Source organism: Oncorhynchus gorbuscha, linkage group LG25, assembly GCF_021184085.1.
Source record: "Oncorhynchus gorbuscha isolate QuinsamMale2020 ecotype Even-year linkage group LG25, OgorEven_v1.0, whole genome shotgun sequence".
Taxonomy (NCBI): Eukaryota; Metazoa; Chordata; class Actinopteri; order Salmoniformes; family Salmonidae; genus Oncorhynchus; species Oncorhynchus gorbuscha.
In genome coordinates this window covers 24,820,812-24,963,311 of record NC_060197.1, presented here as the reverse complement: position 1 = coordinate 24,963,311, position 142,500 = coordinate 24,820,812, and the positions used below count along the sequence as shown (strand labels likewise).

At 43.7% G+C, this 142,500-nt stretch overlaps 5 protein-coding genes across 11 annotated transcripts in view; all 5 read left to right on the top strand.

The window, feature by feature from the left end:
* The window catches only part of LOC124014562 (serine/threonine-protein kinase PLK4-like), a 5,663-nt gene extending 5,333 nt beyond the window's left edge, over positions 1–330 (top strand). For all 7 annotated transcript variants that reach the window (XM_046329712.1, XM_046329711.1, XM_046329713.1 and 4 more), the window contains one exon: positions 1–330. This exon is cut by the window's left edge and continues 985 nt beyond it. The gene's annotated coding sequence lies outside the window, so the exon portion shown is untranslated.
* A 23,933-nt stretch (positions 331–24,263) lies between these two features.
* Positions 24,264–29,793, top strand: LOC124014533 (apolipoprotein L3-like). Its single transcript, XM_046329639.1, has 10 exons — positions 24,264–24,350; positions 24,926–25,070; positions 25,286–25,388; positions 25,608–25,711; positions 25,797–25,880; positions 26,154–26,215; positions 26,363–26,437; positions 26,906–26,960; positions 27,371–27,531; positions 27,629–29,793. The coding sequence occupies exons 9-10, from the start codon at positions 27,493–27,495 to the stop codon at positions 28,490–28,492; spliced, it is 903 nt and encodes a 300-aa protein (XP_046185595.1). The 5' UTR covers positions 24,264–24,350; positions 24,926–25,070; positions 25,286–25,388; positions 25,608–25,711; positions 25,797–25,880; positions 26,154–26,215; positions 26,363–26,437; positions 26,906–26,960; positions 27,371–27,492; the 3' UTR covers positions 28,493–29,793.
* Positions 29,794–49,899: 20,106 nt separating this feature from the next.
* On the top strand, positions 49,900–82,781 carry LOC124013943. The gene is made up of 19 exons (XM_046328519.1): positions 49,900–50,218; positions 61,576–61,665; positions 61,984–62,091; positions 63,558–63,843; positions 64,091–65,390; positions 70,505–70,761; positions 70,864–71,061; positions 71,257–71,371; positions 71,734–71,827; positions 71,974–72,063; positions 76,404–76,520; positions 77,713–77,811; positions 78,062–78,213; positions 78,684–78,822; positions 79,077–79,196; positions 79,458–79,649; positions 81,240–81,425; positions 81,878–82,192; positions 82,618–82,781. Exons 1-19 carry the CDS (start codon positions 50,216–50,218, stop codon positions 82,750–82,752), a joined length of 3,996 nt encoding a protein of 1,331 aa, XP_046184475.1. The 5' UTR covers positions 49,900–50,215; the 3' UTR covers positions 82,753–82,781.
* On the top strand, positions 82,661–90,416 carry LOC124013944 (rho guanine nucleotide exchange factor 40-like). The gene is made up of 10 exons (XM_046328521.1): positions 82,661–83,028; positions 83,389–83,614; positions 83,754–83,843; positions 84,518–84,724; positions 85,763–85,942; positions 86,193–86,373; positions 86,843–86,956; positions 87,305–87,387; positions 87,528–87,574; positions 87,856–90,416. The coding sequence occupies exons 1-9, from the start codon at positions 82,811–82,813 to the stop codon at positions 87,552–87,554; spliced, it is 1,326 nt and encodes a 441-aa protein (XP_046184477.1). The 5' UTR covers positions 82,661–82,810; the 3' UTR covers positions 87,555–87,574; positions 87,856–90,416.
* A 7,723-nt stretch (positions 90,417–98,139) lies between these two features.
* On the top strand, positions 98,140–124,937 carry znf219 (zinc finger protein 219). Its single transcript, XM_046328624.1, has 8 exons — positions 98,140–98,323; positions 110,197–110,281; positions 110,643–111,852; positions 111,938–112,149; positions 115,357–116,194; positions 116,604–116,750; positions 118,848–119,742; positions 119,906–124,937. Exons 3-8 carry the CDS (start codon positions 110,646–110,648, stop codon positions 120,300–120,302), a joined length of 3,696 nt encoding a protein of 1,231 aa, XP_046184580.1. The 5' UTR covers positions 98,140–98,323; positions 110,197–110,281; positions 110,643–110,645; the 3' UTR covers positions 120,303–124,937.
* Positions 124,938–142,500: the final 17,563 nt, after the last annotated feature.

The window sequence follows — 142,500 nt, the reverse complement described above, 5'->3', positions numbered from 1 at the left end:
TCACTATCATCCTTAAGACATGGCTTGTACAACTCAGTTATTGACAACTAAATGTTACAGAATCAAAATCTATATCACAGACGCCTCTACTTCTGAAAATATTAATTTTATATCACAACTATCGGGATTGATTTGACCTGTGTATTATATTCATGAAACAAATTGTATCAAAGTAGTAAGCAACTGCAAAATGATCCGTTTCAATCTATTAATGGATGAAAGCGCATGATGATTGTATGGAATTGTGTTAATAAAACATTGACTGAAATGTTTCTGAAATATTGTGCATGAACGTTTCTTCATGGTAAAATAATAAAGATCAGTTAAAAACATTTGAAGTGTACAATGCACCAAATCTGTCTTTTCCAGGCCCAAATACACACTGGTAAACCCTGTTGAAGTACTAACAACAGATATATTTCAAAAACGTTCATATTTAGCAGCCTGTTAGTATCTTGTTTGTGTTGCACCTGTATCCGGGGAAATGGACGTGTTTGCGAATGGCAATCTGTTAACACACACAAGGACAGACTTGACCTCAGGTGAACCCAAAGAATCACATTAACCGTGTACACATTCTCCATGTGGTCCTGTGTGGCTCAGTCAGTAAGACTTCAGAGTCGTGAGTTCAATTCCCATTGGAGTCACAAATTGTTCCGTAAGACACTGCATAAAAGCATCAAGCTAAATGACAATATCCATGCTGCCTAAGAATACTCTGTTTGAATAGTTCCATTTTATACATTTTTCATAGAGTCCTTGAACATGTCTGTTTTTGTCCCTGCATCCTAATGACACTGTAACATTGCGTAATGTTTCACATGGAAAGGTATATAAAGGAAAGAGACAGCACAACGAGCTACCCAGGTAGCCGAGGGGTTTTGTGTGAATTTTGATACTACTTACGTACAAGTTGTAGAATGAAGGACTGACTAAGACCCTGGTGCTGCCGTGTCTGTCTGGGACTCAAACTCTCAGTGAAGAATCTGGAGAAGTCAACCTGAATGACATCATGGTACAGATTCAGCCTGAACAGGCACAGGGTGTAGACTGAAGTTCTTCTCAGATCCAAGCACCAGCCCTAACCAAGACAATCAGCAGCTGACAGCCAGACATGTGTAACCTTCTGATGCCATGAAAACGGACAGCTACAGAGAACAGTTGGAGGAACTGAAAAACATGGAGACGACTGTTGACTCCTAAATGCAAATTAAAGTCATCAAAATCCAATGTTTAAACAAATTAATTTCTATATCATGTATTCAAGGTTCAGAATGAGAATGTGTTTGTTTTTGAGCCACATGCCTGTAAGCCGAAGACGAATGTCCATTCCTAACAAGAATGGACAATAAAGTTTTGAACTTAAAGGGGAAGTTCGGCCATTTTTATATGTGGCCTTATTTTCACTCTTTCTGTGCTTGTAGTTGTTCCCCCAAACTGTTTTTAGAATTATTTGTGTATTTTGTTTAGTTACAAGAGTCATCACTTGCCATAGACTACAATACATAATTAAAATGTTATAAAACACTCCAACCCACTAATATTACATCAGAATCTCTGTCTGGATAATGTCTCTGCACTCAATTTAAAAAACAAATGTTCCACTGTCCCATAATCCAATATTTGCAAATGTTTTCTTGTTGTTATAAATAGCATCATTCACTGTGATTTTTTTTGTGCAGAGACATTATCCAGACAAAGATGCTGATGTGATTTGAGTTGGTTTGGAGTGTTTTATAACATATTGTAGACACATTTTTAATAATGTATTGGAGTTAAGGGCAAGTGAAGAATCAGCTAAATGTGACAAACAATTTTCTCTGTAACAAAATATGAACATGAACTTTTGGGGGGATTAACTAGAAGCACAGAAAGAGTGAATAAAGGCCACATGTAAAAATGGGTGAACTTCCCCTTGAAACTTGGGAATCAGCTGCTAACAAAGAAAATGTCACATGATACTGTTGTTTGATCAAGCAGCACAGCTCACAACCATTTATGAAAGGCACTGGGCCTCTCTATTAACTACGTATTTTTGCTAAATGCAGTAATGAATACATTGACTAGATTTCTTTCAACTGACAATTCTGTGAACTGTCTTGAGCAAGTTTTACATTGACACAATACCTGTTAGCTAAGGTGTCAGCTAGAGATGACGTACAGGAGCTGGCAGGGATTTGTAGCGTTGCATGTCTACTCTGATGCTATTTAACATTTTCGAATCGGAGACTAAATAAAGCCAAATATATTGATAAAAGTCACCTTGTCCGGAAGAGATTTACATGGCTATCAAAATGTCACTCCAGGGTAAGCCTACACGAAACACAGCCCTTGTTTTAAGTGTTTCTAAAATCCCCCATGGGAAAAAAATGACTGGTGGAAAAACAATTGGAATTATTTCACTGTTTGACCTCTAGGTTTTATGGGTCTTATGACACCGCCACTGTGGGGTTCTATAACATACAAGTAAAACAAATTAAAAATGATGTTTCATTGTCACATACACCAGATAGGTGCAGTGAAATGTGTTGTTTTACAGGGTCAGACATAGTAGTGTGGCACCCCTGGAGCAAGTTAGCCCTTAGAAACAGGGACCCAGTTTTCTTTGCATTAAAATGAAGCAGTGATTAATACTGCCCAAGTAGAACCAGAGTAATGTATGAAATACAGCCATCCAGAGTAAACACAGTGTCACGACCTCCACCGAAGTTGGCTCCCCTGCCTGTTCCTGCGGTTCTCGGAGGTCGTTGTCACCAGCCTACTAGCTGCCACCGATCCCTTTACCTTTTTCTGTTTGTTTTCTCTTATTAGTTGTACCTGTGTCTAATTGTTTCCCTGATGTGCTTCCTCATTTAAGAATAGTAAACCCACCATTGTTTTGTGCGGTATTGATTTTGCGTTACGTGTTGTGTCGTTGGGTGTGTTCGTGCTCCGGACCGTGTACCCTGTGTTTTGGGTTGGTCAGTATTTTTCGCACCCCTGTGTTTTGGGCATTGGATTTTGGTGCCATATTAAAGTGCACTTTTCCCTGTGGAACTCTCTGCGCCCGATTCTTACCTCACACTGTCACGACTTCTACCGAAGGTAACTCCTCTCCCTGTTCGGGCGGCGCTCGGCGTCGCAGGTTTACTATCCGCCACCGATCCCTTTTCCATTTTCTGGTTGTTTTGTCTGTGTACCTTTTCACACCTGGTTTCATTTGCGTTTATTTCTGGGTGTATACAGGGCACCTGTTTCCTGCTTTAGTTCGTGCGGGATTAAGTTTGTGTGTATTTGCGCTCGATTATCTTTGTTTATTGTGTTCACTATTTAGGCACGTGTAAGTGTCGGAACTGTGGTTGTTCCTCCGTGTGTTGGCACGAGTTTCTGATCCTTCGAGTTTCTGATCCTTCGAGAGCCTAGTTTTAGATTTCTGTGCCATTTTTGTATTGGTGGACTATGTATGTATGTGTGTGTGTGTGTGTATATATATTATAAACACGCTTCTCAGAAATCCCTGCGCCTGACTCCTACACCTCTCACCGAGACACACCTTATCTCACACACACCCAGTCCCTCGTGACACACACATGATTTTGGGATTTCTATGTTTCCGCCTAGTATGATTCTCAGAGGCAGGTGTATCTGGGTCCCTGTTTCTAAGGGCTAATTTGCTCCAGGGGTGCCACACTACTACTATGTCTGACCCTGTAAAACAACACATTTCACTGCACCTATCTGGTGTATGTGACAATAAAACTCCATGCAGATATTAGTCCACAAACATTGTTCAGCCAGTCTGAAAATGCATTGCATATCATGCAAATGATGGTTTCAGTCATCAAAACTCCCAACTGCATTGCTGTCTATTAGATACAGTGGAGGCTGCTGGGAGAACGGCTCATAATACTGACCAGAACGGAGCAAATGGAATGGCATCAAACACCTGGAAATCACCTGTTTGAGGTATGACACCATTCCACTGTCTCTGCTCCGGTCATTACCATTAGCCCGTTATCCCCAATTAAGGTGCCACCAACCTCTTGTGAATAGATACAGTTAAGATGGGCAGTTTGTTATTTTGCATAAGCAAATTGGGACCCATAGGCAGTTAACACTGAGATATGTTTAATAAAGTGCATACATTTACATTATATAAAAAAAATGTCATTGTATATAAAGCATCATAAATGTGTGGTTTGCATCATAAATGTGTGGTTTGCATCATAAATGTGTGGTTTGCGTCACTTAATGATGTTACATATACACAACGTGAATTTTTAGAGTGGCTATACTTAGCCATACATTTTTTTTTTTTTTGTAGAAAATGTACATCTGGACATTTCGCATGCATTGAATTTCAGAAAAGCAGAACTGCCGTGTTGACATTGTCACGATCGTTGTAAGGAACGGCCCAAAATGCAGCATGGTATGTGTTCATGATGAAGTTTTTAATTAAAGAAAGCACTGAACACTGAATACAAACTATACAAAACAATAAACGAATAACGACCGTGAAGCTATAATGAGAACGGTGCTGACACAAGCAACTAACATAGACAATCACCAACCAACAAACAGTGAAACCCAGGCTACCTAAGTATGATTCTCAATCAGAGACAACTAATGACACCTGCCTCTGAGAATCATACTAGGCCGAAACATAGAAATCCCAAAATCATCGGTCAAGGACTGCTGCTTACCTCCTGACTCCTCTAACTCCCCTTTAGGTCTGGGTTGTCCCACATTACCAGGGGGTTCCCTGTGCCCCTATCCCTCCTTAAAAAACACAAACAACATACATTTAATTTTGTACAGATCATTCCCCAAACTGGGTGTATTTTTGTTTCAACTGGAAGTTGTGCAATGTCTTGATGTAAGTCAATACGTTCCTCAATGTATTTACTAACGTTCCTCAATGTATTTACTAACGTTCCTCAATGTATTTACTAACGTTCTTCAATGTATTTACTAACGTTCTTCAATGTATTTACTAACGTTCTTCAATGTATTTACTAACGTTCTTCAATGTATTTACTAACGTTCTTCAATGTATTTACTAACGTTCTTCAATGTATTTACTAACGTTCTTAAATGTATTTACTAACGTTCTTAAATGTATTTACTAACGTTCTTAAATGTATTTACTAACGTTCTTCAATGTATTTACTAACGTTCCTCAATGTATTTACAGTGCCTTGCGAAAGTATTCGGCCCCCTTGAACTTTGCGACCTTTTGCCACATTTCAGTATTCAAACATAAAGATATAAAACAGTTTTTTTTGTGAAGAATCAACAAGTGGGACACAATCATGAAGTGGAACGACATTTATTGGATATTTCAAACTTTTTTTAACAAATCAAAAACTGAAAAATTGGGCGTGCAAAATTATTCAGCCCCTTTTACTTTCAGTGCAGCAAACTCTCTCCAGAAGTTCAGTGAGGATCTCTGAATGATCCAATGTTTACCTAAATGACTAATGATGATAAATACAATCCACCTGTGTGTAATCAAGTGTATTTAACATTCTTCAATGTATTTAACATTCTTCAATGTATTTAACATTCTTCAATGTATTTAACATTCTTCAATGTATGTACTACTCTTCAATGTATTTACTACTCTTCAATGTATTTACTACTATTCTTCAATGTATTTACTACTATTCTTCAATGTATTTACTACTATTCTTCAATGTATTTACTACTATTCTTCAATGTATTTACCTGGCTTTCCCCGGCAGGTAGAGTCAACTGTGAGGTCAGCAGACAACAGACAACCTGGGCAGATGGCACTACCCAGCAGACAACCTGGGCAGATGGCGCTACCCAGCAGACAACCTGGGCAGATGGCACTACCCAGCAGACAACCTGGGCAGTGCCATCTAGTGGACTCTGTGAGGAGAACAAGCTCAGACTCATTGGGCTTGCATGTCGGGGTGAGCTGACATCAACCCAGCCTCTTGCCCTGGGCTCGTTTTCATCTGTTGCTTATAATCAGAACAGTTTCCATCCAGAAACAACCTCTAGCCCCTAGGATCTGTGTAGATCTGAAAGGGTGGGATAGGTATGGCCAAAGTTCCACATAGCCTGCACTGTAATGGAAAACAGTCATCCATAGAGTAATTCTGGGTATTATCAACAGTAAAACACTCTAATGTTTTAATGCATCATACTGTAAATTAAGGTGCATAGTGGGAACATGTTTTGGACAGGGAAAGAATAGCTGTGTTTCAAATGGTACTGTTACTCCAACCCACAGAATACAGTAAAATACTGTATCTTTGGAGCTCCAAAAAACTTTTGACCACTAGTGGGTACATGTTATTGTTGTTTCTGGCTCATTAACATTTTGAGGCGTGGCTTGTAAGAGGTTATATTTGTTGCACCGGTGAGTGAGACTGCTGTAACAATTTAGATCCCACATGGTTATTGTGCCCCATTGCAGTAATTATTAACCACTAAGTCTAAGCTGTTGGAGGGGGGGTTGATGGGTATTTTTTAAATTATGTTACCTATGTTGATGTACCGGTGCATCAATTGACTCTAGGTGATTAAATGGTTGAGCATTTTTACTATGTCCTTTAGGTCTGTTGTGCCTTGTAGTCGCTGCCAGTTTGGAATCCTTTGTAAAGGCCTCTAGAAGTGCAAGTGATTTAAAACGCCAAATGTGAATTAATATGTTGTAATGCGTAAACACTTTACCCAGCAGCCAACCTGCTTGCACCAATCCATTGTCCTACCCACAATGAATTTCATTCATCCATTCATTGATAAATGAATTCCGAAGTACTTGCTTTGATACCGTATTGATATTACAGTAAGTGTACTGTAACATGAAATACTGAATTTTACTTGCCACTGAGCTGCCTGTAAGTCAAAATCATGGCAACCCCTTTTACAGTGTTTTCGAGAGCATTTTGCCTTCACTCATTTATGGCAGATCTATGAAGTGTTTAGAGTGTAGGGGCTAGAGGTTGTTTCTGGATGGGGCCAGAGTTACGGGTAAACCACTGCAAGTGTTGCATCTGCACTTTTTAAATATCTGTCAGTCACAGCTAAAACATCCCTCTGTAATCAATAAGGCATTCTGCACCTGGGGCAGAAGCATTTTAAAATTGATAAATAAAAACATGTACTTACCTATGTGGGAGTTCTCAATACGAAGCAGGATGAGTACCCAGAACAATAGTTGCTGATACAGCAAAGATACTGAGCTATGTGCATGATGATTTATAGTGTATACCGATTTATAGCCTCTCCTACTTTATGGTCAGGACTTGTTGATACCTAGCTCTTTAAAGTCTGGGGTTAGTCCAAGATGTACTCTTAAGGAGCCTACCATTACTCCTTAAGGTCCAAGGATCTTATGTTATTTTCAGAGGTAGACTGGCTCTGACAGCCAAATACTCCATCTAAAAGTGAATAGATTCTCAATTTCAATACGATTCTAGAAAAATAAAGGCCGTTACTTTTAAGTTACATCAAAATAATTCCACAAGAAAATATACTTACTGTATACTGTTTTAAATGAACTGCTTTATCACAGTTGCAGGCGACAGAATGTTTCAGTGACAACAGGTTTCTGGTGGCCTTCTTCTGTTACACACAGGTGTTCAGAGCATGCTAGATATAGCATGCTAATTAGCACAGGTGGTCCCTCTGTCTTCCGTCTGTCTTCTGTAACATGGAGATATGGCAATGTGGGAAACATTACCCTAACCGTATGAAGGTGTATATCAATTTAACATTTTGTTTTTGGAAAATGATTTCTCGCTGATATAAAAGATAAGGTCCTCATGCTTCCAAAATCATTCCACAAGTGATGCATGTTAATAATGTTCAGACCAAGCGTCTGGAATCTTAACAAAACCAAAATGATCAACCAAGACACAGACTAATCTATAGATCTATAATGCCTATGTCAATTTGTAAGATTAGTTAAAAAAAAGACCTGCATCGTGGGTAGTGTAAAATATTATACACACACACCTTTGGGACACTTATTTATTATCATGTTTTGAGTTAAATTCCATATTTTATGTCATACAATTTTTATAATCTTAATATCTAAAAGATTAAACAGCATTCCTCAGACGAGGTTTGGACAGAGTTAAAATCCCTTTTTTCCCCCCACACAACTTTCACAACCCAACTCTTATTGCAACTGTATTAAACAAATAGTTCATTAGCATCAAATATATCAACAAAAAATGTGCTTAAAAAAATTAAAATAAAATATATAACTTTATTTTTATCATGTATTATTAGTTCTACTGATTTGATCATTATATTAGAAAAGTGCTGACACACTATGTCTGCATCCCAAATGGCACCCTGCTATTCCCTATATAGTGCATTATTTTTGACCAGAGCGCTATGGGAGGTGGTGAAAACGTCATGCACTATATAGGGAAAAGTGTGCCATTTAAGACACAGCCTATGCATTTTTTTAAATGGGGTTTATCCTTATGCTCTATAAAGCATGAAGCCATTGAATGTGCTGTGGTTTTCCCTGTCTGTTCTAGATGTAGAGAGATGAGGTCAGAAGACACCTGTATCAGAGGGGAAACAGGGAGAGCTGACATCAGAGGACACCTGTATCAGAGGAGTAGCAGGGAGAGATGAGGTCAGAAGACACCTGTATCAGAGGGGAAACAGGGAGAGATGACATCAGAGGACACCTGTATCAGAGGAGTAGCAGGGAGAGGTGAGGTCAGAAGACACCTGTATCAGAGGAGTAGCAGGGAGAGATGAGGTCAGAAGACACCTGTATCAGAGGGGAAACAGGGAGAGATGACATCAGAGGACACCTGTATCAGAGGAGTAGCAGGGAGAGATGAGGTCAGAAGACAACTGTATCAGAGGAGTAGCAGGGAGAGATGAGGTCAGAAGACACCTCATTCAGAGGAGTAATAGGGAGAGATGAGGTCAGAAGCAACTATAACAAGAAACATACCTTATACTGTGCATGGGTGTAATTAAAACGGTGCAACTGATGTGTACCTTGTGTTACTGTAGCCAGTCAGTGCCTCAGTGTCAACATGTGGTTGTTAACTTAAGCACACATAATGTCGCTAGTGCTAATGAAGGTTGCATTGGGTTAGTATGAGACACTGGTTGCGTCCCAATAATCTCTTCTTTCTCCCAAAGTGTACACTTTTCACCTCCTTTCAACAGATATGACTAATATATGGAAACTCCCTCTAGCCTATGCCTACACCAATCCAATGGTTTTACATTTGTGGGGAGTAGTGAATGAGTGCACATTTCAGGATATAGGAGAGATCTTTGGGATGCAACCCCTCTTTTCGCAACCACTTCGATAGTTCTTCGATAGTGTCTTCCAACTCTGTAACTGATGCAGGATTGAAGGCGTCGCCAACGATTGTGAAGACATTGCTAAATGCCAGATTGGTTTCTCTCACCGAGGGTGGTACTGTATATAGCCATCTCCTCCTAGTTCTGCTGTAAACACAATCTTTGGTATGTCTACGAGAAATAGTAAGGGTTAGAGAAGCAATCAGGGTCAATGCCAACTGAACATTTGGGCCAGTTTTCCAGGCACAGATAAAGTGTGGTGGAGTTTCTCAATTGACTGACAGCACTTTCAATCCAGGACTTGGTTTAATCTGTGTCTGGTCATTTTATTTGGTTATTCAAAATAAACATTTTCACAATGAAGAATAGGGCATGCATATGTTTTCACACTATTTTCCAGAAGTTTGCGCTAATTCAATGTGTTACCCACGTTGTAATTGTTGGCTATTTGATGTTATCTAGCTTCATTCTCATTCTTCGCCCTACCCAACATGCCTCGGCCAAGGAGAAAGCCGATCTCATGATTAGCATGTCTTTCGACTACAAGGACTCCCCTAGGACGCTGTCTTGGACAATGGCACCCAGTTCGTTGCGCGACTGGGGGCACCGGTCAGTCTCTCCTCTGGATCCACCCACAGTCTACCAAGAGCTGAAGAAGTTACTCTGCTGTTTTGTCTCCACTCAGGCCACCAACTGGAGCAAGTTCCTCATCTGGGCCGAATATGCACACAACACACTGCCGAATTCGGCTACTAGACTGTCTCCATTTGAGTATCAGTTCGGGTTTGACCCCCCCCCCTTGTTTCCTGAACAATAGGCCGAAAGTGGGGTGCCCTCAGCAGAGGTGTTCAGTCGATGATGTCGCCACACCGGGACCAGAGCGCGATCCTCCTCTGTCCAACAACACCAGGCTAACTGGCTCCAAAGGCCCCTTCGGTTCCTTCGACCAGCTCAACGGGTGTAGCTGTCCACCAGTAATCTCCCCTAAAAAGTGGACTCTCGGAAGCTCGCCCCGCTCCACGTAGTACTATTTAAGATCCTGAGTCTCATTAACCCGGGAACCTATCGTCTCCAGTCCCCAGGTCAATGAGAGTCTGTCCATCGTTCCATGTCTAATGTCTCTAATGACCAGTACCTTCTCCCCCCCCCCACACCTGCCCCTTCGCCCCCTCGACTTGTTTATGGACACCCGGCCAACACCGTCCGTCGTCTGCTATAGGCTCGTCAGGTCCTGGGAAACCTACAGTACCTGATGGACTGGGTGGGGCTACGGCCCCTTAGGAGCGAGCGTGGGTGCCTGCCAGGGACATCCTGGACCCCGGGACTTGTTCGGGACTTCAACCAACTACGTGGTGGTTGCCCTGGCTCCGAGGCTAGAGCCGCTCCTAGGAGGTGGGTTACTGTCATGGTTCCACCTGTCACCAGAGGGCGGCAGAGACCTTCCTAGAAACTATAATGACGCTAAAGCGTTTTCTGTTACTAATTATGATTTCCTTTTAGAGATGTGTTTTCTGTCACCCTTTGCAGAAGTTTGATTTCATTGACATGTGCATTTGTCTCCTAAGTGAGTAATCGAGTGTTTGTTGTTTTCCCAAGTCTACTTTGTACCTACTGTTGAACTTTTTCCCAGTAAAGAGTTTACGTTTATTCTAACCATTGGTTCCTCTTCTCGTTCGCTTCTCTGCTCCTGGATCCTACCTCACCATGTCACACCATGTCATGTCATCCCCTACATATTTATTTGTGCCCAAGGATCTTTGTTTTATTTTCTCTTCGCTGATGTGGCATTATGAAGGAAGACTTCTTTGCCTGTGTTTGTTGGTGTAAGTGTGAGAGAGTGTGAGTGTGTTTTAAATATTTGTCTTGAGTGTTGGCACACATTCTCATATGCGTGTGTGTGTGTCTGCGTGCATGCGTGCGTGAAAAACCAAAGGCTGAGGTCAAATCAGAGACCATTAAGTTTTTCCAGTCAATCAAACAGACAGCTATTCAGCTACAGGAGAGCCTGGATGAACTGAGTAGTGTCATCTCATTCATTTCTAAGAAAGAGGACTCTTACTGAGACAACTGAGACTACTCAGTGATTGTACGATATGTGGAACTTCTCTGCAAAAGACAGGATATGTTGTCAGAGTCGTTACAGCCACCCGGTTTCTTCATGCATCGCACAGACAGAAACACAAATCTCTTTGGTAAGAAGAAGGGCGGGGGTGTATGCCTTATGATTAACGACTCATGGTGTAATCACAACAACATACAGGAACACAAATCCTTTTGTTCACATGACCTAGAATTCCTTACAATCAAGAGAATTCTCTTCGATTATAGTCACAGCCGTGTATCTCCCCCCAAGCACATACCTTGTCGGCCTTGAAAGAACTTCACTCGACTATGTAAACTGGAAACCATACATCCTGAGGCTGCATTTATTGTAGCTGGGGATTTTAACAAAGCTAACCTGAGAAAAGGACTTCATAAATTCTATCAGCATATCAAATGCGCGCCATGAGCTGATAGCATTCTGGATCATTGCTACTTGAACTTCCGCAATGCATACAAAGCCCTCCCCCACACTACCTTCAGCAAATCAGACCATGAATCTGTTTTGTTTCTCCCAGCCTATAGACAGAAACTTAAACAGGAAACACCTGTTCTCAGATCTGTCTAACAGATGGTCTGGTCTGACCAATTGGATTCCATGCTTCAAGATTGCTTCGATCACATGGACTGGGATATGTTCCGGATAGCCTCAGACAATAATATGGATGTTTACGCTTACTCGGTGAGCGAGTTTATTAGCAAGTGCATCGGAGATGTCATGCCCACTGTGACTATTAAAACCTTTCCTAACCAGAAACCAAGGACTGATGGCAGCATTTGCGCAAAACTGAAAGTGCAAACAACCGCTTTTAATCATGGCAAGGTGACTGGAAACATGACCGAATACAAACATTGCAGCTATTCCTTCCGCAAGGCTATCAAACAAGCAAAGCATCAGAGTCGCAATTCAATGGCTCAAACACGAGACATAAGTGACAGGGTCTACAATCAATCACAGATTACAAAAAGAAAACCGTCCCCTTCGTGGAAATCGACTTCTTGCTCCCAGACAAATTGAACAACTTATTTGCTTGCTTTGAGGACAATACAGTGCCACTGACACGGCCCGCTACCAAAGCCTGTGGGCTCTCCTTCTCCGTGGCCAACGTGAGGAAAACATTTAAATGGGTTAACCCTCGCAAGGCTGCCGGTCCCTAGCCACGTCCTCAGAGCATGCGCAGACCAGCTGGCTGGTGTGTTTACGGACATATTCAATCAATCCCTGTCCCAGTCTGCTGTCCCCACATGCTTCAAGATGGCCACTATTGTTCCTGTTCCCAAGAAAGCTAAGGTAACAGAACGAAATGTCTATCGCCCCGTTGCACTCACCTTTGTCATCACAAAGTGCTTTGAGAGACTAATCAAGGATCATATCACATCCAAATCAAATCAAATGTATTTATATAGCCCTTCGTACATCAGCTGATATCTCAAAGTGCTGTACAGAAACCCAGCCTAAGACCCCAAACAGCAAGCAATGCAGGTGTAGAAGCACGGTGGCTAGGAAAAACTCCCTAGAAAGGCCAAAACCTAGGAAAAACCTCAGCCCCTGTAATAGGGTTAGATGCAGAGAATCCCAGTGGAAAGAGGGGAACCGGCCAGGCAGAGACAGCAAGGGCACCCTACCTGATACCCTAGACCCACTCCAATTCGATTATCGCCCCAGTAGGTCCACTGACGATGCAATTGCCATTACACTGCACACTGCCCTATCCCATCTGGACAAGGGGAATACCTATGTAAGAATGCTGTTCATCGACTACAGCTCAGCATTTAACACCATAGTACCCTCCAAACTCGTCATTAAGCTCCAGACCCTGGGTCTCGACCCCGCCCTGTGCAACTGGGTCCTGGACTTTCTGACGGGCCATCCCCAGGTGGTGAAGCTAGTAAACAACATCTCCACCCCGCTAATCCTCAACACTGGGGCCCCACAAGGGTGTGTTCTCAGCCCTCTCTTGTACTCCCTGTTCACCCATGACTGCGTGGCCATGCACGCTTCCAACTCAATCATCAAGTTTGCAGACAACACTACAGTGGTAGACTTAATTACCAACAACGACCCGACGGTCTACAGGGAGGAGGTGAGGGCCCTCGAAGTGTGGTGCCAGAAAAATAACCTCTTACTCAACGTCAACAAAACAAAAGAGATGATCGTGGACTTCAGGATACAGCAGAGAGAGCACCCCCCATCCCCATCGACAGGACAGTAGTGGAGAAGGTGGAAAGTTTTAAGTTCCTCAGCCTACACATCACAGACAAACTGAAGTGGTCAATCCACACAGACAGTGTGGTGAAGAAGGTGCAACAGTGCCTCTTCAACCTCAGGAGGCGGAAGACATTTGACTTGTCACCTAAAACACTTACCAACTTTTACAGATGCACAATCGAAAGCATCCTGTTGGGCTGTATCACCGCCTGTTACGGCAACTGCACCGCCCTAAACTGCAAGGCAAAACGCATCACCGGGGGCACCCGCCCAAACTACCCGCCCTCCAGGACACCTACAGCACCCGATGTCACAGGAAGGCCAAAAAGATCATCAAGGAAAACAACCACCCAACCACAACCATCACTAGTCACTTTAAATAACGCCACTTTATTAATGTTTACATATCCTACATTACTCATCTCATATGTATATCCTGTCTTCGATATATTCTACTGCATCTTGCCTATGCCGCACGGCCATCGCTCATCCATATATTTATATGTGCATATTCTTATTCATCCCTTCACATTTGTGTGTAGTTGCTGTGATTTTGTTAGATTAGTTGTTAGATATTGCTGCATTGTCGGAACTAGAAGAACAAACAATTCGCTACACTCACATTAACATCTGCTAACCATGTGAATGTGACCAATAAAATTTGATTTGATTTTATGGGCAGATTTACTTTATGATACCCAGAACCTGTCTTTGATCGTTAAGACATTGCTTGTTTAACTCAGCTATGATATCTAAGTGGTACAGATAAAAATCTATATTACAGACACCTACTACTCCAGTTCACAGACATCTAGGCACACACACACACACACACACACACACACACACACACACACACACACACACACACACACACACACACACACACACACACACACACACACACACACACACACACACACACACACACACACACACACACACACAATTACAATAGGTTATGTTTATGACATGTAAAGATAAAATAAATCATTAACATGCCTATATCTTTCAATAAGTCACATAATTTGACTCAAACTCCAGTGCTGGAGATATTGTCGGAGATATTGTCTCAGAGGTTGAAACCCTCAGAGAGATTAGTCATCCCCACCTTATTTCTGTGTTGTCTGTTCACACTGCTGTGCTTTATCTTCGCCAGGTCGCAGTTGCAAATGAGAACTTGTTCTCAACTAGCCTACCTGGTTAAATAAAGGTGAAATAAAAAAATAAAAATAAAAATTGTAAACTACAAAACCTAATTTCTAGGTAATTACATTTTACTTTGTATTTGTATTTGTCTCTATGTTTTTCCATTTGTTTCAGACACGGTGTATTGGAATTACAAGTTAATATAGTATCAGCAACTTCAACAAATGAACTACTACAGTGTTTATTTGTTTCACAAATAGTATTCCCAAGTAGTATTCACTAACAAAATACTAATACATTTTCACAGAGGATAACTGCTACTATATAGTGACAGACCATTGTGCGAAGGGAAATCTCTCTCAGAACATACAAATTCAGAGGACAAAGCCTACAGAAGAGTACTCCGAGAACTGTTTTAATGTTAGGCAAAGCATACTTGACTTTGATACCTTCACAGAATATGGACTGTTTTGTCAAGATCTGCATGTGTCACGCCTGCTCCCACTCCCCCTCTCTGGCACTCTGGCCTCAGGCTGCCCATCATTACGCACACCTCTCACCATCATTACGCACATCATTGGACTCACCTGGAATCCTTCACGTTTTGATTGCCTTCCCTATATCTGTATAGTATTTTCGGTTTATGTTCCTTTTTATTAAATCAAAGCTACCAACAAGGAAGTAACGGTGGGTTGTTTAGGCCAAGAGATTATTTCTGACTGGTGGAATGTATGACACAAAAGGTAGAAAACATTTAAGATGCGTGTTAAATATATATTCCTGAAAAAAATTAAAAGATATTGAACATTTCCCACACATCCCTCATTTACTGCAACTCTGTCATAAGGCCTACGATGTGGTATCATAAAATGACATGAAATATGTCAAAGTCATGTTTTTCCAGTCAATCCAACAGACAGATTATCAGCTACAGGAGAGCCTGGACTAACTGAGTGACGTCATCTCATTTATTTCTAAGATAGAGGATTGTTACTTGCACGACTGAACTACTCAGTGATTGTACGATATGCATAAACAAGTTAATATGTAACTCCTCTGATAATACCAGGTAGCACAGATCAAAATCTGTATCACAGACATTTCAGAAGTAGATGTGTTTCATTTTATAACCGTCGGGATGATTTGATCTGTATATTATTTTCATGAAACAAATTGCATTAAAATAGTAAGCAACTGCAAAATGAGCAGATTTAGTCTATTAGTACATAAAGGTGCATGGTGATTATTGAATCATATTCATAAAACATTGACTGATATGAAACATTATACATTAACATTTGTTGATGGTAAAAATGATAAAGATCAGTTAATACACATTTGAAGAAGTATGTAAGTGCACCAAATCCTTGACTCTGAGCATATGTTTCAGTTGTTGCTGACTATGTGACCAATATTAAAAAGAAGGATGAGTAAGACGACACTGGTAGGGGACATCAAATCATATTTTTACCAACATCAAGCCATGGCACAATTTCCAATAGAAACAAAAGTACATCAAGAATTGCCAAACACACATTATTAAATGATATACGGTAGGTTATTAAATGTACATAACCCAATGTCCCAGATTAGTGAGAGCTATCATGTTTGTTGTCTTTTTAGAAAGGATAGGGTCACTCGTACCCCTTGGACCTAAAGGGGAGACAGGAGAGCCAGGAGGGAAGGAACTCCATCTGAGAAACACTATTGGAATATAAATGGTCATGTTATTTAAGTTACCAAGTTTGAAGAAACAAATGAGTCTAGTGTCATGTTCTTTCACGTGCAAGAATCAAGTTTGATCAGCCATTTACTCTCTTAAATCCATCAGCTCAAAGCCAGTTTGATACGAGTGGTAATGCAAATATTGTTATATGTGAAATGTAAACAAGACTTTGATATTTTCCCCACAAAATCACTCAGAGGTACAGTTGGATAGCCTACCTGTCACACCTTGGTCATTGTATTTTGTGTTTTTGCTATATGTTTGGGTAGGCCAGGGTGTGACATGGGTTTATATGTTGTATTCGTATTGGGGTTTTGTATTATTTGGGATTGCAGCTGATTAGGGGTGTGTCTAGTTAGGCTTGGCTGCCTGAGGCGATTCTCAATCAGAGGCAGGTGCTTGTCGTTGTCTCTGATTGGGAACCGTATTTAGACAGCCTGAGTTCGCGTTGTATTTTGTGGGTGTTTGTTCCTGTCTTAGTGTTGTAGTCACCAGATAGGCTGTAATAGGTTTCTCATTTCGTTTGTTGTTTTCATATACAGTTATTTCATGTACCGCGGTTATTTTCATTAAAGTATTGAGTAACCTACACGCTGCATTTCGGTCTGACTCTCTTCATACAACAGACGAATGAAGTTACAGAAACACTCACAGACCGAGCAGCGTGTGAACTGGCAGGAGCTAAAAGACGACGTTATGGACAGCAGAAGCATGGAGTATACTACGTGGGAAGAAATCGACAGGTGGGCGGCCGACCCAGAGTGAGTGCAGGAGCCCGCCTGGGATTCCCTACAGCAATGCGAAGAGGGCTATAGACGTATGGAGTCAAAGAAAAAGACACGCCGGAAAAAAAGGAGAGACGCTGGTTTAAACATGCAGCGACAGCTGGAGCAGCAAAGGAAGGATTAATTATTTGGAGAATGGACATGGGAAGACGTGTTGGATGGTAAAGGTTGTTACACTTGGGAGGAGATATTGGCCGGAAGAGATCGCCTCCCATGGGAACAGGTGGAGGCACTAAGGAGAGCAGAGGCAGCGGGAGATAGGAGCCGATGATACAAGAGGGAACACGGTTGGCAAGGAAACCGGAAAAGCAGCCCAAACAAAATTATTGGGGGGGAGCTAGAAGGGAGAATAGTTATGCCAGGTAGGAGACCTGCGCATACTCCCTGTGCTCACTGTTGGGCTAGAGAGACCGGGCAGGCACCGTGTTGTGGGTGTTTTCAGTGCGGGAGCATAGCCCGGTGCGGCACGTACCAGCTCTTCCTATTGGCCGGGCTAGAGTGGGCATCGAGCCAGGTAAGCTTGGGCAGGCTCGGTGCTCAAGAGCTCCAGTGCGCCTGCACGGTCCGGTCTATCCAGAGCCACCTCTACACACCAGTCCTCCGGTAGCAGCTCCCCGCACCAGGCTTCCTGTGCGTGTCCTAGATCCAGTACCACCAGTTCCAGCACCACGCACCAGGCCTCCAGTGCGCCTCGCCTGTTCAGCGCAGCCAGCGCTTTTCTCCTCTCCTGCGCTGCCGGAGTCTCCTGTCTGTCCAGCGCCGCCAGTGCTCCCAGTCGGCCCAGCGCGTCCAGTGCGCCTCGCCTGTTCAGCGCAGCCAGCGATTTTCTCCTCTCCTGCGTTGCCGGAGTCTCCCGCCTGTTTAGCGCAGCCAGAGCCTTTCTCCTCTCCTGCGCTGCCGGAGTCTCCAGTCTGCCCAGCGCCGCCAGTGCTCCCAGTCTGCCCAGTGCTCCCAGTCTGCACAGTGCTCCCAGTCTGCCCAGCGCCGCCAGTGCTCCCAGTCTGCCCAGTGCTCCCAGTCTGCCCAGCGCCGGCAGTCGGCCCAGCGTCGCCAGTCTGCCAGAATCCGCTAGAAGTGCCAGTCTGCCAAGATCCTCCAGAAGTGCCAGTCTGCCAAGATCTTCTAGATCGGCCAGACAACCTGAATCATCCAGTTCCACCAGCCAGCCAGGATTTACCGGAGCCTACTACCTGCCTGAGCTTCCTCTCAGTACTGAGCTTCCTCTCAGTACTGAGCTTCCTCTCAGTACTGAGCTTCCTCTCAGTACTGAGCTTCCTCTCAGTACCGGGCTTCCCCTCAGTACCGGGCTGCTTCGGTCCCGGGCTGCCCCTCTGTCCTGAGATGCCCCTCTGTCCTGAGCTGCCCCTCTGTCCCGAGCTGCCCCTCTGTCCCGAGCTGCCCCTCTGTCCCGAGCTGCCCCTCGGTCCCGAGCTGCCCCTCAGTTATGTGGGGATCAGGGTGAGGACTATTAGGCCATGGTCGGCGGAGAAGGTGGATTATCCCAGGACGCGAAGGAGAGGAACTAGGACATTTATGGAGTGGGGTCCACGTCCCGAGCCAGAACCGCCACCATGGACAGACGCCCACCCGGACCCTCCCTAATGCTCTTGAGGTGCGTCGGGGAGTCTGCACCTTAGGGGGGGGGGGGGGGGGGTTCTGTCACGCCTTGGTCATTGTATTTTGTGTTTTTGCTATATGTTTGGGTAGGTCAGGGTGTGGCATGGGTTTATATGTTGTATTCGTATTGGGGTTTTGTATTATTTGGGATTGCGGCTGATTAGGGGTGTGTCTAGTTAGGCTTGGCTGCCTGAGGCGATTCTCAATCAGAGGCAGGTGCTTGTCGTTGTCTCTGATTGGGAACCGTATTTAGACAGCCTGAGTTCGCGTTGTATTTTGTGGGTGTTTGTTCCTGTCTTAGTGTTGTAGTCACCAGATAGGCTGTAATAGATTTCTCGTTTCGTTTGTTGTTTTCATATACAGTTATTTCATGTACCGCGATTATTGTCATTAAAGTATTGAGTAACCTACACGCTGCATTTCGGTCTGACTCTCTTCATACAACAGACGAACGACGTTACACTACCTTTGGATTCCTATTCATCGTTAACCAAAGACAATTGCCAAAGCTTACAAAGCAAAACTACTGTACCACATCTAGCAGCTACTGTAGTTAACAGAACTAGCCAGCAAGCCAAACTGTTTTCAAAAAACACTAGATATAAAAATACTAATCTGATGCATGTATGGTACACTGTTTTCTCATATTTGTCGACCTGTTAATATAAATTGAAATGGAGGAACTTATTCACGAAGGATCAAGTGTTATATATTATACAAAATAAAGCGAACTGGATGGAATATGGGGGGAAATGCACCATTTTGTTTTTAAAATCTTCAACATGATTCTCCAAACAATATTTTGAAAGAGGAAGGGAAGTATTATATAGCATGTTTTCATTTCAGGCTCCTCCATCTCCACTAACCAAAGTTAATTGTAAGGATTGTCTTCCTATTCATAATGTAAAATGAACAGCGGTACAGAAAGACTCATTTTGAAGGCCAAATTACAGAGGAGGGACTTCTTGATGCAATTCATGCCTTTAAGTCCGGGAAAACTCCAGGTCTGGATGGCATGCCAGTTGAGGTAGACTAAACCATTTTTGATGTGCTCGGATTACAGTTATTACTATGTTCTAACCACTCCAATAAAAATTGTAGATTGTCAGATACTCAACAAGATGGTCTGATTGCATTATTACTGAAACAGGACCCAAATGGTAGAATGAAAGATCCAGTCCATTAAAAACAATTGGAGGCCCCTTACACTTCAGTCTTGTGATGCAAATTCTAGCAAAGTGCACAGCGCAATCAGTAAAATTAAAAAGGTATTGTCGGATATTATTTATCCTTTTCAGACAGGTTTTTTTACACAGACGATGCATTGGAGATAATATAAGACAAATACTGGAAACAATAAAAAACTATGAACAATCTGTGAAACCAGGCCTGGTATTCATAAACTCAGCAAAAAAAGAAACGTCCCTTTTTCAGGACCCTGTCTTTCAAAGATAATTCGTAAAAATTAAAATAACTTCACAGATCTTCATTGTAAAGGGTTTAAACACGGTTTCCCATGCTTGTTCAATGAACCATAAACAATTAATGAACATGTACGTGTGAAACGGTCGTTAAGACACTAACAGCTTACAGACGGTAGGCAATTAAGGTCACAGTTATGAAAACTTAGGACACTAAAAAGAGGCCTTTCTACTGACTCTGAAAAACACCAAAAGAAAGGGTCCCTGCTCATCTGCGTGAATGGGCCTTAGGCATGCTGCAAGGAGGCATGAGGACTGCAGATGTGGCCAGGGCAATAAATTGCAATGTCTGTACCTTGAGACGCCTAAGGCAGCGCTACTGGGAGAAAGGACGGACAGCTGATCATCATCACAGTGGCAGACCACGTGTAACAACACTTGCACAGGATCGGTACATCTGAACATCACACCTGCGGGACAGGTACAGAATGACAACAACAACTGCCCGAGTTACACCAGGAACGCACAATCCCTCCATCAGTGCTCAGACTGTCCACAATAGGCTGAGAGAGGCTGGACTGAGGGCTTGTTGGCCTGTTGTAAGGCAGGTCCTCACCAGACATCACTGGCAACAACGTCGCCTATGGGCACAAACCCACCGTCGCTGGACCAGACAGGATTGGCAAAAAGGGGTGATGGTCGGATTCACGTTTATCGTCGAAGGAATGAGCGTTACACCGAGGCCTGTACTCTGGAGCGGGATCCGTTTGGAAGTGGAGGGTCCTTCATGGTCTGGGGCGGTGTGTCACAGCATCATCGGACTGAGCTTGTTGTCATTGCAGGCAATCTCAATTCTGTGCGTTTACAGGGAAGATATCCTCCTCTCTCATGCAGTACCCTTCCTGCAGGCTCATCCTGACATGACCCTCCAGCATGACAATGCCACCAGCCATACTGCTCATTCTATGTGTGATTTCCTGCAAGACAGGAATGTCAGTGTTCTGCCATGGCCAGCAAAGAGCCCGGATCGCAGTCCCATTGAGCACGTCTTGGACCTGTTGGATTGGAGGGTGAGGGCTAGGGCCATTCCCCCCAGAAATGTCAGGGAACTTGCAGGTGCCTTGGTGGAAGAGTGGGGAAACATCTCACAGCAAGAACTGGCAAATCTGGTGCAGTCCATGAAGAGGAGATGCACTGCAATACTTAATGCAGCTGGTGGCCACACCAGATACTGTCTGTTACTTTTGATTTTGACCCCCCCTTTGTTCAGGGACACATTATTCAATTTCTGTTAGTCACAAGTCTGTTGAACTTGTTAAGTTTATGTTTCAGTTGTTGAATCTTGTTATGTTCGTACAAATATTTCCACATAAATAATTGCAGTTGACAGTGAGAGGACTTTTTCCTTGCTGAGTTTGAAAGGGCTTTTGATAAAGCACGATTGGAATTGATATTTAAATGCCTGTAATATTTCTAAATTTGGAGAATCTCTTACACAGTGGGTTGAAGTTATTTATAAACTGGGTGGTTCGAGCCCTGGATGCTGATTGACTGACAGCAATGTTATATCAGAACTTATACTACGGGTATGACAAAACGTGTGTTTTTACTGCCCTAATTACATTGATAACCAGTTTATAATAGCAATAAGGCACCTCGGGGTTTGTGGTATATGGCCAACATACCACGGCTAAGGGCTGTGTCCATGTACTTCGCGATGTGTCGTGCCTAAGAGATCAAGGGCTTAAAATAAAGGTGTCATTGTATGCTGATGATTCACGTTTTCTTTCAAATACACCATTTGGATCCCTCCACAGCATCATAGATGATCTAGATAATTGTTCTTACCTCTCTGGATTACAACCAATGATAACTACATTACGTATTGGATCACATAGAATCACAAAAAAATATTTTTTACATTATTGTGTAGTGTACCAATGAAATGGTCTGACAGTGAAGTGGACATACTCGGTATTCATATCCCAAAACAAAGAAATGATCTCACCACAATACCTTTTAATAGAAAGTTGGCAAAAATAGATAAGATCTTGCTCCCGTGGAAAGGGAAATCCCTGTCTATTTGTGGACAAATCATCTTTAGTCATATCCCCGTTTACGTATTTTAAAATGTTCAATTTTATTTGGAACGGCAAGCCAGACAGCAAACCAGACCAAATTAAACGGGCCTGTTTATATAATGAATATGAATTCGGAGGGCACAAATGATTAAAATGTTCAAGTACTGGACCTCTCACTAAAGGCTTCAGTCATACAAAATGTATACTTAATTCGGAACTGGTTCTCTAGCAGATTAGCAGCAATGTTTCACCCCATGTTCACAAATGGCCCTTTCCCTTTATTCAGATAACAACATCTCACTTTCTCATCTCATGAAATCATTTCCAAAATATCATTATTTTTAAAACAAGCCATAGAAAGTTGGTTGCAATTTCGGTTTAATCAACCAGAAAAGACAGAACAAATATTACAACAAATATTATGGTTAAACTCAAATATACAAATTCATTAAAAAAAGCTATAATCTTTGTAAATAAATTCATACATAGGACTGGCGGAGTTATGTCACACAGCCAGATGATGGGGTTCACCTTGGGGTCGTGATTGGGGCTGCACCAAATGATTGATGTATTATAATAATTGATTATGCTTATGTTGTATTAATAGAAGGGGAAGGGCAATAAGACCCCTTCCTCACAACATCTATTGGGTCCTGGACTACACATTAGCAATATATGCATTATACGTTTTAATATTGTTCCACAGTTATTTTCTCGCCTCTGCTTCTTATAAGAAACAGTCTGAGAGATGTGTGAGTTATTGCAGTCAAAACAGGGTGTCTGTGAGAAAGTGCCTCAAGGCTAAAAGACATTCGTAGACACAGAACCTTGCAGGGGAGTGAAAGAGATACGTCAGAACTATTGTTCTCTCCTGCAAGTTTGTATAACTGTATATGCATGGGCTTGGTCTCATGAGTAGAAGGTGTTGACGTACGCAGTTACATCACTAGGGGTTGACTGCAAGCATATTAAAGCAACTTTCCTATTTTGCAGAACTTTCCCGAAAACATGTGTGCTATGTTCTCGTTGTCAACTTCTGTCTACAATTGCATTAATTAAGGTTTTTGATTTACTTAAAGATATTGTCTGATTGCTCACCAGTAAGAAAATGATTGACAAGGAACAAGGAACCTACCCCAACACAGCTTACAAAAATATATGGAAATGTCTGCTCTACTCAAAATTACAACCAACTAATTGCAGCAAGTGAAAGGGGGAGAAATTAAGGAATTTGTTTGTCAGCTCCTGCATTAAAGACCAAAATTGTCTAAAGAAAATTGTGATAAATAAAAAAGTATGCCAGTTTCATTTAAAGACCAAAACATTTACAGCTGGGCCATATTGAATGCAAAATAGTTAGGAAGATATTTTTTTGATGTACCAATTCCATGGCACGTGGTTTACGAACTGATACACAAAACTACGCTGGATTCAAAATGTAGAGCTTTTCAATTTAAATTATTATACAAAATTGTTGCAACCAATAGAATGTTATATATATATATATATATATATATATATATATATATATATATATATATGGGGGATACAACCATCCCAGCTCTGCATATTTTGCTCAAAGAGACCCGAAATATTATATAATTTGTTTTGCTACTGTCCATAATATGTAGCTTGTTTTTGAAAAAAATACATTTGCATATTTTATATTTTTCTACAAAAATATGTGGAGGATTGGAAATTATGCAGACAATTACAGTGATGGAAGCCAGAATCTGCCTGCAATATTAAAGCTGATCTACCCATTACGCCCCACCCCCTCTCACAGCTGACACACCAGTTGTCAGTTCATCCATTATTGCTTAACATGTAATGCGGATATGGGTGTGTTTGTTTGATCAAACCATGTAAGTAGAGGAGGAGTCATGCATATAGGACTGGAACTCCTAATCAAATCGTAGGTAAAGTAAGCCAGCAGCACAACCAGCAGACAGACAAGCAAAGGTAAGCCTGGGTTACTAACATATTAACCTTACTGCTATGTTGTATTATTGCAAACCAATGTGTTTTACACTGAGTGTACAAAATATTAGGAACACCTGGTCTTTCCATGACATCGACTGACCAGGTAAATCCAGGTGAAAGATATGATCCCTTATTAATATCACATGTTAAGACAATTGTGCCATTCAGAGAGTGAATGGTGCATTTGAACGGGGTAGGTGCTAGGAGCACCGGTTTTAGTGTGTCAAGGACTGCAAAGCTGCTGGGTTTTTCACGCTCAACAGTATCCCGTGTGTATGAAGAATGGTCCACCACCCAAAGGACATCCAGCCAACTTGACACAACTGTGGGAAGCATTGGCGTCAACATGGGCCAGCGTCCCTGTGGAACACTTTCGACACCTTGTAGAGTCCATGCCCTGATGCCCGGATTCAGGCTGTTCTGAGTGCAAAAGGGGTGCAACTCAACATTAGGAAGGTGTTCCTAATGTTTTGTGACCTCAGTGTATATTAAAATGTACTTTATTGATCAAAAAAAAAAGATGAACGTTGTTAATTGACATGAGTGAGACACAGATTCCAGTGGAATCTAAAGATGGGGAAAACACAGAGTGTCCTTGAGAAGAAAGGATACACTACCCAGAAGGAGGTAGCGAACGGTGTCATAGCTACTGACAAACATGGGGACCAGTTCGTCATTAAAGAGATCAAACTGAATGAGGTATGTGAGAACTATTTGTTATTTCTGAATTGATTATATCTTAAGAGTTTTTTTGGAATAATCACAGAGGGATAGGATACATAATTGGTTTTCAATTACAGGCAACTCTGCAGGTGCAACAATAATGATTGATAGTGACATGTATTCATAAAGATAAAGTAAATAATTAACGTGCCTATATCTTTCAATAAGTCACATATCATTTGTTTTGACAGACATCTGTCCTGAACTCCAGTGCTGGAGAAATTGTCTCAGAGGTTGAATGCCTCAGACAGATTAGTCACCCCCACATTGTAAGCTACAAAAACTCATTTCCAGGTAACTACATCATTCATTTTGTTGTTTTATTTGTCGTTTTATGTATTTCATTTGTTTCAGAGACATTATATTGGAATTACAAGTTAATACAGTATCATCAACTTCAACAAGTGAACTACTACAGTATTAAATAGTATAATAGTTTAATAGTATTAATATGTTTCACGATTAGTATTCTCAAGTAGTATTCACACACAAACTACTAATACATTTTCACAGAGGGTAACTGCTACTATATAGTGACAGACCATTGTGCGAAGGGAAATCTCTGTCAGAAGATAGAAGAGCAGATGACAAACCCTACAGAAGAGTACTCTGAGAAGGTAGCTGAAGTAATAACTAGAAAATTCCACACCACAACTGTTTTAATTTTAGGCTAAAATATACATTACTTTGATACCTTCACAGATCATGGACTGGTTTGTCAAGATCTGCATGGCCCTGAAGCATGTACATGAACAGGGCCTTCTTCACCGAGAACTGAGACCCCTGGTACCGCTAATAGAACATCATGCAAAGACTATTAGTTTAAAGATAGCCTGGAAATAAACTTAAATAAATAAAATAAAATGTAAGGTTTTATGTAAATCCCTGTTAAACAATCAACTGCAATGTTGTGATTTGCGGGAGATTGTTGACTTCACGGCGATACAAAAATAGATTATTACACAAATGTATGTTATTCATATCAGTGCCGAAATTAAATGATGGAATGTCATAAACTGTTGTTTAACACCTCAACTGGTATTTTCTTATCTATACTAGAGCGTACTTCTCACAGAATTTGAAACACTTCGTTTGGGAGCGTTTGGAAGTGTCAATGAAAAGTATGTTTGTTTGGTAATTCTAAAAGGCTCATGATGAATTTACACAACATACATTAATGGTTACACCAATTACTAGTTTAGTATTTTTGATTACATAAATGAGTAGGGGGGGGGGAATCTGTTTAATGTGCCTACTTTGTTTATCAGGACTACCAACGAGGATGGAATGGTGGGTTATTTAGGCCCAGAGATTCTAACTGGTGGAATGTATGACACCAAAAGGTAGAAAATATTTAACATGCATATTTAAATATATATTCCTGGAAAAATGTAAAGATTTTGAGGTAATAATTAGCAATTTCCCTAATTGTTCAAGGTAAAGTGAGATGAGAATGAAGCCACAAACAAATAACAAAACATTTGAGGCTAGATAATCCCTCATTTACTGTAACTCTGTCACAAGGCCTACGATGTGGCATCATAAAATGACATGATCTATGTCATAAAGCCATACGTTAGGTAAACCAGGCCAATAAGATGACCTAGACAATAATGAAAATGTGAAGTAAGTTGACATTTGCAGAGATCCACTGACATGGCTGTTACTCTACACACGCACGCTCACAGACAGTGTTACCATAGGATATGTTTATTAACAGGTTTATAAGTGTAAAAATAAGTGAGAATTATGCAGTGTAAAATAATAATAATTACATGAGAATTAACATGTTTATTTTCCATCCTTTGCAGTGATATTTGGTCCTTGGGATGTGTGCTGTATGAGTTGTGTATGCTTCAGGGTGCAGTAAGTAATCCTACATTTAAATGCTCGTTGTCATTTCGTATTTTCCAGTTGGTGAAGTTGTATATGACTTGAGTGCAGTCAAATAGTTTTAAAGTAGAAACAATTATTCAACTAATGAGTTAAGTGTCTACCCAGCTAGCTTAAGATAGCTAACATTGACCAAATTAAACTAGCTACATATATCTTATAAAAAATATTACGATTGTAAGATTGCTCTGTTTTATCAATTTTCAGCTGAAAAGTTCAAAGATCAGAAACCAAAAACGTGTAAACTCGGGATGCAAAATTCTGACTTGAAGGGTCGATCAAAATCCAATAATTCCGACATAAATTGAACTCGTTCTATTTTGCCTGTCCACCACTAGATAATGATGGATATTGTGTGATAATAGACAGTTCTTTCTTCTCAGTTCACTGCAGTGAAAACAACGGACCTCATTAAAAATATATTGAGGGGATCTTACCCATCCCTACCAAAGAGCTTCTCATCTTCCAACAAGACCCGACCATTAGGCCTTCAGCTGGTGACATCATGGCAAAACCCTTCATTATCAGTTTCCTCAAAAAAAAGGTTTGCTATGCAATATCAATCGTTCAATCATTCAATATGTCTGGTAACCATCTACAGTTCCATTCATTCATTAATATGTGTTCATTAATTTCTGTAGAGTGAGAAATCTGTGGAGGAACTCCAGACAACCTTGGACAAGCTGAGAACTCTGGCAGGTGGCTTGGAGAGTATTCACAAAGGCACCACCATAGGCAGTCTGACAGGAGGTGTTATTGGGGCAGCTGGAGGAATCACCTCTTTAGTCGGGCTTATCCTGGCTCCCTTCACTCTGGGCGCCTCCCTGATCGTCACTGGAGTGGGTATTGGGGTGGCTGTCACTGGTGGCGCCACAGCAGGAGTATCCAACATCACCAACATGGTCAATCAGTCCACTGACCGCCGAGCCATGAAAAACATCATCAAGGAGTTCCAGGAGAAGATGAACTCTGTGGTGACATCTCTACAAGACATCGCTGAGGGTTTGGAGACACTCATGAAAAGTAGCTCTTCTAAGACAGAAAGTGCCGGTTTAAATGTAGAGGCCGCTGCTAGTGCTGGGGTGAGGGTTGGGAAAGGCGTTGCGGGCACCACAGAGCTCTTCCGATATCTCCGGGTAGCCAATATTGGCAAGGTGGCAGCCCAAACTGCCAGGGCAGTGCGTGTGGCAGAGGTGGCGACAGGAATATTTTCCGCTTTTTTTGTAGCGGTTGATATCTTCTTCATCGCCATGGATGCCAAAGAGATCCACAACATCCGACATGCGAAGGAAAATGATACCAGTAAGTTAAAAGTGATGGACACAGACTCCTTCACTGAGCTGAAGCCTGAATGTGAAGAACCAAAGGCTGAGGTCAAGTCAGAGACCATGAAGTTCATCCAGACGATCAGACAGACAGCTGAACGGCTACAGGAGAGCCTGGACGAACTGAGGGATGTCATCTCGTTCATTCCTGAGATAGAGGACTGTTACTTCGACGACTGACCTACTCAGTGATTATATTAGATGCATAAACAACAGATCCAATCATACTTTAATATGCAACTTGTCTGCAAAAGGCAGGCATAGGCAGATTGCCTTTCTGATTCCCAGAACCTGATTAAATCCTCAAGACATTGCTTGTAGAACTCAGCTACGATAACTAAGTGGTAAAAGATCAATATCACAGACGCCTCTACTTCTGAAACATTTCATTTTGTACCATAACCTTTATTTTTTAATTACTGCAGTAATGGAGCTTGTCAACGAGCCCCCCAAGAGTCTGGCCCCCAACTCCTCTCCCACGGTACCCCAGTACAGAAACATTAACCCATGCTTTAACTCATGCTTTGGAATGCGGTCTTGCACACCATCCACCCCTTTCGAGTATATAATATATAATATACTATAATATATCATTTATAATATAGTATAATGTTCAGTCTCTGGATATAAAATAGACGAGTTCAGAGCGAGAATCTCCTTCCAGAGAGACATCAGGGATTGTAACAATCTCTGTTTCACGGAAACATGGCTCTCTCGGGATATACTGTCTCTGTAAGTAGAGCCAGCTGGGTTCTCAGTATATCGTGCAGACAGAAATGAAGAACTCTCCGGGAAGAAGAAAGGAAGGGTGTATGTTTCATGATTAACCACTCATGGTGTGATTGTGATAACATATAGAAACTCAAGTCCTTTTGTTCTCCCAACCTAGAATACCTCACAATCAAATGGCGACCGTATTACCTCCCAAGAGAATTCTCTTCGATTATAGTCACAGCCGTGTATTTTCCACCTCAAACTGATACAACAACGGCCCTCAAAGACCTTCACTGGACTTTATACAAACTGGAAACCACATATCCTGAGGCTTCATTTATTGTAGCTGGGATTTTAACACAGCAAATTTGAGGAAAACGCTACCGAAGTTCTACCAACCTATTGACTGTAGTACTCGTGCAGCTAAAACACTCGACCACTGCTACACCAACTTCCGGGATTCCTACCAAGCCCTCCCCCACCCTCTCTTCGTCAAATCTACTCAAGACTCCATTTTGCTCCTCCCTTCCTATGGGCAGAAACTCAAACAGGAAGTACCTGTGCTAAGGACTATTCAACACTAGTCTGACCAATCAGAATCCACACTTCAAGATAGTTTTGATCATGCAAACTGGGACATGTTCCGGGGTAGTTTAGTCCCAGGGTTCTTAGCTTATTGCTGAGCTTTGAGGGCGCTATGGTGTTGAACGCTGAGCTGTAGTCAATGAATAGCATTCTCACGTAGGTGTTCCTTTTGTCCAGCTGGGAAAGGGTAGTGTGAATTGCAATAGAGATTGCATCATCTATGGATCTGTTGGGGCGGTATACAAATTGGAGTGGGTCTAGGGTTTCTGGGATAATGGTGTTGATGTGAGCCATGACCAGCCTTTCGAAGCACTTCATGGCTACAGACATGAGTTCTACGGGTTAGTAGTCATTTAGGCTGGTTACCTTAGTTCTTGGGCACAGGCACTATGGTGGTCTGCTTAAAACATGTTGGTATTACAGACTCGGACAGGGAGAGGTTGAACATGTCAGTGAAGACTCTTGCCAGTTGGTCAGCGCACGCTCGCAGTACACGTCCTGGTAATCCGTCTGGCCCTGCGGCCTTGTGAATGTTGACCTTTTTAAAGATCTTAATCACATTGGCTGCGGAGGATGTGATTACACAATCTTCCAGAACAGATGGTTCTCTCCTGCATGTTTCAGTGTTATTTGCCTCGAAGCGAGCATAGACGTAGCTTATCTCGTCTGGTAGGCTTGTGTCACTGGTCAACTCTCGGCTGTGCTTCCCTTTGTAGTCTGTAATGGTTTGCAAGACCTGCCACATCCGACGAGAGTCAGAGCCGGTGTAGTAGGATTCAATCTTAGTCCTGCATTGAAGGTTTGACTGTTTGATGGTTCGAAGCGGGATTTCTTATCAGCTTCCGGGTTAGAGTCCCGTTCCTTGAAAGCGGCAGCTCTAGCCTTTAGCTCAGTGTGGATGTTGTCTGTAATCCATGGCTTCTGGTTGGGGTATGTACGTACGGTCACTGTGGGGACGACGTCATCAATGCACTTATTGATGAAGCCAATGATTGATGTGGTGCACTCCTCAATGCCATCGGAGGAATCCCGGAACATATTCCAGTCTGTGCTAGCAAAGCAGTCCTGTAGCTTAGCATCTGCTTCATCTGACCACTTTCTTTTGATCTAGTCACTGGTGCTTCCTGCTATAATTTTTAACTTGTAAGCAGGAATCAGGAGGACAGAATTATGGTCAGATTTGTCAAATGGAGGGTGAGGGAGAGCTTTGCATGCATTTCTGTATATGGAGTAAAGGTGGTCCAGAGTTGTTTTCCCTCTGGTTGCACATTTAACATGATAGAAATCTGGTAAAACAGATTTAAGTTTCACTGCACTAAAGTCCTCATTCACTGTCCCCGCCTTTGGGTGAGCGTGTTCTTGTTTGCTTATGGCGGAAGCTCATTCAATGCTGTCTTAATGCCAGCCACTGACTGTGGTGGTATGTAAACAGTTACGAAACATACAGATAAAAACTCTCTAGGTAGGTAGTGTGGTCTACAGTTTATCATGAGATACTCTACCTCAGGCGAGCAATAGCTCGAGACTTCCTTAGATATCGTGCACCAGCTATTATTTACAAAAAAGTAGTTTAGCATAGAAGTAGTTTAGCTCACCTGGTAGGCTCGTGTCGATGTCCACCATTGCTCCTCTACCCAAGAAAGCAAAGGTAACTGAACTGAATGACTATCACCCAATAGAACTGACTTTTGTCATCATGAAGTGCTTGAGAAGCTAGTTAAGGATCCTATCACCCCTACCTTACCAGATACCCTAGACCGACATCAATTTGCTTACTGCCACAATAGATCCACAGATAATGCAATGGCCATCGCAGTACACACTGACCTATCCCATCTGGAGAAAAGGAATAGCTACAGTGGGGCAGAGAAGAGAGAGGAATGGTTGGTAGGTGATCAAATACTTATGTCATACAATAAAATGCTAATTAATTATTTAAAAATCATACAATGTGATTTTCTGGATTTTGTTTTAGTTTCCATCTCTCACAGTTGAAGTGTACCTATGATTTAAAAGAAATACAGACCTCTACATGCATTGTAAGTAGGAAAACCTGCAAAATCGGCAGTGTATCAAATACATGTTCTCCCCACTGTAGCTCATCCATATATTTATATATTCCTTAATTCCATTATTTTAGGTTGTGTGTATTGTGTGTATTGTTGTGAATTGTTAGATATTACTGCACTGTTGGAGCTAGAAACACAAAATAACATTTGATTTGATTTGAGGTGGAAAGGTGTAGAAAGGAAAGAGACAGGACCAGGGGCTATCTAGGTAGCCGAGAGGTTTCGTGTGAATTTTGACGTTACTTACGTACAAGTTGTAGAATGGGGGACTCAGACCCTGGTGCTGCCGTGTCTGTCTGGGACTCTGGGTCCCTCAGTGAAGATGTCACACCCTGATCTGTTTGACCTGTCTTGTGCTTGTCACCACCCCCCACCAGGTGTCTCCCATTTGTCCCCATTATCCCCTGGGTATTTATACCAGTGTTTTCTGTTTGTCTGCGTAGTTTCCCATTTTTGAGTCTTTCTAGTTCTGACCATTATGCCTGCCCTGGCATGTCCCCTTGTATAATACATATTTTGACCTGTTTCTGGGTCATGTCCTGAGTCATGATAGAAGTGAACCTGAATGACATCATGGTACAGATTCAGCCTGAACAGGCACAGGACATAGAGACTGAAGTTCTTCTCAGATCCAAGCACCAGCCCTAGCCAAGACAATCAGCAACTGCCAGCCAGACATGTGTAACCTTCTGATGGAACTAAGAGCCATTAAGGCCCGACTGACAGCTACAGAGAACAGTTGGAGAAACGAAACTAATCCAAATAAAATGTTTAAACAGATATATTTCTATATCATGTATTCAAGGGTTCAGAATGAGAATGTGTTTATTTTGTAGCCACATGCCTGTTAGCCGAAGACAAATGTCCATTCCTAACAAGAATGGACAAAGCTTTGAACTTAAAGGGTAAGTTCACACATTTTTACATGTGGCCTTATTTTAACTCTTTATGTGATTGTAATTGTTTCCCCAAACTGTTTTTTACGTTTTTTAAATATTTTGCCATAACTTGCCATAGACTACAACGCATTATTAAAATGTGTCTAAAACATATTATAAAATGCTCCAAACCAACTCATATTACATCAGAGTCTCTGTCTGGATAATGTCTCTGCACTCAATTTAAAAAAGAAATGTTCCACTGTCCCATAAAACCATACTGTATGTAACCCTCTCACCACAGAGGGTTTGTTTTCCTCCATGTGTAACTCTGTGTTGTTGTATGGGTCGAACTGCTTTGCTTTATCTTGGCCAGGTCGCAATTGTAAATGAGAACTTGTTCTCAACTTGCCTACCTGGTTAAATAAAGGTGAAATAAAACCAGACTTGAATTTGACTCTCACAATATTACCTTACATAGAATATCTCAACCGCATTGGATGTTAGGTGAGAAGGACATCTCCAATAAGAATCCCTATTGTAAACTATCTATGGTGATGACAACTAGGGTATTAACGTCAGATGGAATGATTATAGATTTGTGTTATTGTATAAGGATATGCTTTCCCATGCATTAAATTCAATTGAAACTGTAAATGACTCCATCAATGCAACATACATAAGGTTCAAGATGTGTATTATTACATTTTCAAAGCACCTCAACAAAATAATAAACCCCAATGAGTTGTGCACAACCCCCATGTCCAAGTGATTTCAAGCTTGATTAAACCCCGTTGGCGCGCGTTGGAGCTCAAAAGAATGACGACACACATAATGTTAATCTTCCCCAAGTAATTCTCTCTCGGGGTTCGCACGATGCTAGGCTATCCTCAAGGCCAGGGGTGTCAAAGTCAAATGGACGGAGGGCCAAATAAAAAATTTAGCTACAAGCCGAGGGCCGGACTGTTCGAATGTTCATTGAAAATTTTTTAAATGACGCATATAGTCTAGTGAACCTAATTGAACCTACTGAAAACCTAACAAATATATTCCAATATGATCAGATAAATAAAGCAATATTTTCTTATGGCTCTGTCAGTAATCTTTAATTTTCAACAGACACAAAAGACAAATTTCCTTTATATAAAAATCCCCATAACATGAACATTAAATGAAAGAAACCGGTATTCAAGGCACCATCAGTAGCCTATATTTTCTATTTTAGCAAAAGTGGGCTAAATTTACTTCAAAGAAAAAAACAATAATAGCAATTTTCTATCATCCACTCAACTGAAATATTTTTAAAATATAATTGGATTGAAATACAATAAAATAAAGTGCAAAAATCTATTAATCAAAAACAACACTTTGTTTAAGGAGAAGTAACATGCAGTGAAAACAAATATTAAACTTTAACTTTTAAACTTGAACTGAGTAAAAACTCTAAATATGTGATTGCACAGTAATGTTCACTTGTTTGAGGTTGAGGGTGATACTTGGTGGTGTCCCATCTTTTCCACAAGTTCATCAATGTTCGGGGTAAGGCTCTGAGCTGAGGAAATCCTCAGAATTGAGTTGAGGTGTTCAGCAGTAAGTCGACTTCTGTGTGATGTTTTGTTCAAGTTCATCAAAGAAAACAGTTGTTCACACAGGTATGTGCTGCCAAACATAGACAACGTTTGAGCAGCCTGGATGCGCAGCTGGGGCATTGTGTCGGGGAGGAAACGGGCGAACTCCGCAGCACCCACTGCCGCATATTTTGCCCTCAGTGCATCATTGCATTGGAGGTCAATCAACTCCATTTGGAGGTTTGGTGGTGAGCTTTCCATGTCAACAGCAAATGGGTTACCGAGCAGTTCCAACCTGCTTTTTTGTGCTTCAAAGTCAGCAAATCGGCGTCGAAAGTCAGCGGCAAGCATACCTATTTTATCAGCCAACTGTGCGCTCGGGAACGCACTGGTAGAGAGCTTCTCTTTCATGGTCTGGCAGCTGGGAAAGTGGCTCAAATTTTCTTTCCGCATCTGCGTCTCCCACAGAGTCAGTTTGGTTTTAAATGCCTTCACTGTACTGTACATATCAGAGATGACACGATCCCGACCCTGCAGCTGCAAGTTCATTGCATTCAGATGACTCGTAATGTCACACAGAAAAGCCATTTCACACAGAAACATTTCGTCTCGGAGTTGTGTTGTGTCTTTCCCTTTGCTGTCCAAGAACAGACAAATCTCCTCACGAAGCTCGAAACATCTTTGAAGCACCTTTCCCTGGCTTAGCCATCGCACCTCTGTGTGATAAGGCAGATCACCATGCTCCGTTTCTAACTCCGTCAGAAATGCCTTGAACTGGCGGTGATTCAAACCTTTGGCTCTGATAAAGTTAACTGTGCGCGTGATGATGCTCATTACATGCTCCATTTTCAAGGCTTTACCGCACAACGCTTCCTGGTGTATGATACAATGATAAGCTGTCAGCTCACCTGTCGCGTTTTCCTCTTGCATCTTTTCCCGTATCTTCTTCACCAGTCCGCTCCTGTGTCCACACATCGCAGGTGCTCCGTCGGTTGTCAAACCCACGAGTTTTTCCCAAGGCAGCTCCATCTCATTTACACATCTTGACACCTCTTCATACAAATCATGCCCCGTAGTTGTGCCATGCATAGGACGTAAAGCCAAAAACTCCTCTGTCACGCTTTAGGCTGGAGTCCACTCCGCGGATGAAAATTGACAACTGGGCAATGTCAGAAATGTCGGTGCTCTCATCCACAGCCAAGGAATATGCAATGAAATCTTTTCCCTTTTTCACAAGCTGCTCTTTTAGATTGATGGACAACTGGTCTACTCTCTCGGCAATGGTGTTTCTGCTCAGACTCACATTTAAAAAGAGTTGCCTTTTTTTCTGGGCAAACTTCGTCACAAACTTTAATCATGCAGTTTTTGATGAAATCCCCTCCGTAAATGGCCGGGCTGATTTAGCGATCTCTTCTGCCAAAATAAAACTGGCCTTGACAGCAGCCTGGCCTTGTGATTTGGCTTTTTTGAACAGAGCCTGTCGAGATTTGAGGCCTCGTTTTAATTCCTCTGCCTTTTGTAGCCTTTGTTCCATGTCCATATTCTTGTTTTTGTCCGCGTGTTTCGTTTCATAATGTCGTCTCAGATTATACTCTTTCAGTACCGCCACACTTTCTCCACACAGAAGACACACAGGTTTTCCAGCTACCTCCGTGAACAAATACTCCGACTCCCACCTTGTTTGAAACCCCCGGTTCTCAGTGTCCACCTTCCGTTTTGCCATTTTTGATGGGTATCTGAAAGTTAATTTTACTGTGATGCTGACAACTGCTGTGCCAATAAATATTGAAATGAAGCAGCCTACTGCTCGGTGCGTCACCGTTGCATTGTGGGAAATGTAGTATTGGTGCGTGTAAAAGATCTGCGGGCTGCCGGCTTGCTGCGGTCTGCGGGCCGGTTCTAATAATAAATCAAGATCATCCCAGGGGCCGTAAAAAACCTTCTCGCGGGCCGGATGTGGCCCGCGGGCCTTGACTCTGACATATGTGCTCAAGGCTGTCAAATACCTCCACGGTGAGCCGGTAGCTTCAGTCTTTACTAAGTCTTTCTTAACAAAATGATAATAACTCTCTTATAAAATAAATTCAAAACTCGGTAGGTATGGGTTTTGTTCTATTTTTATTGTATTCTTTTATCATTTTTCTTCACCAACGGTCATAATGTAATGTCCATCCTTTTTCCAACGTCTCTCCCTTTCTACCAGGTCATCTCTCCCATTGGCCACAGCTTAACAAGCTACCTTATTGGTCAAAACTTAAACTTAATACTTGCTTCTAACAAGAATAAACTCAATACTTGGTTCTAACAAGGGTATTAAACATTTTTGCATATTTGTTGTTGTTGTTGTTGTTGTTGTAAACAGTATCATTAACTGTGATTTTTGTTGTTGTGCATAGGCATTTAATGTAATACATTTCCATTAAAATGGGTCAAAATATCTGTTTAGTGGTCTCCGTGGGGAGGGGAATAATGAAAACTAGCTGTTATTGGCAGATCGTTTCCAAACTCTCTTTGTTATTTTACATTTACACGTTTAGTCATTTAGCAGAAATTCTTATCCACAGCTACTTATTGGAGAACTTAGTGTAAAGTGCACATTTCACCTTGTCAGCTCAGGGATTCGAACCAACAACTTTTTATTGGTTTATTAACCAGTTTACTGCATAGTGATGTCACCATGGAAAGCCAAGATTATTGCCCTTGCAAATCTGTTGATTAGAAGGGAAATAACTGACATAACACTGGAAATAACACTGATCCAATTTTTTCACACTTTACAGTGTTAGTTTCATCAGCTGTTGTCAATATGATATATGATCTTCCTAAATATACGATCTGCCTAAGTATTTGTTATTACATATTTGTTCAAATAACTGTTTTCCATTTCAGGAGAGGAAACTTCAAGCTTTGACATTGAGGGCCAAAACCACAGAGTTCAGAGAGGAACAACAGCAAACCCTGCTGGACGAACTGAGAAGACAAACTGAAGGTAAGGGACAAGGGATATTGAATATGAGCCACAGAAAGGACTTGATACAGTACATCTTGGGTGACACTTATATGGAGTAAACAGTTAAAGTCTGTGCAAAAATACTGTAAACCCCATTGCAATCTGGCAGGGTGAGTTAATTTTAATGAAATCTTCAATGTAAGGAGGGTGACACTAAACTATAGTTTAGTAAACTAAGCAATACGTAAATATAATGCACGTTGTTTAATCAAAGTTTCAAAAGTTTCAAATGGATTAAACCGGCCATATTATTTTATCACTTATTGATGTCACTTGTTAAATTCACTTCAATCAGTGTAGATAAAGGGGAGGAGACAGGTTAAAGAATGATTTTTAAGCAATTGAGACATGGATTGTGTATGTGTGTGCCATTCAGGGGGTAAATGGGAAAGACAAAAGATCAGTTCTGTAAAGTACTTAATTAAGTAAAAATACTTTAAAGTACTACTTAATACTACTTAATTCGTTTTTTGGGGTATCTGTACTTTACTATTTATATTTTTGACAACTTTTACATTTACTTCACTACATTCCTAAAGAAAATATTGTACTTTTTACTTCATTCATTTTCCCTGACAGTCAAAAGTACTCTTTACATTTTGAATGCTTAGCAGGACAGAAAAATTGTCAAATTCATGCACTTATCAAGAGAATGCGTGGTCATCCCTACTCCCTCTGGCAGACTCACTAAACACAAATGCATTTTTTGTAAGTAATGTCTGAGTGTTGTAGTGTGCCACTGGTCATCAATACATTTTAAAAACCAGAAAACGGTGTCGTCTGCTTTGCCCCTTTACTTCTACCTACATGTACATATTTCCTCAATTACCTCAACTAACCTGTACCCCAGCACATTGACTCGGTACCTGTACCCCCTGTATATACTGGAGCCTCATATTTATTTATTTTCTACTTTAGTTATTTAGTTATTATTTTTTTAACTCTACTTTTCTTACCTGCATTGTTGGTTAAGAGTTTGTAAGTAAACATTTCACCGTAAGGTCTGCAACTGTTTAATTTGACGCATATGACAAATAAGATTTGATTTGAACGTATCTGTTTGATATATAGAGATAACACCTATACCCATTTGTAGCAGACAGATGGAAGCTGTTCCTATCACATTTTGAATGTACTAGCTTTGATTTTGATTTGATTCCATTTTTAATATAAGGAATTTTAAATTCTATAGAACATTTATTTATACAGATCATTTGATTGAATGAAAGAATGAATGAATGTATTTATGGATGGATGAATGGATTAATGAATGAATGAATGTATTTATGGATGGATGAATGGATTAATGAATGAATGAATGTATTTATGGATGGATGAATGGATTAATGAATGAATGAACAAACAAATCATACGATTTTATCATACAATCTTGAATTGCAAACCTTTTATTGTGAGGAAACTGATAATGAAGGGTTTTGCCATGATGTCCCTGAAGGCCAAATGGTCGGGTCTTGTTGGAAGACGTCACACGGGAGGTCGCAGATCTCAGATGAGAAGCTCTCTGGTAGAGATGGATAAGAATTCCTCAATATTTGGGGATGAGCTTGATTGTGCTTGCTGCAGCAAACTGTCAAAAAAGACTGAAGAGCTCCTCTGTTTAAAATGTTTTTATGTTCATACTGTGGTAACTTGCAAACATATTGGGATGATGTTCCAGACACATATTAATCCTAGTCCTGGACTAAAAAGCATTCTCAATGTAGTTTAAATCTGTGTCCAGGAAACCACCCCTAACATCTTCTTTCTAAACTGAAAAATAAACACAAATATTAGTCACCTTGGAAAGAGTTCTTGTGGCTTACAATATGGGGTGAGTTAACTGCAGGAGGTTTTCAACATCAGAGAATATGTCTCCAGCACGAGAGTCAAGTCTGACGTCTGTTAATTCTTATGGCTGCAATCCCGTTAACGGGATCGATTAGACAACAGCCAGTGAAAGTGCAGAGCGCCAAATTCAAACAACAGAAATCTCACAATTAACATTCCTCAAACATACATGTGTCTTATACCATTTTAAAGGTAATCTTGTTGTTAATTCCACCAAAGTGTCCGATTTCAAATAGGCTTTACAGCGAATGCACCACAAACGATTATGTTAGGTCACCGCCAAGTCACTTCAGCCATTTTTCCAGCGGAGAGAGGAGTCACAAAAAGCACAAATGGAGATCAAATTAATCACTAACCTTTGATGATCTTCATCAGATGACACTCATAGGACTTCATGTTACACAATACATATATGTTTTGTTCGATAAAGTGCATATTTATATAAAATAATCTCAGTATACATTGGCGCGTTATGTTCACTAGTTCCAAAAACATCCGGTGATATTGCAGAGCCACATCGCTTTACAGAAATAGTCATTATTTGACAGTAGGTATGGTGTTCTTTGGATGCAAGTCAGCATTCTTAGTTCTCCAAACACGACGAGTTGAGTTTTTACCAAAAAGTTCTATTTTGGTTTCATCTGACCATATGACATTCTCCCAATCTTCTTCTGGATTATCCAAATGCTCTCTAGCAAACTTCAGACGGGCCTGGACATGTACTGGCTTAAGCAAGGGGACACGTCTGGCACTGCAGGATTTGAGTCCCTGGCGGCGTAGTGTGTTACTGATGGTAGGCTTTGTTACTTTGGTCCCAGCTCTCTGCAGGTCATTCACTAGGTCCCTTTGTGGTTCTGGGATTTTCTCACCGTTCTTGTGATCATTTTGACCCCATGGGGTGAGATCTTGCAGCCCCAGATTGAGGGAGATTCTTTGGTCTTGTATGTCTTCCATTTCCTAATAATTGCTCCCACAGTTGATTTCTTCAAACCAAGCTGCTTACCTATTGCAGATTCAGTCTTCCCAGCCTGGTGCAGGTCTAGAATTTTGTTTCTGGTGTTCTTTGACAGCTCTTTGGTCATGGCCATAGTGGAGTTTGGAGTGTGACTGTTTGAGGTTGTGGACAGGTGTCTTTTATACTGATAACAAGTTCAAACAGGTGCCATTAATACAGGTAACGAGTGGAGGACAGAGGAACCTCTTAAAGAAGCAGTTACAGGTCTGTGAGAGCCAGAAATCTTGCTTCTTTGTCGGTGACCAAATACTTATTTTCCAACATAATTTGCAAATAAATTCATTAAAAATCCTACAATTTTTGATTTTCTGGATTTTTTCCCCCCCTCATTTTGTCTGTCATAGTTGAAGTGTACCTATGATGAAAATTACAGGCCTCTCTCATATTTTTAAGTGGGAGAACTTGCACAAATGATGGCTGACTAAATACGTTTTTGCCCCACTGTATTGATATATTCTTAATTCTATTCCTTTACTTAGATGTGTGTGTATTGTTGTGAAATTGTTAGATATGACTTTTTAGATATTAGTACACTATTGGAGCTCGAAACACAAGCATTTTGCTACACCCGCAATAAGATCTGCTAAACACGTGTAGCTCAGTTGGTAGAGCATGGCGCTTGTAACGCCAGGGTAGTGGGTTCGATCCCCGGGACCACCCATACGTAGAATGTATGCACACATGACTGTAAGTCGCTTTGGATAAAAGCGTCTGCTAAATGGCATATGTTATATATGTTATGTGACCAATAAGGATATGCTATGATATAATCCTTTGAGATACAGTTGTTGACCAGAATAAGCACACATAAACAGCAACATGTCTACGATTCACATATATACGGTAATCTTAATCGTTTTTCTATGTTTATTGGCATCACCCACAAGAAGTAATATTACAGTTTACTATAGAATACTACAGAACTTAGTGTAGTATCCCGCAATCATAGGGCTCCCGAGTGGCGCTGCGGTCTAAGGCACTGCATATCAATGCTGGAGGCATCACTACAGATGCCCTGGTTCAATTCCAGGCTGTATCACAACTGGCCATGATTCGGAGTCCCATAGAGTGGCGTGCAATTGGCCCAGCATCGTACCGGTTTTGGCCAGTGTAGGCTGTCATTGTAAATAAGAATTTGTTCTAGGTAAATAAAGGTTACATGAAAAAAAAATTGTAGTACTTACTATAGAATGTTCTAGCATACTGTAGAACACTGTATTTCATTTGCATATACCCTGCCCATTCGCCTCCCCCATGTCGCAATTTGTGCCACCCATAAGTTAGAAACATACATTCACCATATATTGTGTTCCCTACCAGTTATCTCTTCAGACCTCAGTCCTACCCAAAAGTTATGGAAAATGTGTTCTTTTAGCATTTCTCCAGTAGCCTTCCTGAAGCCTCCAATTCTATATCAAAGATAATAAAACAAAAATACTATAGTAAATATTACAGTAATGTCGAGAAAAACACTACAGGAAATACTACAGTATAATACAGCACGCAACAACACCACAGTAAATACTACGGTGTAGTACAGCGCGCAAAAACGCTACAGTAAATACTACAGTATTCTACAATCCGCAAAAAACAATACATTAATTACTATAGTATATGCTACAATTTCCTTTACAGTATACTGTAAATACTGCAGTGTACTACAGTAAATACTACAGTATTATACCATATTATAATGTAGTATTTTTTACGTGGGCAGTCAGAGTTTATGGTCCATTCCACAGATGGATAATTCAGGGTTCAGTGTATTGTAAGTAGTGTGAAAATTCAGTGTGTGCAATCCTCATTAATTGAGCTTGGGAAGTTCTGGACAATATTTTTTTTTACCAGGAAACAGCAGCATGTTTACAATTCACACATAACTAAGGTGACCGCAATGCTAAACATTTACTGACATCATTCAGAGTTTATGGTCTGTAATCTGGACACCCAGAAACAAACTTCGCATGCTGGCCATCCTCTTGATTAATGGGATAATCTGCAGTTGCTAGAGTACATCCATTTTTAGATATTTAACGGAATAATACACTCCCTTCTGTACTTATTTGCACAGTGAAGCTAAAATGTGTACATTTTATGCTCTTTGCTCAAATATTTAATATGAGGCGACAGTACAGAATGTCAGCATTTATTTGAGGGTATTTTCATACAGGTCTGTTTTACCGATTAGAAATGAAAGCCCTATGTATCTAGTCCCTCATTTGAAAAAGTCTTTGGACAAATTCATAGATAGTGTACTAAAGTAGTCAAAAGGTTAGTATTTGTTACCGTGTTCATGGCACGCAATGACTACATCAAGCTTGTGACTCAAAAAACTTGTTGGATGCATTTGAAGTTTGTTTTGTTTGCGTTGTTTTGACCAACAGGAACTAAATGGTGAATAATTTATTGTCATTTACAGTAAATAAGATCAGAAGATGTTCCTGAACACTTCTACGTGAATGTGGACGCCACCATGATTATGGATAATCATGAATGAATCATGAACTATAAATACAATATGCTAAGCTCTTTAATATTACCAATATCATGGTAGGTTATGTAGGTATGTCAGTCTGCCACCAGACTATAATGGAATAAACTCTTTTGAACTGTTTGTCTCGATTGTATTGACTATGTTTTATTGTGTTGATGCTTTGTGTATTTTTCCTGTAAACATCTCTTGAAAAGTGCTATACAAAACAATGTATGGTCATTAGTGTCTCTTTCTAATGTCTCTCAAATACAATAGATTTGTCTTTGTCAAGCTGTCATTAATTTAACTGTGGTGCATAATCTATTTCCTAGAAAAGGTTTGGGGACCGTACAGTATGTCCTAATCATTGGTGACCACAGGAGGTCGCTGTTACATTTGGTAAGGCTGTTTGTATGGGTAAGAAATGGGATTGGATTAAGAAATGGGACTGGATTAAGAAATCATAGGCACCGGGTCTGTGTTTTTTGATAGCCCCCCCCCCCCCACACACACACACACTTCCCGACACACCATTTTCTGGTATCAAATCCGTGCACCAAGATGCAATTTGACGCGTGGTAAATGTACTATTGAAGAAAAAGCTCCTTTATAATTAAGCCATAATCCAATTTGCAATGTGGAATAAGATACAGTTGAGCAGAGGCGTTTTTACGATTTCTACTCATGGGGAACATTTGTTCAGGGTCCAGAAAAAAAAGGCTTTTAAAAATGCATTTCATGCAACTCTAAGTAATTTACATGGAAGAAGACATTAGCTGAATCTTTTTTTAATACCACACAAATGACCGAAATGAGTGGTTACTCTGACACAGACAAATTGAGATCAATCTGGTTTGGAATTTTAACAAACAATAGCCCAGGCCAATGAAGCAACACACCGATTGTGCAATAATAGGAGGCAATATATAGAGCATGTACTGTATATAGGCTACAGTAGGCTAGGGGAGACAGGGGATATTTGTAACACTCCCAATATCTCTAATCAGGAACAAGTGACAACTAACGACACCTGCCTCTGATTGAGAACCATACTAGGCCGAACACAAAAACCAACATAGAAAAACAAACAGACTGCCCACCCCAACTCACGCCCTGACCATACTAAAACAAAGAATAAACTAACAGAACTACGGTCAGAACGTGACAACAAGCTACAATCATGTGACTCACTGTGCAGATGGTCAGTTTATAGTCCTCAACCATCATGTGAAGAAGCAAGACCCTGTGATAGACTCTGCAGATTTGATTGACAAACTCTGATTTTGAGGTACGGAATTCTTTTTATGACCCAATTTTTTTTGTTGTTGTTGATGGCATCACCTGCTTTGTCATTAGATTCACCAAACTGATATCCGGTTTATAACCAGTGTGTGTAGATATATTTGATGTAAGTTAGCAATGCTAAAGTTTGAACATGTAGCTAAAATTGAAGATAGCTAATGGCTGCAAGGCTCAGGGTTAGTTGTAAACAAGCCTAAGAATGCCTGGGTTCTGGGAATGCAAATTATGGGCCCACCAAGCCTTGGGAATTGAATTTGTTTTTTTTTCCCATTAGGAACACCACAAACATTCAATTGTTTAGTCCACATGTTGTTGTTTAGTTGTCAGATGTTGTTGTTTAGTTGAGAAGAGCCAGTTAATGGATCGTATTATTATGTTATTTCTGCTGCACAAAATGTTAAACATGGCGATGTGGTTCTCATGTTCTCAATAAAGGCGTATAATATTTCGTTGCATGTCATGATATATGATTTTTCTTTCAAACTGTTACATTTCACCCCAAGCTCTGTTACAACTGACCGGGGGAGGTGGGATAAATTGTAACATTTCACTCGTTGTATATGTCGCGCTGGTATAAAGGGATCGGGAGACAGGCGCAGGAATGCGTAATAGGGTTTTTTATTTACCCAAATTACCACGTGGCATGTAAAGCCACGGGGACGAAGACCAAACAAACACGTATACAAGACACAGGGTTGAGACCCAAACAAAAGAGCAAGGAGTACCTCGAATAAATACACCGGGGCGAGACCCGTAACATACACTCACACAGTGATACCACACGGGACCAGACCCGTAATCATCTGCGCAATTCAACCGGCACGAAAGCCAAAACAAAACAGCACAGGTACTCACACAACCAACGGACATTGGAACAATAATCAACAAGACAAGAGTGAACAAAGGGCACACTTATACAATTACTAATCAGGAGAATATGGGGACCAGGTGTGCGTAATGACAGTTCAGTTCCTAGAGGCTGGTGAGATAGACCTCCGAAACTGGTGCACTGTTGAGCAACAGTACCGGAATTGTCAAAGACTCCGACCACCCTAGTCATAGACTGTTCTCTCTGCTACTGCACAGCAAGCGGTTCTGAAGTGCCAAGTCCAGGTCCAAAAGGCCTCTTAACAGCTTCTGCCCCCGAGCCATAAGATTGCTGAACAATTAATCAAATGGTTACCTGGACTATTTGCATTGACCCCCCCTCCCCCTTTTTTTTACTCTGCTGCTACTCGCTGTTCATTATCTATGCATAGTCACTTTACCCCTTCCTACATGTACATATTACCTCAATTACCTCGACTAACCTGTATCCCCGCACATTGACTTGGTACCCCCTCTATATAACCTCGTTATTGTTACTCTTTTATTTATTTTTTACCTTAGTTTATTTAGTAAATATTTTCTTAACTCTTATTTTTCTTAACTGCATTGTTGATTAAGGCCTTGTAAGTAAACATTTTACGTTAAGGTCTACCTACACATGTTGTATTAGCGCATGGGACCAATAAGATTTGATTTGAACGTATCTGTTTGATATATAGAGATAACACCTATACCCATTTGTAGCAGACAGATGGAAGCTGTTCCTATCACATTTTGAATGTAGTAGCTCAAACCATTTCTGAGAAATTGACAAAAATGCAAAAAGTGTTACAACCATCCCGGTCTCCCCTAGTACATACAATTTCCAGTAGCACACTAACTCATGCACTCACCTAATAATGATGATGACGGTGATGGCCTGCGTGCGCATCTTGGCAATAGTCTTTCTCAAGACGAGCTACTTTGAAAAACAGTGCTGCTGTTTGCAAATAAAATTTGACTTGTTGGTTCTACAGACAGATTAGTCTGCTCTTTTAAGCAGTAGGCATTTGCTTTCCAAACTGTACGTTTTTCCCGCTACTGTATATTAACCATTTGCAAAAGGCAAACAGACAACCATAGAAATATCATCCATAGATGGCAGTACTCATTCAGGTCAGGACTGGCAGCCATTGCTAGTGTACCAATCAGTTTAATAGTCAAATTGCCAGGGTAGGAGGTTCCAAAACCCTTCTATGGAACACATGTCTATGGCCACAATGCAACAGGCTGTATATGTGGTGTGCATGCTGGCCAGCCTTCCTGATGGAGGGCAACCCGTAACTGCCAAAATAAAGGGAACACTTGAGTAAATGAGGGATACAAATATGTCATGATGTGGTGTATTTGCTCCTTGCATGGTTTAGGTCCCCTTGTAGAATCTATGCCAAGGCACATTGAAGATGTTCTGGCAGCTCGTGGTGGCCAAACACCCTCTTAAGACATTATCTTGCTGTTTTCTTTATTTAGGCAGTTGCCTGTATTTACTTGTGTTCAGATTTAATACAAAGTTATTTTTTTAAATGAATGATCCTCTGTGGCTAAATTATGTTCTCTGGTGTATTTTGAACATTGAGTGCAGACTCATGTGGTTGGATGAAAAATATATCACATATATATATATTCCATTTTTTGGGGGGCGGTGGGGGGGCTCTTGGGTCCCCTATGGGTTTGGGCCCTAACTCGGACTCATACAATTGACCAGTCAAATGTATTTATTACGCAGTTGTTATTTTTTATTTATCATAAGCAATAGACATTAATCCGGTCGGAAATCTGTCCTTTGGTCTGCAGAGTCCAAATGTGAAATTTTTGGTTCCAACCACCGTGTCTTTGTGAGACGCAGAGTAGGGGAATGAATGATCTCTGCATGTGTAGTTCCCACCGCGAAGCATGGAGGAGGAGGTGTGATGGTGTTTTGCTGGTGACACTGTCTGTGATTTATTTAGAATTCAAGACACACCTGGTCACCACAGCATTCTGCAGTGAAATCCCTTCCCATCTGGTTTGCACTTAGTGAGGGGGACCATCATTTGTTTTTCAACAGGACAATGACCCAACACACCTACAGGCTGTGTAAGGGCAATTTGACCAAGAAGGGGAGTGATGGAGTGCTACATCAGATGACCTGGCCTCCACAATCACCCGAACCTCAACCCAATTGAGATGGTTTGGGATGAGTTAGACCTCAGAGCGAAGGGAAAGCAGCCAACAAGTGCTCAGCATATGGAGGAACTCCTTCAAGACTGTTGGAAAAGAATGCCAGGTGAAGCTGGTTGATAAATAAAATCCAAATAACTTCACAGATCTTCAACACTGTTGAAGGAAACACTGTATCCCATGCTTGTTCAATGAACCATAAACAATTCATGAACATGCACCTGTGGAATGTTTGTTAAGACACTAACAGCTTGCAGACGGTAAGCAATTAATGTCACAGTTATGAAAACGTAGGACACTAAAGAGGCCTTTCTACTGACTCTGAAAAACACCAAAAAGAAGGGTCCCTGCTCATCTGAGTGAACGTGCCTTAGGCATACTGCAAGGAGTCATGAGGACTGCAGATGTGTCCAGGGCAATAAATTGCAATGTCCGTACTGTGAGACGCCTAAGACAGCGCAACAGGGAGACAGGATGGACAGTGTATCGCCCTCGCTGTGGAAGACCACGTGTAACAACACCTGCACAGGATCGGTACATCTGAACATCACACCTGCGGGACAGGTACAGAATGACAACAACAACTGCCCGAGTTACACCAGCAACGCACAATCCCTCCATCAGAGCTCAGACTGTCCGCAATAGGCTGAGAGAGAATGGACTGAGGGCTTGTAGGCCTGTTGTAAGGCTGGTCCTCACCAGACATCACCGGCAACAACGTCGCCTATGGGCACAAACCCACCATCACTGGACCAGATAGAACTGGCAAAAAGTGCTCTTCACTGACGAGTCGTGGTTTTGTCTCACCAGGGGTGATGGTTGGATTCGTGTTTATAATCGAAGGAATGAGCGTTTCACCGAGGCCTGTACTCTGGAGCGGGATCGATTTGGAGGTGGAGGGTCCATCATGGTCTGGGGCGGTGTGTCACAGCATCATCGGACTGAGCTTGTTGTCATTGCAGACAATCTCAACGCTGTGTGTTACAGGGAAGACATCCTCCTCCCTCATGTGGTACCCTTACTGCAGGCTCATCCTGACATGACCATCCAGTATGACAATACTGCCATACTGCTTGTTCTGTGTGTGATTTCCTGCAAGACAGGAATGTTAGTATTCTGCTATGGCCAGTGAAGAGCCCAGATCTCAATCCCATTGAGCACGGAAGTTTACATACACTGGGGTTGGAGTCATTAAAACTCATTTTTCAACCACTCCACAAATTTCTTGTTAACAAACTATAGTTTTGGCAAGCCGGTTAGGACGTCTACTTTGTGCATGACACAAGTCATTTTTCCAACAATTGTTTACAGACAGATTATTTAACTTATAATTCACTGTATCCAGTGGATCAGAAGTTTACATACAGTAAATTGACTGTGCCTTTAAACAGCTTGGAAAATTCCAGAAAAGTATTTTATGGCATTAGAAGCTTCTGATAGGCTAAGGTGTATGTATACTTCCAACTTCAACTGTATATATAATATATACTGTATATATTTCCTAAAACATTTTTTTTAACTTTTTTTTTTTTTGCTACCTCTTGGTCCAGGGGCTTCAGCCCCAGTAATTAATCCCCCCTGCATTAATCCATTAATCCGGCACTGCATATTCCCATTCTCATTCTCATTCAGTCATAACAACATTGTATTGTAAACCTTGTATACAAAATCATCTCTTTTCAAAATAATTGATTTGGAAGTTGAGGTATCAGCAAGTGGTGCAGTGCATTCGGAAAGTATTCAGACGCCTTTACTTTTTTTCCAGCATTTTGTTACATTACAGCCTTGTTCTAAAATGGATTATACTTTTTCTTCCTCATCAATATACACACATTACCCGATAATGACAAAGCAAAAACTGTTATTTAGAATTTTTAAAAATATATTAAATAAAAAACGGAAATCTCATATTTACATAAGTATTCAGACCCTTTACTCAGTACTTTGTTGAAACACCTTTGACAGCAATTATTGCCTTGAGTCTTCTTGGGTATGACGCTACAAGCTTGGCACACCAGTATTTTGGGATTTTCTACCGTTCTTCTCTGCAGATCCTCTCAAGCTCTGTCAGGTTGGATGAGGAGCGTTGCTGTGCAGCTATTTTCAGGTCTCTCCAGAGATGATCGATCGGGTTCAAGTCCAGGCTCTGGCTGGGCCACTCAAGGACATTCAGAGACTTGTCCCGAAGCCGCTCCTGCGTTGTCTTGACTGTGTGTTAGGGTCGTTATCCGGTTGGAAGTTTAACCTTCGCCCCAGTCTGAGGTCCTGAGCGCGCCTGGAGCAGGTTCATGTGAAGGAAATGTTTTTTTTCCCCCTCATCAATCTACACACATTACCCCGCAATTACCCCATAATTACCCCATAATGACAAAGCAAAAAACATTTATTTTTTAAAATATATATTAAATAAAAAATTGAAATATCATATTTACTTCAGTATTCAGACCCTTTACTCAGTACTTTGTTAAAGCACCTTTGACAGCGATTAATAACCCATTCAGCACTAGAATACTTTTTTGGCTGCTTGGTTATTAAACTCGGCTAACTAAAATCTCGCGTAATCGGTCATTACCTGGCCAATATGGGTTCGCTATTTTACACTAGGTCTACAGTGTAAGTATATATCCTGGATATTAAAGATCATTTTGTATAAGGAATAAGAGGTACAATCCCTGTATGTAAAGACAACACGATTCTCTGTGAAATAAATACAAAACATCCTACCTGCGTGGTCTTCAAGTTTGGAACATTTACCATCTACGAGAACTTTGAATGCATGCTTTATGATAAAGTTTCAAAGTGTGCGTGTAATTCCTACGCCTATAAACCAAGAAAATGAAGGTTAATAACGAGCAAATATCAAATGCGCTAATCATGGTATAAAATGAGCATCAATAAACATAATGTAATTACATGTGGGTGGAGTGACAACGTTTGATTGTTTATTCATTTCTTTAACGCTGGAGGAAAAAATGGAAAGTTTGAGTGGAGCCCCGGCGGTTGAAAGTCAGACTGTAGCTCTCTTGTTAACTGTGTGAGGCGCACGGAGAGAGGGAGGAGAGGGAGGGGTGTGGGACCAACATTAGGAGACAGGGAGGGGAAAAAAAATTGTACACGCTTGCCTTGCAGAATCGGAAATAACGGCAGAGGAGGAGATTGACGGGGAAGACCGTGCGACGCCAATCAGATTGTTTTCTCTTGCATGTTGTCTGTGAAACAAAAGTTCTCAGTCACAACCGACAACACACTACCCGACCACGTTGCGGGACTACAACGGATTTAACGGGCCATTGGAATAGGGGGATATTCTTGCGTGGAGACATTTATATAGTCTCTATAGCAGTGGATGGTTGGAGGAAGCGGGTCCAGGAAAGTCACAGACGACAATGTAGGCAGCCCAGCCGGAGTCATATCATGGTAAGTCCCTTCTGTTCTGCAGACTGTAGCCTAGGTATGTAGAAACAGGCGGCCATAATTTCCTGCCTGGCCTGCTTTTATACCCGAAAGAACTATAATGGAAAATAATGCCGTTTTAACGAAATGATAAAGCAAGTAAAATCATATACTATTTGATGTTATAGGCCTATAGACCATAGAGTAGTGGCTATAGGTTATTCTTGCTATTGTCCTAGACATAGCCTATCTATCAGTATAATCACGACTTTGTTAATGGAACGTTGCAGGCTAGTTTATAGGCCACTATGTAGTTTAGACATTGCAATAAAGAGTTTAACTTTAACTTGCCGCCTCTCTTTGCAGATATGTGCTCGTTTCCCCCTTAAACAAACATGGAAATTCCCTAACAACAAACTAGCCTGTCGCGTTGAATTTAATGCGCCCTCCTCTTTGAATAGCCTGTCGACGTTCAGCATAGATGCAATGTTTAGGTATAGGATTTTAAATGTAGGTTTTTATCTCAGTGTGTAGGCTATATTGCATACGCATTGACACGGCGTTAAAGCTGCATGCTACATATTAGGGCTAAATGGTGATGGTAGGAAAGTCTTCTCCATGTTTTCATCATTATGTCTATTTCGAGACTGGATCATTGAGAAGGAGTGAGCAATTGAACAGTCACCGAGACCTCTCTGTATAACAATACCACTACTGTTCTTCTTTTGACACCCAGACTTCAATTGTTACCACTATTTTTGACAGACTGACAGAGAAAGGGCGAGACAGAGACAGAGAGAGAGAGGGGGGGGGTGGAGTGGAGTGGAGACAGACAGACATAGAGAGAGATAAACAGGCTCACAAGAGAGAGAGAAACAGAGAGGGAGAGCGAGATGGACAGAATTAGCTCTTTTACGGTTTCTCCCGCTGTGGACTGGGTGGAGCCGCCTGGCAACTGTGAGACAGAGACAGACAGAAAGAGTGAGTGAGAGAGGAGAGAACGAGAGAGAGAGAGAGGGGAAGGGGGTGGGGACTTTTAAGAGAACTTGGAGAGTAGCGACAGTGGTTTGGGTGATGACGCATTTTCCACATTGGACCTGAAATAAAGAAAGAGAGGGAGTGAGAAAGAACGAACAAGGGATGGAGGGAATGCAGGGGAGTGAGAACATGAGTAGAGGGATTTTATTTCTCTGTTTATGAAGAGGCAGAGTATGGAGGAGAGATGGAGAGGGGGATGGAAACACCACTTGCGCCACTAAACCTCAACTTGATCTATTTCTATCATTCTTCTTTCTCTCTTTCTCTTTCTGTCTTTCTCTCTCACACACATGCACACGTGCAAAATCGCATGTGATATTACATGCAAAGGTGACACTGATGCAAGCATACAAATACACACACACCCCATGCAACTGATGCAAGCGCACACACACACACACACACACACATCACACACACACACACACACACACACACACACACACACACACACACACACACACACACACACACACACACACACACACACACACACACACACACACACACACACACACACACACACACTGAGAGTAATTCTCAGTGCCAGACGGCATTCCATTGCCTTGTCTCTAGTTATTCTGAAACACTTAGGGGACATGCCAGGCTGACCAATCAAGGCAAGGGGCATACTCACAAGACAAACTGTGGTAAAAGGCTGAGATGAGGCAAAGACAGGGATGAGGAGGAGAGGTGACGGAATGAGAATGATTATTGAGATGCGAATCCAACATATCAATGATTCATTTGTAGACCAACTGGAATGAAAGCCAGACTAAGTCAGTGGCCCGAAAGACAGATCTCCTTCAAATGTTGACATTTAGTTTACATTAACAACCAAACACAATTCAATAGCACTTTTGCAGTGCAGTAAATAGCCTATGAACTATTAACAAATTGACAAATGACATCTCCAACTAAACCCAAAATAAAAATTAAAGAATAGGATTAAGCCAGTGGATCAGATGAATCCACCCAAGCCTTAGATATCCTGTAAATGTCGATATTCAATATGACTTTTGTAATACCGTAGGTAAATAGCCTAAAGTTAAGGCTATCTCACAAACTATATAACAGTATTTATTCAACCGTAAAATGAGTACACATCCATGCCCACATTCTGACATTAGCCTACTGTAACTATAAATGTCTTCTTATGTTATCATAGAAAGTGTTCCTGTTCAAGATAACATGCAAATGAGGCAGGTCTGTGGAGATGTTCATAATTGCTATAATCATCTGTGCAGAATCTCGAACTGCATTGATCATTTGCACTATGTACTTTTCATGTAATCTCATCTGCAATCCAGGTCATTTGGTTGTGCTATTAGATGAAGCACAGTAATAACACATTATGTTGTTGTGTTAAAACAAAATATCTGACATTGTTTTTTTCACTGGAATGTGGCTGTGCTTTCAAATGGTTGAAAGGATAGCGATAAAACACTGAGAATCCTGCAAATGTCTTGCTGTCTTTTTGAGTGGGTGAATGAAGGTTGTAATCGCGTTTGCAAATGTCTCAACCAAATATCACCCAGATTTCCACGTTGAAATGGCGTGGTGTGCCCAGTGGGTTTCCCTCTCATGGTTTTTGTTATTTAGGGGGATTCGGGAGAGGAAATCAGTATCTTTATAGACTGCCTTCCATCTCACTCTCACTCCCTCCCTTTTCTATCTCCCTCGCCTTCATCCCTCTCGCTCTCTACATCTGGTTCATATCACTATTGTTTCCCATCGATCTCTCCAAGTAGTTTAGCCTCCTCCTTCTCTCTCTCTTAGCCCCCCCATCTCTCTCTCTCTCTCTCTCTCTCTCTCTCTCTCTCTCTCTCTCTCTCTCTCTCTCTCTCTCTCTCTCTCTCTCTCTCTCTCTCTCTCTCTCTCTCTCTCTCTCGTCTCTCCACCTCTGACTTTTCCTCTGCACTCTTTTATCTCCCCCTCTCTCCCTTTTCTCTTTCTCTGCCAAGCATCTGTTTGGAGGGCTCCTCTAGCCTGTCTTCCGTTCCAGGGCTGTGTGCTGCATGCAGGAGAGAAAGGCAGGAAGTCTGACGGAAGAATGACATACCCGTGCCCTGACCATGCAGAGGCCTCCAGAATAATCACTACAGAGTACACACACACACATATGGACACACGTATGCACAGTGTTGTGAGAAAAAAACATCTTTATTTTTGCATATTTTGGACACTGAATGTTTGTATATCTTCACCCAAAACCTAATATTAGATAAAGGGAACCTGAGTGAAGAAATAACACAACATTTGGATCATTATTTTAATTATGGTATAAACAAAGTTAAGCAACACCCAATACCCCTGTGTGAAAAAGTCATTTCCCCCTTACACTCAATAGCTAGAGTGGCATCTCTAGCTGCACTGGCTGCGACCAAACACTTCCTGTTGTTGTTGATCATTTCAGGTGCTGCCACACCATTTCAATCGGGTATAGGTCTGGGCTTTGACTTACTGGTGTGTTTCGGATCAGTGTCTTGCTGCATGATCCAGCTGTGCTTTAGCTTCTGCTCACGGATGGGTTGCCTGAATGCATGGTTCCTTCAGTGATGGCAAGTCATCCAGGTTCTGAGGCTCGCCTAGCACTGCATTCCACAGTAAGAGCCTCATACCAACGGTCAAGCATGGTGGTGGTAGTGTGATGGTTTGCTGCCTCACGACCTGGACGACTTGACGTCAATGAGGGAACCATGAATGCTGCTCGGTATCAGGAGAATGAAGGAGAATGGCAGGGCCTTCCGTCCGTGAGCTGAAGCGCACCTGAGTCATGCATTTCTCCACAGCGATGTGAGTGAATGATCAACAACTACAGGAAGTGTTTTGTTGCGTTCATTGCAGCTAAAAGAGGCACAACCAGTTATTGAGTATAAGGAGGCAATTACTTTTTCACACGGGCGCATTGGGTGTTGCATAACTTTGTTAATAAAATACAAATAATTATCCAAATGTTGTGTTATTTATTCACTCAGGTTCCCTTTATCTAATATTAGGTTTTGGGTGAAGATATACAAACATTCAGTGTAAAAATACATGCAAAAATAGACAAAAACAGAAAGGGGGAAGTACTTTTTTCACAGCACATTATGCACACAGTCACACACACATACAAACACACACATGGACACACATATGCATGTATACACACGCACACACACACACACACACACACACACATTCACACCCTTGTACGCGCTAACCTGCCCTGGAGAACCAAAGCACAGCCCAGACAAAACACATCTAGCCACTTAGTTAAGATGGAAAGCCTCACTCGGAGGGAACTATTTCCTTCTACATTTTACATTTACCCATAGAGTTCTGGTCAAAAATAGTGCACTCTATGGATAATAGTTTGCCATTTGGGATGCAAGCAGAGACTCTGTTTCAGAGGAATGCGGGCATTAGAGCTGTACTTTGTATACCCTTTATTTTACTACAGGAAGTCACATAGCGATAAAGAATACATTTCCCAAGGTAAATCTAGGCCCGGAATAGGTTCGCGTAACCAGAAACGTTACAATAGGACGTGGCAATAGCATTAAGTGTTACACATATACGCACTAACATTCAACTGTACAGAGTATACATGTTTTGCTGTTGAGTCTGTGGAATGGATATTCATAGCATTCGGAAACCATAGTAAACAGTAGGCCTGCACTCTGCAATCTGTTGCACTGTAACTTGATAATGATCCATTTCTTTCTTTAGAAATATATATCGTAGATCAAAACATTGAATGTTGGATGAACATGAAACACTAGTAGGCAATACATCCGTCTGTTATTGGTAGGGTTAGGGTTAATAATAACTTCATGAGGCTGTTTTCATACATAGTAGCGCTCAAAACATTGCGATGAGACAAATATGGCGAGGCCTAGGGCTTAGAGCAGCGGTACCATGCAGAAGGACAGTGTTGCATCTAGAGGGAGTTGGTGAAGAAAGATGATTTGGCTTTTTTTTTAAATACACAAAGTTACATGGACTCATTCTGTGTGAAATAATAGGAGTTGACAGGATTTGTTTGATGACTACCGTTTCCTCGGTCCCCCGTACATACAACATCTGTATAAGTCCCTCAGTCAAGTATTGAATTTGAGGCACAGATTCAACTACAAAGACCAGGGAGCTTTTTTTTCCTGAAAGCCTCATAAAGAAGGGAAGTGATAGATGGGTAACGATAATGAATCAGACATTGAATATCTCTTTAAGCATGGACAAGTTGAGAATTATGCTGAGGAAACTCAACGGGATGGAGCTAGGCACAGGTTATGTCCTAGAGGAAGACCTGCTTCAGTCTGCTTCACACCAGACACTGGGAGAGGAATTCACCTTTCAGCAGGACAATAACCTACAACACAAGGCCAAAGCGGGAGTTGCTTACCAAGAAGACAGTGAACGTTCCTGAGTGGCCAAGTTACAGTTTTGACTAAAATGTTCTTGAAAATCGATGCCAAGAAGTAAAAATAGATGTCTAGCCATGTTTCCCAACACTTTGACAGTACTTGAAGAATTTTAAAAAGAATAATGGGCAAATATTTCACAATCCAGGTGGGCAAAGCTTTTATAGACTTACCTAAGACGATTCACAGCTGCAATCGCTGCCAAAGGTGTCTCTAACATGCACTGACTCAGGGGGCGAATACTTATCCAGTCGAGGTATATTAGTGTTTCCATTCATCTTTAAAAAGTGTTAGAATTGTTCTTCCACTTTGACATAACAGAGTATTTTGTGTAGATTGTTGATAGAAAATGACAAGTAAATCCCTTTTAATCCTACTTTGTTAACACAATAAAATGTTAAGAAGTCCAAGGGGGTGAAGACTTACTGTGTGATACTTACTGTGTGATACTACTGCTCATTCAGCGATCCACCTTCACAGTGTGGAGTATGCCGATATTATGCAGATTATGCAGAGTGTGGAGTAAGTATGCAGATATTATGCAGATTATTCAGAGCGTGGAGTAAGTATGCAGATATTATGCAGAGTGTTGAGTAAGTATGCAGATATTATGCAGATTATGCAGAGCGTGGAGTAAGTATGCAGATTATGCAGAGCGTGGAGTAAGTATGCAGATATTATGCAGATTATGCAGCGCGTGGCGTAAGTATGCAGATATTATGCAGAGTGTTGAATAAGTATGCAGATATTATGCAGATTATGCAGAGTGTGGAGTAAGTATGCAGATATTTGGAATATGTAGCTAGAATGTACCGTATCTAAACTGGGACTGGCATTATTTGAATTGGGAGCTTACACTTATTTGAAGTGCACTTCTCAGGAGTAGTCAGCAGTAGGTCGTAGACTCTGTACCCTTTTACAGCATTTATCTCTACTCAGAGCGCAACTGATTCGTGACTGATTTAACCTGGTCCCAGATCTGTTTGTACTGTATTGCCAAGGCAATATTACGGCAAATGTCATGCAAAACAGCTCAAACAGATCTGGGACCAGGCTAGTGTTGATATATAATCAATCTTCAACCAATTACTCCTATAGACTCCCCAAGGTCATATTATAGATGATGCATGAACTCTAGGTAGAGTAATCAATGGTTGGAATCACCTACAGTAAATAATTTGGCTCTGCAGCTTGATTAGTTAATTAGGGCTGTTTATCTTATTAAGTCCTGACCGTGGCTAAGTAGAATCATTCATGCCACTGACCCCAAACAACATCTGCTGACCTCTTAGATTCATTTCAAGTGTAGAAAAAAGTTATTTTGTGTAAAACAGTTCGTACTCCTAGCTCTGTGCTCTAGCTCTGTTCTCTCTCTATAGCTCTCTTTCTTATTCTGGTTCTCATCCTCTCTCTCTCTCTCTCTCTCTCTCTCTCTCTCTCTCTCTCTCTCTCTCTCTCTCTCATTCTCTCCTGCTTTCTCGCTATCTCTCCCTCTCTCTTTCTCTCTCTTTCTCTCTCTCTGCCTCTCATTTGACTGTTAGTCCACTTCCAATTCTTTTGGCCACATTCTTTCACAGTTTGTTTTTCTTTCGCTCCCTCCATCCCCCCTTTTCCAATCTTTCCCCCCTCTCTCTCCCAGAAACCCCCTCCCGGCCCTCTCTCCCCAGTCGTCCTTTTCTTTTTCCACACACTTGTTTTACCATTCCTCCTTTCTTTCTTTCTTTCTTTCTTTCTTTCTTTCTCTCTTTCTTTCTCAGTCTTTCTTTACCCATCAAAATAAGTATTTTCTAGAAGCTCGGCACAATATGCTTTCTGTGAGGGGGATCTCACCATAATTATTGTCAGATGACTGAGAGATTATGAGAGAGGGAGATAGAAAGTAGGAGAGAGGAATTGGGAGAGTATGGAGAAAGGAGGGAAAATGATGAAAGAAGAGCGGTAGAAGAGGAAACATGGAGAGAGGGAGGGAGGGAGGTAGGAAGAGAGAAAAAAAGGTTATGGGTCGCCATGCCGACAGTCCTGTATAAAAATAAACAGTGTGCTGCTAGCTCTCTACTCTGTCACCCTCCACCTCTCTGGCAGACCTATCGTGTGTGTGTGCATGTGCCTCTGTGTGCATGCGCGTGTATATGTGGATGAGTGTGCGAGTGCGTGTGTGTGTGCGAGTGCGTGTGGGTGAGCATGTGCCCGTGCGAGTGCGTGCGTGTGTGTGTGTGTGTGTGTGAGAGAGAGAGAGAATGAGTGAGACTGAGTTAGTGAATAGGAGTGGGAGCCCAATCTGTGCACTATATACAGTACTAGTCAAAAGTTTGGACACACCTACTCATTCAAGGGTTTTTCTTTATTTGTACTATTTTCGACATTGTAAAATAATAGTGAAGACATCAAAACTATTAAATAACACATATGGAATCATGTAGTAACCAAAAAACTGTTAAACAAATCAAAATATATTTAATATTTTAGATTCTTCAAAGTAGCCACCCCCACACTCTTGGCATTCTCTCAACCAGTTTCACCTGGAATGCTTTTCCAACAGTCTTGAAGGAGTGCCCACATATGCTGAGCACTTGTTGACTGCTTTTCTTTCACTCTGCGGTCCGACCCATCCCAACCCATCTCAATTGGGTTGAGGTCGGGTGATTGTGGACGCCAGGTCATCTGATGCAGTACTCCATCACTCTCTTTCTTGGTCAAATAGCCCTTACACAGCCTGGAGGTGTGTTGGTTCATTGTCTTGTTGAAAAACAAATGATGGTCCCACTAAGCGCAAACCAGATGGGATGGAGTGTCACTGCAAAATGCTGTGGTAGCCATGCTGGTTAAGTGTGCCTTGAATTCTAAATAAATGACAGACAGTGTCACAGGCAAAGCACATCCACACCATCACACCTCCTCCTCCATGCTTCACGGTGGTAACCACACATGCAGAGATCATCCGTTCACTTACTCTGCGTCTCACAAAGACACGGCGGTTGGAATTAAAAATCGCAAATTTGGACTCATCAGACCAAAGGACAGATTTCCACCGGTCTAATGTCCATTGCTCGTGTTTCTTTTTTAGCAAGTCTCTTATTATTATTGGTGTCCTTTAGTAGTGGTTTCTTTGCAGAAATTCGACCACGAAGGCCTGATTCACGCAGTCTCCTCTGAACAGTTGATGTTGAGATGTGTCTGTTACTTTAACTCTTTTGAAGCATTTATTTGGACTGCAATGAGTCTGGTAACTCTAATGAACTTATCCTCTGCAGCAGCGGTAACTCTGGGTCTTCCTTTCCTGTGGCGGTCTTCATGAGCGCCAGATTCATCACAGCGCTTGATGTTCTTTGCGACTGCACTTGAAGATACTTTCAAAGTTCTTGAAATGTTCCTGATTGACTGACCTTCATGTCTTAAAACTTCTTTGGGACACGGGGCAGTATTTATCACATCCGGATGAAAAGCCTGCCCAGAGTAAACTGCCTGCTACTCAGGCCCAGAAGATAGGATATGCATACCATTAGTATTGGATAGACAATACTCTGAAGTTTCTAAAACTGTTTGAATGATGTCTGTGAGTATAACAGAACTCATATGGCAGGCGAAAACCTGAGAAAAATCCAACGAGGAAGTGGGAAATATGAAGTTTGTAGTTTTTCAAGTGATTGCCTATCCAATATACAGTGTAAATGGGGTCATATTGCACTTCCTAAGGCTTCCACTAGATGTCATCAGTCTTTTGAACGTTGTTTCAGGCTTCTATTGTGAAAGGAAAGCGAATAAGAGCTGTTTGAACCAGGGGTCTGGCAGAAAGCCGTGAGCACGAGCTCCGTTCCCTTTCATTTCTAAAGACAAAGGAATTGTCCGGTTGGAATATTATTGAAGATTTATGATAAAAACATCCTAAAGATTGATTATATATATCGTTTGACATGTTTCTACGAACTGTAATGGAACTTTTTAAACTTTTCGTCTGAACTTAGTGCCCACGCATGGTGAACCTAGCGCGCGAACAAAAAGGAGGTATTTGGACATAAAGATTACCTTATCAAACAAATCAAACATTTATTGTAGAACTGGGATTCCTGGGAGTGCATTTCAATTTTTATTTTTATTTATTTCACCTTTATTTAACCAGGTAGGCAAGTTGAGAACAAGTTCTCATTTGCAATTGCGACCTGGCCAAGATAAGGCGTAGCAATTCGACACATACAACAACACAGAGTTACACATGGAATAAACAAAACATACAGTCAATAATACAGTAGAACAAAAGAAAACAAAAAGTCTATATACAATGAGTGCAAATGAGTTAAGTTAAGGAAATAAATAGGCCATGATGGCGAAGTAATTACAATATAGCAATTAAACACTGGAATGGTAGATCGGCAGAACAAGATGAAGATCATCAAAGCTAAGTGAATATTTATAACGGTATTTCTTACTTTTACTGACTCCGTAACACGGCGGGTATCTGTATGGCTTTTTTTTGATGGCTGAGCGCTGTACTCAGATTATTACATGGTGTGCTTTCGCTGTAAAGCTTTTTTGAAATCTGACACAGCGGTTGCATTAAGAAGAAGTTTATCTTTAATTCTATATATAACACTTGTATCTTTCATCAAAGATTATGATGAGTATTTCTGTAAATTGATGTGGCTCTCTGCAAATTCGCCGGATGTTTTTGAGGCAAAACATTACTGACAATAACGCACCAATGTAAACTGAGATTTTTGGATATAAATATGAACTTTATCGAACAAAGCATACATGTATTGTGTAACTGGAAGTCCTATGAGTGCCATCTGTTGAAGATCATCAAAGGTTAGTGATGAATTATATCTCTATTTCTGCTTTTTGTGACTCCTCTCTTTGGCTGGAAAATGGCTGTATATTTTTTGTGACTAGGCGCTGTCCTCAGATAATCGCAATGTATGCTTTCGCCGTAAAGCCTTTTTGAAATCGAACACTGTGGTTGGATTAACAAGAAGTTTATCTTTAAAATGGTGTTTAATACTTGTATGTTTGAGGAATTTTAATTATGAGATTTCTGTTGTTTGAATTTGGCGCCCTGCAATTTCACTGGCTGTTGTCGAGGTGGGACACTAGCGTCCCACATATCCCAGACAGGTTAAAGTAATGATGGACTGTTGTTTCTCTTTGCTTATTTTAGCTGCTCTTGCTATGATATTAACTTTTAACAAGGCACACCTGTTAATTGAAACGCATTCCAGGTGACTACCTCATGAAGCTGGTTAAGAGAATGCCACGAGTGTGCAAACTTGTCATCAAGGCAAAGGGTGGCTACTTTGAAGAATCTCAAATATAAAATCAGTTTTGATTTGTTTAACTCTTTTTTTTGGTTACTACATGATTCCATGTGTGTTATTTCATTGTTTTGATGTCTTCACTATCATTCTTCAATGTAGAAAATAGTAAAAATAAAGAAAAACCCTGGAATGAGTAGGTGTGTCCAAACTTTTGACTGGTACTGTAATACACTATAGGGAATATATAGGGAATGTATAGTGCAATATAGGGAATATATAGTACACTATAGGGAATATATAGTACACTATAGGGAATATATAGTACACTATAGGGAATATATGGTACACTATAGGGAATATATAGGGAATAGGGTGCCATTTGGGGCTCAGCTCTAGCGTTCACTGGAACTCCATGAATTGTTTGACACTCCCCAGACCATGCAACAGGAAGTTGTGTGTGTGTATGTTTTTTGTGCGTGTGTTTGTGTGTGCGCGTTTGTGAGTGGGACAAGCCAGCTGTTTAACACAAACACAGACATAGCAGCAGCCTTTCACTGTCCGGTTATGGATTAACTCTCTCTCTCTCTCTCTCTCTCTCTCTCTCTCTCTCTCTCTCTCTCTCTCTCTCTCTCTCTCTCTCTCTCTCTCTCTCTCTCTCTCTCTCTCTCTCTCTCTCTCTCTCTCTCAGGGCTCAGAGGCAGTGGAAGATTGTGTGCAGGGGGCTCTCTCGTCCCTCTACCCCCCCTTCGAGAGCACAGCCCCGCCTCTCCTCTCTCAGGTAAACACACATGCACGCACACACACACACACACACACACACACACACACACACACACACACACACACACACACACACACACACACACACACACACACACACACACACACACACACACACACACACACACAGATGTTTACATGTTTGCTTATACATGTGTGCTTACATGTGTGTGTGTGTGTGTGTGTGTGTGTGTGTGTGTGTGTGTGTGTGTGTGTGTGTGTGTGTGTGTGTGTGTGTGTGTGTGTGTGCGTGCGTGCGTGCGTGCGTGCGTGCGTGCGTGCGTGCGTGCGTGTGTGTGTTTGCCTATCTGTGCAGGTTTTCTCTGTGTTAGAGTCGACTTATCAGCATGACAGTCTGAGGTACCTGCTGGATTACTTCATCCCAGCAAAACACCTTCTTCACAAACTACAGCAGCATGCCTGTGTGAGTACACACACACACACACACAAGCAAGTAAGCTCACGCGCCACTCCCAACAACGTAACAACATATACTGTATTTGTAAACATGTAAACATACACACACATGCACGCCTGCACATTGTCGCCCAATTTAGTCTCCGTTACTCCCTCTCTGACAAATGCACAAATAAACAGACCTGGACACATTCTTTCTTTCACACACACATTGGGGAACATTCTCCCACATTGTGATTTTCACACACGCACTCAAAGTGGTCTCTGTTTTCATTGTCGCTCGGTGAAGCAGCCTGGGACGGGAGTAGGAGCATGAGTCATGGTAATAATTCTTTCCATATGTGACTGCTGTGCACTGGGAGAGAGGGAGGAGAAGAGGGAGGGGGAGGAGGAGGAGAAAGAGAGAGAGAGATGGGGGTTGGGAGCCGGCCCAGGGTGTGGGGGAGTGAGGGAGAGAATGGACAGGGGGCAGTCATTTCACTGTGGGAAAGTGTGTGTGCGAGTTGCCGACTAGAGAGAACTGATTGAGAAAAGGGGGAAGGAGAGTGGGGCAGAACACTGGGGTACATTGAAGGAGAAAGAGGAGGAGAGAGTGTGTGTGGGTGATGGGGGTAGATAGAGAGACAGAAAAACATGAGTGAGGGATTGATACTCAAAACAGAGGAATGCAGAAGTTATGTTATATGTGGGGGTTGGGGAGATGTGGGGGTCTATGTTGAGAATAAGAGTTTCCAATGTCAATGAACAGAATCGGCCAGAACGGGAGAGAGTAAGAAATAGAGTGAGCGAGAGAGAGAGAGAGAGAGAGAGAGAGAGAGAGAGAGAGAGAGAGAGAGAGAGAGAGAGTGAGAGAGATGCAGAAAGAGGGGGCAGCAGGGCCAGGAATATAATTTGATAATGGTCTCGTGAGTCGGGGAACATTGGATGAATCGAAGCAGAGGGGGGAGGGAGAGGGCACATGTCATTGGCTAATTGGGGAATGAGAACAGCCAAGGGATTCTAACAGAGTTTAGTCCTCACAGCATGACACACACAGAGGAAGGGAAGGAAGAGCAGAGAATAAGGTAGGTAGGTAGGTACAGAATAGATTTACATCTGTTGTGGTGCAGTTTATGGGGTATTGACACTCTCGTGGGAGGCAGTGCTGGTTTCTTTAGGTATTTCATAGTAGTTCTTTGGCTCTCTCAGAATCTCTGTGATGTGACTCGACTCTGACTCTCTCATGCCTGTTTGACTGTGACTCTGTTTTGCTCTGTTCCTGTCTCGGGCTTGGTTGCTGGTCAGTGTCCGCCCTGTTTTAATTCTCATTCTAGATATTCTGACTATACATCAATATTTTACTGACTCATTCTCCCTCCCTCCCTCCCTCTCTCCCTCTCTCTCTCTCTCTCTCTCTCTCTCTCTCTCTCTCTCTCTCTCTCTCTCTCTCTCTCTCTCTCTCTCTCTCTATCTCTCTCCCTATCTCTCTTCCAGTCTCAGTATCTGGGTTGTCTGTTCCTCCACTCCGGTTGGCCCCTCTGCCTCGGAGAGAAGATTGTGGTCCAGCTCTCTACTCTGGACTGGAGGCTGCTGCGCAGTACCGACTTCTACTTGCAGGTGGTTCCCTTCTCCACACGCTGCCCCCGCCTGGCCCTCAAGTGTTTGGCCCCCGGGGGCCGCAACGTCCAAGAGGTCCTGGTGCCCGAGTCACAGCACCCTCTGGTGTTCACTACAGAGTGGCTGCACAGTGTCAACAAGGAGAGGGGCTACAAAAGAGAAGGTGAGAGATGCAGGGAAGGAAGGGAGGGAGGAAACAAGGGAGTGTGGGAAAGGAGAAAGGGTTTGATGTAAGAGAGTGTATGACTTTCTCTGTCTGTCCCTTTCCTCTCTCTCCATCCTTCCCTCTCCCCCTTTCTTCCCCCTCCCTCTCTCCGTCGCTCCCTTTCTCTCACTCCTTTCTCCTATCTTTCCCCTATTTCTCCTTCCCTCCTCCCTTCCTCTCATTCCTCCCTCTCTCTCTTTCTCAGGAGGTGGAGGGTTAGATACGTGTCTGGTCAGTACGTGTGACGGGGTGGTCCGCCTACCGTGGGAGGAGGTGGTCTACCCCAAGTTCATCCATAACCCATCGGACGACCTGACTACCATGGCTGACCACCCAACCTCTGTCTCCAACCACACCACCGACCTCACCCCGGTGGTGGGCCTCGGCCTGGGTGGTTGGGGGGGCTCCTCCTCTGGAGAACCAGACTCCTGTTCCTGGGACGAAGAAGACGATGACCTACCTCCAGACAGTGTAGATGCAGATGCCGTTCTACCCCGCCGACGGTGCAGCGAGGACGGGTTAGGGAGGATGACGAGGCATCACCAAATGGCTGGTGATGGGGACTACGTGGAACTCCTGGAGCCCAGGGGGGGTCCGGATGGTGGCGCAGACCCAAGGCAGAGGTACCTGGAGATGCATGGGATCTGTAAGACCAAGACCCTGCCGCTGTGTAGAAGGAGCAAGGCTATCAAGCTCCGCAGAGGGAAAGCCTGGGGGTACGGGCGACTGGACGCAGCCGGAGGCAGTAGGGGCGTCCTGGGGGGTAAGAGGGACTCTGTGACCCACCGGGGGGACTGGTTACCCCCCCGCCCCCTGCCTAGAGTTATCGATGTAGGCCGAGCGAGACGGTCTGAGTCGTACCCCTCCTCGCTTCAGAACTCTGAGGAAGGGGAGAAACAGGCCCTTGGAAAAGACCCAGAAGGCCTAGGAAGCCAGGGGCTGTATTTTGATGGTCCGTCCAAGGAGAGGAGGCCCGGGGTGGGCAGGGAGAGGGAGGGCAGTGGGTGTAACCTTACACAACCATGCAGGGACAGCCATGGAAGTAACAGTTTGGTAGCGAGCGAGACAACAAATCCCAAAGCAGCGCACGTTGTAGAGGGCCAATCGGATCAAAGCTCTCGCTCTGAATCTGTGTTTGAGGATGCTGATAAGTCACTGAGTGGAGACAGCGACGCCATGCCCACTACAGACACACGAGGAAGTGGGGAGAATGCGGCGAGGCCATTGATTGATATTCCAGGAAATGGGGAGAATGTGGACAGCCCGTTAGCAGATGGATCTGAAACCCAGAAAGGAAGACATTCCACTAGTGACTCTTGTGTACCAGACAAAACAGCAGACTCGACAGAACACAGAGGGACGGAACGTTCTCTCTCTCAACCCGGTACGGACGCTGACCCAAAGGGAGCAACAACTCCAGAAGAGAGGGCTGAAGGAAAGACGGAGGAGATAGGAGTGTGTCCTAGAGGAAAGGAAGTCAAAACGGGAGGATTCAGGGCACCCAGGTAACTTCATAACTTCTTATAAAGATGCTTAATTTGTAACTTGGGAGGTGTCGGAACCAAAAGTGAGCCGAGAGGGGGGTGACCTGGGGTGCTCTGAGATAGCGTAACGCTTGAAAAAAATATGACCTTTATACTAAAGCAATAATAAAGCATCGCATGCGTTATCGTTGCTTTTGCGTGCTGGCATAGAGCAGTAGAGTAGAGTAGAGGCGCTTGCAGAAGTTGCACACGTGGGAAAATGTGGCCCATTTTTAGATGACTGGCGACATTATCAGAATCTTTTTTTAAATACCTCACAAACGATCAAAATGGCAGGCTACTTTGACACTCACAAACGGAGAATCTGAGAAAAACGACCCTCTCTTCAATCCATCAATATTCTAGGCCTAGGTGTGTGGATCAACATATTGTACAATATGAGGAGGAAATGATAGTCCTATAAAAAAAAATCCAGTTTCACTGACTCAACCACTGACATGCAGCTCACTCACCTGCGTGTTTTACTTTGTAAAACAACGTTGTTCGCTCAACAGGTCTATTTGGAAATGAATAACACATTTTGTACCCTACAGACCAGTGGCCATCAGTGCCATTTAATATTTTTTATTTTATTTGTATGGCCTTATTTCTATTACAGCATATTGGATGACTGCCATTCATATTCCATTCACCCAGTTCAATGTAACATCGAGAGGTGTAGCCTACTACATTTCCTATACCCATCATGATGTTGCTACAACGTAGCTTACGAATGAAAGTTTACAACATAGGTCGAAAGAAAAATGTGAGTAATCAAGGTGACAGATACTGTCTTGCACACTCTTGCCTGCATCTAGCTGATCTAGGGCGTAATCATTAGTCCAGTTGCAGACGTTTTTATTGGACAAATTCATGTATGGTTTTCCCGTTTCCTTCAGTTTGCTTCCATTTGAGAAACATTTTTCAACAGAATCGGCTGAATGAATACACCTCTGATCACACACAAACACAGTTCCCTTTCATAGCAGCCACATACAAACATCATGATCACTTTGCTTGTTGTATAATTCCTTCCCGCATCTACACACTCTCCTCCTCTCACCTTTTCCCTTCACTTGTGGAGTTGAAGTTGGAAACGTACATACACCTTAGCCAAATACATTTAAACTCAGTTTTTCACAATTCCTGACATTTAATCCTTGTAAAAATTCCCTGTTTTATGTCAGTTAGGATCACCACTGTATTTTAAGAATGTGAAATGTCAGAATAATAGTAGAAATAAGGATTTATTTCAGCTTTTATTTCTTTCATCACATTCCCAGTGGGTCAGAAGTTTACATACAATCAATTAGTATTTGGCAGCATTGCCTTTAAATTGTTTAACTATGGTCAAACCTTTCGGGTAGCCTTCCACAAGCTTCCCACAATAAGTTAGGTGAGTTTTGGCCCATTCCTCCTGACAGAGCTGGTGTAACTGAGTCAGTTTTGTAGGCCTCCTTGCTCCCAATTGCTTTTTCAGTTCTGCCCACAAATGTTTTATGGGATTGAGGTCAGGGCTTTGTGATGGCCACTTCAATACCTTGACGTTGTTGTACTTAAGCCATTTTGCCACAATTTTGGAAGTATGCTTGGGGTCAATGTCCATTTGTAAGACCCATTTGCGACCAAGCTTTAACTTCCTGACTGATGTCTTGAGATGTTGCTTCAATTTATCCACATAATTTTTGTTCCTCATGAAGCCATCTATTTTGTTAAGTGCACTAATCCCTCCTGCAGCAAAGTACCCCCACAACATGATGCTGCCACCCCCGTGCTTCATGGTTGGGATGGTGTTCTTCGGCTTGAAAGCCAACCTCTTTTTCCACCAAAAAATGCAGCAAAGTACCCCCACAACATGATGCTGCCACCCCCGTGCTTCATGGTTGGGATGGTGTTCTTCGGCTTGAAAGCCAACCTCTTTTTCCACCAAACATAACGATGGTCATTCTGGCCAGTTCTATATTTTTGTTTCATCAGACCAAAGGACATTTCTCCAAAAAGTATGATCTTTGTCCCCATGTGCAGTTGCAAACTGTAGTCTGTTTTTTTATGGCGGTTTAGGAGCAGTGGCTTCTTCCTTGCTGAGCGGTCTTTCAGGTTATGTCGATATAGGACTTGTTTTGCTGTGGATATACAGTGCCTTGCGAAAGTATTCGGCCCCCTTGAACTTTGTGACCTTTTGCCACATTTCAGGCTTCAAACATAAAGATATAAAACTGTATTTTTTTTGTGAAGAATCAACAACAAGTGGGACACAATCATGAAGTGGAACGACATTTATTGGATATTTCAAACTTTTTTAACAAATCAAAAACTGAAAAATTGGGCGTGCAAAATTATTCAGCCCCCTTAAGTTAATACTTTGTAGCGCCACCTTTTGCTGCGATTACAGCTGTAAGTCGCTTGGGGTATGTCTCTATCAGTTTTGCACATCGAGAGACTGAAATTTTTTCCCATTCCTCCTTGCAAAACAGCTCGAGCTCAGTGAGGTTGGATGGAGAGCATTTGTAAACAGCAGTTTTCAGTTCTTTCCACATATTCTCGATTGGATTCAGGTCTGGACTTTGACTTGGCCATTCTAACACCTGGATATGTTTATTTTTGAACCATTCCATTGTAGATTTTGCTTTATGTTTTGGATCATTGTCTTGTTGGAAGACAAATCTCCGTCCCAGTCTCAGGTCTTTTGCAGACTCCATCAGGTTTTCTTCCAGAATGGTCCTGTATTTGGCTCCATCCATCTTCCCATCAATTTTAACCATCTTCCCTGTCCCTGCTGAAGAAAAGCAGGCCCAAACCATAATGCTGCCACCACCATGTTTGACAGTGGGGATGGTGTGTTCAGGGTGATGCGCTATGTTGTTTTTACGCCAAACATAACGTTTTGCATTGTTGCCAAAAAGTTACATTTTGGTTTCATCTGACCAGAGCACCTTCTTCCACATGTTTGGTGTGTCTCCCAGGTGGCTTGTATCTTTAAGAAATGGCTTTCTTCTTGCCACTCTTCCATAAAGGCCAGATTTGTGCAATATACGACTGATTGTTGTCCTATGGACAGAGTCTCCCACCTCAACTGTAGATCTCTGCATTTCATCCAGAGTGATCATGGGCCTCTTGGCTGCATCTCTGATCAGTCTTCTCCTTGTATGAGCTGAAAGTTTAGAGGGACGGCCAGGTCTTGGTAGATTTGCAGTGGTCTGATACCCCTTCCATTTCAATATTATCGCTTGCACAGTGCTCCTTGGGATGTTTAAAGCTTGGGAAATCTTTTTGTATCCAAATCCGGCTTTAAACTTCTTCACAACAGTATCTCGGACCTGCCTGGTGTGTTCCTTGTTCTTCATGATGCTCTCTGAGCTTTTAACGGACCTCTGAAACTATCACAGTGCAGGTGCATTTATACGGAGACTTGATTACACACAGGTGGATTGTATTTATCATCATTAGTCATTTAGGTCAACATTGGATCATTCAGAGATCCTCACTGAACTTCTGGAGAGAGTTTGCTGCACTGAAAGTAAAGGGGATGAATAATTTGTTCAAAACTGTTCAACTTTTGTCTTTCTCTCTCTTTAAGTCAACTACTCACCACTTGTTATCCGCTACGGTACTATCTAGTTGTAGCAAATGCTTTCAGTACTAGATGTATTATTTTATCCTTTGATTGGGTGGACATCATGTCAGTTAATGCTTCAAGAGCTCTGATAGTTTTGAGGACATCATCAGGAAGTTGTCATAATTACTGTGTTAGTCTATGTAAGGGGACGAGAATAATGAGCCTCCTAGGTTTTGTATTGAAGTCAATGTACCCAGAGGAGGACGGAAACGAGCTGTCCTCTGGCTACACCATGGTGCTTCCCCAGAGAGTGCTGTTGAGGCTACTGTAGACCTTCATTGCAAAACAGTGTGTTTTAATAAATTATTTGGTGATGTGAATATATTTAGCATAGTTTTATCTAAAAAAATATAATTTTTTCAATGTTTAAAATGTTTTATTTATCTTAAATTCACTGAGGAGGATGGTCCTTCCCTTTGTCCTCTGAGGAGCCTTCACTGCTACAGACAGATTAGTCTTCTCTTTTCAGCAGAATCCATTTGCTTTCCAACCTGGGTTTCCCGTGATTGTATTTGAAATGTTGTTTTGGCTGCATGCTGTTCACTGACAGATTTGCCACGTGTTCCTGGCTGTAGGCCTTTGATTGGGCTACACACAATCCACAGCTAGGCCATAAAAAATATGCTATTGATCCTTTGTGGCTAAATTATAGACCTACTCCTGGTGTATTATTTGATTTATTTCAATTTATCAGGGGTGGTGCAAAACCTCCAACATCTTTCCTGCTGCTATGATTCTGTAAGGAAATACATGTTTTTAGTAAGCAGGAGAATTACAGAGAAGGCAACTTGAATTAACTATGATTTATTTTATTCGAAATTTTACAATTCAAACAGAGAAAATCATTTTTCATGCCACGAGAGGTACCACATCCTGGCCAATGTGTTCCGGAATGAAACAGTGAAAAATTGAGAGACCCCAGTTCCTGTTCCGGCAGGATATGGCTCAAATTAAGCACTGAATGTAATACCGGTTTGTGTGCAGGTACAATTCCTTCACATAAGGATATTGTACACTTACGGTCTAATACAGGTGATTTTCGTTGTTGGACATAAAATACTGTAAAATCACCAGGAAATCAGCTCGAATTGATTTTAATTTAGGAAATATGTTCTCATGTATTCCCACACATAAATATAGAAACGTATGTGATCGTATCCCAATATAATCAAGGTTTAAAATGTTGATGTTTTTATCAAATACTATTTCGTTTTGGGCTTCTTGCTGTCATTTAGTAGTGTACAGATGATTTATAATATAATTGTAAATCATTTGTACACTACTAAATTAATGTGAATTATTATGTGGATTGTAATTAATAGGATTATATTTTTTTAGAACCTCAATTACACTACAAGTTTTACATTGCAGGAAAGTTCTCCAGCAACAGGGTGATCAAATTAAGATCCTACATCTGTAGGATCCAACCATAACTATTAACCGCACACTCAGTATGACATCACTGTATCTTCTCTCTCAGGAGGAAGAGGAAAGGGAGAGGGGGAAAGGGGAAGGCTAAAAGTGGGTGTCGTGGCAACCAGAAGACTCGAGACCAGGCCGGTTCCAAACCACCAAGTAAAACACCTCAGCGTGGTCCCGCCATCTCCTCGACAACCAACTTGCCAATCACTACAACCAGCCTATCAGAGGCAACACAGCAGCCTGAGGGGGCGGATAAAGAGGTCACATCAGTCAATGAAGGACAAGAAAAAGCAGAGATTGGGGAAAGCAATACAGGTTAGATTTTAGCTTCTTTTTGAGAAGTTTTTATGTCAATTGGATAAAAAGTATATGGCTAGAATACATTATTCTCATGCCTATTCTTGCTTTTACCAACAGAAAACCAGGTTGTCCAATCAGAAGTCTCACCTGACACAACTACTAGCCAATCAGGCACATCCTTATCTAACCACTCTACAGAGGAGTTAGGGGCAGAGACATCTCCTGATCTATCAAATGGCCTATCACCTAAAGCCCCTCCTCTCCTAAGGGAATTGGACACAGAACTCCTCCAATCAGGAAAGCTGATGTTGACAGGTGGGTCATCTTTTATATCCATCTCATTTACTATCCTTCCATCCCTTTACCCTTACTTTCCTTTTATTCATACTTATCCACCCTTCAACACTCTTGCAATTATCCACTTTCATCCTCTCTCTCTCTCTCTCTTTCTCTCTCTCTTATTCTCTCTCTCTCTACCCCCTCCTCCTCCCACCCTCTCTCTGTCTGTAGGTACAGTGGACAGGCTGGGACGGGCTGTGGTTGTCACTGAAACGCACCTCCCAGAGGACAGTTGCCGTGCGGACGAGATGGGCCGTGTCTTGGCCTGTTATCACAGGATCACCCGGTAATATTCTGTCACTATGGCAAACTGTCCATATCACAGTCTCGTCTGGGGGACCCTTTATAGCGTAACACTCATAGCACTACTGGCAGCTTCTCTATATAGTGTATTTATTCTAATTAAAAAATGTTTTATGCATTATTGGGAAGGGCACATAAGCAAGCATTTCACTTTTGGTCAACAATTGTGGTTTACAAAGCATGTGACAAATAACATTTTATTTCACCTGATTTTGATTTGAGCTAGCTATGACACTTTATATAGTGGTTTTTATAGTTGTTTTTGACAGAAACTGAAACTCGAAGTTAGGTGTTTCATTTTATTCCGCCTTCACCTCTCCCCCTATCTCTTTCTCCCTCAATCAGCTCTTCTGCTAAAGAGCGAGGCCTAACAGTAATAGTAGACAGTAGACAATCTCCTCCCTCCGCTCTCTGCCTCGCTGCACTGAAACAATTACAGGTGAGAAAGAGTTAAATGTTGAAGTGCTAAGAGTGTTTATACATGTACTGTATGTGTTTATATGTAGACATGTGTTTATGTTGAGAGGGCGTCTCTAATGTGTGTTTGTACGTGTGTGTGTGTGCGTGTGTGTGCGTGCGTTCCAGGCTGTGGTCCCGGGAGGTCTTGGCTCTGTCCTCATTCTGGTGGAGGAGCAGCACCAGGAGTCATCTACACACAGTCTGGAAGGAGTTGAGGTGACTACACACACACACACACACACACACACACACTTCTCTCGTGTCTCATCAACACAAGAAATTCGCTACACCCACAATAACATTGGCTAAATAAGTTTAAGTGACCAATCAAATTTGATTTGATTTGATTATCACTCCATTTGACCCCTGTCACTTTAATAGAATATTTTTATAAAATGGACTATCCGTCATCCTCCCTACTCGTCCCTTCAGTGGCAATTGTTGCTGTGGACTATGAAACTATTTTACTTCCCATGGGCTTATCAACACTAAAGATAACAATTACATTTTAGAAAAACTATGGCAACACTGGCTATCCTCTCGTGGAATTTGAAAGGCCTTAATACGTCTATCGAGTGTTTCAGCCGTCTTGATATTCTAGCTAGAAACCATATTGACAGACAGAGGCAATGCTCCAAGAAACACACCAGCACCAAAGGTACACACATGGAATAGGGAACCTTTGTGATGGATCTCCTCGGTCTTATGTAGCAACATTTGAAATAGTTTTTTTTTTATACATTGGATAAAAGTAGAGACTGCAGTTGAGGAACAATTGGAAAGAAATTCTGCTTTGAAAGTTAATCAAATTGTAACCCCACTTCTGAGACAATGGCCCTCGAATGGTTTTGGTACACCTACTGGAGAGCTTGTCTTTGTCTACACACCCATTCAGCATCGTTCACACCATCTTAAGCCGTAATCATTAAAGAGATGGGTGGGGCTAAGTTTAGGCACAGGATACAGAAGGTGTAAATTAAGGTACACTGAATTGGTTACTTGCATAGTAGTTTTTTCAAAAACAGAAAGTGTCCAGGTAAAAATATTTGATAACTATTCGATGAAGCTTACCTGACACACTTGTCTAAATTGATGGGTCATGTGAAGGAAATGCTATAACCACCCCCCAGCCACATCTAGCTGAGTGGATGGGAAACTATTGTCTAGACATTTACACATGTTCATGAAATACAGTAGATGGCCGTAATCACCCCCAGACACACCTGGCTAATGTGATGGGTCATGTAATAATCTGGCCGAAGTGGAGTCTTTTTGTTTAGACATGTAGCTAGCTAGGTAGCTAGCTAGCTAAACAATGAACTGGTATAATCCCAACTCGTACTTTTACCAATACAAACATTGTCATAGCTGTAGTATGAATCTGCAGGTAGCTAAAGCTTACCAACTAGGTTCAATGTTACAGTAGCTTGCTAACATTAGGCTATAACTAGCAATGCAAATGGGTTTCTGATTCAAATAATATTACTACACAGATCATACACGTAACATTAGCTAGCGAGCCAGCAAGCTAATTAACAGTACGCTTTAACCTGTCTAGGACACAGGTTCCGCTAACGGAAACCTCCAACATTCCGCTGAAAAGGCAGCGCGGGGAATTCAAATTGTTGACAAAATCTGAAAATGTAGCTAAACTCTTACCCATATACATGGATAAACACTTCACAGCAGACTGGAACCATTTAACTCTGTTTTGTTTGTAGCTACATCTTGTTTGGCCAGCGTTGTGTCAAGTCACTCCGGGTCACACTGACCGTGGAATGTGCAGAAAGTAGCCCATCACTTTTTCCAACTCATCTGTCGATGGCGCCTGCTAAATTCAGGCCAATAACAAAAAACTAGGCACGTAATTTAACCATTTTATTCGTATTCATGGATGGAATACAAGTTTGATATTAAGGCACATGAAAGCTGACATATTCCTGACAAAATTTCTGCAAAAACCCCCACATTTTGATAGAAAAATATGTTTACGTTCAAATGCCTCTCCTGTGAAGTAGTGATGTGCGACATATGTCTAGTTTCCTGAAATGAGTCACATTTGTACAAACTGAAAGCTATTTTGGCAGCCCCCCAAAAACTAAGGGTGTAATCATAAGGATACATAACAAACTCGAAATCATCATCCTTAGTAAAGGCAAAGACCAAGAAGACAGAATCACTTTCCTTAACTGTATCCATAGTGGAAAAAAAATTGCCTTTATTAATCTGTGTGCTCCAGAATCATATGATCCTACATGTTTTGATTCTCTGAACAGCATATTGATCGAATTAACTGAATTCCAATTTGTTATTGGGACAGACATGAATGCCATTCTGGACATGCGGGATACATCTAATAAGACCAACTACAATCCACAGGCAACATTCAACATACAACTCTGATTACAACCTCATTGATGCCTGACGAGCTCTAAACCCTAAAGCAAAAGAGTACACTTTCTATTCAAACAGGCACAAAACATTCTTCCAAATCAATTTTGTACTATTATCTACTCCTCTATCAGACCTTTATTTTACATTTTCACTGAAAATGACATACCCAAATCTAACTGCCTGTAGCTCAGGACCTGAAGCAAGGATATGCATATTATTTATAGCATTTGAAAGGAAACACGTTGAAGTTTAAATTAATGTAGGCGAATATAGCACATCAGATCTGGTAAAAGATAATACAAACAAAGAAAAACGTGTTTTTTAATTTATTTTTTGTTCCATCATCTTTGAAAGGCAAGAGAAAGGCCATAATATAATATTGCAGTTTAGGCATAATTTAGATGTTGGCCACTAGATGGCAGCAGTGTGTGCAAAGTTTCAGACTGATCCAGTGAAGCATTGCAATACATCTGAAATTTTGTATCAAGTCTGCCCAAATGTCCCGAATTGGTCAATTGATACATTTTCAAGTACATAACTATAGAGAAGATACAAAAATGATATGGTAATAAAAAATGTATATTTACACACTCCCAGGAAGATCATACATGATGGAAAATTAGCTTTAACATTAACATTATTTACCTTGTATCAAACCATTTGCCGTTATAAAAGTTTTTTGTTGTTGTGGACTATCCTCAAACAATAGCATGGTATTGTTTCAGTGTAATAGCTACTGTAAATTGGACAGTGCAGTTAGATTAACAAGAATTTAAGCTTTCTGCCCATGTAAGACATGTCTATGTCCTGGGAAACGTTCTTGTTTCTAATCACATTAGCACATAAATTGTTAACAAATCCAAACGTGCGTTCAGGTCCAGCCGAACGTCGGACGAAAAGTTCAAAAAGTTCCGTTACAGCCCGTAGAAACTTGTCAAACTAAGTATAGAGTCAATCTTTAGGATGTTTTTAACATAAATCTTCAATAATATTCCAACCGGAGAATTCCTATGTCTGTAGAAAAACAATGGAACGAGAGCTAACTCTCTCGTGAACGCGCGTCAGAGCCTGTGGCACTCTGCCAGACACCTGGCTCAATCCCCTCTCATCCCCCCCCTTCACAGTAGAAGCCTCAAACAAAGTTCTAAAGACTGTTGACATCTAGTGGAAGCCTTAGGAAGTGCAATATGACCCCATTTACACTGTATATTGGAATGGCAAAGAGTTGAAGAACTACACACCTCAGATTTCCCACTTCCTGGTTGGATTTCTTCTCAGGTTTTCGCCTGCCATATGAGTTCTGTTATACTCACAGACACCATTCAAACCGTTTTAGAAACTTCAGATTGTTTTCTATCCAATACTACTAATAATATGCATATATTAGCATCTGGGACAGAGTAGCAGGCAGTTTACTCTGGGCACCTTATTCATCCAAGCTACTCAATCCTGCCCCCCCTGTCACCAAGAAGTTAAAAAAGGATTATTCTCAGATAACCTCCGTCGTCTATTACATATCTTACATGCTTTTATCAGAGACCAAAGCTCCTGGGAAGTTCTATCTCTCGAGGGGATAAGTGGCGGAGGAGTTGGGGGGCGGATGGATGGATAGAGGTATGGGGGGTTGGGGACTAACAACCAGCCTGTGTTGCTAGGCGGGGTGGGAAGGGGTAGATGCGGGGGGTTGGACGGAGACATGTTGGGCAGGGGGGAATGGGATGGGTAGTTGGAGGTGTAGGCCCACCTCTTTATGTTTGTATTTATTTGTTTATTTTCTTGAGTGGCAGCCTGCAGGTACACATGGTATAAACTGTGTAAAATAATGTGAATATTGTAGCTGTAACACCCCCAACAACAACAAAAATGACAAGGCAAAACAAAACAAAAGCACCAAAAAAAATGAAGTAGTAATATTTATTGAATTGTACCTTTTTCAAACCACTGCGCCAAACCCAGACTTGACTGGCTCAAATATTTTCTTTTCACATGGTCTTTTTCCTCGCAGTTCCAGCAACTATGGTCAATGCGTAACTAGACCAGCTCAATACAGCTTGATTTGGCTTGGCTCCGTTTGGCTCAGGAGTGTGAACAGTCTTCTAGATTCTGACCCTTTATCACTTCCTTCCCAGAATCTGATGTTCTTTTCTCTGTGTCCTGTGTAGGTGCACACGGTGCGAGGGACAGGGGTCCTTCAGCAGTATATAGACAGGCAGCAGCTGCCCCTGGAGATGGACGGAGACTACAAACATTGCCACTCTGACTGGCTGGCCTTCAGACTGGTGAGAGATGGCAGGAGGGAGGGAGGGAGGGAGGAATGGAGTTACGGTAGAGGAAGGAGAGAGAGATGGAATGAGACTACAAACACTGCTGCTATGATTGGCTGGCCTTCAGACTGGTGAGAGGGGGGAGTGAGAGAGAGAGGATGAGATGGGGAGGGGAAGGTATGGATAGAGGGAGGGAGGGAGAGAGAGGGGAAGAGGGGAGAGGGAAGGCAGGGAAAGAGAGAGAGAAAAGTCTGTTCCCAGCAGGTCTTAGCACTCAGAATGTCAAATTTGAATGTCAAGAATTATAGTCATAAAGTGCAGCCTATTCTTTCTCAAATCAATTCAGATTCCACATGCAGCTAAATCAATACGCCGCTATTGGCATTTTGAATATGAGACTGATTTGTCTATTCTCACTTATTTCAAATTGAATAGGCTGCACTTTATGACTATAAGTCTTGGCATTCTGTGCTAAACTTGACATTCTGAGTGCTGGACGCACGAGCGCACACACTCACGTATGTTAGCCATGGCATTTGACTTGAATGAAAAAGTTAACTCACAAACAATGTCATTTCTATTAAATGCTTACGATTTCTGTCCTGTGGATATTAAAGGTGCAATGTGCAGAAATCGTTCCGCCATTTCCTGGTTGCTAAAATTTAGAATAGTTCGCCTATTTCAGTTTAAGTGACAAAACAATCCATGTTTAGTGTAGAGAATTATTGTACAATCTAAACCTCTGTGAAATTTATTTTCAATAACCCAAAATATTGTATTTTCAGTTGTTTGAAGTTGGTGTACAAAAGCGAAAGTAAAAGACGCAATAAAACGGGAAGCATAAAAATAGCACACATAGAACAGTGACAATGACAATGGCAGATTTATAACTCACATTTCTATGTGATTTTGTCGGGTCGCCCAAAAAGTTACATATTGCAGCTTTAAAGTTATGAAATCAGCAGTGTCAATGGTCACGTTTTCACCATCAAGCCCTTCTATGTCATGTGCAATATAAGCTAATATATCTGTGTCCCAAATGGCACCATATTCCCTATGTAGTGCACTTACTATGGACCAGAACTCGATGGGTCCTTGTCGAAAGTAGTGCTCTGGTCCATAGTAGTGCACTATGTTGGGGTTAGGGTGCAGTTTAAACTATAGACTAAACTATACTACGTTACTCTTGTCCCGTTTCTGCTGTTAGAGTGTGGAGAGTCTAACTGAGTGTTGTGAGAGCGCACTCTCTCTGTTGGAGGATGCACTGCAGTCTATGGACACAGCACCACTACCAGACTGTATCAAGGTAGGATTACTGTATCACCACATCTATGTTGTTTAAGATGGTACCAACACAAGTCAGTGAGGTGTTATGGGGTGAAATACCAGAGGTAATAACTGAGGAACTGAATTGAAATGTTGAGTAAACTTGAGGAGCTTTTGAAAAAAATTGAAGACCTTTTGAGTAAATGTAACATACTTTCTGTGTGTGAACCATCTGGCTGTACAACACAACACAAGGTTAACCTCAGTGGGTTTTTTTTACCCTTTTCCAGACTGTTCCTCTAAGTGTGGAAAAACACAGACAGCTGATGACGAGCATCCTAGTCGACCAACGGCTGACTGAGCTGCAGCGCAAGGGTGGGGCCTGGCTGGCAGGGCTGGCCAATGGCACATCAGGACTGGCAAAGCGGTCCCCAGACTGCAGGTACCCCCATCTACCCTATCCCATCAGTATATCCAAATGATAATGCAGTTCAAATAGATTATCCTATCATAGATATAACGTATGAGATATGTTTTTTGAAAGCGTTTCCTAGTGTAATACTCCTCAATCTGCTATCTCTTTTATTAAAGGGATACTTCAGGATTTTTGCAAAGATGCCCTGTATCTTCTTACCCGGAGTCAGATTAACTCTTGAATGCCATTTTTATGTCTCTGTGTCCAGTATGAATTAAGTTAGAGGTATATTTGAAAGCCAATGCTAACTAGTGTTAGCACAATGACTGGAAGTCTATGGGTATCTATATTTTGGTAGAATCCTAATTTACACATTTTCACTTGGTCATGCATTGATGTCAATGGGAGACTAAGTGAATATGCGACTTAAGTGGAAGTTAGGATTCAACCCTATATCATCATATTCTATATGACCTTTGAACTCTTTGCGCCTTCAGAGCTGCTCTGGCTGCGACCTCTAACCTCTATGACAGCGTGGATGATTCCCTCCACCGCCTCGTCCAGGTGTCCAATCAGAGGGGCAGTGATCTGGAAGCCCTCGGACGATTGGCTGCCATGGTGGACAAGCTGGAAAAGGTAGGAGAGAGAGAGGGAAGCACAGAACGAACACTATAATGTTGTAATAGTACAGTGTGGAGCGGCAGTTAAATAGCTATCTCTTTGAAAAGGTTGTTTAGAGAAAACAGACTGTTACAATTGGATACTAATGGTATTTCAAATGTCTGTTATTTCATCGCCCGTTCTACTTTAACCCACCCTCCCACCCCCGTGTCCCTCCATCCATCCCTCCCTCCCTCCTCTCCCATCCCTCTCGACCTCTCTCTTATCAGTGCGAGAGGGAGATAGAGCAGGTCCAGGATCAGTTGGAAGACTACAGGGAGCCTCCCATCTCTCTCAGCAGGCTCTCCCTCAAACAGCAGAAGTTCAAGACTTTCAGAGAGTCGGCCAACGTGAGTGTGTGCGTGTGTGTGCCATGTGTGAGTTTGTGTGCATGTGCACGTGTTTCTGTATAATATACTGTATATGTTCCTCATCTGTATATATTGTGTGTGTGTGTGTGTGTGTGTGTGTGTGTGTGTGTGTGTGTGTGTGTGTGTGTGTGTGTGTGTGTGTGTGTGTGTGTGTGTGTGTGTGTGTGTGTGTGTGTGTGTGTGTGTGTGTGTGTGTGTGTGTGTGTGTGTGTGTGTGTGTGTGTGTGTGGGTGTGCATAGGAGCTGCACACTGAGACCCTGGCGGTCCTTGGAGATCTGGAGAGCTGGTCTGAGCTGGACTGGGGGGGACTGATAGAGGTGCAGGTCAGGGTACCCCCGGTCAGAGAGAGACTCAGAGACATGTCTCACTGTCTGTCTGACTGCTGGACAACACTGGACAACACGCAGAGACTACTGTCCACACTGACTGAGGTAAACACACAGAGACAACTGTCCACACTGACCGGGGTAAACACACAGACTACTGTCCACACTGACCAAGGGAGACACACAGAGACTACTGTCCACACTGACCCAGGTAATCACACAGAGACTACGGTCCACACTGACCCAGGTAATCACACAGAGACTACTGTCCACACTGACCCAGGTAATCACACAGAGACTACTGTCCACACTGACCCAGGTAATCACACAGAGACTACTGTCCACACTGACCCAGGTAATCACACAGAGACTACGGTCCACACTGACCCAGGTAATCACACAGAGACTACTGTCCACACTGACCCAGGTAATCACACAGAGACTACTGTCCACACTGACCCAGGTAATCACACAGAGACTACTGTCCACACTGACCCAGGTAATCACACAGAGACAACTGTCCACACTAACCCAGGTAATCACACAAAGACTACTGTCCACACTGACCCAGGGAGACAGACAGAGACAACAGTCCACACTGACCAAGGGAGACAGACAGAGACTACTGTAACACTGACCCAGGTAATCACACAGAGACTACTGTCCACACTGACCCAGGTAATCACACAGAGACTACTGTCCACACTGACCCAGGTAATCACACAGAGACAACTGTCCACACTAACCCAGGTAATCACACAGAGACTACTGTCCACACTGACCCAGGGAGACAGACAAAGACTACTGTCCACACTGACCCAGGGAGACAGACAAAGACTACTGTCCACACTGACCCAGGTAATCACACAGAGACAACTGTCCACACTAACCCAGGTAATCACACAAAGACTACTGTCCACACTGACCCAGGGAGACAGACAGAGACAACTGTCCACACTGACCAAGGGAGACAGACAGAGACTACTGTAACACTGACCCAGGTAATCACACAGAGACTACTGTCCACACTGACCCAGGTAATCACACAGAGACTACTGTCCACACTGACCCAGGTAATCACACAGAGACAACTGTCCACACTAACCCAGGTAATCACACAGAGACTACTGTCCACACTGACCCAGGGAGACAGACAAAGACTACTGTCCACACTGACCCAGGGAGACAGACAAAGACTACTGTCCACACTGACCCAGGGAGACAGACAGAGACTACTGTCCACACTGACCCAGGTAATCACACAGAGACTACAGTCCACACTAACCGGGTTAAACACACATAATACAGAACGGAGCAAATGGAATGGCATCAAACACCTGGAAACCAGTGTGTTTGATGTATTTGATACCATTCCACTGATTCCGCTCCAGTCATTACCATGAGCCCGTCCTCCCCAATTAAGGTGCTACCAACCTCCTGTGACATGTACATACATACACAGTACAAACACGTACATGACACATAGTGTAGACACAGACACAAGCATGACACGCTCTGTCACAGCACACATGACACACACACACACACACACACTGAAATACCCACAATTCAAACAAGTATACAGTAACAGCAACAAACACATTTATGACACTGTCAACTAACCCTTATTTCTTTTTTTATACCCTTCCCCTCTCTCCTCTCCCAACCTTTCTCTACCTCTCTACACCCCTCCAGGCCAACCAGTGGTGCGACGTCATCTCCTCCACCTCACCCTCCCCCTCCACCCCCCTCTCCTCCCTCCCTCCCATTCCGCCATCTCGTTTTCAGGACGCCCGTGCCTTAGCCTTGGAGCTGGGTGGTGGAGCTCTCCTGGACCTGTGGTCTCAGACCCTTGAGAGATACCAACGCACTGTGGCCCAGGTCAGTCATTCAGTCACTCGATCTACTATCTATCTATCTATCTACAGTATATACAGTGTCTGTCTGTCTGTCTGTCTGTCTGTCTGTCTGTCTGTCTGTCTGTCTGTCTGTCTGTCTGTCTGTCTGTCTGTCTGTCTGTCTGTCTGTCTGTCTGTCTGTCTGTCTGTCTGTCTGTCTGTCTGTCTGTCTGTCTGTCTGTCTGTCTGCAGTATCTCAATTCAATTCAAGAGGCTTTATTGGCATGGGAAACATGTGTTAGCATTGCCAAAGCAAGTAGATAATATACAAAAGTGAAATAAACAATAAAAATTAACAGTAAACATTACACATACAGAAGTTTCAAAACAATAAAGACATTACAAATGTCATATTATATATATATATATATATATACAGTATTGTAACAATGTACAAATGTAACAAAGCCCACTGTTTCTGCTACTGTTCCTCAGGTCAAACCCAGGCTGCTGCAGCAGGCAGAGCGAGGGCAGAACCAGGGCCAGGCCCGGCCCAAGACCCCCTCCGCCTCCAGTCTGTGGGACCTGATGGGGCCCGAGGGAGAGGGAGACTGGGGTGTCGGAGCCGGGGGAGGGGAGGGAGGCCTCCAGTCCTGGGGGTCCCTGGCTTCACTGTTTCGCCCACAGACCTGCTCCACGCTGAAGATAGGAGAGGAGAAAGGGAATAAGAAGGAGGGAACGGGAGGAGGTGGAGGAGGAGCGGGAGGAGGGAAATTTCTGCAGAATCTGTTGCATCCGGCAAAAAAGAGCGTAAGTGTGTGTGTGTGTGTGTGTGTGTGTGTGTGTGTGTGTGTGTGTGTGTGTGTGTGTGTGTGTGTGTGTGTGTGTGTGTGTGTGTGTGTGTGTGTGTGTGTGTGTGTGTGTGTGTGTGTGTGTGTGTGTGTGGAAGCTGTAAATACTGCATGTATTGATGTGTGTGTTTTAGATTATAATGGATTGCATAACATCTCCAGTGTGTTAGCGATCACCTGCTGGGTGGCGGTTCAGCATGTAGAATAGTCAGGAAACAGAAAGTGACAGACAGAATTCTGGTCAGAGACCACCCGCTGCTTTTAGCCGTTCGCCTTTATTGTGCCTCTTCTCTTACATTGTACAATCCTAGATCCATCACCTCCCTCTCCATCTCCATCTTCCCCCACCCCCCCCTCTCTCTCTCTCTCCCTCTCTTCCCCCAGCCCACAGAAGCCCCTTTGCCCCCAAACCCCCAGGAAGCGTCACCCCAGCTTCGACCTCCAGGCCCTGCTGGCCCCCCGTCGGGGCCCTGCCACCGCCAGGCCTGTAGAGCCTCCTGTGGGTGCAGCCAGCCGTAACTCCCCCCTCACCTGGCTGGGGCGCCGGGCCCTCACAGACCCTGTTATCGCCGCTGGGATGGCAGCCGCCGTCCCCGGATGGAGAGAGGGAGGAGGAGGAGGGATTGGGGGAGGAATAGGAGGGGTGCAGGGGGGATCAGGGGTGCTCATCAGAGGTGTAGAGGTGAGCAGCAAGGAAGTGGTGGACTACACCGGGACGCCAAGACAACACGTGCTTCTGAGCCGAGCGGAGAGGGAGACGGGAGGGGAGAGGCAGGGCACCACCACCGCACAGAGGTATGGTGTGTGTGTGTGTGTGTGTGTGTGTGTGTGTGTGTGTGTGTGTGTGTGTGTGTGTGTGTGTGTGTGTGTGTGTGTGTGTGTGTGTGTGTGTGTGTGTGTGTGTGTGTGTGTGTGTGTGTGTGTGTGTGTGTGTGTGTGTGTGTGTGTGCGTGCGCGTGTGCGAGAGAGAGAGAGAGAGAAATGCAGCTTTCTTCCTCTTACCCTTCTTTCTGACTTACCTCTTCCCTCTCTAACTTTCTCTCTTACTTCCTCCCTCTTTCTTTCCGGTTCTCCCTACCCCTTTCTTCTGTCTCTTCATTCCCTCTCACTCTCCCTCCTTTCTCCGTACAGTAAACTGTACCTATTGTGGTGCAGGATGCTGAGTTCAGAGAGGCAGTACGTGGCTGTATTAAAGGGGGTGGAAGAGACCTACTTGCCCCTCCTGGAGGGTCCAGACACCCCCTCCTCCCTCAGGGGGAAAGCAGATCTCCTGTTCCCCAAATGGGCCAGCCTCAGCTCCTTCCACTCACAGAACCTCCTCCCAGCCATGGAGGGAGCTCTACTGCAGAGTCTGCTGCAACAGGACCTCTTCAGTAAATACGTGAGTGGGTCGATCATAGAGTTGGAGAGAGGGCTGTTTTAGCATGGGTAGTAGATTAAAAAATATATATATATAAAAATGAAGTACTTTACTTTCTCTCTCTCTCTCCATACCAAACCCCTCTCTCACACACAAATAGAGAGAGGAGTTTCTCCAGTACTCTCACTACATCAGGATTAAACCAGAATTGGACTCCCCGTTGGTTACTCAAGCTGCGGACTTCTTCAAGGTAAGAGACTGTCTCGTAGCAAACATTTTTTTAGATTGAAAACAGAGTCCGTGGAGGCTGGTGTGGGGAGAATGTCTCATAGTAATGACTGGAATGGAATGAGTGGAATGTTTGATACTGTTCCATTCAAGCCCATCCTCCGATTTAAAGTTCCACCAGCCACCACGGAACAGCGTCACATTCACTAGCTTAAGCCCATTACAACAACAGCATTATATAGTATGGACAATTAAAACAGCATTGTAGACACGGAAGCCAATTATAAGTGTAAAGTATACTCAAATAACTCATTAAGGTTGGATTACACTAAAACCAATCAACAGGCTTTCAACATACAACAATAAGCACAGTCTGATACACACAGGGCATAATCTGATCACAGCTTTAGACTGAGAAAACATGAAAAGAAGAACATCACATAGATGGGTTTTAGTAGAGATCTGAGGGTTGAATATTTACTGTAGTTTGGAGCTGTGTCAAATGCTGGAGGTGCAGTTTTTAAAACGGCCACCGGGTGACAGTAGAAGATAAAATATTTCTAAGTACTGTGTCATGAAAATGATGAAGGTAATAACAATGATGATGATGATGATGATGTCGATCATACTGTAGATGGCAATGATGCTGAAGTCCTCTCCTTTCTCTCCCCCCTTCCCATCCTCTTCCCTCCCCAGCTCAGACTCCCGGCCACCCCTCCTCTCTCCCCCCTGTCGTTCCCCCATTGTCTCCAGGCCCCTACACTGAGACTGGAACAGTACTGCGATGCCTTGGAAGAGCTGGGAGGGCTAAACCCTGCCTCCGACTCCTCCCTCTCCGTCCTCAGACACGTCCAGCGTCACGGCGAGGACCTCCGGGCCAGCGACCTAATCGTCGGGTGTCCGGTGAGAGCGCCAGACTTAAAACTAAACTCTGGGAGGAAGCCAATTTAGAATAGATAAACCCCCATACTGGTATAATGATCCCAAAGTGTTGGACAAGGTTTCAACCTTAAATTGGGAATGCATCCTAAATGGCACCCTTTTGACCAGAGCCCATAGTGCACTTCTTTTAATCAGGGCCCATAGGGCTCCAGCCACTGTGAAGGGATTATAATGTAATTTGGGACTTCGTCGGGACAAACAGTTCAATAAGCATCACATCACATTCACTTGAACTCAATTTGTCCATAACCACAGATCTAGAATCAGCTTTCCCTACGTCAGCTCTAACCATAGCCATTTGGGGGGTTAAGCCAAAACTGACCGTAGATCAGCACCTAGATGCAACTTGTTTCATCCTATTTTTATAAGCCAATCCTACTCCTCTGTTTTCTGCTTCCTGTCCTGTAGTTCTGTTGCTTCTATGACACAGTTCTATCAATCACCATGGTGACACACATACTCATACACACATACTCATACACGACACAAACATACATGCACACACACGCAGGGAGCGAGAGAGAAACACACGCGCACGCAAACACACACATACACAAACACACACTCACTGTCAGTCTGACTGATGACATAATGCTTTGCTGAGTCACCTACAGAGTGGATTATATAGCTAGGTTAAACCCTACCACATAGCTACTAGAACACACCCACACACGCACACACACACACACACACACACACACACACACACACACACACACACACACACACACACACACACACACACACACACACACACACACACACACACACACACACACACACACACACACACACACACACACACACACACACACAAAGAGCTCTCTGAAAGTTAGCTAAATAACAGAACAGAGAGTGATGGAGGAGTTATGTTTGACGCATAGCTCGGGTTACATGAACCTCACATCACTGGATGGTTAAAAATAGCTCGTTTCAAAAGCTTCTCTTGAACAACACGACGCGGTTTGGTGGGCGGTAAACTGTGTGTGTGTGTGTTAGGTCCCAGTGGCGGAGCGCGGAGAGCTGGTGCGTCAGGGGGAGCTGTTGGTGTGTGGGGGGACCAGGAGAAAGAAGACAGGGGTGAGGAGTGTGTTCCTCTATCAGCACCTCATCATCTTCACCAAGCAGAAGAGTCCCGGCCCAGGACGCACCGCCTACAGCTTCAAACACAGCATCAAGGTAACGGACACACGGGTGCACGCACACACCAGCATGCGCAACCGCACATACACGCTCGGGCACGCCCGCAAACTCACACATATGGCCTCAATCAGAAGAAAAATTGGGCCCCAAATCCGTCATTTCCAAAACAGCGGTGGTATGAGACGAAGGTGCAATACCACATGAATCCACTATGTGTACGGTTCCGACCTCTATTCTCTCCACATCTCTCTTTCTCCCCCTCCCCTCCCCCCTCCCTCTCTGTCAGACGGGTGAGATGGGTCTGACCCAGAGTGTGGGTGAGGAGGGGGTGAGGTTCGAGGTGTGGGTGCGTCAGGCCCCTCGTATCCGGGACTGCCTGACCCTGCAGTGTCAGAGTGGAGAGGGGAGGGCAGCCTGGACACACGACATCGCTCAGCTCCTCTGGACTCACGCTATACACAACACAGGTACAGTATGAGCCCTGACATTTTACTCTGACCCACAGAACTCGAATAAGATTTTAAACCTGTGCTCTGAACTCTCACCTCTCACCCCAGCCATATACAACACAAGTTCCAAACTATTGTAGCGACCTTAACCCCATTCACCTAGTGACCTTGTCAAAAGGTTCGGATAAGGTGTTGGGTTGACGATCGCCGGACTTGGGTTTGAGTCCTGGTCGGGGCCACCGTTCAAATTCACTAGTGTAAGATATTGCATTATGAATTGAACATGTAATGGAATTCTCTCTCTCTGTCTATGTCTCTCTATCTCTCTTTCTCTCTCTCTCTGTCTCTGTCTATGTCTCTCTATCTCTCTTTCTCTCTCTCTCTGTCTCTGTCTCTGTCTCTCTCTTTCTATGTCCCCCTCGCTGTCTCTCTCTCGGTCTCTCTCTCTTTCTCTCTGTCTCGTTCTCTTTCTCTCTTTCTTTCTCAGAGTTGTGTTTGAAAGAGACAATGTGTATCGGTGTGTCTAGTAAGATACTGCTAGACGCCACAGGAGCACCGGTAACATCTGAACTCGACTCTATCTACAATCTGAATGACAGAGGTGCGCGCGCGCACACACACGCACACACACACACACACACACACACACACACACACACACACACACACACACACACACACACACACACACACACACACACACACTGTCAGAAACCACAAAAATATTATAAACACCCTGTGTGTAATACATATGCTGTCCACCAGATGTCTCCCTGTGAATAATGGTATAATGGAATCATGCTCTGTATCTGCGGTGTTGCAATTTTCATTTCATTACAAAAGCTTTATTGGCAGGTGACTGACCTTCACTCTCTTTTTATCTCACTCCTTTCCCCCTCTCTCATATCTCTCTTTCTCTCTCTCTCTGTCTCTCTCTCTCTCTCTGTAGTCCACAGTAGCTGTTCAGACTCTTCCTCTGTTGGCAGTCAGAAGGAGGGGGGGTCCCCAGCCTCTGGGAGGGGACACACACAGGTGGGTATCACAGACACACGCACGCAGACACAGACACGCACACACACGTACACACACACATGCACAAATAAACAATCAAATACACACACACACAGACACACATTCACACTGTGCTTCAAATGAGATGTTTGTCTCCACAGAACCAGTCTCCTTCCACTGCGGTGTAATCTTCATCTCAGCAACAAACGTGAGTGACCTTATCTTGCACACGTACTGTAATCTCTCTCCGTTTCCTCCATCACTCTCTTTGTCTCCCTTTCCTTGTCTGCCCCGTCAACCCACAATCTCTCTCACCTTTTAAACGTCTAAATCAGTCAAATGCTTTGACCCATTTTTCTCCTGAATGACTGAAGACACACCTGTGTCACAAACCCCCAGGTTAACCCTTTATAGTTCGTATATCCAACACCTCAACCTTCATCTACCTTTCTCCGCTCACTCTCCTCCCTTGCCTCCCTCCCTGTCCAGAAACTGGATTCTGGACCTAATAAAGACCAACACAACATCTCTATGCAAGCCACTGGACGGGTCAAACTGGACAAGAAGTAAAGGACCAAAGAGAAAAGGGCATACAGGAAACAAAGAGACATTACGGCTCTGACTAACCCAGGACCTGGCATCAGCAGAGCCTGCTCTCGGTGGCCATGTTGGATCGGCCGGACCCAGTTGCTCGCCGAGTCATTGATACCGTGGACACTCCAGCCACACAGTAGAGCCATTGTCCTCCTTCAGCGGCCCCCCCACTAGGCCAAACCACTCTGCCTGAACCACTGGCTGGCGGCCATGGCCTTCGTGCTTCCACTATCTCCTAAAACATAAAGGAGCATTATAGGAAATATAGCTTTATACTGACTTTATTGGACATTATTACAATTTTGCCTTTTACAATGCTGTTTAAACAGGGACGTTATTTTTTTTTTGGGGGGGGGGGGTGTTAGTACTGTAGTAGTATTATAGATTCTGTCTGTGTGGCCGTATATGTGGTATAGTATAGGCTTAGGTGTGATTGTGATCTATGCAAATGAGTACATACGGCCCTGCATGTATGGGTGCACACATTACGCAGAGTGTGGAACACACGCATACACTCTGCAGACAGTCTTATTGTGCTATAGACAGTAGAGTACTGTTCCGACACTGTGGCCATCTTACAGCTTAGTACAGTAGCTATAGACCAACCAGTGGGCAGATATCAACCAACGACAGGCATGGCGCCCTACTCTCAGTAGGTCTTGCCTGGAAGTAAAGAGTAGAATAAACAATAACATGGAAAAGGAGAAATGTCAACATCTGATTATAACCAAACTATTAATCTCAGCACTCAGAACCAAATAAGCTGTTAAAGAGAGACGACCAAACGTCTGTATTTCGAGGTGGTTTGTTCATGAGGATGTAAAGCAAGCGGGAATCTGGGCCAAATGGTTACAGTGTGTCCAATTGTTATTGTTGATGGTTTAAGGAAAGGTGGTATCATGTCTTTACTCGGGCGTAAGGCTTATGGTAAACCGTATAACTTGTTTTGGTGCCTTATAGCACTGCTCTGTCTAAAGATACAGTAGCTATGGGACTCGATGTCGTGTTCTCCATTGGTCTTTTCAATGACTATTTCATTGAATGATTTTGCGATTCCTCTTTTTCACTATAAGCCATAATGTTGCAAGCACCAAGTGTACAAATGTTTGATTTGCGAGCATAAGTTCATGCAATATGACGTCGGTCGGGTCTAGAGCGTGTCAAATGAGTCATTTCTTTGTGTCTGAGTCATGTGCTTATAGCTTTATATACGTTATTCAAAATGAAGGAAAGTGTTCCATGAAATGGAGATGTCTGTTACCTGCCCTATTATCTCGTTGTGAATTGAAAGATTCTTTATTTTTGAATGCAGTATGCACTATTAGCTTACGCCTCCAACTGTAATACAATACAGTGACAATGATACATCATTTGATGGGGTGCTTATATTTGTCCTAATTAACACATGCCCAAGTGTGTAATAATGTGCATGTGTGATTTGGAAATGATTTTTTTTTGCATATCCCAACTCTACCTGACACCTCAGAGAGTGGGTTCACAGCCGGGGTTGGCCATTATCAACAGCGACCCTGGAGCAATTAGGGTTAAGTGCCTCGCTCAAAGGCACATTGTCATATTTTTCACCTTGTCGGCTCGGGGATTCAAACTAACCAACCTTTCGGTTACTGGCCCATCACCCTTACTGCTAGGAACCTGCAGTCCTAATAGAATACAATGCAATACTGTAACATACAATCATATACACGAGGGTTGAGTTCATTTACAACTACAAATATAAGTATTATTAAGTATAAAAGTTGTGTTTCTAAGCTAGTCAATTTTGGGAGCAAACTGAATTTAAATTGTGTTATTGTATGATATAAAGGGCACTAACAGATAGCCTGTATGCCAGCTATGTAGGTAGGTTAGTCTGCCTAATATACACAGATGGCAGCAACCCTTGTCTCTCTCATCAGATTTCATGGGTGTCATAGCAACTCCATATCCAAATTAAAAAGTGCAAATGGATATTGAACCCATTGAATCAATATCTAATTTGTCTGATTAGGAGGTATGCAGTGCTCATACAACAGTACTAGCTTGGTGCTGCAGAATATATTGCATTATATTTGGAGCTATCGTTTTCACCAGGAGAGTAGTCTTATAATATGTCTTCAGAATAATGAACACCTTTTAACCATCCAGCTGTAGATTTTCGTCTTCGAAGCGTCTTTTTATTACGCTTTGACATGATTCGTAGTTTTACATGTAAATACAACGGAGTTTTTGTTCAAGTGTTTTTTCATGTGTCATCTAACCTATACAGTTTATGCCAAAAATATACTGATGTTTACAGTTTCGAAATAAATGCTTGTTCTGTTTTTGTTGAATGTCTGCATGCTATACGGTTACAATGTACTTGATACGCGTTATACTTCAATTGTACTTCAATTGTACTGAGATCATGTGTACCTTTCTTATTGAAATAAAACTGGACGGAAGCCATTGAAACTCGATAACCTGTTAGTGGTATCGCTTTGGATACAGAGGATGTTGCCATGTGGGTCCCACTTTGCATTCCAAGTGACTTAAACCAATGTATTTACATAGTAGTAGAATAGTCAGGTACAGTGTAGTTGCAGACAGTGTAGCACATTGTTACATAACACTTACTGCTAGTAGCAATACTTACTGACGGGGTTTTTGCAGTTCGTGTACCTGCACATTGATCATTGCACAGAAATGCACTAATAATGAGTGTGTACTGCAACTGTGTTCCCCTAGATCAGCAGCAGTTCATCTCCAGCAAACCACCAACAGAACCTTGGATGACTAGGTGACTATGCGGAGAGGGTCAGATACTCCACAGAGAAAGAAGAAAGGAGTGAGTGAGTGAGTGAGTGAGTGAGTGAGTGAGTGAGTGAGTGAGTGAGTGAGTGAGTGAGTGAGTGAGTGAGTGAGTGAGTGAGTGAGTGAGTGAGTGAGAGAGAGAGAGAGAGAGAGAGAGAGAGAGAGAGAGGAATGAGGGATGAAAAGTGGGGAGGTGGGGAGAGAGAGAGAGGAGTGAAACAGGAAGGGGCTGACCCTCTGAGAGAAAGGGGGGAGCGAGAGAGGACAGGAGAAGAGGGAAAGAAGACAGGCAGACAGAGAGGCACAGAGAGGGGAGACGACGTGCACGAGACGATGTGCATGGAGGGAGAAGAAAGAATGAAGGAGACGGAGGAATAGAGAGGGGGCTTATAGAACAAAAAGCGAATAGGCAGACACAAAGAACCAGGGTGGTATTGCAGTATAGCCAGGCAGGGAGAGAAAAAAAAGTAGGGAGAATTAGAGAAGTTTTCATTTTTGCAAGGGGAATGGGGCGAGAGACAGAGAGATCGTAAGTGAGAATGTGGCAGAGGGAGAGAGTAGGGCAGACAGCGAGAGAACTGAGAGGGCAAAGAGAGACAGAGCAGCAGTGAAAGAGAGGGAAAGAGAGAGAGCGGGGCAGAGAGAGAGAGGTAAAGGGGGGATGTTGACAAAGCAGAGAGAGACTCTAGTTGAACAAAGAGAACGTGGAGAGAATGAGCCGGGTGCAACATCAAAGGGATTTTTCGGGTCTGGTTACCGGGACAACAGACATTTGCATGCGATTAGCTTTTTACATCATATTAAGATGGGGGTGAGGGGGAGAGCCAGGGGCAGGGAGCAATAGATCATACAGCGGAGTGAGAGAATGAGTCGGTGCTGCGGAAAGAGAGAGAGGGAGAGGAAAGAAATAAGGGAAGAGAGAGGGAGAGGGAGAGATGGGGGGCAGACAGGTGACAGAGAGAGAGAGAGAGAGAGAGAGAGAGGGGGGCAGAGAGGCAACAGAGAGAGAGAGAGAGGAGGGGGCAGAGAGGCGACAGAGAGAGAGACTGACTTATGGGCTGCCAACAGAGATGATGTATAGGTTATGCTGGGTTGCGTTTCAAATGGCACCATTTTCTCTATGTAGTGCATAGGGAGAGTTACCCAGCTGGCTCAAGACAGTAGCACACACCTTGCTTATAACAGAGAGAGAGGGGGGGGGCAGAGAGGCAACACAGAGAGAGAGAGAGAGACATTGGTCATCTCCTGTGGATCAACTGACTTATGGGCTGCCAACAGAGATGATGTATGATTTATGCCATCAACATGGGTTGCGTTTCAAATGGCACCATTTTCTCTATGTAGTGCATAGGGGAGAGTTGCAACTGGCTCAAGACAGTAGCACACCTTGCCCTTAACTGCACATACAGAATTAACGTCAACAACATGCATACCAGTCTTTCCTGGTTGAGGGTCGGCGAGAGATGAACTGCTTCTCTTCTAGTTTTTATGAGAAATGAATAAACAAATTCCAGATTGCCTGCATAATCAAATAAGATTCAGCTCAGACACCCATTCATACCCCACAAGACATGCCACCAGTGGTCTCTTCATAGTACCCACGGTCCCAAAAACGAATTCACGGAAACCCACTGTATTATACAGAGCCATGATCGCGTGGAACTCCCTTCCATCTCCAATTACTCAAGCAAAGCAGAATTACGTCGAAAAGATGTATTACAGTTGTTCTCAGTCGCTTTGGTGCTTTTTTCACATCATCCCTAACATGTGCAAAATAACAAGTGCATTTCTCAGAACAATTTGTACAAACTGCAATATACAATGGATATGATTCTAAAGCTAGTCAGTCACTAAAAATCCATAGTACATCTCTCAAAAGTAAATATTCATGCCAATGACCATGTCAGTGTCATCAGAATGATAAGTCATTGAGTCATTGTTCACGAACAAGGTCGTCAAAATGTTTAGGCATGTTGTCAATTACCTGATGTACACTTAGGCTACAGTTTGGATGACAGTTACTGTATTGAAAATGCACAAGGCTGCACTTCTATGGCATATATCAATTTCAACAGTACTATTTACATATTACTGTATGTGGGTTATTGATTGAAAGAGACTGGGGCACAACCCAAGGGGCACAAAGGAAAAACAACTAAATTAGAAAGAAACACAGAAAACCACCCCAAAGGCACAACTTTTCCCTGAGTCTCATGGCATTGTTTAATCGGACCATGGTGCAAATAGCCTCCTCCTTGAGGTGTGAAAAGGCCTCTGCCACCGGTTTGAGGTAATCTTGCAGTCAGTCCTATGTGGGGAAATGCAGTGATGCATCGCATACTTTCACATAGACAAAAACTATGCGAACACACATTTTACTGTAAAACATACAGGTGGGTGCATGTAAGGTGCAGTATGTATCTGTATAGAGTATATTTCTGTATGCTGTGAAATACAAGTGGACTACTGTAATATGAAGCATTGTAGGAAGTATACAGTATACTGCTTATATACAGTAACAGTGCACTGTACATTGGTGGACATACCTGTTCTCTCTTCGAAACGTTTGAACTATTGAGGACACGGTTGATCTCCCAATATTCGGCTGCACCCTTCGACCCGTCTCAGCCATTGTAAGGCCATGATTGACAACATGGTCTACAATAGTGGCCCCTATGTCCTCTTCTGCCTCTTCCCCTGTTTTGCCTTCCACCACGTATCCTTGCTCCTCTTCTTCCTCCTCTTGGCTGTTGACCCTGTTCGTTTCCTGGTCCATCCATTATTGGAAAATTGCAACTCTGTGTTGTGGTCTGTCTATATATGCTTGCCAATTGATTCTTCATGAGATGCAACTTTGAGCAATTTAGACAACTGGTTGATTGTTGGTTGAACTAACATTTTACATTCCTTCATGAGTGAGGGTCAATTTCACCTGCACGATTCATCAATTCACGATTTTGTACAAAAGGTCTAATAGAAATGTGTAAAACTATGCTTGACAGTTTATGACAAATAGTTCAACAATTTTGCATGTAATGGCTTATGCAAGGAACTAATGCCTAGATGTTTTGAGGGGTAAGACTATTCAACAGAGAACCATCTACTATATTTTGATCAACATGACATGAGTAATTGATAATGTGGAAAAAAGCTGACACTTGTACATTATCAATTGCAATTTGTTCAAAAGGAATAAGAAATTGCTTTAATGATGTGCACAAGTGACTAGATGATTTGGAATTTGTACAAGTAGTATCAAGAATTGCACTTTTGATCTAAGAAATGCTCCAAAGCGACTGAGAAAAACTGTAAGCAAGATCTCATGGAATGGCGGGGACCGTGAGAGGACACACACACACACACAAACACACTAACACACAGACTCACATTTAACAGGCACATTATTTTTGTTGTTGCATTGTTTGTATATCTTTGTCTTTTAAATGTGTGTGACTTTCCTTGTCTATCGGTGTACCCGTGTTTTGTTACTTGTCATGTTTTGTGTTTTGTTGTGGACCCCAGGAAGAGTAGCTGCTGCCTCTGCAAAAGATAATGGGGATTCAAATAAACAAATAACAAACAGTGCACTACTTTTGACCAGGTTCCATAGAGATCTGGTCAAAAGTAGTGCACTATATAGGGTGCCATTTTGGGCACACCCTGAAGAGATACAGTATATGTTAAAAGACATTTCAGCACTGATAAACATCGCTGCCAGAGAGAGTCAATACTGAACTGGACTGTGTACTGTGAATAGATGAATGGACAAAACATTGACCCAAACAATGCACTGTGATAGGAGAGAGTGCTATACTATAAACCTGTATACTGCATACTGTGATATAATACTGCATACTGTAATACTGTAGCTAATAAGATAGATAGATAGATAGATAGATAGATAGATAGATAGATAGATAGATAGATAGATAGATAGATAGATAGATAGATAGATAGATAGATAGATAGATAGATAGATAGATAGATAGATAGATAGATAGATAGATAGATAGATAGATAGATAGATAGATAGATAGATAGATAGATAGATAGATAGATAGATAGATAGATAGATAGATAGATAGATAGATAGATAGATAGATAGATAGATAGGTAGATATCTAGATAGATAGATAGATAGATAGATAGATTTTAGATAGATAGATACAGAATCTATCTTCTATCTATCTATCTGTTCAATGATCTATCTATCTTTTGGTTTTGATCATCTGATTTTCAATTTTACTTTGACCAAAACAATTTTCTTCCCTCTGTTCAATGAAAGAGCACTTTTGGTTTTGATCATTCATGCATACATCAGACATGTGAATAGCCAAATCAGATTCCACACACACACACACACACACACACACACACACACACACACACAACCTGTTTATGGTACACACTCCCAGACATCAACACAAAGACCAGACATAATCTGCCTCTCTTTCTTTCCTTCCCTTCTCACTCTCCCTCCATCCTTTGTCTCTCTATCTCTCTTTCTCTTTCTGTCATCTCTCTGTCTCTCCATCAATACCCTCCTTCCTCTCTCTCTCTCTCTCTCTCTCTCTCCCTCCCTCCATCTTTCCTCTCTATTTCCCTGTCTCCATCTCTCCCTCCCTTTTCTACCTCTATCTGATTATTTCTCTCTCCCGCCATTTCCCAGCTTCTCTCTCTCCTTCTTCTCCTCTCCCCCCTTCCCCCCTTCCCCCCTCTCCATCTCTCTGTCTCCCTGCCCTGCGTTGCCAGTGTGTGATGCCTCAGTGCCCTCAGTATTGTGGCTGGCCGCATTATGCCAGTGGGCGTCACTCTGCCCGTTGTCACGGCAGCATTGTGATGGGGGGGTGGAGTATTACAGTATCAATACCCTGACACTGCGACAAAAGGACAGCAGCCACAGCCACATATCACTCCACCTCTGCACTCCTTCTTCCCCCATCCCTCGTTGTCTCCCTCTCTCTCGCTCCCCTTTTCTCCCCCCTCTCTCTCCTCCACGTCAATTGCCTCCCCCTTTCAATTGATTTCCTTCCACCTCTCCTCTAAATATGTACATATTGATCCCTCTCCCTCCTTTCTTTCTCTCGCTCCTTCTCTCATTTTTTTTACTCCAACATCTATCAGATTTCATTCTCTCCATCCAGAGACCTCCTCCTCCCCTACCTCCTTATCTCACTTCATCTCTCTCTTTCTCTCCTCCCACCCTCATCTCTCATTTCATCACTCCCCTTCCATTCTCTCTCCCCCTCTCTCTCTCTCTCTCTCTCTCTCTCTCTCTCTTCTCTCTCTCTCCCCTCCCTCCTCTCTCTCTTCTCTCTCTCTCTCTCTCTCTCTCTCTCTCTCTCTCTCTCTCTCTCTCTCTCTCTCTCTCTCTCTCTCCCCCCCCCCCTCCATTCTCTCTCTCTCTCTCTCTCTCTCTCTCTCTCTCTCTCTCTCTCTCTCTCTCTCTCTCTCTCCCCCCTCCCCACCAGTTTTTTTGTTTGTCTCTGTCTCACTCACTCTATGCATATTAATTGGTGCGTTTCTGCTGCGGCGGAGAAAACAATCAAAGCATTACACACACACACACACACACACACACACACACACACACACACACACACACACACACGCACAGGGCACGCGGGGCGGGTGATGATGCCATTGTGGCAGACACAAACACGTACACATATGCCACAAAGGTACATACACACACGCACACACGCACACACACACACACACACACACACACACACACACACACACACACACACACACACACACACACACACACACACACACACACACACACACACACACACACACACACACACACACACACACACACACACACACACACACACACACACACACACACACACACACACACACACATAGGTCTATACAAATAGACACACAATACAGACACACATATGCCATGATTGGACATGCACACACTTACACACAGACACACTCACTTCCATACATACAACAAACAGACATGCAGTGCACATATGCCACTCACACTGATACACAATAGATGGCGATTGGTAGTAGATTATGGCAGGCAGACAGTATCAGCATCATATCTAGCCCGTAAGGCAAATGTGTAACTAGTATTTGTATTATTATTATTGTTATTATTGTCATTATTATTATAGAACATGGCAATGACTGTGATACGTGGTTGTCTTACCTACCTTAGTTGAATGCACTGACTGTAATGCACTGAGTGTCTTATAAAAATTACCAAAGTGTAAATGTCTATTATTGTATAATGAACAACTCATATTTAAATACAAAGAGCATGTTTTAAAGTGTTATTAAATCAAATAATGTATTATATTCGATAGGTCTGTGAGAATATATGAGGGCTGGTGATAAGAGCAGGAGCAATATAATGGTCAGGATGCTATTTATAGTAGTAGGCCACTAGGCCTACAAGGGACATCAGGTGAAGGAAATATGAATGAAAATACTCGGCTGTGTGTGTGTGTGCGTGCACGCGCGCGCGCGTAAGGGGCGATGAGGGATAAAAGCTCTACCTCACCACTTAACATCATCTTGACTCCTGTTTTTTATTTTTTTATTTTTTACAATAGTTCTTACAGTTCTTACAAATTAGTAGAGAATAGACGCCAGTGCCTGTCCTTATTGATAGGCCCAATACATAAAAATACATGTCAGCCAGATGCTGAAGTCAGTACCTCGCGCGGGTACAGTAAATTGGTGGAGGGGCGTGGGCCGTTAAAGGCAATGCACCTGCGCCACCACGAGCGCGGGCCCACGTGGGGTGAAGTTACTTTTACCGCGTGCTGTGCTTGGGTATTCAAATATCTGATTTAGAAGAGGAGGAGGATTCAGAAAAATTCAGAGTTCAATTTGAAACTTCCGATTCGAATCATGATGAAAAAGATGAATTTTTGTTTCAACAGTGAAAAGTCACTTTTTAGTCACTGATCCAGTGAGTAAACCGAAACAGTTATAAAACAGTAATAACAACAGCCTATCAATCTTTCTTCAATTTTTCCAACTTTAAAACCATAGGCTTCCGGATGTCTATCAAAACAACATTCAGATACCTCACGTCAATTCTTTTTAACTTGTACGCACTTCGATAAGACATATGTCTGCAAACTTTTGTAGGTTTATATCTATGCTATAGAGTAGAGGCCACCTGATAGTAGGTTATATAGTGTCGTTATTTTTGGGCTGCAACTGAACCGGGCAGTCTGCCCCGTGTGTCAGTGTTCTAAAATGGTGCTCGTGAGATTATAATTACATTTGCAACCTACATCACTCGCCCTCCCACTCTCCTCTCTCTCTCTCTCTCTCTCTCTCTCTCTCTCTCTCTCTCTCTCTCTCTTATTCACTCACTTACTCACTACTGCACAATAAATGGATGTTTGAAAAAATGTGTGAGAGAGAGCGAAAGGGAGGAGGAGAACAGGGTGAGCTAAGGGAGGGGGAAAACGGCGTATGCTTGTATACAACAACCCCTGATTTCCATTTTTTCCCCAACTCGTAATGTATTTAATTCAAGTGAAACGTAATCATGACGTGTCCTGTCATTAATCCGCCCGCCGCCTCTCCCGTAAGTACATAGAGTCTTACTTTCATCATAAATATCTAGTTAATTTACAATATATACTATCCATACGTTTACATGTGCACTTTTATGTAGGGTGGTATGGAACTGCGGTTGTGTAGCACTATAGTAAAACCTCTCCAAAATTGTTGTATTTGTCGCGTTTGTTGTTGTCTCCATGAACAACAAATATCTGACGACGACTTTTTCTTTTTGCAAATCCGTGTAATCACCCTATAGTTGCAGTGATTGAAGCGCATTGTAGCTCCATTTTATCTCGCCTTTTAACAACATTTATTTTTATTTTTTACACACATTACAGTTTTTATGTTTCAAGTTTTATTAGTCGGTATGTAGGCTACGGGATACACATGGTATACACCGTCCAACGAAATGTGTTTGTATTGTGAATGGATTGTTGAGAGTGATTGGCGGGTTGCACTATAGTGTGTGGCGTGTGTGTGTGCTGCATGTATGTTCCCATGCACTCTTCGGCACTTTTCTGTGTGTCATGTATGAAGCCGGTGTTGTATGTGCGCGCGTGGCCGACCGTCTGCATGCGTTAGCCCTATACGGTGACATGACAAAAGTGAGAACGGATTCTATATATCATGATGGATTAGTTTCAGTTATAACTTGGGGCCTAAAATGTACTACTTGAATTGTCAGATAACGTATGCCTACACCGTAAAAATGGTTTGTAAATTGTAAATTGAATTACGTTATGCTATTTGAAGTGCACTAAAAGTCAACTAAAGTGAACGCACAAGTAGGTTAACCTATAAACTAACACAAAGTTCTGTATTAAATGTATTGCTATAGCCTAAGGAATACAATCACTGGCTACTGCAGAAGATATGGCAATTGCATTCATCCATGCACAGGCCTACACATCGGGTTTCATTCACAACATTAAAACATATGTCGTAGCTTTTGACAAAAATAAGTTGCAAATTTGATCAATCGCTATGTTTTTTGATTTCCGTTTTATTTTGGGGTTAACTACGTGTTCGGGTGTGATTTACAAAGCTGCAACGCAAGAACATTCTAGGTAGAGACGATAAGCCATGATAATTATTTTTTTGGAGATGCATTACGTATTATTGTTTTTAAGATGACCAATTTAACCAGATGTAGCCTAAATAGGTAGCCTAGTCTATTCGTCCAGGCTACACCTATCCAGCTGTAGGCCTATCCAACGGTTTTTAAAACCATAGTCCTCCCACTATGCTACTACTATATTTACTACGACTATTACAAGGCTACTACTATTACAACCGGTAAACTTGTCCTAGCGTCACCTCTTACGAGTGCAAGCTTCACTGTAGCCATAGGCTACCTCTCTCCTTTTGGGCTACAGTGATTTCGCAAGAAAGTAGCAAGTGTGTTGCGTGCAACATCTCATTCTGAAAATACAAGTTGTTTCCCGGCGGTTGATATAAGTTATAGGGTTGTTTTCTGTAGCCTACGTGTGCTGGATAAAATGTGATCATGTTTGATTTAGTTTGAGGGGGATGGATGGGGATGTTGGCAGCGAAATTCAAGATGAAATCCATGATGGCACTTTTCTCGTCCTCCGATTTCTCCCCGCAACACTCATGTCTTTTCCCCTCCCTTTCAGTCTTTTGTTATAGAAAATTTAGGAACAAAATGGATGGAGCATGGGGGAGCGATATACATGACACACAGAGAGTAGGCAACGACCGTGACTCGTCAACGGCTTTGAGATTAAACAATCGTGTTACTATGTTCACTTAGGGGATTTAATCATATTTTAACAGCTAAAGAGCAGCTGCGAAAATGACTAATCTAATCCCGTTTTTTTGGACGTTATGTAGACTAGGCGTCCGCGCATTGTTTGTTGATAGTTATTTATTTCATTAATGTGGCTGTTTAATTGAGATGGCCGCGAGAGAGAAGGCAGGGGAAAGAGCGACTGAAAATGGTTGCACGTTATTGACGCACATCATAAGGGAGAGCAGGAAATTCCTCTCCAGATAACAGGCAGACGTGTCATCTGTGGTGACCGGAGAAGAGCGAGACTCCCGTCGCTGTGTTTCAAACCCCATAGCGACAGAACATGTTTTAGACATGTTTAAATGTCCAGTTCATAGGCCTACTACATACCATAGTTTGATTCAACACTTTAGATGTGTGCACAGGAAATCAATGTAATTTGATAAGTGTACAGCCTTACTTTTCTTCTTTTTTTTTTTACATTTTCATCTTGCAGTCTAGTTTGGGATTTCCCACCTGAAGCAAACAGTCCAACTTTAACTAGATACACTCTAGCTCCCTAAAAGGTATCTTATTATTGAACATTTGAACACTTTTCAATAAGTGCCATCATTTGAGGGACAGTGTGCCATCTTTAGATGCTGTTAAAAATCAAGATAGAGCGTTGGGCTTGGATTCAGTGGGAAGAATTCATGATTTTTATGATAATTTATGTTTCCTGTCTCTTACTGTCCTGCACCCTACCTCAGAACAACACTTGAGGGATGCAACATCCAGGTGCGCTCTCTCTCTCTCTCTCTCTCTCTCTCTCTCTCTCTCTCTCTCTCTCTCTCTCTCTCTCTCTCTCTCTCTCTCTCTCTCTCTCTCTCTCTCTCTCTCTCTCACTCTCTCTCTCTCTCTCTCTCTCTCTCTCTCTCTCTCTCTCTCTCTCTCTCTCTCTCTCTCTCTCTCTCTCTCTCTCTCTCTCTCTCTCTTTCACACACACTCAAGGAGCATTCCAATCAAGCCACTGATTGATTTAATTGTGTCATTAAGGCTCTGTGGGATAGATAGATAGATAGATAGATAGATAGATAGATAGATAGATAGATAGACAGACAGACAGACAGACAGACAGACAGACAGACAGACAGACAGACAGACAGACAGACAGACAGACAGACAGACAGACAGACAGACAGACAGACAGACAGACAGACAGACAGACAGACACCTGCTCGGCCTGCTCAGTGAGGGTGCATGGTGACATGTAAAGACTGCTTCTTTGCCTGAGTTCGGCTGGAAAATGTTTCTGCAGCGTAGCATAAACCCATACTAGTAGACCTGTACAAGCAATCACTCCTAGCCCTTCAGCAAGTTTAGAGTAGCATATCCCATTCACATTTTCAGCTCTCAAAACATTCAATGCTGTTGTAGCATACAAAGAAACCTTACTCGGGCAAGTACTCCTCTTAGAGTTAGACCTTTAATGGTCGAATTAACATATTGCAGATAGTCGTATATAACAATGTGTACTTACATTGTCATTACACTGTAATTAAGGTAATCAGACCGGTAACCTCTGATCCAACAAGATTAGACAGGTGAAAGCAAAGGCTGTATTACATAACTTTAGAGTTAGTGTGATGAGGCCAATTATAAACTGGGTGGTTTGAGCCCTAAATGCTGATTGGCTGACAGCCATGATATATCAGACCGTATACCACGGGTATGACAAACATTTGTTTTTACTGCTCTAATTACGTTAGTAACCAGTTTATAATAGCAATAAGGCACCTTGGGGGTTTGTGGTATATGGCCAATATACCACACCCTCTCGTGCCTTATTGCTTAAGTATACTATGGATGCATCCCAAATGGCACCCTTTCCCCTATATGAAGCACTACTTTAAGTAGTGTGATAAATAGGGATTAGGGTACCATTTGGGACTTACACTATACGTCAAATTACATTTAATTTGTCACATACGCCAAATACAGCAGGTGTAGCGTTTCACCTTACAGTGAAATGCTTACTTACAAGCCCTTAACCAACAATGCAGTTTTAAGAAAATAAGAAAAGTAAGAGATAAGAATAATAAATGATTAAAGAGCAGCAGTAAATAACAATAGCGGGGATAGATACAAGGGGAACCGGCGCAGAGTCAATGTGCACTCTATGACTAGGGTGGTTGGAGTCTTTGACAATTTTTAGGACACTCCTCTGACACCGCCTGGTATAGAGGTCTTGGATGGCAGGAAGCTTGGCCCCGGTGAGGTACTGGGCCATACGCACTATCCTCTGTAGTGCCTAGCGGTCGGAGGCCATACCAGGTGGTGATGTAACCCATCAGGATGCTCTCAGTGGTGCTGCTATAAAACCTTTTGAGGATCTGAGGACCCATGCCAACTCTTTTCAGTCTCTTGGGGGAGAATAGGTTTTGTTGTGCCCGCTTAACGACTGTCTTGGTGTGCTTGGACCATGTTAGTTTGTTGGTGATGTGGACGTCAAGGAACTTGAAGCTCTCAACCTGCTCCACAACAGCCCCGTCGATGAGAATGGGTGCATGCTCAGTTCTCCTTTTCCTGTAGTCCACAATCATCTCCTTTGTCTTGTTCACCTTGAGGAAGGTTGTTGTCCTTGCACCACACGGTCAGGACTCTGACATCCTCCCATCGTGTCGGTGATCAGGCCTACCACTGTTGTGTCATCAGCAAACTTAACGATGGTGTTGGAGTCGTGCCTGGCCATGAGTGGACAGGGAGTACAGGGGGGGGACTGAGCACGCACCCCTTGAGGTGCCCCCGTGTTGAGGATCAGTGGCGGACGTGTTGTTACCTACCCTTACCACCTGGGGGCGGCCCGTCAGGAAGTCTAGGATCCATTTGCAGAGGGAGGTGTTTAGTCCCAGGGTCTTTAGCTTAGTGATGAGCTTTGAGGGCACTATGGTGTTGAACGCTGAGCTGTAGTCAATGAACAGCATTCTCACATAGGTGTTCCTTTTTTTCCAGGTGTGAAAGGGCAGTGTGGAGTGCAATAGAGATTGCATCATCTGTGGATCTGTTGGAGATGTATGCAAATTGGAGTGGGTCTACTGTTTCTGGGATAATGGTGTTGGTGTGAGCCATGACCACCCTTTCAAAGCATTTCATGGCTACAGACGTGAGTGCTACGGGTCGGTAGTCATTTAGGCAGGTTACCATAGTGTTCTTGGGCACAGGGACTATGGTGGTCTGCTTGAAACATGTTAGTATTACAGACTCAGACAGGGAGAGGTTGAAAATGTCAGTGAAGGCACTTGCTAGCTGGTCAGCGCATGCTCGGAGTACACGTCCTGGTAATCCGTCTGGTCTTGTGGCCTCGTAAATGTTGACCTGTTTTAAGGTCTTACTCACATCGGCTGCAGAGAGTGTAATCACACAGTCGTCCGGAACAGCTGATGCTCTCATGCATGTTGCAGTGTTGCTTGCCTCAAAGCAAGCATAGAAGTTATTCAGAAAGTCTGGTATTCCCCATGTCACTGGGTAGCTCTCGGCTGTGCTTCCCTTTGTAGTCTGTAATAGTTTGCAGGCTCTGCCACACCCGAGACATGTCGGAGCCGATGTAGTACGATTCGATCTTAGTCCTGTATTGACGCTTTGCCTGTTTGATGGTTCGTCGAGCATAGCCGGATTTCTAATAAGCTTCCGGGTTAGAGTCCCGCAGAGAGCAGCAGCTCTACCCTTTAGATCAGTGCGAATGTTGCCTGTAGTCCACGGCGTTCTTCGTTTGTAGAAAGAGAGTCGGACCGAAATGCAGCGTAGTGGTTACTCATGTCTTTAATGAAGAGATCGCGATACATGAAATAACTTATACATATACAAAAACAACAAACGGAACGTGAAACCTATTACAGCCTATCTGGTGAAACTACACAGAGACAGGAACAATCACCCACGAAATACACAGAAACCCCGGCTACCTAAATACGGTTCCCAATCAGAGACAACGAGAATCACCTGACTCTGATTGAGAACCGCCTCAGGCAGCCAAGCCTATACAACATCCCTAATCAGCCGCGATCCCAAATACTACAAACCCCAATACGAAAATACAATATATAAACCCATGTCACACCCTGGCCTGACCAAACATATAACGAAAACACAAAATACAATGACCAAGGCGTGACAACGACATCCTCCATGCATTTATTGATGAAGCCAGTCACTGATGATGTGGTGCACCCCTCAATGCCTTCAGAAGAATCCCGGAACATTTTCCAATCTGTGCTATCGAAACAGTCCTGTTGTTTAGCATCTGCTTCATCTGACCACTTTTTTATAGAACGAGTCACTGGTGCTTCCTGTTCTAATTTTTTGTTTGTGAGCAGGAATCAGGAAGATAGAATTATGGTCAGATTTGCCAAATGGAGGGTGAGGGCGAGCTTTGTACACGTCTCTGTGTGTGGAGTAAAAGGTGGTCTACAATTTCTTTCTCCCTCCAGTTGCACATTTAAAATGCTGCTAGAAATGATGTAAAACTGAGTCAGTGTATGTTGACCGTTATAAGGATCATAAATTACTGTTAGCTAGGGGCTGTAAGCTAGGGGTCAGCTTGCAGCTTGACCACTCAGTCTCCTAGCCAACATCAATATTCATGATGTTATGGAATCTGTCTGGTCCAGACCAGTAGGGCTCAAACTACCAGTTGATGTAGCTAAAAGTCACTCACACAAATGTTACAGAAGGTGTAACACTTGTTACACATAGAAGTCGTAATGAGGACACGTCGGAGCTTAGATTGGCCTAATTGCTCTAGTTTTATAAAGGGTTATGTCCTGATAGAGTTGGGATCTACATATTTGGACGTTTGATTGAGGGACTCATCCATGGAATGCGTCTGCTAAGACGATCTGACCTCTTTAATGCACGGTCGCATAAAAATCGGGTTAATGCATTACACTTCCAGTTCACGTTCATAGCCTACATATTAATTCTGCATAGTCTTATGCCCCTTCACATACTTCTCTTCATCTGGATGATAACTATAAAGAGGAGAGGAGGCAAGAACGGGGGTCGTGTCCAGTAGACAGAAACGTTTTCGTCTATTGCGTGAAGTTTAGCAACGGTGTGCCCAACTAAACGTTGCCAGCTGAAGGAAAAACAGAGAGAGGAGGAAAGAAAGCAAGCGAAGTGAGGCCAAAGGTCAAGAATCGGGACACAGCGAGTGAGAGAAGTCAGACAGACAATCCACCCTCCATTCAGAGAAGCCAAAGAACAAAAAAAAAAGAGCGGTAATGAAAAAGTGCAAGCCAGATAAAGTGAGGGGAGCGAGGGAGGGAAAGAAGAGAGAGGGGGTTCAGGGAAAGGTGAAAGCCCGGAAATGAATCCCGTCTGTGGGGAAGTTTTGCCGCGTGACCACGGCGATAAAAACTACAGCAGGCCCTGAGTTACTGTACCACACACACACAGAGAGAAAAACACACACACACTTTCCCTCACACAGGCCCTCACTCACACATACACACTTAAACACACACATAAGCCATCAGACACACAAACACCCACATAAACACACATAGGCTCGATCACACACACACACATTTGAACACACTGGCCTTCACATGCGTACAGTATTTGCAGCACACACACTAATAAGACACATAAACTGTAGACACGCACACACTGACAAAAACAGTTACAAAAACAGGTACACAAACTCACACACTTCAGGAAACACCCCCAGATCCTACATACAGTTGAAGTCGGAAGTCTACATACACCATAGCCAGGTACATTTAAACTCAGTTTTACACAATTCCTGACATTGAATCCTAGTAAAAATGCCCTGTCTTAGGTCAGTTAGGATCACCACTTTATTTTAAGAATGTGAAATGTCAGAATAATAATAGAGAGAATGATTTCTTTCAAATTTGATTTCTTTCATCACATTCCCAGTGGATCAGAAGTTTACATACACTCAATTAGTATTTGGTAGCATTGCCTTTAAACTGTTTAACTTGGGTGAATTTTGGCCCATTCCTCCTGACAAAGTCAGGTTTGTAGGCCTCCTTGCTCACACACGCTTTTTCATTTCTGCCAACACATTTTCTATTGGATTGAGGTCAGGGCTTTGTGATGGCCACTCCAAAACCTTGACTTTGTTGTCCTTAAGCCATTTTGCCACAACTTTGGAAGTATGCTTGGGGTCATTTTCCATTTGGAAGACCCATTTGCGACCAAACTTGAACTTCTTGACTGATGTCTTGAGATGTTGCTTCAATATATTCACATCATTTTCGTACCTCATTATGCCATCTATTTTGTGAAGTGCACTAATCCCTCCTGCAGCAAAGCACCCCCACAACATGATTCTGCAATCCCCATGCTTCACGGTTGGGATAGTATTCTTCGGCTTGCAAGCCTCCCCCTTTTTCCTCCAAACATAAGATGGTCATTATGGCCAAACAGTTCTATTTTTGTTTCATCAGACCAGAGGACATTTCTCCAAAAAGTACGATCTTTGTCCCCATGTGCAGTTGCAAACCGTAGTCTGGCTTTTTTATGGGGGTTTTGGAGCAGTGGCTTTTTCCTTGCTGAGCGGCTTTCAGGTTATGTCGATATAGGCCTCGTTTTTACTGTGGATATCAATACTTTTGTACCTGTTTCCTCCAGCATCTTCACAAGGTCCTCTGCTCTTGTTCTGGGATTGATTTGCACTTTTCGCACCAAAGTACTTTCATCTTTAGGAGACAGAACACCTCTCCTTCCTGAGTCGTATGATGGCTGTGTCGTCCCATGGTGTTTATACTTGCGTACTATTGTTTGTACAGATGAACGTGGTACTTTCAGGCGTTTGGAAATTGCTCCCAAGGATGATGAACCAGACGTGTGGAGGTTTACAATTCTTTTTCTGAGGTCTTGGCTGATTTCTTTTGATTTTCCCATGATGTCAAGCAATGAGGCACTGAGTTTGAAGGTAGGCCTTGAAATACGTCGACAAGTACACCTCCAATTGATTCAAATGATGTCAATTAGCCTATCAGAAGCTTCTAAAGCAATGACATCATTTTCTGGAATTTTCCAAGCTGTTTAAAGGCACAGTCAACTTAGTGTATGTAAACTTCTGACTCACTGGAATTGTGATACAGTAAATTATAAGTGAAATAATCTGTCTGTAAACATTTTTTTGTAAAATGGCCTTGTGTCATGCACAAAGTAGATGTCCTAACCGACTTGTAAAAACTATAGTTTGTTAACAAGACATTTGTGGAGTGGTTGAAAAACGAGTTTTAATGACTCCAACCTAAGTCTATGTAAACTTCCGACTTCAACTGTATGCATGAAGAATCATAACGGCAATGTATGCAATACAGCACACATTGTCAACCACTCTACTGTAACGAGTACCTAAGGGCCATAACAAATTAGATGAAAGCGCTCCTATGACCCCCATCACACATCTGTCCATAGATATCCTGATTCTCAGCAGCTGCCTTCAGTTAACATTATGATTAGCCTTCACACAATATCTTTGATACATTAGGATCCACACCCTACGATCGTAATTTGATCACTCTTTTTGTTCCTAAGTGTTTTCCTGCACAGCATGAAATGCAAACTTGTGGTATAGTCAAGGTAAAAAAAAGTATTCTAAAAGTTTGTTATTTCTACTTTAAAATGTCAGACATGATTTGCCCTAACGAAAAATGTATGAACCCCTTCAAAAAAAATGTCCATTCATTATAATCCACATATTAATTCACATTATTTACTTGCTGTAGCAATTTAGCTCAAATTAAGATCCTCCATCTGTATGAAGAATCATAACCACCGTGTACTGACTTGCTTGAACTGTGTCCTGCTCAAAACCACAAATATAGTTACGTTTGTACATTCTTTGTACACTGAGATCTAAAGTCGTACAAATACACATACTCCGTACCGCACACACAGTACCTACACACGTTCGTAGTGACATGATCTATACAAACTTCCACATAGAGTATATGGCCCAAACACCTGTCAATATGTACAGCTAAAAGAATTTGTATGTGTGCGAGCGTGTGTGCGATGGTAATGGAAAACACAAGAGTCATTTTAAGCGCTCAGAAGTCTTGGTTAAATCAGCCGTAGGCGTCAGTTAGTGCATGCTTTATTACAGTTCCGTTGGGGGAATGTGATCAAGCACACGTTCGTCATCTGAATCAAATGAATTGTAGCTGTGTTGAAATCTACATGTACTACTTGTTTGTGTTGGTTGATCACACCATGTACCTCTCTCTCTCTCTCTCTCTCTCTCTCTCTCTCTCTCTCTCTCTCTCTCTCTCTCTCTCTCTCTCTCTCTCTCTCTCTCTCTCTCCCCCTTCCCCTTTGTCTAGCACCTTATCTCCTCTCTCCATCTATCCACATTTGGAGAAGCTTTATTGGTATGACAAGGCTGGTTGGGCACAGTGGCCGCTGTCATGGCAGAACAATGCAGTGGTGACGCTGATATTAATATGATAATGCCATCACATCAGACGATACTAACACACACACACACACACACACTGTCCACCGCCTCGCTACCACCATGAATACCTACCTACAACAAAACCCCAGTTCGCAATCAGCCTTTTTCTTTTTCATATTAGAAAATGCTAATCACATCACCATCGGATCTTTTCATTCGGTTATGTTTATTTCGCTGTCTCTCTCTTTCTCTCCCCCCCCCATTTCTCTCTCTTTCACTGTCTGTCTCTTCTTTTTCTCCTTTCTCTCCTCGCCATGTTGGCAGGCCCCAATCTACCAGCTGATATCAGCATTCCCTGGCACTGTGCCAACTGGCTCCAACGCAGGAGAGAAAGAAAGAGGGAGCGAGAGAATGAAAGAAAATGAGTGAATAATTGAGGGAGGAGGGAGAGAGAGAGAGAGAGAGAGATTGAGAGAGAAAGAGAGGGGGATGGGAGGAGTATGGAATCAGGGAGGGAGGGAGGGAGTGCGAGAAATAAATAGACGGGGGAAGAAGGAACAATAACGGTGGATTAAGAAGGAGAGAGGGAAGAGAGGGAGGAGAAGGAAGAGAGCGAGAGAGGGGATATATGATTGATATTGTGTGATATCCCTGCTAGTCATGGCGGAGCTAAAATGTCAACTGGATACATGAGAATGTCTTTGTGATTCTGGCGCGCTGACACACACAAACACGCACAGACATACTGTCTATATGAACGCACAGATGTAGGCTACTAGTGTTTGGCCATAATGATGATGATCGTGTGTTTGTAATGTTTTTTCTCGTCTGTTCTTGTATTACATGAATAAGTTCAGGTGTGTTGTTTGTGTGGTTGTATGTGTTCTGTGTGTGTGTGTGGTTGGTTGTGTTTCTTTAGGCTCGGATGTGTGTGTGTGTATGTCCATTCCTGATGAAGCTGCTGCTGTATGTGTTCACAGGAAGGGTGTGTGGGGAAGTCAAAACATCTCGCGCCCATCCTGTTTGGGACAGTCCATGTCCTGTGGTGCCCTTAGCTCACACACACACACTGACACACATGTACGGACATGCACGTACCAACACACACACACACACACACACACACACACACACACACACACACACACACACACACACACACACACACACACACACACACACACACACACACACACACACACACACACACACACACACACACACACACACACACACACACACACACACACACACACACACACACATATATCATATACTGACATCAAACATATGGTTAAGTACACAATGTATCTTGCAACATCAAACAGGTGACCACCTGTTACACATTGAAGCACACACACACCTGCAGGCAGGCAAGCGGACAGACAGACAGACAGACAGACAGACAGACAGACAGACAGACAGACAGACAGACAGACAGACAGACAGACAGACAGACAGACAGACAGACAGACAGACAGACAGACAGACAGACAGACAGACAGACAGACAGACAGACAGACAGACAGACAGACAGACAGACAGACAGACAGACAGACAGACAGACAGACAGACCGACCGACCGACCGACCGACCGACGCAGGCAGGCAGGACATTATGTTATTTTTGGTGTAATGGGATATGCAGCAGGGTGAGTTGCAATATGTTTGGTTTAAAATCTTTTTTAAACATATGTTTGAACATATTGAATGTATGTGTTCCCCAGAGGACTAAAGGAGGTGGCCATCAAAGCAGTGTGTCCCCCGTCTGCCAAGAAACTGAAACATGGAATAGCAGTAAACACACGACTGGTGAGTCCCCATACTAACTGTACACATAGTCAAGCATGGCATAGTTATACACACAGTACTGGTCAGTACTACAATATCGTACGTTTATCCTCAAATAGCCTACTGACCTGTTCTGACCTCAGTACACAGAACAGTGTTGAGTCCTCGCACTACTCCTTCATACCACTACATTTCCATTGAAATACGGATATATTCCTACCATAAACGGGTTCATCTCAATTGTGCGAAGTGTCTTCCTCCTGTACTATATCCATTCCCTTATCTCTCGTTATCTCTCTCTCTTTATCTCTCTCATTGTATCTCTCTCTTTATCTCTCTCTCTCTTTATCTCTCTCTCTATTTTTCTCTCTCTCACACACAGAGAATGGATTCTCCTCCTGAATGTGTTTTGGCTCTTTCATGTGAGCTGCCCCAGTCACCCCCAACACTACCATCGCTGGACCACAGTCCCCAGGGCTCTCCTCACTCTACCTCCCACCTCTCCCCTTCACACAGCCCCCTGGACCTGCCCCTAGCCCATAGCCCCTCAGCCCTGTCCCAAATACCAGAACCCCTGTCGAACACCCTAGACACCACCCCCTACTTCCCCTTCTCCTCCTTCCCCCTCAACCACCACAATGAGGAAGAGGAGGAGGATGAAGAGGAGCTGTCAGCCCCTCCGTCCCCCACCCCGGCCGTGGCTCTCTTCCTGGGGGGTCTTCCGGAGGTGTGTAGCCCCTCTTCGGAGAGCTCTCCTCCGGTCACTCCGACATCATCGGCCCCTCTCCCCGGGTTCGGGGCCCTGGAGCTGGCCCTGTCCTCCGGGCAGCAGGGTGCCACCTGTAGTGATGAGCTAGACCTCCAGCTCTTCCATAAGGACGGGGGGAGTCTGTTAGGGTCTCTGCCCGGGAGGAAGGGTGTTTCTAGGGGAGCGGCCGGACTCAAGTTCCCCTGTCTGGTTTGTGGGAAGAGATTCCGCTTCCAGAGTATCTTGTCACTCCACGCCCGCGCTCATAGTCTGGACCGGGACCGCCGCGCCTCAGCTCTGTACCGCAACACAGGCACCATGACCGGGAGCATCATTGGGACGGGGTCCACGGCGCATCTCAAAGCCCACCAGAACCACAACGACGTGGGACTAAACCACCACAGTCACCGCCAGAGTCCCCTGCTGTCCGTATCTCTAACCCAGGGACTGAGAGGGGAGGATGGGGATGGGGATGCTCTAGAGGAGGCTCTGCAGATGGATCACCAGACCCTCCAGCCGTTCCTAATGGATGACAGCACACCACTGAGCCCTCCGCTGACCGAGGAGGTGCCCCTCTCCCTCACCTCCCCCTACTCCTCTTCCTGCGGCCTGGGTGGCATGGGTCCTGCCATCTTAGAAGAAGCCGCCCTGGCCACAGCGGCAGCGCCCGCATTCCGCTGCCACGCCTGCAAGGGTAAATTCCGCACAGCCTCGGAGCTGTCTCGTCACGTCCGCATCCTCCACAACCCGTACAAGTGCACCCTGTGCTCCTTCTCTGCCAGCCAGGAAGAACGCCTGGCCGCACACCTCCACGACAGCCACCCCTCCCTGTCCCTCTCCCCCGGTGGAACTCCCCGCCCTGCCCCCTACACCCCCAGACACCCCCATCATAACCACCACCACTGCCGTCATCCCCACACCCATCCCAGACACTCTCGTTCCCAACCCCAACCCGACCCCCACCCTGGCCCCAGGGGCTCCGCCTCTGCCGGCCTTCCGCTGTGAGACGTGCGGCCAGCGCTTCACCCAGTCCTGGTTCCTGAAGGGCCACATGAGGAAGCACAAGGATTCTCTGGACCACAAATGTCAGGTGTGCGGCCGTGGCTTCAAGGAGCCTTGGTTCCTCAAGAACCACATGAAGGTAGGAATCCTAGTGTGTGTCACAGGAGATTGGTGGCACCTTCGTTGGGGAGGACGGGCTCGTGGTAATGACTTGAGTGGAATCAGTGGAATGGTATCAAACACGTGGTTTCCAGGTGCTCGATGCCATTCCATTTTCTCCGTTCCCGGACATCATTATGAGCCGTCCTCCCCTCAGCAGCCTCCACTGGTATGTGTATGTGTCTATGCTAGGGTCTATGTTAGGGTTGCTCATTTTGGGGAATATTCAGAGGTGGAAACTTTCCGTGGGAATTAACGGGAATATATGGGAGTTAATGGGAATATATGCAAATTAATATTATTACCATTTAAATGTAGATGTTTTTTTGCATTGGATATATTTACCATATCATATGGAGACGGAAACATAAACCCTTTACCTTATCATAAGTTAACATAATTGCAAATGATTGAATCCTTCCAATAGAAAAAAATTAACAAATGTAGTTATGTATTGAACTTGAATTAAATGAGTTGACTCTTCACATGAGATGATTTCACTGAACAACAAAAGAAAGGGAATATTGAATGATCCCCAATGACCCATCGCATCTCCCAGAAACATTTTCGACATACATCTGTAAAGTGATAGTCTACAAACTAAAGCTTTGGTTGTCTTCATCTCAGGCTTCCATGTCTTCTCCCTGACCTCCTCAATGTCCACCTCTCGAACATCAGACTCTGAGGCCTCATCTTCACTGTCAATTTCCAACCTTGTTGAGGATGGCTCGTTGTCAGGCTCAAAAAGCCTTAATTTGCCCGGATGGCCACCAATCTTTCAACCCTTGTATTGGTCAGCCTGTTGCATATGCTTTGGTGTGTGTGTTCCCAAACAAGGACCAGTTGCGCTCTGAGGCGGCTGATGTTGGTGGGATTTGGAGGATGATGGAGGCAACAGGGGAAAGAGTCTCAGATCCACAAAGTCCCTTCCACCAGGTGGCTGATGAGATATGTTGGCACGACTGCCATATTTGCATCTCCATCCCAAAGCCCTTGCTTGGAAGTGTACTGCCAAGAACCTTGCCCTCATCCAGGCCAAGGTGGCGAGACACGGTAGTGATGACACCATAGGCCTTGTTGATCTCTGCACCAGACAGGATGCTCTTGCCAGCATACTTGGGGTCCAACATCTACACTGCGGTGTGTATGGGCTTCAGGCAGAGGTCTTCATGCTTTTTGATGTATTTCAGAACTGCAGTTTCCTCTGCTTGGATCAACAGTGAAGTGGGCAGGGCAGTACAGATTTATTCTCTTACATCTGCAAGCAGAGTCTGAACATCAGACAGGGTGGCATTGTCTCCCTCAATCAATGCAATGGCTACTGCTATAGGTTTCAGGAGTTTCAGGCTGCTTACCACTCTTCCAAAATACATCATCCAAGAGGATACTCTTGATGGGGCTGTCAATATCAGCAGACTGTGATATGGCCTTTTCTTGGAAAGACTCCTTCCCCTCCAGGAGACTGTCAAACATGATGACAACACCAACCCAACGGGTGTTGCTGGGCAGCTTCAATGTAGTGCTCTTATTCTTCTCACTCTGCTTGGTGAGGTAGATTGCTGCTATAACTTGATGACCCTTCACATACCTAACCATTTCCTTGGCTCTCTTGTAGAGTGTATCCATTGTTTTCAGTGCCATGATGTCCTTGAGGAGCAGATTCAATGTATGAGCAGCACAGCCAATGGATGTGATGTGAGGGTAGGACTCCTCCACTTTAGAACAAGCAGCCTTCAAGTTCACAGCATTGTCACCAGTGCAAATAGCTTCTGTGGTCCAAGGTCATTGATGACTGCCTTCAGCTCATCTGCAATGTAGAGACCAGTGTGTCTGTTGTCCCTTGTGTCTGTGCTCTTGTAGAATACTGATTGAGGGGTTGAGATGATGTAGTTCATTATTTCTTTCCCCACTCACATTCGACCACTCATCAGAGATTATTGCAATACAGTCTGCTTTCTCTATGATTTGCTTGACCTTCACTTGAACTCTGTTGAACTCTGCATCCAGCAAATGAGTAGATAAAGCATGTCTGGTTGGAGGGGTGTATGCTGGGCAAAGAGCATTCAGAAATCTCTTCCAATGCACATTGCCTGTGAGCATCAGAGGTGAACCAGTTGCATACACAGCTCTAGCAATACATTCATCAGCTTTTCTCTGACTACGTTCCTCCATTGAGTCATAATTCCAGGAGGACCATGAACTGTTGCTATCGATAAGGTGTCTGATTTATCATTTTCGAATTGAAGTAGAGGGACTTTTGTCAGGGGTTGCTTGTTTTGAGCGCTGAGGGAACTTTATGCACTTGGCCAGATGATTCTGCATCTTTGTTGCATTCTTCACATTTGATTTGGCACAGTATTTGCAAATGTACACAGCTTTTCCTTCTACATTAGCTGCAGTGAAATGTCTCCACACATCAGCTAGTGCCCATGGCATTTTCCTGTAAAGATTAGAAAAAAATTAGTTTAAAAAACCCAAATACAATTCCATGTACAGATAAATAGTTAAGCAGTTAGATTAAACAACTCCTTCGTAAGATAAATATTTTCAAATTAAACATGTATGCAAACAGGTGAATTAACACTAGTAGGCTCAAGCAAGCGAAAACCCACATTGTAGCAAAAACTAACTAGCAGAAATTGTTAACAAGTTTAAAATTATTTAAACATACTTTGCTGTAGGCTACTATTTACTAGTTAACAAAAAAGTATGTACTGTATATCATAGAAAATATATTCACCCCGCCCAGTATTGTAATCAAAATTTACCAGAAAGCATGTAGTTCTTGTCTCAGACAGTGTAGTAGCGTGGGCGCAATAGCATCTCATTAGTGTGCAAAATCTTGAGAATCAGCTGTACATGTGATGGAAGAATGCACTGTGCACTGGGTTGCGATTCCATTGAATTGGGGATAGTTTAACCAAAATATGCCACAAGACCTAGAATTGCCTTGTCTGTATCCCACAAAAAGGTTCACTGTTATAAGCTAACTGTTTTGATGAACTTAAACAAAATCCCCAAATTCCCGGGCTTAACTTCCCATGGAAAATGTCTGGGAAAATTCTGGAAATTTACCCAGAAAGTTTCCAACCCTTTGCAACCCTAGTCTATGCTATAATTGCATGTGTCAAACGATTGAAGACATTGGGCATTTATTATACAAGTGACTTTATGACCTCTATTACAGGTGCACCTCAACAAGCTGGGCCTGAAGGCAGGTCTGGGGGGGCTGGGGGGGCTGGTGGCTCCTGTGGCCGGGGCTGAACATAGAGGCCCCAAAGGCTCTGTCACCAGCCAGGGCCTCAACGCTCTCTACTCCAGTCTCTTGCTGGCTCGTGGTGGAGGGGGGAGAGGGGGGCGATCAAGGGCTGAGCGGGACGGCGCCGGAGTCTCTAGTAAATCGGCCATCTTGGGCTACCTGGGGTTGCCCAGCGATGGCGGTGGCGGCGCCAGCTGCATGGAACGGCTGCAGGCCGTGGCTCAGGTGGCGGAGATGGGGAATGGGAGCGGAGGAGGAGGGGCAGCAGGAGATGGAGGGGACCAGATAGCCATGTGGCAGCTGGTAGCCCGTAGCCTAGTAGCAGCTCAACAGGCCCAGCAAGCCCAGCAGGCTCAGAGGCAGAACCAGAGGACCCAGCACCTGCACCGAGCCCCATCCAGGAGCTCCGTGGTGGGGGAGGCTGAGCAGGTCAGGGCCTACCTTGGAGGTCTGGATCCCCGAGAGGAGCCTCTGTCCTCCGGAGCCCCATGGGAGTGCCCCGACTGTGGGAAGCTGTTCCGGAGCCTGCAGCAGGTGGTGGCGCACGCTCGCGTCCACGTCCAGCGGCCCCATAAGAACCACGGTCACCCCCCGCGCTACGCCGGAGGAGGAGAGGAGGATGGAGGAGCGAGCCAGGGTGGGGGAGGACGAGGAGGTGGGAGAGAAGGTAGTAGCGAGGGAAGACAGGAGTCCAAACTTCAAAGTGGACCTCAACATCAGTCAGCAGCCGGAGGAGGGTTCCACTCAGTGATGTCACAGTTCCAAGGTACAGTGACATGGCTTCACCTCCAAAACGTCCCCAACATGTCTCCCGTTTATTTGACATTTTCATTAGAGAGAATAAGGACACAAATAAAAAGCTTGTAGCAGAATGGGAGAGTAGCAGAGTGGGAGAGTAGCAGAGTGTGAGAGTAGCGTCTAGCAATGCAATTAACTATCAATACCACTTTCTTATTCTCTTCCTCCCGTCTTCCCCTACTTGCTCTCCCCCTCTTTCTCTTTCCACCTCTCTCTCCCTCCCCCTCTGTCTCTAATCCATCACCCTTTCTCTCACCCTCCCTCCCTTATTCCCTCTCTTCCGGCTCTCCCTCCATCTCCCTCTCTCTCTCTCTCTCTCTCTCTCTCTCTCTCTCTCTCTCTCTCTCTCTCTCTCTCAACCCTTCCTCTCTCTCCAGGAGAGAACGGTCTATCTGGGTCATCTTCAGGTTCGTCCGTGACTTCTAGGGAGCGTGTGCGAGGCACAGGGGTGAAAGACTGCCCCTATTGCGGTAAAGCTTTCCGCTCGTCCCATCACCTTAAAGTGCATCTGAGAGTTCACACAGGTGAGCCTGCCACTAGCCCCCAACCCCCAACACACCTAACAATGGCTGGATCCCAAATCGACCACTAGCCCCTAAATCCTATACCCTAGGGCTTATGACACTTATTCTGTGTCTATACAACCTAGGGCCAATGCACTCCTGTAGATCTGAGATGATTGATAAAATCGAGCTCACAGCCATGCAATCTCCATAGACAAACATTGGGCAGTAGAAGGGTCTTCCTGAAGAGCTCAGTGACTTTCAACGTGGCACCGTTATAGGATGCTACTTTCCAACAAGTCAGTTCGTCAAATTTCTGCCCTGCTAGAGCTGCCCGGTCAACTGTAAGTGCTGTTATTGTGAAGTGGAAACATGTGGGAGAAATAACGGCTCAGCCGCGTGGTAGGCAAGATCACAGAACAGACCACATAAAAATCATCTGTCCTCGGTTACAACACTCACTACCGTGTTCCAAACTGCCTCTGGAAGCAACGTCAGCACAAGAACTGTTCGCCAGGAGCTTCATGACATGGTTTTCCATGGCCAAGCAGCCGCACACAAGCCTAAGATCACCATGCGTTGGCTGGAGTGGTGTAAAGCTTGCCACCATTGGACTTTGGAGCAGTGGAAACACATTCTCTGGAGTGATGAATCACGCTTCACCATCAGGCAGTACGACGGAATAATCTGGGTTTGGCAGATGCCAGGAGAACGCTACCTGCCCAAAACCATAGTGCCAACTGTAATGTTTGGTGAAGGAGGAATAATGGCCTTGAGCTGTTTTTCATGGTTTGGGCTAGACCCCTTAGTTCCAGTGAGGGGAAATCTTAACGCTACAGCATACCATGACATTCTAGATTATTCTGTGTTTCCAACGTTTTTGCCACAGTTTGGGGAAGGCCCTTTCCATTTTTAGCATGACAATGCCCCCGTGCACAAAGCAAGGTCCATACAGAAATGTTTTGTCGAGATTGGTGTGGAAGACCTTGACTGGCCTGCACAGAGCCCTGACCTCAACCTCATCAAACACCTTTTGGGATGAATTGGAACACCGACTTCGAGCCAGCACTAATCGCCCATCGTCAGTGCCCAACCTCATTTATGCCCTTGAGGCTGAATGGATGCAAGTCCCCGCAGCAGTATTCCAACATCTAGTGTAAAGCTTTCCCAGAAGAGAGGAGGCTTTTATAGCAGCAAAGGGTGGACAAACTCCATATTAATGCCCATGATTTTGGAATGAGATGTTCAACGTCCACATACTTTTGGTCATGTAGTGTGGCTTCATCTCACCTTCTGATCGGCTGGATGGAAATGTCGCCATATTGCTTCTACCTGTCCAATGAGATCTCAGAGTGGCTAGGAAGTAGGGGCTAGAGGTCCATTTGGAATTCAGCGAATAATCACTAACAATACAATCTACTCTAGAACACTAAACCTTAACTACATGCACACTGACCACATTTACATGTGCCATTAAATTCATGTGTTCTCAAGTGTTTCTGAGTCCTAAATATGACCATCTCCTCTGTCTGTTGTAATTAATTAGGTGAATCATTATACTTAAGTAAATTGCTACTAGCAATAATCACTCTCAACACCTCCGAGGCTGATGGGGTTTTTCATCTAATGTCCTCCTTATCAAAGCCAATCAGGATTTTAGATTGTGATGGGATACTGCCATCTGTGGTTTGTAATATGGTACTACAAGCTCATATAATACTTGAACCCTGTAGTTTCCCCTCTTTTATTCCATAGCCAAAATCCAGGAATCAAGGTCCATATAATTGTTGTTGTTTTTTTCTCTGTGGTCAGAAACAGACTAGGCGTAAGGCAGTTCAGGCAAATGCCAGATGGGCTGGTCCATATTTAGTCTAGTGGTCCTGTCTAAATTGTTTGTTTTTTTGTGCAGAATTAGAACAATACAAATGTTTCTCTCCATGTATAGTATAGCATAGCATAGCATAGCATAGCATAGCATAGCATAGCATAGCATAGCATAGCATAGCATAGTATAGCATAGCATAGTATAGTATAGTATAGTATAGTGTAACATCTACTGACATTCCTCCATTATTATATGCCCTTGATAACCACAACTAGTTTATGTACCTCTTTCAGGGGAGAGACCGTATAAATGTCCCCACTGTGACTACGCGGGAACCCAGTCAGGCTCTCTAAAGTACCATCTCCAGAGGCACCACAGAGAACAGAGGAACGCCATGGGGGCCTCTTCATCCACCGCCTCCTCCCCCGGCCTCACTTCTGCCTCTCTGGGAGGTGGTGGAGGAGCTCCACGGGGGGAGGGAAGGGAGGGGATGGCCAAACAGCGCCGGCCCCAGAGCTTCACCCATGGCTCAGCCGCCAGAACCCCGGCAGAGACTGCATCCTCCAGGCACAACCAGCACCAGCCCTGGATCCTGGGCCTTCCCGAGCAGAGAGATAGGGACCATGGGAAGGCCATGGGAGGACTGAGGGATGCAGATCTGGAGAGCCAGTACCGGTACCTATCCGGGGTGATGGGGGCGCTGTACCAGGGGGGGATGGAGGGAGGGTGGACGGGGGAGTCCCCTACCTCCACCCCCACCCCGCCCCCGCCAAAGGCGCCCAAAGTGTCCCGTCGCAAACCACTCACCACCAGCCGCATGGTGCCAGCTAACGGGAGGGAGCGGATGGGAGGGGGATCAGCTCAGGGCACCCAGGAGGGAGGCTTGTTGTCCCAGCCCCTGGATCTCTCCCGCCGCCCCTCCCCTGGGCTCGGAGGTCTGGAGGAGGATGGAGTACCGGGAGGGGGTGGTGGAGGAGGAGGAGGAGGAGCAGGGGTCACCCTTAACCAGTGCCTGTTCTGTCCCTTCCGTACCTGCTCAGCCGAGCTGATGGCAATGCACCTCCAGGTCAACCACACCAGCAAGTCCAGGCGAAAGAGGGGGGCCCACAACCCCAGCTCCCTGGGGGAACACGGGCCCCAGAGGCCACCCCAACCCCGGGCTGACCCAGACCCCCTAGCCCTGTGGAGGTAAGAGATGCGTGTTTACATTTTATATTTACATATTCATAATTTAGCAGAGGTTCTTTCCCAGAGCTACTTATAGTTAGTGCATTCAACTAAGTTTAGTAGGGGGAAAAAACAAACATATTACAGTCATTGCAAGTAGACTGATGTCCCTATCCTATCCTAGGTACCTGAGCGAGAGTGAAGATAGGGCCCCCCTCGAGGAATGGGCCTCATCCAGGGTGGAGAGGGAGAGAGGGATGGAGAATGGCCTCACCCCAGAGGAAGTGGACCTAGAGGGCAGCTACAACCTCCACCACCCCCTGCAGGCTTCTAACCAGGCCTTCACCACACCCAGGAACACAAGGAGTGGCCTCGCTGGCCTGGGGCAGGAAGGCAAGCTGGAGGAGGATGGGGAAGAGGAGGAAGAAGAGGAGGAAGGAGAAGAGGAGGATTTGGAAAGGGAGAGCAGTAGTCCAGGGGATTCCCCTACAGAGCATGGGATGAGGATGTCTCTCTCCATGTCAACTGCCCTCGGCTCTGATCGTCTTACACGAGAGGAGGAAGCAGTGATGGGAGACTAAACGGCAACAACATCATCCTGCAGAGAGATGGGGAGAGGGAGTTCAACTAGACAGTGCAGAAGTTTAGGAGTCAAATGTTAGGGGTCATTATATCACTTCCTTGTTCTCTTACATACAGCAGTTCAGGGTCATTGACATGGTAAGTCCGCTGACAAGTATAACTAAGGACTACGGACTGAGATGCGCCTCCATTGAGAGGGTTGTGTAAACATCATCTCTCCTAAGGAAAAAAATCATACATTTTTCTCTCGCCTTTTAATATTTACATCCCGGGAGTTCAGTGTAGTCCTCTTGATTTTCTCAACCAACCACAACCCCCCTTGTACATACAGACAGTGCAGTGTGAATCCTTTCTCTTCAGGACTTTTGAGGCCTTGAGTTCTATATTCCAGAGTTTCCTGTTTTCCATTCCATCTCCTACCAAGAGGGCTAATTGTGATGATTTGCTCGAGATCGTCCTCTGGCTGCTGTTAAGTCTTAACATTACTATGTGAGAACAAATAAACTGTAACATTCTACCATTCCGGAGAACACAAAAATGATTTTATCAGACCTTATACTTCATGTTTTGAGAATAATACTACTTCTATGAGTAACGTTGTTGATTAGTTATACTTTAGCAGAACAAGTGTCAAAAGAAGCCAAACTTCATCCCAACTGACGTTTAGATAAGATACCACTTCTTGCCACGTTGACATTTCAAGTTCATATTACGGTCTGTTCAAGAGCACTGATTCGATAACCGTGGTTCAACCACAACCATTCAAGCCGTAAACTCAAACTAAGCTATCCAGCTGTCTACAACAAATAACAACCACAGGAACAAATTTTTACCAGATGAAGATGGCAATGATTAGGGATAAGGTAACCCCTGACCCTGATATCACTGCCTCTCATTGGTCGGATTGCTGTTCCGAGGTCACCATGGGAACAGTTTGTCATTTCCTGTTTTCCCCTCAGTTTAGTGCCTGTCTATGTTTGGAATGTCGTCAAGGGAGTTCTACAGTATAGCCCTCTGTTTCTGGGCTCTTATAGGACAATGATATCTGAGAATACAGTATAAAGCTAAAGTATATATGTAAAAAAATGGTTCTAGGCTATTGTGAATAGACATCTGTAGTGTTAAACAAACAGCTGGTGTGGATCTTTCTCTTTTCACAAGAGACCGGTAGCATCTCTATGTGGATTCTGTGGAAAAAAATATATAAAGCACTTAGTTGATGAAGATGAAACATTAAGAAATATTCATATGAATGAAAAGAGGTCAAGGTGAAAGGTCAATAAGTGAAAAGGGAGGTTAAAGGTCAGAGGTCAGCATTTACAGCAGAAATACCAGCGTGTTCAGAGTCAGACGTGGGCTAACAGTTATTTCTACATTGTCGCGGTGGCCAACGGACCATTAAACAAACAGAAACAAAACAAAAGTCTGTTTTGGGGGGGACACAGGACAGACAGACGGACAGTGCATCCTGAACACAATCAGCTGGCACGTCTGGTCAGGTGACCACGACTCCACGACCGTGTCACACTCTTTCCTTCCGTTCCTTTTATGAGGAAAATAACAGAAAAAAAACAAGGGGAAGGAAAAATGGATGAGAGAAAAGGATGAGTTCCCTCACAAGAGCGGAGGACTCAAGAAAGCAAACTGTTGTAGTCTTGGGTTTATGCTGTCTTTTAGATGACTAGATTTCTGTCTTTCTTTCTTTTAAGTGAAGAAGAACGGGAACGAAGAGTAAGCATTAAAAACACGGACAAATCCATAGATACATCCCAGTAGAATATGTGTAGCTTTTGTAAAGACAAGAAGATAAGAAAAAAGGAGAAAAAAATAACTTTCTATGTTTATTTTCATTTCAAGAAGAGAAGCTTACAGAGAAGGTTATGAATATACAGTAGGTAATGATTTAAAAAAAAAAACTATAAGGCTTGTTGTTGTGAGGAAAAGACTAGTCGGAATGTCGTGTCTATAAAGAGCACTGTGCAAGGTTTATAATTTCCCAAAGTAGTAGTTTTTATTTTGACTATCGATAGACCAAACTTTTTTTTTGAAAGAAAATGTAAGGTGTCACTTTCTGTTGGAGTGTAAAGCTGCGGTTCCAATCCACTCACCCAATCAATCAATCAATCAATCAAGCATTCAATCAATCTATAATCCAATCAAAATATTATCATTGTATTATTAAGTGCTTGGATGAGACTCAAGTTTACATCACAATATATCAAAATATTCATCTCTGCCAAATTTTGATTGATCAATTTGTACTATAGCCACAGTATTGGTTTAGCGCGTCGTACTACACACAGCATGTTCTGCACACAGTGAACAAGCAAATATTTTATCATAAAAACAATTAAATAAACGACTTACGATTGTAAACGTCACTAAATGATTTGATTGGATAAGTCTTGCCTTCTCGCCCTCCTAACCCCATTGTTTGACAGCGAGAGTTTGGGATTGGAGCCTAACCCCATTGGTTGTAGGCGAGAGTTTGGGATTGGAACCTAACCCCATTAGTTGTAGGCGAGAGTTTGGGATTGGAACCTAACCCCATTGTTTGACAGCGAGAGTTTGGGATTGGAACCTAACCCCATTAGTTGTAGGCGAGAGTTTGGGATTGGAACCTAACCCCATTGTTTGACAGCGAGAGTTTGGGATTGGAACCTAACCCCATTGTTTGACAGCGAGAGTTTGGGATTGGAACGTAACCCCATTGTTTGACAGTGAGAGTTTGGGATTGGAACCTAACCCCATTGGTTGTAGGCGAGAGTTTGGGATTGGAACCTAACCCCATTGGTTGTAGGCGAGAGTTCAGGATTGGAACCACAGCCTTACTTTTGGTTTATGTGCATTATGTGTTTTACTTCTATCCTTATTAGAGCACCTTATATGAGTTTAGCAGTTCCCTAAGTGGTGTTTTCTTAAAGACTTAGGTTGCACCCGTAATGACACCCTATTCCCTATATGGTTCACTACTTTTGACCAGGACCATTCCCATATAGGTCCTGGTCAAAGTAGTGCACTATTTAGGGAATAGGGTGCCCTTTGGGACAATAACCTGTAGTGTCAATGCCACCGTGCCTTCTGTGTCAAGCACTTCCTGGAGTTGGTATTTTGTAAGCTCACCAAAAGCACTTAGCCCACATCTCTCTTTCCCCTAGTATATCACCTATTTATTCACCTCATTCTTCTTGACTTATTTTATCCTCTCCTTGTCTGTCACTCCAACTTCACAGGGGCCAAGTGGGTTGTTGCCTTATTTGAACAATTTCTTACCATCAGACATAATATCACTTGGAGGTAATATTGCTAGCATCGCTAGTAGCCCCCAGTGTAGGAAACAAGGTTGATTTCAGCTAACCCGTGGCAAACCAAAGCCAAAGTTTAATGGATAAATCTTATAATTAGGTGCCAAAACCTGTCCATGGGGACACTAAACACGTTAAATTAAGATAATATAATTAAATGGTATTATCAAGATATTATATTGTCATTCTCTCTATCCTTTTAATGTATGTGTACATCTCTCTTTTCTTCTTTCTCAACATCCCTAACCTCTCTCTCTTCTTCCTTTCTTCCATAACCTCTCTCTCTCTCTTCCGTAACCTGTCTCTCTCTCTCTCTCTCTCTCTCTCTCTCTCTCTCTCTCTCTCTCTCTCTCTCACTCACTCTCTCTCTCTCTCTCTCTCTCTCTCTCTCTCTCTCTCTCTCTCTCTCTCTCTCTCTCTCTCTCTCTCTCTCTGGCACCATTAGAAGGTGATGATGTGTACTATCTGGTATTGAGGCCTTTTATTCTTAGATTTGTATTTTCAATTTGTGTGATGTTCGTACGTTCGTTCATTCGATGCCCGATGAGATGGAGTAACGCTATTCTTCTTCTTTTTAAAATGATTATTATTGTTTTGGCATTATTAAGGAGAAGAAGAGGAAAAAAATAATAAGAAAAAAAATGTCTTGTTGAATGTTGTACAGATAGCACTAGGAGATGTGTTTTTAACAAGAGAGCGCAAACCCAAGCTCTAGTCCCGCCCACTCCTCCCTCCCATTGGCAGATAGGACAAGTGACTTGCCAAGGATAGTACAAGTGACCCGCCAATCATTTAAATGAACTGCCCTCCAACTGACAAACATGTTCGATCCAGTGAATGTAAACTACATCTTAAATTACCCACAAAATATGTCATAATGTGAAAATGTGAATGTCCCAGACAGTCAATGGTTCATCTGAAATATTTCCTAAATTGCTTCTTGCAAGGAATCTCTCGGAAATATGCTAGAAATCTTTTAACCGGTGCCTAACTATATTGTTGACCCATAATTTCCTAGTTTCACATGCATTTTGAAGTGCAGATGTTCAAGTACTGTTGCAGTGTGTGTGACTGACATTAGGTCATAGGGCCCTTGTCAAAAGTAGTGCACTATATAGGGAATCGGGTGACATTTGGAACAAAGCCACTGTCTTGTTGGAGAGGTGGAAGGGAGTGCTGGGTTTGGGCTCTCGTGTAGATGACTGCCATTGCAGTGAGGGAAAAACTGACCTAACCTAACATAGTAGTGACTAATATGAGTTTGTGGACAGATTTTTAAAAAACACACACATTAGAGATACATTAATAAATGCAAACAAAGGAAAACAAGGCTTGGCGGTTTATTTTTGTGAGTCGTGTCATTTCTCTTATGCTATTTATACTGTTATTTCAATGTCTCTGTGTGTGTGTGTGTGTGTGTGTGTGTGTGTGTGTGTGTGTGTGTGTGTGTGTGTGTGTGTGTGTGTGTGTGTGTGTGTGTGTGTGTGTGTGTGTGTGTGTGTGTGTGCGTGTGCGTGTGCGTGTGTGCGTGACAAAGTGAAACATGCGTGTGCCAGTGTTTCCGAGTGCTGTGACAAAGGTCAAAGAAACATACAGAAAAAACGCACCGCTGGTTAGGGAAATGAAATCTCTCTTGAGAGGAACCAGGGACCTTCTCCCCTTACCTCACCTCGCCGGATTCACAATTGTTTCCGAGTAGGACTGCTGATATAGGATCAGGTACCCCATGTCCATATTCATTATTATTATCATAATCATAGTCATTATGACCTTAAAAAGCTGCACTGATCCAGGGGGGGGGATTCATACTCTTGAGATGCTTGATACATATGGCCCAGATCTATATAGTGATGGGACTTCAGCGGTTTTCAGCATCCATGTGTCTTTACACCATTGAATCATCACTGTGCAGTGTGCCGTCATGCTAAATGATGTTATCAAATGAGACCATGGTGCTTGCCTATGTACTCTGAACGGTCTCATTCAACTGTGGCACGGAGAATCTGTCTCATCCTCACTCACGATGTGCACGACAACACTGTTGAAATACCGGAAGGGACATCAAGATCAGTCAGTACATTAGAGACAATTTTAACAAAGTGTCACTCAGCCTCTCACCTCTCCACAACTTGCATACATCCGAAATGGCAGCCTATTCCCTAATTAGTGCACTACTTTTAAACGGGGCTCATGGGGCTCCTGTCAGAATTACTGGGGTGCCATTTGGGATGTACAACCCTTGACTGTAAAAATAGACGGTGGAGGTATGTCGCCCTCTAGCGGAAAGAACAGATCCATGTAGATTCTCTGGTATTAGGATTATGATTCTGTGACAGGAGGGGCAATGAATAATTATGATTTGACTGCAGTAAGAGGGGGACTATCTGTTTTCCTGGTTAGATACGATTAAAAATTCGGGAAGGAAAATACATGTACATTAGAGACAATTTTAACAAAGTGGTTCGCATTCCCGCTAGGCTATCAAAGGGGAATGTAGCACATTGACGGGGAGGTCTCATGGGCACATATCTGCAGTAAGAGGGGGACTATCTGTTTTCCTGGTTAGATACGATTAAAAATTCGGGAAGGAAAATACATGTGTGGTTCGCATTCCCGCTAGGCTATCAAAGGGGAATGTAGCACATTGCGGGTCTCATGGGCACATATCCAACCTTTTCCTGAGATATTGGATGAACAACAAGCACAGAATACATTAAACCTCATCACTGTCTGTCATGAAATATAAAGTGACGGATGATGTCGGTCTATATTGAAAACTATGCGTTTTATAGCGCATGCACCATATTCTTCACGAAGTCATCCAATGTTACGCATTTCGAGTGAGTCAATGGTGTAACTTCTACTTTAACACCAGGTTCAACTTCCTCGGTCATCATTTGTTGTTAAGATCATGTTACTTTTTGTATTCCTACGTGATTTATTAGACGAAAGACTAATGTCCACGAGCCGTCAGCGCATCACAGCTCCGTTGGCACGAGGGCAAGTCTCCAGTGAGTGGGTGAATGCGCGTGTGAGAGTGGGCGAGCAAGAAAGGGGAGAAGAGAGGGATGGAAAGAGAGAGAGAGAGAGAGAGAGAGAGAGAGAGAGAGGGAGAGGGAGAGGGAGAGGGAGAGGGAAGCGAAGGTACAGGGGATTCTGATGTTCTCTGTTGCACACAACCGCACTGCTCGCCCTAACTGCACTATCCATGCTGCTGTATCCTAGACTGTCTGCATGAGACGAGTCAGTTGACTGTTTAGCCTATCGAAGCATTTCTCGGCTCGACTCTATACCTGTCCCCGACTCTTCTCTTTTTTTGGCCCACCTTTCTAGTTTCTCTTCAAAACCTTCGATCGACTGAAAGTGGTTTTCCAAGGAAAGAGATCGTTGAAAGTGCCTGTCTTATAAGCGGCTAAGAAGAGAAGAGGAGTGACTTGTCCGCAGAACTCTCCGCGCTGCACGTTCTCAAGATGAGCGAGGTAAGTCATTCAGCTCAACTGTGATCAGTTAACAGTTCAAGCTGCAGTTGTTGTTAGGCTATACTAACGGTGTGGTTAGGATTCTTCGGCGGTTATTCTACTGATCATAGGCTATAGATGCTTTGGGAATTCACTATATAACACCCCTTCGATTATGTTATACGCATAATTCAGTAAGTCCAATAGTTATGCTACTACGTGGACATGAATAGAACATTTTTGTTTAACATCAACAAGTGAACAAATACATTGTATTTTATTTTACCCTGCCCACATAACTAATTGTCGAGATGAGTATCTTTGCGATGATACCACCACAGCTCACCGCACCCCCGCCCCCCAATCCCCGCAACCCATCCAAGGTGCGGTAAAAATATATATATTACATTTTTTTATTTTTTTAAATAAAATGTATCGGTTTCAGAGCGCAGCTCTTCACGTCTTCTTGCGACTCGGTTGGCGCCGGTCCCAAATAAAGCGGGCACTGTACCAAAAGGCACAAGGCGAGAATCACTGCATCGCCAGTGGGCATTGTGAACAGCCGTTCATGGGTGACAAAAGTACCTTCCGCCGCGGGTGAATTGTCACGCCGATGTCAGACACACCTGCTTCACCGAATGGAGATCTATTTTATTATGACACATCTGGGCTAAATAGCCTACCTGCCTATCATGGGCTTACACCATGATGTAGCATGTCCATTTATTTTCTAATTGATCAGAAGTACTTCATGGTCTTCATGGTTTACCTGTAAGGCCCATTGTTTTTTTCTGGCATCCCTTTAAAATAGACATTTCTCCTACATGTAATTTAACCAAACTAATCCTAATCTAGACTAAATTGAAAATCCTGTATAATGTTGTAAACTTCTAAGTGGCACCTTATTCCCCTAAACAGTGCATTCGGGCAGTATTCAGATTGTTTCTCTTTCTCCACATTTTGTTACAGCCTTATTCCATTCTTTTTGTTTATCCTCAGCAATCCACACATAATGACAAAGCAAAACAGGTTTTTAGACATTTTTGCAAATATATTATTTACTTAAGTATTCAGACCCTTTGCTATGAGGCTCAAAATTGAGCTAAGGTGCATCCTGTTTCCTTTGATCATCCTTGAGATGTTTCTTCAACTTGATTGGAGTCCACCTGTGAAAATTCAATTGATTGGACATGATTTGGAAAGGCACACACCAGTCTAGATAAGGTCCCACAGTTGACAGTGCATGTCAGAGCAAAAACCAAACCATGAGTTTGAAGGAATTGTCCTAGCGCTCCGAGACAGGATTGTGTCAAGGCACAGATCTGGGGAAGTGTACCAAAAAAATTATTAAATGGAAGAAGTTTGGAACCACCAAGACTCTTCCTAGAGCTGTCCGCCCAGCCAAACTGAGCAATCGGGGGAGAAGGGCCTTGGTCAGGGAGGTGACCAAGAAACGATGGTCACTCTGACCGAGCTCCAGAGTTCCTCTGTGGAGATGGGAGAACATTCCGGAAGGACAACCATCTCTGCAACACTCCACCAATCAGGCCTTTATGGTAGAGTGGCCAAATGGAAGCCACTCCTCAGTAAAAGGCACATGACAGCTCGCTTGGCGTTTGTCAAAAGGCACCTAAAGACACTCAGACCATGAGAAACAAGATTCCATGGTGTGATGAAACCAAGATTGAACTCTTTGGCCTGAATGCCAAGATTCACGTCTGGAAGAAACCTGGCACCATCCCTATGGTGAAGCATGGTGGTGGCAGCATCATGCTGTGGGGATGTTTTTTAGCGACAGGGATTGGAAGACTAGTCACGATCGAGGGAAAGATGAACGGAGCAAAGTATCGAGCAATCTTTGATGAAACCTGCTCCAGAGCACTCAGGACCTCAGACTGGGGCGAAGGTTCACCTTCCAACAGGACAACGACCATAAGCACACAGCCAAGACAATGCAGGAGTGGCTTCAGGACACGTCTCTGAATGTCATTGAGTGGCCCAGCCAGAGCCCGGACTTGAACCCGATCGAACATCTCTGGAGAGAAAATAGCTGTGCAGCGACGCTCCCCATCCAACCTGACAGAGTTTGAGAGCATCTGCAGAGAAAAATGGGAGAAAACCCCCCAAATACAGGTGTGCCTAGCTTGTAGCATCATACCCAATAAGACTCGAGGCTGTAATCGCTATCACCAGTGTTTCAACAAAGTACCGAGTACAGGGTCTGAATACTTACGTGACATTTCATAAAAACATTTATTTGTATAAATTTGCACACATTTCTAAAAATCTATTTTTGCTTTGTCATTATGGGGACTTGTGTGTAGATTAATGAGGAAAAAATATGATTTCATTCCTTTTAGAATAAGGCTGTAATGTAACAAAATGTAGAAAAAGCCAAGGGGCCTGAATACTTTCCTGAATGCACTGTACAGTTGACCCGGGAAGCTCTAGCAGGGCAGAAATTTGAGAACTGACATGTTGGAAAGGTGGCATCCTATGACGGTGCCACGTTGAAAGTCACTGAGCTCTTCAGTAAGCCATTCAACTGCTAAGCCATAAGAATCCTGAACAGCTAATCAGAAGGCTACCCAGACTATTTGCATTGCCCCCCCCCCCTTTTACGCTGCTGCTATTCTCTGTTAAATATCTATGCGCGTAGTCACTTTAACTCTACCTACGTGTGCATATTATCTCGAATAACCCGTTCCCCCGCACATTGACTCTGTTGTACCGGGACCCCATGTATATAGCCTCGCTATTGTTTTACTGCTGCTCTTTAATTATTTCTTTATTTTATTTCTTATTTTTTACTTGTGAAATGTTTTTATTTAACACGTATTTTTCTTAACTGCATTGTTGGTTAAAGGCTTGTAAGCATTTCACTGTAAGGTTGTTATTTGGCGAATATGACAAATAAACGTTGATTTGATCTATGGAGACTGCGTGACTGTGTTCCCCGTTGTATACCCCTGTCAGAAACGGGTGTGGCTGAAATAGCCGTGTCCACTAATTTGACCGATTAGTGTATTTACGCAACTGCGCACAAGTGCCTGAAGGTACGCATACGCGCGCACACACACACACGAAAAGAGAGACAGTGCGAGTGGGAGAGAAAGAGAAAGAATGATTGTGTTCTTGTTGTGCTTGTAATTAACAGTGAGTAGGCGTCCCCTGCACTAAACCTGTTCTATTTTAGGCGGGTGGGGATAATTAGCAGATCTTATTAATTGCAGTGGAAGGCCAGTCCTCCAGCCACCAAGGTGAAAATTAGAAAATGCCAATCCCCACCCCCCCCCCCTAAAGCTCTTTCTCTATCCTTCTCTCTACACCCCCCCCCCTAAATCTCTACCCCTACCTTTCCCCCACTCTGTCTCTCTCTCTCTCCTTCCCTCCCTCTCCTCTTCTTGACTGTGATTGCAGTGCCAAAGCCAACTGGCATGTTCAAGTATTATGGGCTTTTCCCTCATTCTCCTCTTCTCCTCCTCCTCCCCTCCTCTCCTCTGACAGGGAGGTATAATCCCGTCATCTCTGTCTATAAATAAACACGTTCTACTGCTGAGGAGCTTCCAGGGGGGTAGTTGCTCTTTCTCTCTCCTCTCCCTGGACCCTACCAGAATTAGGATGCCATTTTGGGCCTTCCTGTAGGCTACTATTATTGTTCTGACAGAAGTGTCTCTCTTTTCGCACCAATAACAGGTTATGCTTTGGTGGCTATTCTCTTTCCCCTCCAAGACATGTAGTTTTGCTATGTCTCTCTTAGTTTCTGCCGTTTTGCACCAATAAATGTCGTTTTCAGTCCTAGTAAGCCTTGGGGCATTTTTTGAGGTTGTTCTCTTATTCAACCGTGTTGGGTCCCGTGTAGCAAGTCGATGCCTTTCCTAAAAGGGGCTTCCGATTCGATTTTCCTCCCTCCAGTGTTGGGTTTCTGTAGCTATGCTGTTTTTCTTAGAAAGGTATAGTGTTATTTGTGGTTGGAGTAAAGACCACCACATGCTGCGAAAATGATGAAAATGAACCTTTTTCAGTAAAGGGCAGTTAAATGTCTGAAGTCAAACCTGTCATGTTTTCTCGTTCTCTCCCTTTGCACCCCCCCCCCCCTTCTCCTTTCCTCCTCTTCAAGACCCCTTGTCTGTTTCTCTTTCAATCTCTCTCCCTATTTCTCTCGTCGCCTCTCTCTTTCCCTCCAGCGTCAGGCATCATAAGTGGCATCCCACATGGCACTCTATTCACTACATAGTGCTCTTCTTTTGACCAAAGAAGTGCACTATGTAAAAAGTAGTGCACTACATAGGGAATAGGGTGCCGTTTGGGATGCAGGTGGTCCTAATCATCCAGCACCCAGGTGTCAGTCTATTTTTGAAGTACGTTACCAAATGCAATCCCTTCTATCAACCTAGTTACTGTACTTACATAAAACCACTATCTGGAAATGGTGTCATTATATGGGCAATATTTCCGGTTGGAGAGCGAGGGAGCGAGTGTTGGTTGAAAGTCATAGTTCGATCTTGAGAGAACGAGAGAGAAAACGAGAGAGAGAGAGCTGGCAGAGTACAGTTTGCAGCCCCATGGACAGTTTGCAGAGTACAGTTTACAGCCCCATGGACAGTTTGCAGAGTACAGTTTACAGCCCCATGGACAGTTTGCAGAGTACAGTTTACAGCCCCATGGACAGTTTGCAGAGTACAGTTTACAGCCCCATGGACAGTTTGCAGAGTACAGTTTACAGCCCCATGGACAGTTTGCAGAGTACAGTTTACAGCCCCATGGACAGTTTGCAGAGTACAGTTTACAGCCCCATGGACAGTTTGGACAGTTTACAGCCCCATGGACAGTTTGCAGTTTTACAGCCCCATGGACAGTTTGCAGAGTACAGTTTACAGCCCCATGGACAGTTTTACAGCAGAGTACAGTTTACAGCCCCATGGACAGTTTGCAGAGTACAGTTTACAGCCCCATGGACAGTTTGCAGAGTACAGTTTACAGCCCCATGGACAGTTTGCAGAGTACAGTTTACAGCCCCATGGACAGTTTGCAGAGTACAGTTTACAGCCCCATGGACAGTTTGCAGAGTACAGTTTAGAGCCCCATGGACAGTTTGCAGAGTACAGTTTACGGCCCCATGGACAGTTGGCAGAGTACAGTTTACAGCCCCATGGACAGTTTGCAGAGTACAGTTTACAGCCCCATGGACAGTTTGCAGAGTACAGTTTACAGCCCCATGGACCCCAGTTTGCAGAGTACAGTTTACAGCCCCATGGACAGTTTGCAGAGTACAGTTTACAGCCCCATGGACAGTTTGCAGAGTACAGTTTATAGCCCCATGGACAGTTTGCAGAGTACAGTTTGCAGCCCCATGGACAGTTTGCAGAGTACAGTTTTGCACAGCCCCATGGACAGTTTGCAGAGTACAGTTTACAGCCCCATGGACAGTTTGCAGAGTACAGTTTACAGCCCCATGGACAGTTTGCAGAGTACAGTTTACAGCCCCATGGACAGTTTGCAGAGTACAGTTTACAGCCCCATGGACAGTTTGCAGAGTACAGTTTACAGCCCCATGGACAGTTTGCAGAGTACAGTTTACAGCCCCATGGACAGTTTGTTTACAGAGGACAGTTTGCAGTTTATAGCCCCATGGACAGTTTGCAGAGTACAGTTTACAGCCCCATGGACAGTTTGCACAGTACAGTTTACAGCCCCATGGACAGTTTACAGAGTACAGTTTACAGCCCCATGGACAGTTTGCAGAGTACAGTTTACAGCCCCATGGACAGTTTGCACAGTAAAGTTTACGGCCCCATGGACAGTTGGCAGAGTACAGTTTACAGCCCCATGGACAGTTTGCAGAGTACAGTTTACAGCCCCATGGACAGTTTGCAGAGTACAGTTTACAGCCCCATGGACAGTTTGCAGAGTACAGTTTACAGCCCCATGGACAGTTTGCAGAGTACAGTTTACAGCCCCATGGACAGTTTGCAGTTTGTTTACAGAGGACAGTTTGCAGAGTACAGTTTAGAGCCCCATGGACAGTTTGCAGAGTACAGTTTACAGCCCCATGGACAGTTGAGCAGAGCCCCATGGACAGTTTGCAGAGTACAGCCCCATGGACAGTTTGCAGAGTACAGTTTACAGCCCCATGGACAGTTTGCAGAGTACAGTTTACAGCCCCATGGACATGGACAGTTTGCCCAGAGTTTGCAGTTTACAGCCCCATGGACAGTTTGCAGAGTACAGTTTATAGCCCCATGGACAGTTTGCAGAGTACAGTTTACAGCCCCATGGACAGTTTGCAGAGTACAGTTTACAGCCCCATGGACAGTTTGCAGAGTACAGTTTACAGCCCCATGGACAGTTTGCAGAGTACAGTTTACAGCCCCATGGACAGTTTGCAGAGTACAGTTTACAGCCCCATGGACAGTTTGCAGAGTACAGTTTGCAGCCCCATGGACAGTTTGCAGAGTACAGTTTACAGCCCCATGGACAGTTTGCAGAGTACAGTTTAGAGCCCCATGGACAGTTTGCAGAGTACAGTTTACAGCCCCATGGACAGTTTGCAGAGTACAGTTTACAGCCCCATGGACAGTTTGCAGAGTACAGTTTACAGCCCCATGGACAGTTTGCAGAGTACAGCCCCATGGACAGTTTGCAGTTTTACAGCCCCATGGACAGTTTGTACAGTTTACAGCCCCATGGACAGTTTGCAGAGTACAGTTTACAGCCCCATGGACAGTTTGCAGAGTACAGTTTACAGCCCCATGGACAGTTTGCAGAGTACAGTTTACAGCCCCATGGACAGTTTGCAGAGTACAGTTTACAGCCCCATGGACAGTTTGCAGAGTACAGTTTACAGCCCCATGGACAGTTTGCAGAGTACAGTTTACAGCCCCATGGACAGTTTGCAGAGTACAGTTTACAGCCCCATGGACAGTTTGCAGAGTACAGTTTACAGCCCCATGGACAGTTTGCAGAGTACAGTTTACAGCCCCATGGACAGTTTGCAGAGTACAGTTTACAGCCCCATGGACAGTTTGCAGAGTACAGTTTACAGCCCCATGGACAGTTTGCAGAGTACAGTTTACATGGACAGTTTGCAGAGTACAGTTTACAGCCCCATGGACAGTTTGCAGAGTACAGTTTACAGCCCCATGGACAGTTTGCAGAGTACAGTTTACAGCCCCATGGACAGTTTGCAGAGGACACAGTTTACAGCCCCATGGACAGTTTGCAGAGTACAGTTTACAGCCCCATGGACAGTTTGCAGAGTACAGTTTACAGCCCCATGGACAGTTTACAGTTTAGCCCCATGGACAGTTTGCAGAGTACAGTTTACAGCCCCATGGACAGTTTTACAGCCCCATGGACAGTACAGTTTACAGCCCCATGGACAGTTTGCAGAGTACAGTTTACAGCCCCATGGACAGTTTGCAGAGTACAGTTTACATGGACAGTTTGCAGAGTACAGTTTACCCCCATGGACAGTTTGCAGAGTACAGTTTACAGCCCCATGGACAGTTTGCAGAGTACAGTTTACAGCCCCATGGACAGTTTGCAGAGTACAGTTTACAGCCCCATGGACAGTTTGCAGAGTACAGTTTACAGCCCCATGGACAGTTTGCAGAGTACAGTTTATAGCCCCATGGACAGTTTGCAGCCCCATGGACAGTTTGCAGAGTACAGTTTGCAGCCCCATGGACAGTTTGCAGAGTACAGTTTACAGCCCCATGGACAGTTTGCAGAGTACAGTTTACAGCCCCATGGACAGTTGCAGAGTACAGTTTACAGCCCCATGGACAGTTTGCAGAGTACAGTTTACAGCCCCATGGACAGTTTGCAGAGTACAGTTTACAGCCCCATGGACAGTTTGCAGAGTACAGTTTACAGCCCCATGGACAGTTTGCAGAGTACAGTTTACAGCCCCATGGACAGTTTGCAGAGTACAGTTTACAGCCCCATGGACAGTTTGCAGAGTACAGTTTATAGCCCCATGGACAGTTTGCAGAGTACAGTTTACAGCCCCATGGACAGTTTGCACAGTACAGTTTACAGCCCCATGGACAGTTTACAGAGTACAGTTTACAGCCCCATGGACAGTTTGCAGAGTACAGTTTACAGCCCCATGGACAGTTTGCAGAGTACAGTTTACAGCCCCATGGACAGTTTGCAGAGTACAGTTTACAGCCCCATGGACAGTGGACAGCCCCATGGACAGTTGCAGAGTACAGTTTACAGCCCCATGGACAGTTTGCAGAGTACAGTTTACAGCCCCATGGACAGTTTGCAGAGTACAGTTTATAGCCCCATGGACAGTTTGCAGAGTACAGTTTAGAGCCCCATGGACAGTTTGCAGAGTACAGTTTACAGCCCCATGGACAGTTGGCAGAGTACAGTTTACAGCCCCATGGACAATTTGCAGAGTACAGTTTACAGCCCCATGGACAGTTTGCAGAGTACAGTTTACAGCCCCATGGACAGTTTGCAGAGTACAGTTTACAGCCCCATGGACAGTTTGCAGAGTACAGTTTATAGCCCCATGGACAGTTTGCAGAGTACAGTTTACAGCCCCATGGACAGTTTGCAGAGTACAGTTTACAGCCCCATGGACAGTTTGCACAGTAAAGTTTACGGCCCCATGGACAGTTGGCAGAGTACAGTTTACAGCCCCATGGACAGTTTGCAGAGTACAGTTTACAGCCCCATGGACAGTTTGCAGAGTACAGTTTACAGCCCCATGGACAGTTTGCAGAGTACAGTTTACAGCCCCATGACAGTTTGCAGAGTACAGTTTACAGCCCCATGGACAGTTTGCAGAGTACAGTTTACAGCCCCATGGACAGTTTGCAGAGTACAGTTTACAGCCCCATGGACAGTTTGCAGAGTACAGTTTACAGCCCCATGGACAGTTTGCAGAGTACAGTTTACAGCCCCATGGACAGTTTGCAGAGTACAGTTTACAGCCCCATGGACAGTTTGCAGAGTACAGTTTACAGCCCCATGGACAGTTTGCAGAGTACAGTTTACAGCCCCATGGACAGTTTGCAGAGTACAGTTTATAGCCCCATGGACGGTTTGCAGAGTACAGTTTAGAGCCCCATGGACAGTTTGCAGAGTACAGTTTACGGCCCCATGGACAGTTGGCAGAGTACAGTTTACAGCCCCATGGACAATTTGCAGAGTACAGTTTACAGCCCCATGGACAGTTTGCAGAGTACAGTTTACAGCCCCATGGACAGTTTGCAGGAGTACAGTTTACAGCCCCATGAGTACAGTTTGGACAGAGTACAGTTTACAGCCCCATGGACAGTTTGCAGAGTACAGTTTATGGACAGCCAGAGTACAGTTTACAGCCCCATGGACAGTTTGCAGAGTACAGTTTACAGCCCCATGGACAGTTTGCAGAGTACAGTTTACAGCCCCATGGACAGTTTGCAGAGTACAGTTTACAGCCCCATGGACAGTTTGCAGAGTACAGTTTACAGCCCCATGGACAGTTTGCAGAGTACAGTTTACAGCCCCATGGACAGTTTGCAGAGTACAGTTTACAGCCCCATGGACAGTTTGCAGAGTACAGTTTACAGCCCCATGGACAGTTTGCAGAGTACAGTTTACAGCCCCATGGACAGTTTGCAGAGTACAGTTTACAGCCCCATGGACAGTTTGCAGAGTACAGTTTTGCAGCCCCATGGACAGTTTGCAGAGTACAGTTTACAGCCCCATGGACAGTTTGCACAGTTTTACGGCCCCATGGACAATTTGCAGAGTACAGTTTACAGCCCCATGGACAGTTTGCAGAGTACAGTTTACAGCCCCATGGACAGTTTGCAGAGTACAGTTTACAGCCCCATGGACAGTTTGCAGAGTACAGTTTACAGCCCCATGGACAGTTTGCAGAGTACAGTTTACAGCCCCATGGACAGTTTGCAGAGCCCCATGGACAGTTTACAGCCCCATGGACAGTTTGCAGAGTACAGTTTACAGCCCCATGGACAGTTTGCAGAGTACAGTTTACAGCCCCATGGACAGTTTGCAGAGTACAGTTTACAGCCCCATGGACAGTTTGGACAGAGTACAGTTTACAGCCCCATGGACAGTTTGCAGAGTACAGTTTACAGCCCCATGGACAGTTTGCAGAGTACAGTTTACAGCCCCATGGACAGTTGCAGAGTACAGTTTACAGCCCCATGGACAGTTTGCAGAGTACAGTTTACAGCCCCGTGGACAGTTGGCAGAGTACAGTTTATAGCCCCATGGACAGTTTGCAGAGTACAGTTTACAGCCCCATGGACAGTTTGCAGAGTACAGTTTATAGCCCCATGGACAGTTTGCAGAGTACAGTTTGCAGCCCCATGGACAGTTTGCAGAGTACAGTTTATAGCCCCATGGACAGTTTGCAGAGTACAGTTTGCAGCCCCATGGACAGTTTGCAGAGTACAGTTTACAGCCCCATGGACAGTTTGCAGAGTACAGTTTACAGCCCCATGGACAGTTTGCAGAGTACAGTTTACAGCCCCATGGACAGTTTGCAGAGTACAGTTTACAGCCCCATGGACAGTTTGCAGAGTACAGTTTACAGCCCCATGGACAGTTTGCAGAGTACAGTTTACAGCCCCATGGACAGTTTGCAGAGTACAGTTTATAGCCCCATGGACAGTTTGCAGAGTACAGTTTACAGCCCCATGGACAGTTTGCACAGTACAGTTTACAGCCCCATGGACAGTTTGCAGAGTACAGTTTACAGCCCCATGGACAGTTTGCAGAGTACAGTTTACAGCCCCATGGACAGTTTGCAGAGTACAGTTTACAGCCCCATGGACAGTTTGCAGAGTACAGTTTACAGCCCCATGGACAGTTTGCAGAGTACAGTTTACAGCCCCATGGACAGTTTGCAGAGTACAGTTTACAGCAGCCCCATGGACAGTTTGCAGAGTACAGTTTACAGCCCCATGGACAGTTTGCAGTTTAGCCCCATGGACAGTTTGCACAGTTTGCAGCCCCATGGACAGTTTGCAGAGTACAGTTTACAGCCCCATGGACAGTTTGCAGAGTACAGTTTACAGCCCCATGGACAGTTTGCAGAGTACAGTTTACAGCCCCATGGACAGTTTGCAGAGTACAGTTTACAGCCCCATGGACAGTTTGCAGAGTACAGTTTACAGCCCCATGGACAGTTTGCAGAGTACAGTTTACAGCCCCATGGACAGTTTGCAGAGTACAGTTTACAGCCCCATGGACAGTTTGCAGAGTACAGTTTACAGCCCCATGGACAGTTTGCAGAGTACAGTTTACAGCCCCATGGACAGTTTGCAGAGTACAGTTTACAGCCCCATGGACAGTTTGCAGAGTACAGTTTACAGCCCCATGGACAGTTTGCAGAGTACAGTTTACAGCCCCATGGACAGTTTGCAGAGTACAGTTTATAGCCCCATGGACAGTTTGCAGAGTACAGTTTACAGCCCCATGGACAGTTTGCAGAGTACAGTTTACAGCCCCATGGACAGTTTGCAGAGTACAGTTTACAGCCCCATGGACAGTTTGCAGAGTACAGTTTACAGCCCCATGGACAGTTTGCAGAGTACAGTTTATAGCCCCATGGACAGTTTGCAGAGTACAGTTTACAGCCCCATGGACAGTTTGCAGAGTACAGTTTACAGCCCCATGGACAGTTTGCAGAGTACAGTTTACAGCCCCATGGACAGTTTGCAGAGTACAGTTTACAGCCCCATGGACAGTTTGCAGAGTACAGTTTATAGCCCCATGGACAGTTTGCAGAGTACAGTTTAGAGCCCCATGGACAGTTTGCAGAGTACAGTTTACGGCCCCATGGACAGTTGGCAGAGTACAGTTTACAGCCCCATGGACAATTTGCAGAGTACAGTTTACAGCCCCATGGACAGTTTGCAGAGTACAGTTTACAGCCCCATGGACAGTTTGCAGAGTACAGTTTACAGCTCCATGGACAGTTTGCAGAGTACAGTTTATAGCCCCATGGACAGTTTGCAGAGTACAGTTTGCAGCCCCATGGACAGTTTGCAGAGTACAGTTTACAGCCCCATGGACAGTTTGCACAGTAAAGTTTACGGCCCCATGGACAATTTGCAGAGTACAGTTTACAGCCCCATGGACAGTTTGGACAGTTTGCAGCCCCATGGACAGTTTACAGCCCCATGGACAGTTTGCAGAGTACAGTTTACAGCCCCATGGACAGTTTGCAGAGTACAGTTTACCCCATGGACAGTTTGCAGAGTACAGTTTACCCCCATGGACAGTTTGCAGAGTACAGTTTACAGCCCCATGGACAGTTTGCAGAGTACAGTTTACAGCCCCATGGACAGTTTGCAGAGTACAGTTTACAGCCCCATGGACAGTTTGCAGAGTACAGTTTACAGCCCCATGGACAGTTTGCAGAGTACAGTTTACAGCCCCATGGACAGTTTGCAGAGTACAGTTTACAGCCCCATGGACAGTTTGCAGAGTACAGTTTACAGCCCCATGGACAGTTTGCAGAGTACAGTTTACAGCCCCATGGACAGTTTGCAGAGTACAGCCCCATGGACAGTTTGCAGAGTACAGTTTACAGCCCATGGACAGTTGGCAGAGTACAGTTTACAGCCCCATGGACAGTTTGCAGAGTACAGTTTACAGCCCCCATGGACAGTTTGCAGAGTACAGTTTACAGCCCCATGGACAGTTTGCAGAGTACAGTTTACAGCCCCATGGACAGTTTGCAGAGTACAGTTTATAGCCCCATGGACGGTTTGCAGAGTACAGTTTAGAGCCCCATGGACAGTTTGCAGAGTACAGTTTACGGCCCCATGGACAGTTGGCAGAGTACAGTTTACAGCCCCATGGACAATTTGCAGAGTACAGTTTACAGCCCCATGGACAGTTTGCAGAGTACAGTTTACAGCCCCATGGACAGTTTGCAGAGTACAGTTTACAGCTCCATGGACAGTTTGCAGAGTACAGTTTATAGCCCCATGGACAGTTTGCAGAGTACAGTTTGCAGCCCCATGGACAGTTTGCAGAGTACAGTTTACAGCCCCATGGACAGTTTGCACAGTTAAAGTTTACGGCCCCATGGACAATTTGCAGAGTACAGAGTATGGACAGTTTACAGCCCCCCATGGACAGTTTGCAGAGTACAGTTTACAGCCCCATGGACAGTTTGCAGAGTACAGTTTGCCCCAGGACAGTTTGCAGAGTACCCATGGACAGTTTGCAGAGTACAGTTTACAGCCCCATGGACAGTTTGCCCCATGGACAGTTTGCACAGTACAGTTTACAGCCCCATGGACAGTTTGCAGAGTACAGTTTACAGCCCCATGGACAGTTTGCAGAGTACAGTTTACAGCCCCATGGACAGTTTGCAGAGTACAGTTTATAGCCCCATGGACAGTTTGCAGAGTACAGTTTGCAGCCCCATGGACAGTTTGCAGAGTACAGTTTACAGCCCCATGGACAGTTTGCAGAGTACAGTTTACAGCCCCATGGACAGTTTGCAGAGTACAGTTTACAGCCCCATGGACAGTTTGCAGAGTACAGTTTATAGCCCCATGGACAGTTTGCAGAGTACAGTTTAGAGCCCCATGGACAGTTTGCAGAGTACAGTTTACGGCCCCATGGACAGTTGGCAGAGTACAGTTTACAGCCCCATGGACAATTTGCAGAGTACAGTTTACAGCCCCATGGACAGTTTGCAGAGTACAGTTTACAGCCCCATGGACAGTTTGCAGAGTACAGTTTACAGCTCCATGGACAGTTTGCAGAGTACAGTTTATAGCCCCATGGACAGTTTGCAGAGTACAGTTTGCAGCCCCATGGACAGTTTGCAGAGTACAGTTTACAGCCCCATGGACAGTTTGCACAGTAAAGTTTACGGCCCCATGGACAATTTGCAGAGTACAGTTTACAGCCCCATGGACAGTTTGCAGAGTACAGTTTACAGCCCCATGGACAGTTTGCAGAGTACAGTTTGCAGCCCCATGGACAGTTTGCAGAGTACAGTTTACAGCCCCATGGACAGTTTGCAGAGTACAGTTTAGAGCCCCATGGACAGTTTGCAGAGTACAGTTTACAGCCCCATGGACAGTTTGCAGAGTACAGTTTACAGCCCCATGGACAATTTGCAGAGTACAGTTTACAGCCCCATGGACAGTTTGCAGAGTACAGTTTACAGCCCCATGGACAGTTTGCAGAGTACAGTTTACAGCCCCATGGACAGTTTGCAGAGTACAGTTTATAGCCCCATGGACAGTTTGCAGAGTATAGTTTGCAGCCCCATGGACAGTTTGCAGAGTACAGTTTACAGCCCCATGGACAGTTTGCACAGTAAAGTTTACGGCCCCATGGACAATTTGCAGAGTACAGTTTACAGCCCCATGGACAGTTTGCAGAGTACAGTTTACAGCCCCATGGACAGTTTGCAGAGTACAGTTTGCAGCCCCATGGACAGTTTGCAGAGTACAGTTTACAGCCCCATGGACAGTTTGCAGAGTACAGTTTAGAGCCCCATGGACAGTTTGCAGAGTACAGTTTACAGCCCCATGGACAGTTTGCAGAGTACAGTTTACAGCCCCATGGACAGTTGGCAGAGTACAGTTTACAGCCCCATGGACAGTTTGCAGAGTACAGTTTACAGCCCCATGGACAGTTTGCAGAGTACAGTTTACAGCCCCATGGACAGTTTGCAGAGTACAGTTTACAGCCCCATGGACAGTTGGCAGAGTACAGTTTACAGCCCCATGGACAGTTTGCAGAGTACAGTTTACAGCCCCATGGACAGTTTGCAGAGTACAGTTTACAGCCCCATGGACAGTTTGCAGAGTACAGTTTACAGCCCCGTGGACAGTTGGCAGAGCCCCATGGACAGTTTATAGCCCCATGGACAGTTTGCAGAGTACAGTTTACAGCCCCATGGACAGTTTGCAGAGTACAGTTTATAGCCCCATGGACAGTTTGCAGAGTACAGTGGACAGTTTGCAGCAGTTTACCCCCATGGACAGTTTGCCCCAGAGTACAGTTTATAGCCCCATGGACAGTTTGCAGAGTACAGTTTGCAGCCCCATGGACAGTTTGCAGAGTACAGTTTACAGCCCCATGGACAGTTTGCAGAGTACAGTTTACAGCCCCATGGACAGTTTGCAGAGTACAGTTTACAGCCCCATGGACAGTTTGCAGAGTACAGTTTATAGCCCCATGGACAGTTTGCAGAGTACAGTTTGCAGCCCCATGGACAGTTTGCAGAGTACAGTTTACAGCCCCATGGACAGTTTGCAGAGTACAGTTTACAGCCCCATGGACAGTTTGCAGAGTACAGTTTACAGCCCCATGGACAGTTTGCAGAGTACAGTTTATAGCCCCATGGACAGTTTGCAGAGTACAGTTTAGAGCCCCATGGACAGTTTGCAGAGTACAGTTTACGGCCCCATGGACAGTTGGCA

Excerpts from the sequence above, each read along its gene's own strand:
- LOC124014533 (XM_046329639.1), top strand. The coding sequence starts at position 27,493 with ATGGCAAAACCCTTCATTATCAGTTTCCTCAAAAAAAAG. Across the intron at positions 27,532-27,628 it reads TCAGTTTCCTCAAAAAAAAG|AGTGAGAAATCTGTGGAGGA; the intron begins GTTTGCTATGCA and ends TAATTTCTGTAG.
- LOC124013943 (XM_046328519.1), top strand. Across the intron at positions 71,062-71,256 it reads AGGAAAGCTGATGTTGACAG|GTACAGTGGACAGGCTGGGA; the intron begins GTGGGTCATCTT and ends CTCTGTCTGTAG. Across the intron at positions 71,372-71,733 it reads TGTTATCACAGGATCACCCG|CTCTTCTGCTAAAGAGCGAG; the intron begins GTAATATTCTGT and ends TCCCTCAATCAG.
- LOC124013944 (XM_046328521.1), top strand. The coding sequence starts at position 82,811 with ATGGCAGCCGCCGTCCCCGGATGGAGAGAGGGAGGAGGAGGAGGGATT. Across the intron at positions 83,615-83,753 it reads AGGACCTCTTCAGTAAATAC|AGAGAGGAGTTTCTCCAGTA; the intron begins GTGAGTGGGTCG and ends ACACACAAATAG. Across the intron at positions 86,957-87,304 it reads CTACAATCTGAATGACAGAG|TCCACAGTAGCTGTTCAGAC; the intron begins GTGCGCGCGCGC and ends CTCTCTCTGTAG.
- znf219 (XM_046328624.1), top strand. The coding sequence starts at position 110,646 with ATGGATTCTCCTCCTGAATGTGTTTTGGCTCTTTCATGTGAGCTGCCC. Across the intron at positions 116,195-116,603 it reads AGTGATGTCACAGTTCCAAG|GAGAGAACGGTCTATCTGGG; the intron begins GTACAGTGACAT and ends CTCTCTCTCCAG. Across the intron at positions 119,743-119,905 it reads GACCCCCTAGCCCTGTGGAG|GTACCTGAGCGAGAGTGAAG; the intron begins GTAAGAGATGCG and ends ATCCTATCCTAG.